Raw genomic sequence first — 144179 nt, 5'->3', positions numbered from 1 at the left:
CTCTTCCTGCAGACAAAAGGAAATGGGCATGCAGCAGATCCTGGTTTGTGACAGCTGGAAGCAGAAGATGGAGGCAATGCCACTTACCTCCGTATCCCTGTCCCCCGCAGGAGGTAACGGAGTTCAAGGGGATGGATGTACAACCATTGCTCGTGCTATCTTGCCAATCCTCTGCCCCTGGGTTTATTATGATTAATGCTGATCCACCACCTGGAGTCTGTGTTGGGCGTTCATTCTGTTTTTCATGGCGAGTAACCATAGTAAGCATGTGTAATGGATCTCCACCCATATTTTTGAAGAGTTCTGGGACTGCTGGAAAGATCAAGCGAAGTTAAACTGGGCCCCAGACCGCACCATGTAACCAAGTCCCCTGTGGATCTGCTCTCTGCTGAAGGGCATGTAGCAAAGGTTTCTTCTCTCTTGCAGGTAGATTAGGTGTAGCAGCAAGAAAGGAGTTACAGCAAGGTCACGTCTCAACAGGCAGCAGGTAAAAGAAGATATTTTCTGCTCCTAAGCCACCCTGAATCCTGTCCAGCAGCAAGTTTCCAGGATCCTTCAGACAGTACGACACGGCTCACTGCCTTTAAAAGGATGACCTTCAAACAAGAATATCAAAGTTAGGGCAGCAGGTTTCTGAAACGTTTCAAACAGTTTCTTGCAAGTCATCATTAAAATGGCCATTAGTGGGTAAGAACAAAACCCTGACTAAAGATTAGCCCTCAAATGCTTTTGAAAAACCATGTGCTGTGTTAAACAAAACCATTACAACACAAGCTGCAATGTATTTCCAACATCCAGAGCCAGAGATCATATAAAACTATCAAATTAGATTTGTATTGTAAAGTTTCTACTAAAATAAAGTCATGCCTGATAACACTGATATACTACACAATATACATAGGTAAATCATTATTATCATTACCCCCTTGAGTGTGATACTCAAGCAAGGTTTGGTAATCAAAGCAGACTGCATTTAGCAGAATATCAGAAATATTTATGACATCTTTAGACATTTGCAAGCCTAATAGCCAGAGCCCCGATGATTCAAAGTACAAAAGCAGGATTTTGACAGCACTCTCTGGAAAAGAATTTTCTTTCTTTCTCCTTTTGGCACACCACCATCAGATCCCCTGCCTGCAATCCAGCCCTACAATAAATATCCAGGCCACATACAACACACGTATGCACCCCCAGGCACCCAAAGCTTCACCTGTTGCAAACTACTATCGCTTGCTTGACTTCAATAACTGTACGCACCACCTGAGGGTATCGCCCAAGGAACACACTCCGTTAGAAACGCACCAGTTTTAAGGTCGTTTTTGACAGATTAATAAGGTTGGTGTTGTTTTTGAAATGAACATCCTTTACTTCATAGATTCATAGAATCACAGAATTCTAGAATCATTTTGGCTGGAAAAGACCTTTAAGATCATCGGTCCTCACCATTTTTACATAACAACAACAATTTAAGCTCATCTGTAAGGTGTTCAGCCCAATGCCAACACACGGTGTTGCCAGACACTGGAGTTCAGGGTTTATAAATTATTATATTTCATTCACCAAACTAAAGGCCTAGGAATTCGGTTGAGATTTTAAACTTCACAGAAGTGCAGATAGTGACCTGTGACCAAGAGAGGACCTGGTGTCACAACCAGCCCCACAGACACACACTTTGCTTCAATGCTGATACTGCTGTGAGTGTCATCAACAGGCTCTGCTTTAACAATGGAGTTTTCACATCTTTCTGTCCAGTTGCTAAAGTGGGTAGGTCAGTAGGATCAGAAGTTTAGTAAAGTTTACAAAATAAAATCTGCTATTAATACAGTCTAGGTGTGGGGTTTTTTTTTTACTAAACCAGTTCCTAAGAAGACTCATCTACTCATCTGTTCATTCTCAAGAAATGTAAACTCCTTAATTCACTGCACATTTAATTGCAAAACCCATGGCCCTGTTGTGTATCCAGAGCCCTACCACCCAGAGAAGCGCTGCAATTTGATGACACATTAAACAGTGTCATTAGTGGGAGCAACATCTTGGCATAAACATTGAAAATCTTTCCAAGCAGTGGTCAACTGCTCGTTGAGGAAACTGCTGTTAGAGTGTCCCCCCCGCAGCTGGTTGCCACCACCCCTCTGAAGGAGGCAGCTGCCCCCACTGCAGAGCTCCTCTTCGTTCCCATTATGAAGGCTGGCAGGTTAATTTAACCCAATGAAAGCTCTTTACTTTAAGCTGGCTGACACCGCCCTGAAGCAGATTCTCACTGTCTCTTTCCAAATGGCTCTGTCGGGGCAACAGCATCTTAAAAAGAAAAAAAAAAAAAATGTTGGTAACCAGCAACAAAAAGGAAAGAATATCTGAAACCTGTGCGCTGTTCTGCAGTGGATGTCTACCACATCCTAAAACACAAAACATCATTCAAAGATGAAATCTGCAGGCAAGACCAATCTTTGCATGCCAGTGGCTTTCCGTTGGAAGAGATTAAAGAAAAAGCAATTTTAGTGAAAAACTTCTACTCCTTTACTTAAAAAAATCTGAGGAAATTCTACGAATACATACGTTGGAGAAAATGAATCCTTTCTGGAAATAAGGGTCTGGAAATTATTAACAGCTAGTTGACTTCTCTTATGTTAATGTTAGAATTTGAAGCGAAGGGAAAAGACAGTAAATTTCAGCAGATAGATCTGAATTACACCTCTCTAGTGCTCAGACCTGCATGGTAACTTGATAGCAAAGTTTGGCCACAGCAAGTTTTTTTGCCTTTATTTTTGTTTCTTTCCTGTGAAACTCTGGAAGTGTTTTTTCTTTTTTAATTTCAGGCTGGTTTATGTTCTTCAAATTTTATTTTTTCTGTATAACTGCCCAAAATGCTGAGTGTTCTGTTCATATACGCAAATTTCAAATTCAGTTTCCAAGGCTTTCTTCTGGAAAATGCCAATTTTCCCTAAAATACTCCTTTTTGATGGGAGAAAAAAAAACAACTTCTGAGCTTCTCTTTTCTCAGGATGGATCTCATTTCAAACTTGCAGTAATTTGTCACCTTTTATTCCAAATCTTGGAATAGTAAGTCAAGATGATTTTCCAATTAGCCAGATCTTGAAATAAAGAGGAGGAGGCACCTCCATGGAGCTTGCATTGGTCTGTAGGTTCCCCCTGTAACTGTTGGTGAAAATCACCTCTTGATGATGGCAGTGTTGGACTTCGCAGGAAAGGATGCTTGAGAGAGTGGGAATAACCAGTAGAGAATAAAAACCTTTTCAAATAATTTAAGACTCCTATTCCACTCTGCCACGTCCTCACTGTCAGCAAATCTCAACACAAATATAAATTGTGCCATTCAGTACTAGTATAATTGACTCCTTCATGTGGCCCTCATCCCTCTTCTTTTAATATTAGTCCTGCGGAAAATGAAACCGGGTAACTTTGGTTCAATCAAGGCATGGAAATCAACGCTGCATTATACGGACAAGCAATGAACAACCCGATTTCAATCGGGAGTCTGCAAAACCAAGCGAGCCCAGTCCCACACGGCCGGTGCCCAGCAAGGTTCCCCCCTCCCCGGCACAGACGTCCCCCAGTCCAGGCTGCTCCAGCCCCTGGGTCTTTTCACAGCAGAAAACAGCACTCATGCCAAATTGTGAAGTGGTTTTACGAGGTGGAAAGGCACTAGCTAGGGGCTAAAGAAAGGCCAATAAACTCCTCTAACTTGTAACAAAATAACAGATTTAAGCCCAGGTCAACTGAGGTGAAGGGCAAGTGCATTAATCGCCTGTATTAATGAGGCTCTGTGTGCCTGCGGCAGCACTCGATTGGAAAAGACAGTACGTCTTGCTGTAAATAAGACAAATAAACAGCAGCTACAACAACAACTCTTCCCCCGATTTCTTTTGCTTTTCATTAAATGAGTAATCTGATTTTTATTAAGTCCTCCTCGAAGTCCGTACGGGCTGGCCTTTGTCACAGCGCCTGTTTACGCTGCCTATATATGCTCACACATACATTACGGCCTGACGAATGCCTGGAAAGGAACTTCAGCCAGTTTTGTTCTTAAGTGATAATCAAAGAAATCCTCCGTCACATGTTGCGGCAGTGTGAGTTGGCTGTACCAGGACGAAGAGTCATGCAGATGTTACCCAAATGCTTCCATTAACTTAATCTTCCTCAGAAGAGCCCTTCTGCTGCCAAGTACTTAAGAGTGTCACTTGGGATTTAGATGCCATTTTTGTTCACTACTGAAGACTGGTCATGTGTAGGAATCTGCAGCCCTGATAATAGGGTTTACAGAACACCATGAAAATAGATTACTGGCTGCTGAAAATGTTTAAAAAAGACAATGTTACCTTTTATTAGTCTTAAAGTGCTTTCTGGCATGGAAGGCTTAATGGTTGTTTATTCTGGTATGTTTTCTAGAACACCAGCTTAGAACAAAAGAAGGACCATGGTAATAATTACCTGAAATGCTAACAATATGATATAGGACTCTAGATCATTAAATGTTTTTCTTCACATCATTTTAAAAAACAAAACTGTATTTTGTGATCAGAAAACGCATCAGACTTTTTCAATTGCCCTAGCATATGCTGTTATCTCAGTAATGAAAGCAGTTTTACTTTTTTCCTTTTTTAACTCAGTTGTTATGTGGGAAGATGTAGTAGTATAAAATAGCAGGAAATAGTATGAGTAAATTTAACTTGAAAAGTTTAGTATGTGTTTTAGAGAAAAGATTAACAAGTCCTATTTTTTTCAACTGCCTTTTTATCTCCATTTTTTTCATCTTGCATTTGCTTCAGCCAAGCAATTCCAACAGTTCAGGAGGACAGATGTTCCATCTCATTCTATTCCCAGACAAGTCACTCTGTAAAATTACATTTATTTTGAAACATTAGTACAACAGTTTAAAGACCATCAGAAGTTTTAAAGAAGAATTGCAGAGGAATAATCAGCAATGTGTTTGGATCTAGTTTCTATACTGGATTTTTTTTTTTAGTTGCAGTACCACTCCTCAGTGAGATACAGTTTCAAATTTATTTTCCACTTTATGGTTCTTCCTGGTTTGTATCTATAGAAGTACCACAAGCCTCAGTGCAATCCATGCAGAGTGTGTGTATTTGTGATATTCAAGGGTGATGTGTTCGGGGATGTGTTCAGTGAACCAAGGCATACCAACGCACCTCACAAGGAGAAAAAAATGATTTAAAATACACTACTGTGCTGACTGGCTAATCAAAGCCTACTCAGTACGGACATTCAGATCACACAGCTGCATTCCATATCATCACTGCTCATCTGCTTGTGCTGATACACTTCTACAACGAGGCCAGACAGGTAGAAACTTTTGGTTGATGCTTTCAGAAACCACACACCTGCATTGGTTCTTCCTGAACAGGTTGGTGATGGCAGAAGAGTTAAATACAAAGTCTCGAGAATAGCAAGTTCAGATTTAAAAGCCGTCACTTAATGAAGCAAACAACTCTCATGCACGGATCTCTCCATGCGGGTGCACCTATGTTACCCTTTAGCTGAGATCACAAGGACCCTTTGGAGTCACACCTCCCAGTCATCCCCATTCAGCGCGTTGCACTCACACTGCAAGGTGACCTCACAGCTAAACCAGAAAGCGCCGTCATTTATTCGCTTGGGTTACTGACATTCGGTCCACAGGATTAGACCAGCATCAGCCTGAAGAACCTCCTGAGATGTGCACAGTGTGGGCACCAGGTCCCAAGCACCCACAGCTCCTTTCTGTAGATGTGTTGCTGTTGGTCTGCGCTGCCCACTAATGTGGACACACAACCTGTATTGCGTTGGACGCAAAGATATGTTACTATTAGGGCCTTAATTTCCAAGTTCGTCATCAGATACAAACACTGATGCTTGTGTAAAATGGAAATAACACCTTACATGCGTCTTATATGGTTAAAGTCAGGCCACATAAGCTTTAGGAAAGTATAGAGTTAGGCCCAGTATCTCAAATCTTAATAATAACTGATCAAATCAATTGACTGTAACTCATATAATCTATTGAATACATCTTTGATTCTGGTATATAGAAATACATTTCAAATTAGTCTCTTAAAACCCTATTCAATATAATGTCTTCCTAGGTCAATTATTTCTCAGAAAACACAGACCGAAGTTTACTAACACTGCCAGTGTTAATTTGTTTCTTAAAGCCCCAAACCTGCAAATAATTACATGCAAACACAAAACTATTCACACATGAGCATTTTAGGAACACCAGTATTGCCTACACATAGTAAACCTTTATGCACACACCACCATTTCAAGATCAAGACACGGAATCAAGATCAAGAACTTCACAAAGTCTCCTGCACCCTCTTGTTCTGTTACCAAGATTCACCATATGACATCGTGATAGATGAGTTCAGGCCAAAATATTCAGCTCAAGCCAGTTCATGCAGCCTCAGAGCAATACTCTGCTTTATCCACCTTCCCATATCAGACACAGCTTGTTCAAGGCACACTGAAGAATTTGATTCATAGGTTTTGAACTTCAAAGGCACCGTGAGAGATAGCAGCAAAGTACTTTAATGTTTAACCTGGGATTTTTTTTTTCTCTATTTATAGTTATTTTGGAGTCTAAGATTCCTCTACTGTCAATGGAAAGGAACGAGACACTTCAGGGTGTCACCTTTATGAGAGCTGAACCCCGCTTTTACGGAAGGACAGTTCACTGTGAAAATAACCAGATGCAACAGCAGGAAAATTCCTGTCATCCTAATGTCACTAGGAATTTCACTATTGATTTCAACGTGAACTAATGAAGTAAGGTTTCAAGGCAATTCTGGATACCCTTTAGTTATTTAGCACTATTTACAGCAGCACTTTGTCTTCTCCCCTTTCTCTAGTAGGAATTGAAAATGTTTAAAAGGATGCTCATATTTGAGTGCAGAAACAGTAAATGGTTATTGTGTTAACCTCCCTGAAAAGCAAGGTAGCACTCAGTGAAAAGTGTATTAGGTCAAATCCAATTATTTAGTAACTCCAAAGAGGTCAATGGAATTGCAGCACAGATTAATTCGGTCCACTGTTGCAAATTAAGAAAACAGGGCTAAATTCTGCCCAAGTTATGCACACTGAAATAAGAATAGTTCTATACATTTAGCAGAGAGGGTAAAAATAATCTTACACCACACAGGATCAAGTCATGCTTGTTCTGGCAGTGTAAATCTCTTACCAAATGCAACAGACCTACTTCTCTAATTTGGAGAAGCATGATTTGGATTTTTCTTTTTACAGTTACCTATAAGAATGTGACCACATTAGGAAGATTTTCTGTCATCACTTTTCCTTCAATTACAAAACAGAATACAGAGGGTAGGGGATATTATGAAATCACAGTATTGGACCGTATCCCAAAACAAGGATTATATTTAATAAAAAGGGAAATACAAACTTGTTTCATGAGTGCGGTGCTTCAGCTTTACTTAGGTAACCCTAACAAAAGTAATCACTCATGCCTGATTTACAAATGTGCACATACCGAATACGGGATGGAAGATCTTAGTAGCCTTCCAAGAAAAATGGGGAATATACATGCTCCCTAATAAAAGCAAAAACTGCTTTTATTATTACATGACTAATCTTTCTCATCCAATATTGGTACAATAGTGGACTAAGATAAGTTGTAGCTCCAAAACACAGAAGTAGCCCCTTTCTTCCCTCATTTCAGTGCATTAGACTTTCCTCTCTACAAAACCTAATGCTCAGCTAGAATGCAAACTTTCATCTAATATTATCTCACACTAGTTGTGGCTAATGCTCTACACTTAAAAATTGCAAAACTACTTCCTTTATCATTAAATGTAACAGAACTTATGAACTTTCAAAATCCTGCAGATATTCTTAGGACTTTGCATAACTGGGAATGCAAAACGGGATCCTTCCAGCTATACGTTTGGAGTCCCTGATGTTAAAGGTCTTTTCCAACCTAAATGACTCTATGATTCTATCCAGCTGCTCAGTTTTTCTTGAATTCCATCAAACACAGTGTCTACCTACTTTTAAGGATGCGGGCCCCAGTCTCCCCCAAAATAATAAAGAGGATGCCAGTTTGTGCTTTTCAGGCTGAGCCCTGAATGAAAAATGTGGGAAAATTTTAAGGAAAAAACTTCCTGCATGATGATAGCAATTTATCTTCAAGTATCATCTGCTCTTTAAGTTTTCAGACACTAGAAGGACTAAAATATCACATAAATGTTACACTTTAAAAAAGGAAAGTCCTGGAAGTATCGGAAGTAAATGGAGTTCTCAGGGGCAAATTCTGCACCCTTTCAGTGGGAGTCAGCCTGAGGGAGTGGGAGTGGAGTCACACTAATTGGTAACAAAGTCATTCAGTTCACTCCTAGACTGGTACTAATTTCATTATTACACTATACAGAGAAGTGTAATTATTTACAAATAATTTCACAAATAAATTGTCTGAATTTACACATGAATAATTCAGCCCAAAGTTAAATCTTGCTCTGGAAAAAGCACTTTTCAGTCGCTTATAACAACCCAGACTTTAAAAAGAGAGACAGAAGCAAACATTTCCTCTGTATGTTCTGTTGATCTTATGTGAGAATTGGTTTAACACTAACAACACACGCTGCACAAAAACTCATATGGGCTGGACATCGCAAGGCTGCCAATTTAATTTGAAATGACTTGACAGAAAATCTCTAGGCCACCAAATGCTATTATAAAGCACTGTATTCTCATTAAAGGTCTGAGCCCTTTTTTTTCTCCCCGAGGGCAGACTCCTCGTGAGGCTGTCCCTCTGGCATAACATGTGATAGAGCTAATCTGTCTTCACTTGGACAGCACTGCGGATATGCAAACCCAGGTGGCACTAATAGGTTTACAGTAATAACTATGGAATTGGATACAGTATGTTACACTGTGAGAAATTCCCACAGATCAATTTTTGTGGTGAAGGTTAACCAACAGACATGGAGCCGTAATATTCTTTTTTCATGGGTCTGTTAACAATTTTATGGTTTTAAAAATAAAAGAAGAAAGACTCTCCTGTATCTGCCCAGAATATAAATATTTAACTTTTCAAACATATCTACAATATATGTGCATAGAAATGCTCTCTTGGAAAGAAAACTTCTGTTGTCAGTTATTCCAGTGCAAATCTGGAGGAATTCCATTGGCTCTGAAGAAAGATACCAATATAAATGAGAGCAGAATATGCCTCAAAAATGCATTTAACATAGTATCATGTCATACCATTTTGTTCATACATTTTAGTGGCACTTTTGTAACTTTATTATTGGAAATTAGAATGAGAATAAAATTAGCTGCATAATTATAATGAATGCATCATACAATTGAAAATACCCTTGTTGTAGTAAAGCATTATAGGCAGAGACATAAAATTGTGATCTGACCATTTGTGGTCATTAGAGATTCCATGGCACTCTTTGTAAGATTAGGGGTTTTAATCTCAGTGTGCTGGCCAAATTCCAGCATGGGTAATTACATTCTCTCTACCTAAATTCTCTGCATTTTACCCAAGGTGGTTGCATTTCCATGGTGCATGAAGTGTTCCTTGCACATAGATTTTAAAAGTCTGTAATACCCATTAGCATGAAAGGTGTTATACAAGATGTGATATACTTGTTACAATTAAGTTAGAGCACATTCATTCCAGAAAATAGAAAAAGCCATCTGTCAATCAACTACAACATTTAGTGTACTGATTAAAAACATCATTTCAGCTCAAGAGGCATTCCTGTATTGCAGTATGTTACAGTCTTTGCAGTCATAAATTCCATACCCACGTTAGCTACCCCAGATGGAACATATTGAGAAGTTAAACACAGAGCACTGGTGACTGAAGAGGATGTATACAACCACACTGCAAATTCACCCAGCTTGTCAGCCCCCAAACAGCACTACTACCACTCAAGCCAAAGCATCTGTCTTGCTTGCGACTAACAAAGAGATCTCCTCGAAGGAGTGCAGTCATCTAGGAGAGGGAGTTCTGAAACTGAAAACAAAGCCAGACAAAAGAAATGCATTTCTCCACACACAGCCACCGGAGCACCTCACCAGTGAGGTACCTGTCTACCTGCAGGTAGGCTGATGGGTGAGTGCCTACCCAAGCAATTTATGTCTTCCTCAGATGATTCAGGTAGTGCCACCTACTTCAACACCTACTCATCCTCACTAGTAGGCAAAGACATATGGAAAGAGGGATGATGTACCGTGCAGCACTGCAAGATGGTTTTCCAGCCCAGAATGTCACCTCATGTATGCCTTATGCCTATGATTTTGTCAGCCATTTGGGTTCATCTTTCACAAAAATAAATGGACTGGAAGCAAAATCACAAAAACAGTCGTGAAAAATACTTCCAAGCTTTCCTTTCACCAGCATCTCTTTGCCACATTTTTGACACAGTCAACTTTTCCAGTAAGAAGCTTGATATTCCTCAAGCACAGAATGAAACCATTAAAGTAGATTTGAGTTTCACATACTTAATTCATCTACTATGGAGTAAAAAACCTTTCGGGATTGTTCTAATCATTGATCCAATAAGTCATGGGCCAGGTCCGGAGATGCTCGCTCCACCAGAGTGGCATCTCCATTTGGACTGTCGCACTGAGACTAGTCATGTACAATTCAACATAATCTCTCAGAGTCTAGCCTGGGGAAACCAGACTTAAATATATATATATATATATGTTAAGTGCTTAATAGACTAGTAACTTGTGCTGAGCAGTGCCATGTGCAACAACTGACACTAAGTGCAGCTGGAAGCAGGAAATCATTGATTTTCAATTTATATTTAAGGAGGAACTCATTTGCTATTGATTGTTATTAAGCAGACACAGCTGTCCAAAATGATCTGATAAATAAAAACCCCTTCCATTAATCACGGTAATATTAAGTGAATTTAACTGCGTACTTTAAACACTTCCTTCTCGTTTGTTTAAGCTTTCCACATCAATCTACACAGCCTACTTACACAAGATACAGTTTGCTGCTAAGATTAACGTTGTTTTCTATGTTTACAAAAAGCTCACGTGTGGGCCCTCACATCAGAAAAAGACTTTATACAGCAGTTTCTACTAAAAGGTTGATTGACAACTGACACCATGCAACTGCCACGGCCAACCCTTTTTCTCTCTAGAGAAAAGTGGAGGTATTTCAGACACAACATGTGATAACGATTTCAATAGCCTGCCTTTTTAATTTTGCTCTTCAGATTACCATACTGTATCAGTATCATTCTTGTTTTGATGTGGGATAGTACTCAACCTGGATATGGCTAACTTAGATACCACAACCATTGCAGTGTCCAAGGTCAAGAGAATAGCTTCACCTTCAGATCACCCACAATCCAGAGCTTTCAGACCTGACTCCAAGAAGTTACATTACGGTTGTGGAACTTAAACACTCCAAGACTACAATCCCATTTATGCTTTCCTTTGCACAGACACGTTATGATGTAACACAGGCATCTCTGTGAGGTTTCCAGCTGGAATACAGTCGCCCTTTGATCAGTGTCAATAAGGATGGAAAGACACCTCATGAGCACCACTCCGGTTGCTTCAGATCTAAATCAAGTCTGAAGCTGTCAATCTCTTGACAAGGTAAGCAACATCCAAGACAAAAATCTCCTGGGGCTCATACCCTGAACACATTAAAAGATGAATGAAATCAGAAATAAACTCTTCCGTCCATTGAGTATGAAGAAATGAGACAGAAATGGTGAGTTGTCCAAAACCCCAATAGACACCTAAGGAAGACCAGCAGTGGTTCTCAGTTGTACTGAACCCTGGTCTGGTATCTTACTTTTAAGATGCCTTCTTACCATGTGTGCTTGCAAAGATGCAGAATCCTCAGTGTCTTGTTGATCTGGGCCTTCAATTTTAACAACATATTTGAGCAACAGAGGAAAAAATATTTTTGATCAAGAATTTTAAACAAAAAAGTTCAGTAGGAGATTTTGCCTATTTTACTCGTGAGGAAAATGCTTGGCTGGATCTTCGAGCTTCAGAGAGAGGTCTGAGTTTAAAGCCAACTAATAAATTAGTTAATTAATGAATTGGCAGCTCCTGAAATGGCTGCCACATTTTCAGTTACCCACATCCAAACCCAGTCTTTTATCTCAGTTCTTCTTCCCCTTTCAGTGAAATTTCACATCACCTGTTCCTACCATATCACAGTATCAACCTCTGAGTCTCCTTTATCTCAAGCAGTTCTCCTTTCTCAAAAAGGATATCCAATCTCCTGTATTACAGACTCTTGAAACTACACCTTATGCAGTTTTATTCTTCACCAACTCATCTTCACCTCTCCATCTTTTCTCCATCCCCAGAAATTAGTCATCATTTTCCCCAGTTAAGCAACCCTCATTTCCCAATACAAATCACAGCGCTAAAATCACTGCTCTGCTTGTTCTGTACCCGCTTATCTTCCTTTACAACTCCCCTCCCTCCTTCTATCATATCAGTCAAACAGCACAAGTTTCCCAACCTCTCCTCCCTCCTTCCAAGTTATCTCTAAAATGCCCCACGTGGATCCTCCTCCCATTCTCATCTTTCTGCCCCCCTCTTTTAGGTTTTGCTCTCTCTTTTGTTATTCACCGAGTTACTCTTCTCATTTGTCATTCACTTGCAGTGCATTTGTCCCACAAAGCTTCTTGATCACAATGCTACGGAGATATTTTTAAATCTCCGTTAATAAGAAATGTGAATATTCGACCCATGTGTTTCACAGAGCTCAGTATCTATTGTCTCACTCAGCCAAGGCTATTGTAGGCTCCATGGGGCAGCAGCACTTTCTCCCTCTATTTCTGTATAATACCAAGTTCTCTCCCGGAGCTCAGCATATAATAAAGCAGTTGTGTATCTTAAAGGAATGAGATAACGCTGTAATAATGACCATACGCTTATGCAGTAACTTTTCTCCAGATGGACCCTAAAGCACTCTATACCATTTGCCAATTAACAGTACAAAATGAAGTATTTACATAGAAATCATTTCACCCACGAACAATGGCATAACGCCAGCCATGCCTTAATTGCATGGAGTTACACAATACAAATTTAAGACAGGAAGTGAAGACTCACGTCATATTTCCAGAGAGGACTAAGGCTGGTGTATTACAATTACCAGAACTGGTTGTAAAATGAAAATAAATTCTCAATTAAAAATGTCACTTTTTGCCAGAATTTTGGAAACATTCAAATCATTTTTATCTGGTCCATGAAGACAGCAGTTAAACATAACTCAAACTGAATACTTCCAAAGATTTCTGCAATTTAAAAAAAAAAAAAAAAGGTTGGTGTACTCCTGAATAGCTTTAATAATACTCAAAACTGGAAAGCAGCCAGGACCTGAGTTCCCTCTTTGACAATTGTCACAGGATTTTACTCATCCTAAACTGGGACTTCAGATGACAGGAGATATCATGTTGTGGAACTCTTAAAAAAAGCAATTTAACTGAGCATGCACATATTCAGATTCAAATTAGAACTTACATGAATTATACTAATAAAAGCTGAAGTAATTCCTGCTCATTGTTTTCTACACATCAACAAATTCACAGGCAAGCTTACCACTAATATTTAAGCTGAAGCTCCACGAGTAAAAGCAACACTTAGTTCTCAAAACACTTTTAATTAGGCGAAGTCTTGGCATCAGTCAAGTCATTCAGAATTTTTTCACTAACTTAGTCAGTGTTTCACCCACTGTCCGTGGGGTGGAGGACTGAATAATGAAAAAAATATTTTGAATAAATTATTCACTGATTGCTCAAAATTTATGAATAATTTATCTGGAGAAAACTATTCAACTATACATAAAGCTGGTCAGAGAGGGGCAAATGTGTTTCTGAGTCAATTATTCAACAATTAATGGAAAAAAAACTATTCACAAATGTCATTCAAATAGCTCTAGACTATAGTAACTTGGTTTCCAGTTGACTCAGCACATCTTTTAGAAAAGTGCCAGGTTTTCATGCACACTAAGCTTTCTTTCATTATTTGAGATGCTCTTGTTTCTATTTTTCCCTTTACTCTAGCAAAATAACCTCTTTTTCCAGTACCACCGCTACCGTTGCAGGCCTGACTTGCTTTGACTGCAAGCCCAGTATGCGACTGCAGTCCTGGGCTTGAAACGACCTCTCCCATCGCCAAGAAGCCTGAAGCAAAGAAAAACGAGCGCATATACATTTGAATTTCTGAATATATACTAGGTGGGGAGCAGAGAGGAAATCCACCTCAGAACAACAGCATGAGTCAGAGGAAACGCTGAAGAGGTGAGACAAGAGTAGGTGGCCACATTCCTGCACAGCCCTTCTTCCACCCGCGTGCTGGAGGGACCCCGAGCACCAGCGTGCAGCCCCGGCGAACAACGCGATTCACTGCAACCACCAGCCAACTAGGTTGCTGTTGAAAAGAAAACCTGGCATTCAGTGTAATTATGCTTTATTAACTAAGGTTAAGTGCAGGAAATCCATGTTGTTATCATGCATTTCAAATGCGGCATTGCGAACGCTGGCTGGTGTCGCTGCCTCTGTGGGATTTTCTCAGTGCCTTGAGCACAGCACCATGGAGTGCACTCATCTTCCAACACCTTGACGCTCTTTTTTCCAAATGCAGCTTAAACAATAAACGTCAGATTTAAAGACACAGCAAGACAAACAGCTCAGCTTTACTTTTTTTTTTTTTTTATGTTATTCACTAGCATTTAATGAGGATTTCCAGGGTACTGTAAATCATTGACATTAAACAGAAACGAACTGCTAGGTAGAATTTACCTGAAAAGGAGTGAGAGGTGGAAGAAGGGCTGTATGGTGCTCTGATAAATATGGAATCAGTCCTCTTCGTATGCAAGGTGTGCAGAAATCAGTGACTTATTTCTTGTGTTCTGAGTGAGAATAAAGGCAAAGTGAAGTGAGAGAAGCAGAAAAGACCAGTATTTTTCATCCAAATCTGCTTTAAAATAATGGCACATAGAACTAGGTACAATATTTCCCTAATTTAGAATTTTAGAATACAATCTGATTTGGCATCTAGAATACATAATCATCACCAGAACGCAAATGCTGTAATCCTCGTGACAACATCTATTCTACCTACTCTTTCTGCTGCTATTTTGGCTTGATTCTAAGAAATCATACCACACCAAGTATTACTTTCATTAATAAAGGTTAAGCATAGCTGAGTACTGCTTAGCAAAATCTTATTTACCTGAATAAATAACTCCCTGGCAATGAAGAAAACACACAGTAATGTGCATGCTTTCATTTCCACATAATATACATCCATTAACACCCACTGTGCAATATATGTTATCAAAGAGCTATGTGCCCTGTATCAATTGAAAGAGATTTATTCAGCAGAGCATGATTTTAAAGGTAAGTACTTTTTGGATCCTTGGACTGTTGTTGGCCTGTATCAGAGAAATGAGGTCTGGAGATGGAAGGAAAATGAAAAGTGGGTGGTGTGGCTCACGGTGCAAGTCCCTCCTCCGGTGGTATTTATCCACCTGAGCCACACCTGGAGCTGCACGGTGCCAAGGACAAGATACCACTGGAGGTGCTGCCTTTCGGAGAAGATGTACAGCCCGGTGTCAACCTACGTGAAACCAGCAGAACAATGAAGTCACGGCTGGAAACGAAAGGTGGCAATTTGGGGAAGCCACCGATCACTGAACAGCCCCAGGGCTTAGCACAGGCTTGGCAGGATCTCTGATAGTCTGACTGCAAGATGGGAGAAGGGAGAAGACAGAAGGGGTTTGTAAGGAAGATAAAACAGCAACTGAATCCTGAGAAAATCAACCTTCCTGAGACCCCTGTGTCTGATGTCAGCAATTAGTTTGTATTTTCACATTTAGTTTGGACACTTCCAGACCAAAGTGTCCCAGGCACAACCACTCACCACACTGATTTCAAGAGTTTTAAAGTGGGATACAGTTGTCCTACTGATTACATTTTAATATGCCATCATCTCCTCTTTATGCTGGTACCATTAGACTCAGATTACTTCTCAGTGTTCATTTCAAGCAGCAGCCTTGCTACACGGAGCATCCAAGTTACTGACCATTTAATGACCCAACACTCTGAAAGAAAAGAAGCCTTTTTGTTTTTCCCTCCCCACTAGGTCAATGTGCAGGTCTCATCCACTCCCTATGGAAACGACCCCTCTGTAAATAACCCATTACCTAATATTTACCACAGTGGTGCAGAGTCCAAAAGGTAAATTTGGAAAGAGGTGATTTCAGCCCTCATAAACAACTAACCAAGAAATGCTTCGGGAACAGCAGGCACGTAGGATTCGTTACCTGTAGCAGCGCTACAACAGCCATTCACAACGCCCTTGTTGACACTGCTTTACTTCTTCAGGACTTCATTTGCTAATAAAGCTGCAAAAGGATTAACTAAGGAGTCTCACAGAAATCGTCACAAAATGCCTTAGCATTTATAACCCTACTCTTGCTGCCCTGACACAGTCAAATTCCTTTTCGAATCACCAGCTATTTGGAGCACACAAAGATTCTTCCTAAAAAAAGAAGAAAGGGGCAGAAGACAGAACAAATACACAGCAACAAACAAACCAATAACAAGGAATTGAATTTAAAACTTTCATGGAAAAATTACAAAGGAATAATGGAAATTAATACCCACATCAACAAAATAAACCATCCCTCCCAGGTCAGAAATTCCTGATGCTACCTTGCCCTTCTAAGCAGGGAGCAGGATGGCATCGCTACCAGCTGGTTCGTAAAGTACCGAAACGCTTCCAGAACAGCAGTTTTCATGTCACGACAGCTGCTGCAGCCTTCTACGTTCAAGTAGCGGAGTAAAACCAGCTCTACTAAAATAAAGTGTGCATTTATCCTTCCATGGTAATGTTTTTAAACTACATTTCTTCCAAAAGAAGGCAGAAGCAGGGGTAATAGCTCTAACCAGGGTACCTCGCGAGAACTTAACGGAGAAGAATCTTCACAATGGGCAGACACATGCTGTAAATTATAAGGAACGAGCAACAAGTTTAGTCCCCACATTTCAGAGGGTTCCCCCTTTTCAGACTGGGGGTTATTCAGCACATTGTTGCAGTAATGCGAAGGCATTTTGTAAGAGTTAAAGTCATCTACAAGTGAAGAGTTTGCCTAAGCGAGGAGGCCAGGATTGGGCTCCCCTTTATATCCTCTGTTCCTGCTTCAAGCAAGCATTTTAGTGCATGATCCTACTACATTACACACCTCATTAAAAAAAAAATCTAAAAAAATAAATAAAAAACCCCTCTGTTTCATTTTGCTTTCATGAGCAATTTACATTTCATTTGTGATTTTTAAGCAGAAAACCCTTGGCAGTGAGTTTACAGATGACATACTGAAAAGGTTGAGGTTTTTTGTTGCCTTTTTTTTTTAATCTTGAAGAAAATAGGATTAGAGGTAGAAGCTTTTATATTCCAGCACTTCTGAGACATATGTTCTGCTCTCCCACCAGTTATGAAGTGATTACTGGAGTGGCACAAACAGATTTTTTTTAACAAAGTGAAGGTGTGATTTTCTCAGGTTCTGTGAGAACATGCACACTTATTTTTACCAACCCAATCTGTTTTCCAGTAGTTTAATGTCCGCAGGGTTTATAAGGCTATCTTAGGTGTCAGATTCAGCGCAGCTTGCAGGGTGCTACCTGACTATGGAAGTTTAAAGAAAAAGACACAGAGAAAGCAGAAATGATACAAGACTCAAAGTAATTTGGAGACTGATTTAAATACACAAGAAGACTGACCTTTTTTGCCACTTGCCCATATACGGTTCTCTAAAGCCTGAAGGCCCTCATATCATAAATACTTTCTTCATTTTAGAAACCTCACTGAAGATCTATCCCTAAATAATTTACATATGCAGCCTGACTTTTAAAAGTATTATTTTTACTCTACAAAAAGGAATTTGATCTTATAAACACTTACTGCCAGGAATAGCGATTCCAATGGGGGAAATGGGACTTGATTTCTTGCACCTTGCCCATTTAAGCTGGCCATAAAATGTAACCAAAGGAACAAGTGAAGAGATCTGATTTTATATCAATTCACACCCATTTTTCAGGTATATAAAAGTGAGACAAAGGGATTTCTCTACAAAGCAGTGTAGGGAAGGGGTTCACACCTGAATTGGACTGCTCACCCATTCCAGATTCTCAGCCAAAAATCTATAAGCACACCGACAGAAGACAACGCTCTGCCAAGAGACTCTTCAAGCTAAATTTTGGTCTGTTACACTGGGACAAATTTAGAATAACCACTTCAAATGCAGCAAAGTTACTCAGGACCAGAGGAAGTGAGAACAAAATTTGGCAAGGACTGTACAGGGAAGTAGTCAGTTAACATTTAATCCTTGGTGAAAATCCTCAGGTCTAGTGTCCGTACGAAGAATTTACACTGGTTTAAAATCCAGTTTATTTGAAAACCTCTTCCTGGATGTATTTCAAACTACTGATATATCATTTTAGCTCATAATTTAGCTACATAAGCTGAACTGTAGATTTCTTACTCTGCTTAAAATCCATACATTTGATTTTCTGCAAAGTTTTTAAGCGATTTTAAGTACAGTACTTCTAAAAAAAATGCCTTTTGGTAAATCACTGAAATTTTATAGGTAGACAAAAGCCTTACATGGGGCAATATGCTTTCAATATGTTTGTGCTCAATGGCTCAGTGCTATTAAGACAAGGGGTCTGTAGGGTATTTTCTTGATGCAAGATTTTTCCAAAAACAGTCTTATGCTTACCTCTATGCTGAGAATCTCGGACAGTGAGGTCAAAGTCATTAGTCCCTGACAAAAGCCTCAGCAGGTCCCACTAAGCATGCTCGGTAGGATTTTTTGTTGTTGTTGCCTGTTATTTTGGATGAACAGTAACCCCTCCTTGCAAACTGGGATCTTCAGTGCAGCCTCATAGGAGTTAATCTGGCCACACTTCCAGTAGCAGCACAGTCCTGTGTCCACAGCAGAGGTGGTGGAGACCCTTTGGGCAGGGGTTCAGGCACTTTGGACCCCCCTGAAATACAGCTTCTATGAAATCAGAACTTTAACTGTAAAGCTGAAAGGAAAACGGAGACTGTGAAAAATTCGACACATCAAAACTTAGAGAAGGGATAATCCTTTTGTAGGAAGTATCTCAAGACAGCCTTGGTCATTTCATCTATAGACCTCTCACAATGCCAAAGGCACTTCTGACTTCAAAGTTGTTCTTATAGCTTTGTTTTTCCCTGCTTGCCTGTTGCAATATTTTCTACTACAGAAACAGCTCCTTAGTGATGGAATCAGTGAGGTTTCACTCTTTTTATTTTCACGTGAGGTCCCCATCCCCTCTTATCCCGTTCCTTTCTTTCCTGTTGGCTTAACCAAATTTGTATCAGACGAAGCTATGAACAAATAAACATTCCCCTTTTAAATTTTACTATGTATACTGTATTATCCTGTAACTATAAGATGGTCATCTCAAACATCTCGCATGAATTATAGCTAGTTATTCTTATTTATTTTTACTATCTGCTTATTACCATCATTAAAAAACCACACAATTGAAATTAAAGTGCAATAATCTATGGCAATGCAAAATGTTAAGTATCTGCCTAAGATCCACAGAGGCAAGGAAATTAAAAGAGGCTTAAACTCTGAGCTAATGCTTCATCCCTAATTCATTCTCTTGTGCTCATATATTGAAGTCTCAGCACAATGAATCTGTGAAAGGACACATTAATGTGTTGTGGAACTGGTGTACAATAAATTGATAGGGAACTTAATGTAACTCTGATTGGAGACTGGGCCAGAGATTTCAGTGATGAGTAATACCAGGCAAAGAATTTACATTTTAATTCAGGCTTTCCTTGGATTTTTGGCTTTAATTCATACTCCAAATATTTTGGGAAAGAAGGCTTCTGCTGAGGCATCCTATACAAGGCAAAGAATGTCTGACAGCAGTTAGTACTTGGTGATTTAATGGCATTGGTATTTCTTAAAAATAAGAGGTCATACGTCACAAAGCAACATCAGGGTCTGAAACTCTTCTCTTAAAGACTACTAAAAATTATTACGTTTCATTTACAACAGAAGAAGCACAAAAGTCCTAATATTACCGAGTACATTTGTGTTCTCAAAAGGCTCACAAGATCTCATAATCCTATATCCTAACAAAGTAAAAATATCTTACATGGTATTAACATCAAACCAAACAGAAACTCATGCTCCATGATAGATATTTTCCAGAAGAAAAGCTTCCTTTTAAAAGTCCTTTCTGCCCCAAGCTTGCTTTTAAAATCTGCTGTGAAATGAAACAAGATTTTAAAGAGTGGAGATTCAGAAAAAATACAGAACCAGTGTAATCTTTCCACTGTAAATATCCATGCTGAAATGACAAAGGAAAGTAGAAGGTGCATGCAAAACCACTGCAAATAAATTGCTACATGTGCCGTATCTCGTAGAACTGCTGAACAGTTTTTATTACATTTTTGTTCGCTGGAGATTGCTACAGAGATCTCTGCATTGCAAGTAGCCACACCATTTCAGTGCTCTGCTGTTTCAGAAGAGCAGATTTTCTTGATTAATAACAAAAGGTTTTGTTGGGATCAGAGCTGTTTCCCACCATCTCTATGCAAACCCGGCAACACAAACTGTGTACATTAGCATTTCAAGGAGCCTCCTATTAATGATGGCAAGAAAAGCTCCTCTCGGTGGGTAAAATCCATTTTGTCCTCTCTTGTGACATCTGTTCTAACTTTTAAAGCCAGAAAGGAAACTAGATAATGCCAGAGAGTCTTTTGATTTACTGTATTGGCACTTGTGATGATGCTTCAGACTATAAAAGCATGTAACCCTAGTGGACATACATGACTGTGTAAATGTGAACATCTGCATATTCCCACAACATAGGGGGAACTGAAGAAGTAATTCCAAAGTTCTTTGTTAAACTTTTAACTAGCTTTTTTTTTTCCTTGAGATTTCATAATTATGCTTTCAATTGCTTCTATACCATACCAAATTAAACATTTAAATTGTATTTTTATGTAAATGTTTACTGCTACATATGGGGTTTTTATTTAATTTCATTTCCCGAAAGCTTTTCCATTTTTTTTTACTTTTTTTTGGTGAGTAAAGACATTTAAGCAAATAGAGTTGGAGAAGCTGAAATATGGTTAAAAAAATAAAACCCCAAGCAGTGTAGGATAAGAAAAAGTAAACTAAACCCTGCAGATTTCTTACCTCTTTACACCATCTGTGCAGTATTGCTCTTAGGCCTTTTACATTGGTCATCCTGGGAACAAAGCTGAAGGCAGATTCCAGCAGTTTTTCCATTCACTATTCATTCAGAGGTTCATCAGCTCCATATGGATCCAGCCAACTGCTGTGTTAAATCAGAGCCTTTTCCCAGAATTGACATGGTAATGAAGTCATGGTATTGCTCACAGAAAAGGCCTCCATAGGTATTTTCCTCTCTAACAAATCCAGCCTTTTCACCCCATTCACTCCCTAAAATTATCTCATAACGTTACAACATCTGTGAACTGGGTTTTCGCCTTTTAATGTCTAGCATGTTTTATTACATGACTATGCGTTACATACTGGTTAACAAGACTCCTACACAACCAAGGAAATAAAATAAACTTGCACTCTTCTCTTTCAACCTGAGATTGTTTTGTCCCCTTTTCTTTAAATTTATATCTACTATATTTATTTTTCTCCAGATAGAGCTGTCCAAAGTAGTGATGTACAAGACAAACTTCAATTTTTCTGATTTCTGTCAGAAAGTGGTTTTAGAAATATTCCAGGATGAAAAATTGTTTAACCACAAAGTGGAAAATACATCAACACAAGAATTTGCTAAAGAGAGATGATGTTAGTGGCCACTATGTCGTAACAGTTTCCTTCAGTTCATCAGGTGTACGGACCTGAACATTGTTTTAACACAAATGGTTCAGTATTTGTTAAAGAATAAATACGATACAGTTTATTTCTGTAATAGGCCATCTGCAATTAATTTGTAGATACTGCCTTGATATGACAACACAAGGTAGCTTTATTGCAAAACTACGTCTTTCTCATAATAATAATAATGTACCCGAAGAAATATAATCTATAAAAACAGGTATGCCTCTAGATGCATATGTCCAAGGTTAGCCATATACTGGCTAAAGAGAAGAGAACAGTTGTTTTTTGAGATGGTGTGTGAATATGTATTCCACTTCTAGTCTGCATGCATCCCAATACTTTTTTTTTTTTTTGAGTCAACACCATGTCCTGGTAGACTCAGGCACTTTGGACTGGAAAGCGGGAAGATCTGGCACACACGATCCCCTCCTGCACCCTCACGTAACATCCACTCAGCTCCACACCTCAGAGGGAAGCACTATGGCTTACAAATGGATCAGAGCTACAGCGGCTTTATGGGGCAAGTGACTAAAGAGTCTTCTTAGAGAAACTGTATGCCAAGTCTTGAGCGTTCTTTACAGTGCTGGTCCCGGCATCTCACAACAGATGTGGCAGAGTTATTGCATGTCCAGAGAATGGCAACTAAAACAATGCAAGGGATAGAGCAGTTGCTCTAAGAAAGAATGAGCAACTAAAAAATATTAGGGCTCCAATTTGGAGAGGGGGTAGTGAGAGAGGGAATATAAGTGAGGTGTATAGAATCACAAAGGTGGTAGAAAAGCTGAAAGCAGAACTCTACAACAACTTTTGCAATACTAGAACTAGGGCTCACTTGATGAAACTAGCAGGAGATTGATTTAAAAGAGGTTAAAGTACTTCTTTACACAGCACCTAGTGAACTCCTGGAACTTGCTGATGCAGAATGCATCTGAAGGATCATTAAAAAAAAAAAAGAGACAACTTGATGGACCAAGAGTCTATAAGCAGATACTGAAAGAGCTAAGCAGGGCTACAGTCTAACATCCCTAATAAAACCGCTCTGGGAGCCAGGGAAGTCAAGGGGAATGGACCGCAGAAAGCAGCCATGCTAGAATGGCCGTCCTAAATAACATCTCCTGTTTCTGATTTTGCAGCCAGAACACCTGGGCAGCTGGACATTGGTTTGACACAGACAGTGCCATTCTCAAGATCTTTTTTACATCCTGTGAATGTCACTCAGCCATCACTCGGATCCTAGAGCTCAGTGTTCGTTCTAGTCAAACAATGTCTGCAGGACTGCTCTGCCAAAACTGGCATCAAACACGGACCCACTGTTCAAACTAAAGCTGTCTAAAGGTAGAGGGAGCATAAGACCATGTCATAGAGAATCAGGAACAGCTTTGGGGCAGAAACTGAGATTTCTTATTCTTTGACACAAATATTTCACAGTGTCTGCAGCAATAGAAGACACACTCTACCAGTGACTAACTATGGTTGTCTTACAGGAGTGCTCCAACTGGATAGAAGACAATGCCCTGGGAGATGTGGGACCACATATAGTCACTGATACCTCAACTAGACACTGCAATGTAACTAGTTGACAGCATCTGTGCTGTATTAGTTCCCAGGGAAAATTGTTCTTGTCTGTGCTTAGTCCAGTAAGGCACACCATCATGATTCTTGAGATGTATTTGTTACTCATTTGGAAAAGGAGCAACAAAAATTACTGATAGGAGACATGCTTCTCATGGGCAAATTAACTCAGAAGTATCCATTATTAGTGCGACCAGTCAGACAAACATGTCTTTAATCCTGACATCTTTAAGTCTGTCATATTTAAGGATACAAAGGCCCGAGTTTGAGGATATTCATTCTTTTAATTCCAGAGGGCTAGACGGCTGTAAGACACAGTGACAGCTCCACCAGCACAGTTATTCAGAAATATTACCCTGGCTGCACCCAAACCTGTCCTGGGATGCATGACAACAATCCCATGAAGAATAAAGAAGCACTTGATGAGCATGTACAACATCCTAAAATACTTAGAGCAATTTGGGGAAGAAAAATCTATTTGTATAGAAATAGAAATAGAAAGAAATGCAAGAAGAAGTAACATCTGCAAAGAAACATTGCAAAGAAAAAACATCTGGAACTTCTATAGTAGATTATGCAAAAGAATACCCTTCCCACAATGACTTTGTTTTACCTATCCATGAAAAACAGCTGCTGATTCAGTTAGAAGCAGCCCACTCCTTTTGTCCACGCTTTAGCTTTCAAGTTAACTAAAGCTTCTACCACACAGCACAATGTCAACTGTTCAAGCAGGACAGACAGAGCAAAGACAAACACCACACTGCCTATGGGCCTCTCTGGTCCCTCTGAACTCAGAGAGGACCCCATCCTCTGAAGTGATACCGGGCCTTGACGCAACAACTGCTGCAGCGAAAACGTGGAACTGAGAGCAAAGCCCAGGCGAGTTTCAAGCCCTGCTTAGCAAGTCCTGCCACAGCAGGCCGCGGTGGCAGCCTCGCACACCAAAGGGATGGTTTCTACCGAGGTTTTCTGCATGCCCTTTGGCACCCGGCAGTTACGAAGAGGAAATGTGATCACCGTCCTCAAGAAATCACACGTGCCATCTCCACGGCACAGTACGTCTCCTTCAGGCAGCAGTTTAAAGCCAAGCTCACAGCAAAGAGCTGAGGTGCTGACTCGCCCCTCTGAGAGTAGCAGGGCGGGGGGGGGGGGGGGGCGCAAATCCTCAGCTGGTGAGGAAGCCACACTTGCTCCAAGAGTCTCTGAGGACAGATGCTAAAGGAGTTGGGCATTCTCTGTGTCTGGGACACCTACTGACAACCGATCTCATCCTTCCTTGGAAAGAGCTTTTTACCTATTCTAAGCACCTCAGACCTCTTTATTCCCAACTCAGGCAGAATTGCTGGTTAAATACAGCCTGGGGCATGGATGTATGGCATTGTGTTGCAATTGCTTCCCCAATATTTGCAAAGAGATTGCTTATCTATTATCCAGGTATTATGCATCTCCCCGGCTTGCTTCTTCCTATAGGCTACTATGAAGAACAATGCAGTTGCACTCAAAAGTCTTTTAACCCACTATCCAAAATTCCCCTTCGTGAACGGCTCACAGAAAGCATTTACAAAACCACTGCACCTCATATTCTGAGATTGCAACGCAGCATCTCCCTGTCTGCCTCCCAGCTATCAGCCCTGGGAGATGTGTGCCAAAGGTAATGCTGATGGAGGGAAAATTCTGCTGGTTTGAAATGGGATGCTGGCACCTGGTCAGCACGGTGTTTATTCCTTGGTCAGAGCAGCTCAGCCCTGCTCGCACGTAGCACTGCTGTAACCGCGAGAGGGTGAGGAGGAACTAAAGAGGTAACTCTCTCTCCTCAGCCAACCAGACCAATACTTGCAGGTGGAAACCTGTATTCCAGCTTCTTGCATTCCTGCAACAGTGCTTTCACTGCAACTTCTGTACTTGGGGTATGGGCTGTTTGATTTAATGACACCACACAAGATGGGAAAAGAAGTCCCTCCCCCTTCTCCCAGGAGTTAGAGACACTTTGCTCCTGTATTACAGTTATTAGAGTTCTAATGAATGAAAGCAAAGGAAAACATAATTTTGGTTGGAATCAGACTCAAAGGAATTTGTAAAGGAAGGCAGAATCCTTTACAGCCTTGCTGAGGGCATCCCACCCAGGGTGAAACGGCATCTACTTCACGTCTACTCAGGGATTTCGTACAAGTTACTCAGTTAATTCCAGTTCTACTAATGAGCTGGAAGAAAGTCTCCAACATGAAGAACAGCTTCACTAGCTCCTCAGAAGAGGATACAAGCTAACTGTCACAGAACATTTTCCCAGCTAGAAGTCACTGGGGTTTGAGGCACAAAAGCACGAAGTATGGAGAAGACTATGCTGCTACAACCAGTGAAGGAACAAGGAAAGTCCTGAAAATGTTCCTAAGTATAAACACTCAGTTTAGAGAATGTAAAACATCATATAAATCACCTGTGTAAATGTAGGAGCTCAAGATAAAAACATTTTTTTTTCTCTGTAGGTCTCAGAGGTTCGATTCTGCTCTGATTAAAACAGCAGAAATCCTTGCCTTTCAAAGGGCAGACACATTCTTTCACTCTCCCCTCAAAGAACCCTCTGACTTTCACCTCCATTGTTTTTAGTCCAGCTTTCAACAACAGTCACTTAGTGATTCTTGGAAATCAGCAATAAGTGTACAGCACTTCTATTTTTTATCTCATTTTAATCTTTCCTGCCTACTGCTGGTGGGTATTTTTCATTTCTAGGCAAGTGTTTTCAGCTTCCCCTCCTCTGTTCCATTCTGAAGTTACTGTTCTTGCCACTTCTTCACATCCTTGCCTTCCACTTGACATTTGTATTGAGGTACACTTCATCCACATCACTGTTTCAAATCCAACTACTACCTGCAGTTTTTGTTTGCATGGACCAACAGCTCCCTAATATTTGCTGTCTCTTCACTAAATCCATCACAGGCCACAAGAGACCTTTTTTTCCCTTGTTTGTCCAACCCTTTAAATGAAGATTGCAGATAATTTGTAGAATTATAATCAATGGATACATAAATCAATAAAGAAATTTAGCTCAATCACCACCAATACTTTCCAAACTAAAAACCAAACCAAAACAAAACAAAGTAGTAAAATATTTCACTGTTTATTTCAGTGTTCATCTTCTAGGTGTCTTTTTTGGCTCTCCGTAAGAGCACAAACAGTTCAGATAACCATTAGTGCACAGAACAAGAACACATCCATAAAATAAGGTACTCATTAACAGTAAATTTCAGAGTCCAGATTCCTTACCAATATGCCAAGAAAATTGAGATGAAGGACTGGCAGGAATTTCAGGCCTGCTGTATATATTCTTTTGTAATTTCTTTAAAGACGAGGTGGGAGAAAATATGCTTAGTTGTTTCTAAGACTCTTCAGAAAGAAGCAAAGTTTGCTTTGAAGTTCACAAACTTGCGAAGATTTTAGCTTGTGGCTGTTATACTGAACTGCTTGTTAAGTGCAGCAGGAACAAGCTGTTGCACCATTAATTTAAGATATCTATATACCTGCACTGCTAATGATGCTGCCATTAAGACGGAGCGCTTCCTTTAAAAGTCCTGATCCTGCAGTGATCTTCGTGTTGGCAAGTTAGGCACCAATCTGGAACTCGCAGCTGATCAGGCACCAAGCCCCTGCCTTCCCTCTTCCTTATAGTTTGTTTCCATCTTTTGCAACTTTTTAATTTCACGTCACCTTAGACACTTGAGCTGGTTTCCAACCGATCACCCAGCTAACAGTAAGGTGCATCAATGAGAAGATGGTTGAGTTCACTCCCGTTTAGCTGATTTAGCCACATTAACGGCAACCACAGCAGAGCCCGGGTACCTCTGCCAGGGCTGCTTACAAATGGCAGCAACACCAGAAGCAGATAAACAGACAAAATGTTCCAAATAAGCAAAACGTCTGAGAGGGCGCACAGTTGGATGTGCGCTGTTCTGTCTGCAGACCCAGGTCACGGATCTTCAGTTCAGTTCAGCACTTTCTCCCCATGCTGGGTGCACAAGCTGTTCCAGAAAGGCATGGTATAGCAAACAAACGATCTGTAGGGTGGTAATTAGCTCCTGGAATAAGAGAAATCATTTTAGTGTCTATCTGTAGGTGTCAATTTGTGAGTTAATGGTCAAAGCCTACAAGCCATTCAACTGGCTCAAAAGTAGACACGTGTGTTCGGGCAGCTGGTCAGAGGCTCCCTGGACACTCCTCTGAGGGTACGGATTAGACGTCCATTGGCTACAACTGGTGTGGTTTGAGGTGCAGTTGGCTGTCCAAGAAATCCATGCAGACCTGGCAAGGATGGCATACCAAGTTTGGGACTTATTTGCCGACATGGAGCGGCAGCTAAGGTCCAGATAGGAAACTTGAGCACTTCCAATAGTGCTGAACACTTAGATGTGGGCAACCAAATTGAGCCTCTGGTGTCTTAATCTGCGAGGTGAATCCCATGCTTACTTACAATAAAATGTAGAAGATGATTTTAGGGCACATTTCTCTAAATAAGTTTTGTGGGACACAGTAGACCTCAGAGAGAAAGCAGAAGAAGGACCACAGGTTTAGTGGGTTTGAGGGGGGTGAATGCCCAGTGCGCAATTAACCTTTATGATAGTCTTATATTGTCAAGGGTCACTTTAGTAGGAAAAGGACTGGAAATATCTTTAAAATAATCTGGAAAGCTTAAACACTTTGAGAAGCACACAAACACAGGGAGTTGACACATCTGTGTGATGTGTCTCATATGAACTTCAAAAGCATTGCTTCTGAACAAGTAACTCTGGAAGACTCCATTATAGTAATTCGGACTTTGTGAGAATGAAATATAAAAACACACTTCCTACCACTGACAAAGAGACACCCTGTGTGATCGTGTTGCAGGGGATGTTGCTGCAGGAGGTCTTATGGGTGTTTATGGAGCAGAGAAAGGTGCATTCCGGAAAATCAGACAAAACCTGCAAACCAAATTTGCTGGTCCGTAAAGCCTACAACCCTGCCAGAGATATTCAGAAGTAAAGGCAACCTTTGAACTGTATGTTATATGCAAGGTTGGTGTTGACAAGCCTCAAACGGGATGGCAGAGAGAGATCAGGCAGCTTCTCTTCTAGCTAGAAAGGTACCTCAACTGCTTTTGGGCAAAAGAGATCCCCAGTTCTGTTTCTCATTGGAACAGATTCCTCACAATTAAGGCTAGTCCTTTATTTGATGTTTACTCAGTTTACTGCCTTTCTGCATTCGGCATTGTCCACATCTGGCATTGCACCTTGTATTTATTCTAGCCAGTGTACGTTTATTCATCAGCTGTGTTTGTTCTAGCTATGGTTGAGATGGCAATTTCATTCTAAGTCTCCGCATGCACTGATGGACAACCCTACCTTTCAGCTGAAATTTCTCAGGCTTGTTCTCAGGCCAGAACTTACATTTTTTTTCTGAAAGTTAGAAGAAAACGTATAGTTCTTTTCAAACCTCTCAAATTTAGATGTGAGAACACAGCTTTTTAACAAAAACACTTTTTGATACAAAGTGCTCTTTTTTTTCAGAGTCCTTCCATTTTAAAGCAACTTAAATTATAGGCACAAGTATTTCTTCTAATGTTATCACAAATGTGAAAAGGGCACAAGACTGTGTTTAGGAAAGGTAAAGTTTGTAAGGAGAAGGAACACCACCTCTCCTGTTTGTGCACGAACTCCAATGGGAGGGTAAAGAGTGTGACTGTGAGAATGTTTAATGAGTCACATTTGCATACAAATGGTTACAAAGCACTCAGATGAGTCATGAAAATTCACATAGTTTCTAAAAATGAGTGGATATGTTAATGCAATGGTAAGGTTGAGATTTCAACTGAAGATAAGCAAAAATATTTACCGTTCTGATTTCAAAAGAGACTTTAGCTTCTGCCCATTATTCCTACTTACTACAACGGTGGATCGATCTTGCCAGTATTTATCTATCTAGAGCTTTGAATTTTATTTTTTTGTGAAGGGAGGGTGGATGTTTCTAGTGCAATCCAACATTATTTTTCTTGCATTAATGGTGAAGCGCCTTACATCCGTATCACTTTCTATTTTGTGGCCATGGTATCTGCTGACTTTCTTATCGTCCCTTCTAGACACAATGCTTAAAACAGTACAATGCAACATCTTGAAGGTTATCAGAAGTAGGGCACGGAACAGTGTTAACCCACTGACTGCAGAAGGCACTGCAGAGACAAGACCCTTCTCGTGAAGCTTTACCTCCTGCCTGCAGGAACCACTGAGGTGATAAAGCTTTTCATCACAAGCACATAGGCAGCCTGAAACAGGCGTTCAGAGTCGGTACCGGTGTCAGCTGAAGGAGTAACTGGACAGGATTTCTGGAAGTAAAAAAATCAGACGGGCAAACAGAAAGCTGGGGCAGTCTGGGGCCTGGAGTAGACAGGACATATATTTATGAAGGACATGTGGCAAAGAGGTAATAGCGATAGCTTATCAACAAGTCATAAATAAACTTAAATCCCGTGTCCTGGTAAAAACAGGCACTTAGCCTAGGATGGTCTAATGTGCTGTTCAGGAAAGTAAGGAAGGTGTCAGAGAGCTGGGCTTTGTGCAAAGAGGAAGACAGGAAGGAGAAAGAGCTACCGTTTTTCGGAAGAAGGCTTGGGTGGTGCCTACTTGCAGAGCTGTGTCAGGCAGTATTAGAGGGTGCTTGAAAATGACTTAGGATGAGTACAGTCATCTGGTGCTATAATGACAAGACTTAAAAGAAAAAAATTAAAAAAAGGTCAGTGCTGTTCATGTCCAGGACCCAGGAGACAAAGCAGCAGGCTTACCACAGCTTGCAGAGCTCACTCTCCATTACAATGCTTTATAAAAGCTAAGGTAATGTAACAAACAGCAGAAAGAACAAAGGATTTTTCTTTCTCTGGTACTAAGTGCAACAGCTAAACAACTCAGAAAGATGACTCTCATTGATAACTCTGCTCCCAAAGCAGCTGCCATAAGCACCTATCCATGCCATGCGTAACACTTTTATTGCTCTAGGAGAAGACATCACGTGAGGATGACAGGAACTAAGTACTGCCCGACTTTTGCATCTGTCATCCTCATAAACTGCCTGATTTTAAAGCACGAGCAAAAATGGGAAGGTAACAGCTTGTGTTTGTTCTGTCATCCCCCCACTTCAAGACCCCTGACGCATTGAGAGACAGACTGCGGGTCAGGTTCTGCTCTGCCCTGTTCTTTCTGTAGTCATTTACACCTGTACAAACTGAGTGGAAAACATGCAAAATGGTATCATTTTGTTTTGATAGTGTTTTACCCTCACTTCACAGGGGTGAGAATGAATAGACAGGGTGCAAGGCAGTGGAGAATCAGGGATTCTGTATATTAAAAAACAGCGCAGGCAGCCACAGAAAGTGTCAAACACCATACAAAAGGACTGTTCATGCATTCATGCTCAGCATCTGTGATCCGGGCAGTACAAACAGAAGTCAGTATCTTTGTGCTATGTGGGGCTTATAGGGTTTTGTTTATATAATTTAAAAATCAGCAGACCTGCAAGGCTGAATGTTGCAGGGTGCTTTGCAAACAGCAATCTCACAGCATTTCAGAAGCCTTCGGAGCATATGCTGAGGAATTCCCTTATTGTTGGTAGATGGTAAAGGCTATTGTCAGATGACTGATACTGGCTCTCTGCCACATGATGCTGGAGCTTACAGTTTTAATTAAAAACCCTAAAACAACTTGAAGAATTGCCTGTCTGAAGCTCTGATTAGCCAGGATGCCTGCCCCTTCCATACACAATCGGGCAAGGAATAGCAACTGGGAAGGAAACCTTTCTGCCACTCTGAAGGGTTAAGATCTGTGGCTACATATGCAAGAAAGCCACCCCCCAAAACCAGACCTTTGAAGCTGGGAGCCAAGATGTGTTAACACACTCCGCATCAGTCCCTTGGCGAGGCAGGAGACCTAAAGTCACAGATGTTTAAGAGTCATGAAGAATGAAGCGTGGTGGCTAAAAGCAAACTGGTAGAGTTGAGGCTGAAGGAGAGGGAAGGTAAGAGCCAGCGGAGCTGAGAGCTGCCCTTATCTTCGTCCGCTTCCAATGACAGCTGGTGATTACTGAAACGGCATTACGGCCTTGTCCTCCGCAGCAGGAAAGGGGTTGATAGTAAAACCACAGCAGAAATCATGTGAGCGTGTTTCCACATAGGCTGCCTAGAAAACAATTTAACTTCCACTCTGCCTGGCTATTATCAGCAGTGTCCCGTAGGCATCAGGGTCGAAGTGCATCTGAAGGAGTGATTTGAGGGCGAACAGCTGGAGAGAATTTTCCAGACCTTTGTTCCACGCACGGAGGACAGGAGGCAGGAAAGCATGAAGATAGCTGGGTGGGAAAAGGACTCGCACAGCAGAGGCCAGCACGGCTGCCAGAACAAAGGTCATGTTCAGCAACGCGCTAAGTTAATAGAGCTGGAAAGAACGGCTAAAGAGAGTCCTAGAAAAGAGCAAGGTTGTTTTTTGCCTGGAGCACAGAGGATGTAACATGAGGTTAGCGGCTGTAGGTGCAGGTTTTCCTCTTTAACTATCCGGTTTGAGAATTGATGGCATTTTTTGTTGTCTGGAAGAAAATCCTGGGATTTTGTTCTGGTCTCCTCATACTGTAAGTAGGCTTGAGAGATACTAAGCCAAACAGCCACTAGTTAAGCAGTTAAAGTTGGGCTCTGACAGGCTTCCCAAGCTGCTTCTGAATGTATTTGGCAAATAAATTCCTCCTCATCTGCTAATTTCAGACTTTTAAAATAATTTAGCTCTCAAGTACATAACATAAAGTGATTATCTTGTTCTTCTTCACAGTCTGAGGGCAGAATCTATTTAGAACCTGAGCAGGCTGGCTATGTGCAAGTGGAAAGCTTTAGATAAAATTCACTTGCCAACCCTGAGCAGTGAAACAAATTCTGCTCTCATGGGCAACAGCTGTATTAGCCAAATACCAGTTACATCCCTCATATACATTCACAAACACACCTGAAGCTGGATCCAAAGCTGAGAAGTTGATAGAGTCATGCTGGGTTTCACTGGATTTGCATCAGGCCCTATGTACGTAAAGCGTCAAGACTACTGAGTCTTCATCAAAGGAGCTTCCACGGCCTGTTTCATGTCTTACCCACAGCCACCCCCGTAACAGCTGATCCACGCAGACAGCCTGCTTATTCTATATACAAATGTACATTTGCAGCTTATACATATGCACTTAACTCCACAAAACACTAGCAAAACAGCAGAAAAGAGAGCAATTGGCATACTGCAGATTGCTCCCTAAGACAATCTGCAAGGTGTGTTGCTGCTCTCAGTACAGAGCAGAGAGTATAATCTCTCCAAATGGCAATGCCTGTGCCAGGTTTCAAAAAGGAACAGCTGCATTACAGCAAAAAACCACCCAGACAACAAAAAAATTACCTAAAACTTTCCCATGACATTTGTTTTTCCTTGACAGAATCTATATGAACACTATTGAAAATAAAGCAGAAGCTCACATAAAAAAAGACAAAACCATAGAAACAGAACACGGCCACTCTGTACCATATAATTTCTGCAAACATATCCCCAAATATTCAACAGAATTTTAACATCAGATATGTCTTTAAAGTGATGCTGGATCCTGTGTAAAGATCCTGTACCCCACATGACATGGAATGGATACAGGAAGAATTCTTTTTCCCACCTTGTGAAACTTTTGAGGATTTCAGCAGTCTTACTATCATGCTTCAGAAGAAAATCAAGAGTATTCTCATGACTATTTTCTCAGGAAATTCTCAGAAAAGTGGTCTGACGTTTAAAAAGCCTGTCGAAACCAAAGGCTTCATATCCCGTTCTTCTCAGTTCAGACTGCAGCTCCGAATTTCCATTGCACCAGGGGAATCTCCCAAATGACCACTTCTGGAGTCTCTCTTATGTGAGGGTTATAAGGACCTCATCACATCAGTCTTGAACCTATATATCACATAAGCTGGGAAATTTATGTAGTTAGGCCTAAAATCACTGCAGTTTACTTCACAAGTTGCCCTGTCTGCAACAGGAGACAGAACTAAAGGAAACTTCTTCAGAAGCATTCACTTTCTGGACAGCGTTGCTTATTTTGGTTTGTCATTTCAAGTGAAAGAAACCTAAAGCAACAAACAGGGATCTGAAACTTGAATTCTCCTGCTCCCCTGTTCCCCTTTAATCCTTAGACTTCCTTGTTCCGGGGCTCCAAGTCCTCATCCAGCTGTAACTGGTACTTTCTCTGGTCTTCCAGCCTCATCATGCTCAAGCCAACCAACCCAGCATTGCCTTTCTTCTTCCCCTCTCCCTCAGCATCACCTGCTCCCTGACAGTCACCTCACTGGCTCTGCACCACCTTGCGAGTTCTCAGCTGGAGAGCAGCAGCTGAAAGCAACCTATGGGCGCTGAAAAGCTTACTGGAAAGGAGACTGGAATGTCCCTGATTACAATGAACTTCTGCCACTGAGAATCATTTCCCACACTTAGTGGCATATACTCTGTCCTACCGTCAAAAGGGATATTCCCTTTTCAAGGAAAAAAAATAAAATGCTGTTAACTTTAAACTAATGGTCATTTGTGAAGCAGCTGACCAGAAAATGTACTGGTTAGTAACTCTAGTTCTAGCTGCCAAGCTTGTGATAGATGGGACCTGTTACTTCAGAGTGCTTGGCATTTTCACTACACTTTAGATATTTAAGAACAACTCCCATTGACTTCCCATGTGGTAAACAGCCTTCTGACAAAAGTCTGCTTTAAATGACTTGTCCATCACCTCACAAAAAAACTTTGTGGCAGAGGCAGGGCTTGAGTTAAGTCCTCCACAGCAGAATTCAGCTGTTTTGTGGGGGCGCCTTGCCTCTTTCACAACCCTTGGCATATCCTCTACACCAACGGAGGCCGGGCTCCCGCAGACAGCAGCCTCCCTCACTAGGTAAGTCGCACTTGTGCAGCAAACGAGTAAGCGGTTCTGCAATCGAAGATTACCACAGCTAACAACGGGCTCAACAGAAATGCACAAAGCTTACAAATATGAGCATCTAGCCTAGCGGTGACACACTGCGGCCTGTAAATCCCCAGTACTCCACAAGACCACAGCCAGAACAACTTCTTGGTGAAAGTGTATTAGTCACTGCTCATTTCCTCACTGTTGTCGAGTGTTTTAACTAAAATGTGTCGAGTCACACAGAAAAAAACATGGAGAATTGTTGAGAAAGTCTGATAACCAACCCTGGCATAGACCATCCACATAGGTATCAGGATGTTCAGCTAAACCACATGCTGGCTGAGCTGAGGACAGCTGGACTCACAAGTCAAGGGAGTATCAGTGTGGAGTTAGAATCTGTTAGACTTCTGTATCAGGAAGAAATAAGTCACCACAGAAGCAAAGATTTTTTCAATTGTCTGTAAATGGAGTTTTGAAAGACAGGCCTAGATGCAGACATCAAGCAGACACGTGCCTTACGTCAAGTGAGGTGAACCCCATTTCCAGAGCCAAGAGATCTGTAGACCTGTGAGACAGAAGTCTCACAAAACTATTGCTACTGAAGTGAAAACAAAGTGGAGTGAGAAGGCAGGAAATTAAGAAACTGCAAAAACTCCAAATTTGACTGTTGAATGGAGAGCAACTGAGATCCTCAGCTAGGTATAAACCAGCTGTTTTGTTCTGGCCCAAAGTATTCTAAAAAGCTTGCACATTCTTTCAATGTTTTCAGACCTCTTGTCTCTGCTGGAAACAATAGCTTAAGGCCTTAGGTAATTTAATTTTGAGTCCATTCCCAATTACTTTTATGTTGCCAAATTTAAACATCTTGGGTACACATATAGTTTCGGTATTTTGATGAAATAAGTAGAAGGGTTTTTCAAGCATGTGTTTTGGAATCATTGAAGGTATTCAGCCTTACGGAGCAATTGACATGAACAATATGGTGGAATTATCTCCAATTGTATTTGTAGCTAATAACCCATCAGGAGAACATATTACGTTAATTTTGCCAAACTGGACACTTACTGTCCACCACTGCCTCTACAATCTAAATTTTGCAAAACGACTGGACGTAAACCTTTGATGAACCTTGACAAATTTTACATTATAAAAACACACAGCTTGCCCTTTCTTGCAATCATCCATTTGCAAAGAATATATGTGCACCAAACTCAGAGAAGCACAAAAAACCACTTGCACTCCTGTAATCTGATAAGAAGGCTGGGTGACCTTTTGCTAATCTCTGATGAAACAATGAGGTACATATTTAGGATTAATCATGTAGTACACCTCAGCACTACTCCCTGTCATAAAAAATGAAAAACCATAGCTTTTTGAAACTGAAAATTACATGCTCATCTCTTCAGGGCTAGGATTAAAGATAACACTTTTAAAGGCATACAACCCCCATTTTTAGACATCAGAGACAGATTTTTCTGAGTATGCAAGTGCACAAAATGCAGCGTACACTTCATGATATTTTCCAAAGTACCTAACTTGCATTGATTTAAATAAGGAGCCTTTCAGCTTTGTGAAAATCCTAGTTGCAGCCTCTTCACATCTTCAGACATTTTAATACATATTTTTATGCAACCGGCTCCTTTCTTAAAAGTAGTTTGTAGTGCCTCTAGTCACCAAGACTATCCACAAAAGAAGTTTGCATGATAACATTTAATAGTTCCACACTTAACTTTCAGACACCCAGTGCCAGGATTCACAAGTGCAAATTAGGAGCACACATGAGCTTTAGGCTCTGCAGGCTCAGAGAAAGAGACACAACATCCAAGGACAGTTCACCCAGCTCTCCATCTCCAATCTCTCAACAGAAGGAATGGTACTTGGACCACGGTACAGAGACAGAACTCAAATTACGAACTTTGATTACACACCTGATTTTTAAAGGCTAAGATCGGGTATGATGAATGAGAAAAGTTAGTCATCTACAGTGGAATTCACCTCACTTGGCATCTACAAGTCAGGCTTCTGGTTGAAATTGGTTGTCTAGCTTCTGCCGAGAATTGATGGGAAGCAACGGCCCCCAGCAAAAAGATTGGTTCCATCCAGACAGAGGTGTCAAACAGGGACAGAATGAGTCACCCTCTGCAGGTGTCTCCCTTCCCACTGACTACAGAGAGACCAAACCTCTAAATAGCCAAGATAAGGTGAGAAGAACTTCACCCTCAAGAATGGGTGAGTTTGCCAGGCCCAGCGTTCAGGCTTCTTTCCATCCAGGAGATGCCTTTACCCCTGAGCTACAGTGTCAGGCTCCCTCTTGTTCGCAATCACTCTGGCCCTTGGAAATTTGCATCTGTTTCTTTACCGTGGCAAGCTTGAACAGGATGGGTGGGTGTCCTCCACCTTAGCCTTATCTTTACTCTGGTTGTTAGGAGTGCTTTGTGAGCAGGAGGGAGTTTATATCACCTCTGATGAGGAGAACAGTGAATCTGAGTCTCTCACTCCCAGGGCAAGTGCTCTCATGAGAAAAATTGCTTATAAAAAAGCTGCACTTCTTTTCCTTCTCTCCTCCTGAACTTTCCGGCAGCTACAGCTGCTGCGCTTTGTGCTAAACTCCATGCTGTCAATGTGCATTTAAGCATCATTTGAGCACACCTCCTGGACCAGGCCTCTCAGGAGATTTAGACACATACCTGTTTTGTGATTCCCAGGTGGGTTTATGCAGGCGACGCTCACTAAGAAAGTCAGTTTAACCTAGATAACGCTCATTCGAGGCCTATAAAGAAGCAAAGTTTTAACAGCCTAGGAAACTTCACTGGAACTCACGTGATTCAGCAAGACTTGCGAGGGTCCACTTGCACTTGGGATGCGGTGCAGACATTTTACTAAGTTGTACTTTCAGTATCTGAACCCTGATCAGAATTAGGCGCTCCCGACCACTGAAAATTTTGCTCTATACATTACTTATCATAAAAAGGACTGAGAATGTTCTGGGACCCATCCTAACATAACCAATAACAATGGTTTTGGTAAGGCACTAGATCAGTATTGCCCATTTAACACTACAAGGCTTTCCATGACATAACTGAGGTATTCTGACTGAAGTGAACAGAAAGGTGAGATTATAGATTTACCAACAATTAGACAACAGTTGCAGTGCAGACTCCATTTCTCCTCTGTGTTCACGAAACATTATTACTAGGCAAGAACAAACACACAGAGCATACTATACAAACACATCTATACTTGAAATTACCATAATTTTAGAATTTGAAGGGGGAGAGTGTGTTTAAAACCATACCTGGAACAGATTTCCAAAATCTTCTCCTACCAAGCCAATTCCCAATCCCTCCTTTCTCCATAAAAATTAAGCCAAGCATTTTGCGATCATATTACCACAAGTTCACACCTAAAAATCCAAGTTATGCCAAGATGAGAAGCCGAGGGGAGCTAGGCCAGCCGGCCAGATAACTAACAAAAGAACAAGCCCATTTTTTATTCCTCCGTCTATTCCTTACCGCATGTGAGGTATGGTCAGTAACCTCCTGCCTGGGCTTTCTCTGTTTTCTATTCTAAATGGATTTTCCACAGAACTGTTGGGAGGTGCAAAATTTGCAACATTTTAGATCTATACTAATTTAAAGGTATCAGTAGAAAAGCTATGGCAGATAAAAACCATCTGCTACACAACCCATGCACTAAGAAGGGAACTTGTTTGATCCCAGGTTTTAGCACAACCATGTAAGTTAGAGAGCCACCTTACTGGTTCACTCGAAGTACTTCTAGAAGACATGCTACATAATCTAATTAAAACATAGACATTACATTTGTAGAAATTATCCCATAGTTAAAGATTTAAAAAAAAAAAACAACATGCATTTGAGTAGAGAGGTAAGAGTTAATACATTGATTCAATACACCTCACACCAGTAACACCTACTATGCCTGAGAGATGCTGCTTTCAGGAAGATTTCATGGAAGTACTCTTCAAGTAGCATCAGGTAAGCAACAGCCCTTTGCAGGTGGCAGTTTATGTAGAAAAGCCTTCAGGGCACTGGTCCTACTTATAGAAGTGAGAAATCCTGCAAAACAGTAGAAAACATTGGAATGGAAATGTCTGAATTTGGACTTGATATAAATGTCCTGGCAAAATCACGCAATTCATGTAGAAACACCCCTCTTTGCAGGGTGGTGCTAGAAAATATAGTTTGAGTAGAAGACATTCCTGCAGAAGAGCAGAGTTTGGGAGTGTGACCATAAAACGATAAGCATGTCAAAACTGAACCAGAACAAAGGCCTGCCAAACCTGTAGTCCAACGCTTCTGGCCAAAAAGCAGAGTTTAGGAAAATGAGAAAATATATACATTTCATCACAATACTTCCCAAGCCTCCAACAACACACGGCTTGGGAATACAACAGCAGCAGATGAAGGGTGTTTAGAAGTGGGGATCGAGGGAACGATACTGTACAAAAGGAACGTTATTCAAAGGCATAGTGGGGGAAGAGAGATGAAAAAGAGATCTTGCAGTTGGCAGACCTGTGGCATTTGAAGATGAGGCCCAGAAAAGAATGGAGTTTGGAAATGGGACTGGGAGAAAGTGCATCCATGTGTTCCTTGAAGAACACAGAGGGGTTCGCAGTGGGGTGGGTGGAAGCAACACGCGTCCTCCCAGCCAAGTGAGGTACCTGGAAGTGGGGGGGAGCAGTGCTGCCAGCCCTGCTGCCCTGAGAGGTGCCCCGAGAGCCCTGCCACGGGCAGCACGGGGTGCTGGGAAGCAGGACTCGTGCTCCCAGCAGCATGGCTGTTCACAAAGAGCCCCGGGAGCACGGAGATATCACCCTGCTGCTGCTCTGGGGCTGCCCACGCCTACAGGGCACTTCCCAGCATAACAGCAGTGTCTCACAGGCAGCTCCGCGCCACCAGGACCGGGGCAAGCCATGGTCAGTGGTCACACACAGCCATATGCGATGGGCGTGTGGCAGAGGGCTTGTGGCCACAGTCATGTCCCTGCGAACCCATACTGCAGCGGTGGGGACAAGGGCAAAAAGGAGGGCCTGCAGGGCACAGAGCTGAGCACTGAAGCAAGGGCAAGTGGAAATAAAATTTTAAAAATAAATTTAAAAAATATCCCTTCCCCCAAGGCAGCTGCAGAGTGCGATGAAACCCCCTTTTAGGCACAATCAGCCCTGAGCATCTAGGCAAGGATGAGGTGGGTGCAAAGTGCACCGGGAGGAAATGTGTCAGCTGCAGCATCTGAGAGCAGCAGAGCAAACTCAGACGGGAAATGAGCTTGCAAAGTGCACCCAACAAGATGATCGCGGGGATAAGTTGCTTCTATGGAAACTGCAGCCCGATGAACCAAAAAACATTTTGATGGCAAAGTTTTAGCAGGAGCCGTCTCATGCCTGGTTTCAGCTACATTCCCCACCCCCTAAAGAAAAAAAAAAAAAAAAGGAGAAAAAGCTGCACAATGTGTTTCTTGTTATGGACAAAAAAAAAAAAAAAAAAAGGGACACAGGTTTTTTCCTGTATGGGCTACATCATATTAAGCTGTAAGTTTAGTTCTGGACAAACAATCTCTTGTTGCATCTCTGGGATGGAGGTTAATGAATTCCCACAGATGATGTTGGCCAAACAGTGGTCGGCTTGTGACTTGATTTCCAGCATCATGATGTGAGGGGATCAGTATAGAAAAGCACTTTGAAGGGAAGAGGCTGCCTACAGCAGGATTGTTTCTACAAGCTAATTGTACTGAGTGCAGCTGCACAAAGCTGGATCAACAGTAATAGAAGGCGGCGCAGACTTCCTGACGCCAGCCCCGCAGAGCTCCCACCAACAGCCTGGCAATTCCAGATTGTTTTCCAGACCTTATCTCTCCCCCAAGTTTTTTTTTTTTTTCTTCTTCTCTTTCGCCCTTTTTTTTTTTTTTTTTAAATTTTGTGACCGGAACAAAAGTAACAGGAAAATCCTTTGTGAAAGTAGAAAATGCTGTTACAGATCGGTGCCTTTCGCAGAAGTTGTAACTAAATATTTTGCATGCATTACTCTCCCCCCCCCTCAAAAGAAAGAAAAAAAAACCCAAACACCACACCACCCAAACCCCAAACTTCTAAAACTTCTTTCTTTGAATGAATTGGAAACGTGAGGCAAACAAAAGGGATCGGGTAGTTAAAAACAACCGGGTTTAGCGACATATTTCACCTGGTACATTGAAAATTCGTGTATCTGAGCGTATTTGGACACCCCACTTGGATAGGTTGGATGGTGTCAATGACTTGGAAAAAGGCCAATTTTAACAGATTTTTTTTTTTTTAGGTCGGGTTTGATGGCTTAAATACACGGCAATTAAAACCATTTACATTATTACTAGATGGTTTAGATAAATAAATTTCACTAGAGGCACGGGATAGGGCGCGCGTAGGAACTTGCCGGTCCCTGACGGGGGGGGGGCACAGCCCCCGGGCCCGGCCCGGAGCCCCCGTGGCCCCCGTTTGTCACGCACCGGGAGCCCCGGCCCCAGGGACGGCTGCGTGACCCCGGGGCTGCTCTCAGGAGACCTCAAAAAGCCAGAGCGCAGGCAACCCCCATAAAAAGCGTGCTTTTTCCTCATTGTTTCTTTTTTGGGGGGGGAGGCTGGGAGGTGAACACAAGACAGAAATTCCCCCTCTCGCTCCGCTCCGCACCCGGGGCAGCCCGGCGCGCTCCTTCCCGCCCGGGTCGCGGCTCCCGGCCCCACGGAGCAGCCCGGCGGGGGTCTCCCGCGGACGCCCCCCCCACCCCGGTCCCGTTTTACTCTTTTGCCCGTTTTACTCTTTTCCTCCCCTCTTTCCCCGGGCGCCACCACCACCCCCCCGCAAGCGGAGCGTCCGGCGGCGGCCCCCGCTGCAGGTGCGCCCGGGAGGGGGAAGCGGGGCCGGGCCGCCGCCTGCCGCCGCCGCGGGCGCAGCCCCGGTCGCCATGGCAGCCGCCTGAGCGGCGCCGCCGGGCCCGGGCGGCGCGGGCGGGGGGGGCGGCGGCGAGGGGCTGATGTCACGGGGCTGGCGCCGCGCAGTCCGGGCCGGCCGCGGGCGCGGGGCGGGCCGGGGCGCGGCGCCCGGGGCGCGGAGCGGGGGCGGCCGCGCACCCGCCGCCGCGCACCCGAGCGCTGCCGCGGGCTGGCGCCGGGGGCCCCCCACGGCGGGGCGGCCCGCACCCCCCCCCGGAGCGGAGCCCCGGGTTTGTGGTTGGCGGCGGAGCTGGGGGTGTGTGGGGGTGCGGAGGAGAAAGCGGCGCTTTGTGCACGGCGAGCGGCGATGGGTTCCGAGCAGATGTTTGCAGCAGCGTTCCGGGGTTGGGAACCGGCTGTAAAAATCCCGGCTGAAAACAAGAGGCGGACGCGGCTCCCTGAGGCACCCGCCATCCCGGGGGGGGGCCGTCCCGCCTGGGACGAGCCCTGAGATCCCGGGGAAGAGCCCCCGAGGAGCCGCTCGCAGCCCCGCCGATTTCGGGGTCCCCCGTCGGAGCCCGCGCGTCTCCCCGCCGGGGCACGGGCAGCGGGGCTGCCGAGCCCGGGCAGTGACATGTGTGAGAGCGGGGAGCTTGCAGAGCTGGCGGGCCGCTGCCCGGGGTTCAAAGAGCAGAACTGAGGGAATGCAATGTCAGGAAAAGACCCTTCAGCCGCTTGCCGGGGGGAGTGGAGCTACTCGCAGGCTATACTCTTCGTGAAAAATGCGCACATGACAACCATTTGGTGACAGAAAACCAGCTTAGCCTCTCCCCGCACAACTTCTCAGTGTTCTAAAAAGTGCGTTAAGCCCTTAGTATGGAAGACCGAAACCACTTGCAAAGGGGTCCTCTGCAAAGCCGGGACGGAGGTTACTGTAAGACTGCTGCGCTGTCCAAGAATGACAAATAATGACAGGAGAAGCTTGAACGTACTTGTTTACATTGGCTATTATTATACCAAAAACAGTGTCAAAATTTCTTCCACTGGTGCATTCATGAGCCAGAAACCCAAGCTCGGTGAAGGACTAAAACCTGTGGCAGCAGACCAAGTACCAGTTGAGATTTTAGTAATGTGAAGGACTGAAGTCGCTCTAAGTTATTATTTTAATCGAGTCATTAATTGACAGGGTGGGATTTTTTTTAATTATTTACTCTCTTTAACTGCACTTGAACAATGTGTTTGTCTTCCTATCAGACTGAATGTCGCGATTCACCCTTCGCATTTCAAACGCGTTGAATTGTGTTCCTACCAGCCCGCCCACCGCCTACAGTCATCCCCCCTCCCCGAGAAAAGCCCCGGGGCAAACACGCCGGGGTGACAGTCGCCAAAATGTCCCGCTAGAGAATAGCCAACCACCAGCTCAGGAATGCCACGTTAATTGGAAAAAAATATTGATCCAGCTCTCCGCAGCTTTGTCTCCAAGTGTCTGCAACGTTCCTTCCCCACAGCCCCAACTCCTTCAGTGTAGCTATGCAACAACAGCGCAGATAAACCCAATGTTGGTCTGCTTTTAATAGGTATGACTGACAGCACAGCCTTCACTGATTTTGTGGCTCTATGCCGTTACTACGTTTTTGTTTGCAGTGAACGCTGAAGTAGTTTAAGCATCCAGGTGGTTATCACAGAATTGCTGCTTTTTGTGTAGAATTCCGTACGTATCAATTGCATATATAAGTCCACACTTCTCTAAGTTTAACTCTCCTCAAGGTAGTATGTGAAAAGACGGGTGGAAGCTATGTCGGTATGTTATAGAGCATAAGCGAAATATAGAAAAATACAACGGCTCTAAAGTTTTAAAAAATCAAAGTCAAAAACCTCAACTTTTTCCTCTGGAATGTTTCTGGAAGAAGTTTAATTGGCTGCAACCAAAAGCTGCAAAAAGTACAGCGGGTAGTAAGTATTTGCATTTGTCACCAGAAACGATCTATGCATAATTAATGACAGTACCGTGTCACAAGCACTGATAGGGTGCAGATGAGCAGCCTTTCAAGGGTAATACATGTAAATGCACTTCCAATATGCACATTTGCTTAATGATCTTAAATTAATAGCATCATCTAAAATAGCCCTGTCCTCGGGAAGCCGGGAGCGAACGGTGACGCCTGCCTCCGGCAGGGCTCCGGCTGTCCTGTGCTCAGCAGGGCAGAAAGTTGGTTTTACAGGTTTATTTATCTTTAATTTTGATGCTTACACGTCCTTGCTCACATCTGCAGCCTAAAGCGCTCCGCCGCTGACCCGACCGTCCCCTTGCGCTGCCGTTTTTTACTTTGAAAACCCACTTGATGCTCTAACTCACGGTGACTTTTAGGAAGGCTCAGCCCCTCGCTACAGCCCGACCCGCTTGTCCCAAACTCCGCGCCCCTCGCTCCGGCACCGCCGGCTCTCACAGCTGCTGCGCGGGCTTTCAGCCGGCGGCGCTCCGCGCCCTCACATAGAGAGGAACAGCGGAGGCGCGCCCACCGCTCCAAAGAGGAAAGAGCGCGGACTGAAGCGCCGATGCGGCGCTCCGGCCCCAGCGCAGCGCTGCTCTCCCCGAGGCCCCGCTCCCTCCCGGCGGGCCCGACTCCAGCGGGGGGACCGGGGGCCGCCGACTATTTACTCCCTCAGCTGTGCGGCGCGGCCACGCCCCCAGCCGGGATTGGCTCTCCAGGCGGAAGGCCCGCGCAGCCCCCGCGCTGTCCGCCCCACCAGTGAGGGCGCCCCGGGGTGATGGACGTGCCGGCGGCCGCCAATGGCAGCGAGCGCGGGCCGGGCTCGGCGGCGGCGGCGGTATAAGAGGAGGCCGCGCAGCCCCGCGCCTCAGTGCGAGCTCCGGCAGCGCGCAGAGGGGACGGCAGCGCCAGCGCTCCGCAGGCTCCGCTCCCGTCCGTGGAACCGCGCTCTCCGCCCGCCAGCCAGCATGAAAGCCTTCAGCCCGGTGCGGTCCGTCCGGAAAAGCGGCCTCTCGGAGCACAACCTGGGCATCTCCCGGAGCAAAACGCCGGTGGATGACCCCATGAGCCTGCTTTACAACATGAACGACTGCTACTCCAAGCTGAAGGAGCTGGTGCCCAGCATTCCGCAGAACAAGAAAGTGAGCAAGATGGAAATCCTGCAGCACGTTATCGACTACATCCTGGACCTGCAGATCGCCTTGGACTCGCACCCCAGCATCGTCAGCCTCCACCACCAGAGGCCCGGGCAGAACCCTTCCTCCAGAACTCCTCTGACCACCCTCAACACAGACATCAGCATCCTCTCGCTACAGGTAACCGCCGGCCGCTCTGTCCCCCGGCGCTCCGCCGACCTCCAGTGGGGGGGTACAATTAGAAATAAATGTCTTTTCACTCACGGCAGAGCGCGGTGGTCGCGGCGGGGACGGGGCGGGATGACCCGGCTGTGCGGCGCGGGGAGCGCCCCGGCGTCCCGGACGGTTCTGCCCCGCTTCCCCCGGTGCCCGGCCCCTCTCCCTCACACCTGTGCTGTTCTCTCCTCGCAGGCGTCCGAGTTCCCCTCAGAGCTCATGTCAAGCGACAGCAAAGCACTTTGTGGCTGAATCAAACGGTGAGTGCAGCGCATCTTCTTTCTGAACTTCGTGGTGGGGGGGGAAGGAAAGTGCCTCCCTGGGGAAATGGGAGGCGTGATGGTTATTTCTAAAAATCGGTCTTATAAGTTTACTAGGAGATGTCTTTATAATAAGTAAGAAATTAGACCAGTAACTGAGTCTTGCAGTCCAGCGTGTATTTTGTTGCTAAGGTTCATTAGGCAGCACAGGCTGCTCTGATACTGCTCGCTCCTTAATGCAAATACTCTCGTTATCTGTTCTTAGAGTCTTAACTTCCCGGGCCAAAGTAACTGATTAAGTTGGGAATCTTGGCACAGTTCCTCAGATTCTGTGATGTGGGATTGTCTGCGCTATCAGTTAAATAAGTGACTGCTTTTAATCAAGTAATTTGCTGTAAGAGGCAGACTGGCGCCTCTGAGCATTGCGTTTACAGAGATCTAAATAGAGATTGGACTGAGAATCCTCTTTTTACCCTTTCCCTTGAGTGTAAGTTATTTTAATGTTCAGTTTGCGCTCTGGAGAGCGAGTGTGTGAGCGTGTATGTGTTGCATCTGGACGCCAGGGTTTGCCCAATCTCTGAGTGTTTGGTTAAATGTTCAAACTGTGGCTTCCTCTCTGGCGCCAGTCTGTCCGGATCTCTGCCCTGTTAGCATTCTCCTAAATATGCCTCTTTTCAATCTCTTGCAGGTGTTCCACTGATGAGATTTTTTTTTTTTGCACAAGAAAATGTCTACATGGGTTTTTTTTTGAGGTGCTGAATTTATTTTTCAGCTGTATCTGCAGGGGAAGATCCACATCTAACTAAAAGGACCTTTTAAAATTAATAAAGAAGAAAAATCAAGATTGATCTTTATCCTCACCCCATTCTGCAACTTGGACTGAACCTAGTTATTTATGAAGAGACTCTTAAATACCCTTTCCCTAGTTGGAAGGCTTCCTTTATATACTATTCCCAACGTGGGGAGCGAAACAAATCTCACAAGGAGTTGCCCATTTTAAAGCAGACTTTGCCTTTTTTTCCAAAGGTGGAGCGTGAGTACCAGAAGGATCCAGTGTTCAGTTTTTTTTAGGAAAGTCTGTGGTCAGAAATTACCTTTTTGACACAAACCTAGGACTGAATGCTGTGTATATATTTATATATAAATATATATGAGTGAAACGTTGTGAACTCTTTAATTAGAGTTTTCTTGTATAGTGGCAGAAATTTACATTTCTGCAAAAAGTGTAATGATGTACTTAATCATGCTAAACTTTTTATAAAAGTTTAGTTGTAAACTTAACCCTTTTTATACAAAATAAATCAAGTGTGTTTATTGAACTGATTGCTTGCTTTATTCTTTGGGGACCAACTGTTTGCTGGCTTTGATTTATGTTGTGTTTTGTGGGTTGTTTTTTAAATACTTATTCATTCTGTTATGACTACGAAGTAAAAATTCAAATATGTAGAGAACATAAAGAATAAAATTACCTGAATAATAACCCTTGTAACTTGGAAAATCTTATTTGAGTGTATATTCCAAACTTCTAAGTGATATGTCTGTGAACAGTGTAAAAGGAACAAGAAAAGTAATTTATGACAGAGGGGATGCTACTGACAAAGTGTTTGGAAACATACACAAAAGCAGTTAATCCTGAGACATTCCCATGGGCTGCTGACTTCTCCCCCCCACCTCCTTATGGATGATTCTGTTCTCAGTAGTAATAGCTCAGATCTGTTAATTTGTTTTTAGAATAATCACTCAGAATTAAGGGCTGTGGGTGGTTATTAGTCCCCCAACTATTTTCTGTTAAAAGGCTTTGAATGTGAGAGTTGGTGATGCGTTAACATGGGATCTAGAATGATGAAGTGACTGTTGCCTTTCCACACTGGAATTTTCATGCAATATTTCAATGAAATGGGGTTTCTAATCAGTTGCAGCAGCTTCTCTGACTAAGATACTGAGAATTGAGCTAAATCACTGTTGTGTTACTGATTAAACTTTGGCTGCTCCTAAAGGGACTCTTTCTCCATAAGAATTAAATTAAGTTTGAAATAGGAGTCTAAATTCCTGAAAGCTAGTAGCAGTCTATTACTTCTCTTTTGCCCCCAGAAGCTCTGCAATATCCCTTATTCAAGGGACACTTACCCTATGAATCTGCTATAAGTACCACTGTTCATTACGTTTGTTTAGTTGTCATAAGACAGTGGATGCAGGAACTGTGCCTTATCAGATAATGTTCTAATTTAAGCTCACTTATAAACTTGCCTAAAATGGGAAGTTAAGCTTTAGGTCCTACATCTGAATTGAAGAGAATCACTTGCAATGGGAATGAAGCATCGTGATGCTGTGGGCAAGTGCAGGTCTCTGGCAGGCACTACACTTCGGGCCTGAGGGAGCACATTTTGGGTTTCTGTGCTCTGGAGACTCTTAGAGTGAAAGGCAGGAGCCTCACCTGGGGCCAGTAACACTTTCACCAGCAAACAGGTGCGTGGGTGGTGCTCTGGGGCAGCAGCAGCTGCCTTTCCTTGCCCTTGACACCAAATCCATCCACGTAGGCTGGGAGAAAGCCAGCTCTGATCTCTTAATACAGAAGCTGCCCTGCCCAAGCAGCAGCGCACCCTCACAGAGGATCAATGCGATCAGAAGGCAAGAAGGGTTAGCGAAAGCAGGGAGGGATACAGGGCCAAGCCGATCTCCTGCTGCTCCCCATGTCCCCAGCCCCGCAGAGATGAGGGAAATCCCTCCATGGAGCAGCGCTGGCAGGGCCTCCTGCGGCCAAACCCCGCTACTGTCCCAACACCCAGGGCACAGGGGCTGTTCCAGCTCAGTGCGATGAACATTTAACCCTGACAGCCCAGTAGTAAAATATTTCATCGCTACAAATCAGTACACCTCAGTCCCTCAAGTACTCCTTTTTGCGTATATTTTACCTAACTCTGAACAGCAGCAGATTCAGGGTTTTAATCACAGAATTGAGACCTTCGCCCTTCCAAACCAGTAATGATCTAATGTAATCGCTACCCCCTTTCTCCCTCAAAACTAAAACTAACTTTTCACTCTATTGTGTATTTTAGGGTGAGACCGCAGTAAGCATCACTTTAAACCCAGTTTACTTTAAGACATTAAAGAACTGCAACAGTCAGATCATTGTAATTATTTTAAGATCAACCCCTTTAGAAACTAAAGCACTTGCACTTTGATATTTCTTAGCTACAGGATGATTAACACACTTGTAGAATGAAAACAATTTCCTTATCATACATAGCCAAAAGAGAAATTCACAATTTACAAGGCGTGGGGAGCTGAGCAGGAAAACAAACAAACATGTTTTTAAAAATGTAAATTAAGAAAGGAAAAAAATTTTCCTCTTTCAAGATTAACTAATTCATTGTCTTGACAATGCATTCCTATGATTAGAACTAGGGACTTAAGCTGGGTGCTCTACTTAGGGTTTGTTCTTAAGATTTTGTCATTCAAAGATAAACAGCAAGGTCAAAGCTGTGTGGCCAAAGTATTAATATTAATTCTTTAAGTTTCCTTGAAGATGTGTGATTTCTTGATTCGATAGCATCGTCTTTTTCTCTCCAGAATACACTAGAAAAATTTGTGGAGTTTTCACCACTTTCCCTGGCTCATTTAGTCTGCCTCTGAACACCGTCGCTGCCAACGGTCCCGTTAACCGACTAGCTGAACACCGTATATCGAGAGGACCCATACTCAACTACATGATAAAAAAATAGTTTTGACAACAATCGTATTTAAACACTGTAAAATCTTATCAAGTAGGCGAGGCATGAAAGTTGCAAATGCACCTGTAGACAACTCCCCACAGGAAAAATAAATAAATATGAGATTGAAGGGGACTTTCCCCTCCAGAAGAGCGGTTTCCAAACCTGGCTTTGCACGTGTATCGCCCTTAACAACACGCAGACCCGCCCAAAGCATGAATGTGCACCGAAATGTCTCGTCTGGATTTTCAGGGGACACCATTGTATCACAAAGCATGCGATGCACACGCAGTGCTGGTGACCTGTCCCACAGCAGCGCACACACCCGGGCGCTGCAAGTCCCTCCGGTCCGCCGCCAGCTACGGGAAACGCAGCGAGCAGACGCCTGGGTTTTGTTTACCCTCCGCTGGGAAAACAGCATTGTGCCTATTGCACTGAAAATATTCATAACCCGCTTAAAGAGCCGGTGCCGATATTGTGACAGCCGCGCTCCGGGGCCGCTGCGGCAGCAGGTAGCGGAGCCGCCTCCTCCCGGCGGCGCCGGCGGCTGCGTGGAGAGCGGCCGCCCCCTGCCGGCCCGGCCCCAAACTGCACCCGCCGCTCCCCCGCGGGAGCGGAGCCCAGACGGGCTGTAAAAAAGGTGAATCCCTCGATTCTTTACGGGCACGGGTCTTCCGCGGATTATTTAAAATCACACTGTATAGCTGCACCTGGGAAATGATGTTTTAGCTAATTCAGCTCTGCTATAGAATTTCACTCCTAAGAAGTGAAGTGGTTTGTGAAAATCTGAAGAGAAAGTTGCACTGAAATAATAAAAACTTCGCTTGTACTGTTACGGGAAAAGCACCACTTGATTAGCACTGATTTGTATTTGACTCTGGAAAATACAACATGTTCACTAAATCTCAGGATTCCCCTGTACAACAGTTTGCTCTCTGGATCGATTCACACAATGTGGAACAGATAAAATAACTTACTGATGAGAATTTTCTTATTTGTGAGTAAGCACCTCATCTTGTTTACCACCGTCCTTGGTTACTTATATGCAACAAGAACTGATTTGCAGAGCTTTTTCTGGCAGCTGTCAGGAAGAGGGATAACCGAATGCAACTGTCGCTTGAGAAAACACTGAGTGAACTATATAAATGATGGTATTGAATTTTGTTCAGAAAAAGGTTTTCGTTAATGTACTCCTTAAAATATTGTTTTGCAAAAGGATTGGTATTTTCTGATTCTACAGATAAACGAAGATGTTTGATCTTTGAAATCCAATTTGGTTTATCCAGATTACCATTTTCCTCTCTATAGCAGCCATCTAAGTTATCGTAATTCTGAAGCGTAAGAGCCAAATGCAAACACTATTTCAATAAAACAAGGCACAGCAATAGTCACTGATTGTGTGAGCCACTTGCTAGAGTAAATTGAATGAGGAAACAAAACAGGAAATGAACAACTGCAATTACTTTTGGAGTCAATCATAGTAACTGAGACTATGATTGACTCCAAAAGTAATATTTCAATTGGTTGCTTGCCTTGAAAAAGCATTAAAAATGAGCAGATATGGAGCAAAGGCTGTACATAGGGCTAAACTGAGAAAAATGAATTGCACAGAAAGTGCTGCAGTGGACTTACTGCTGCTAGCTGCCCTAGAAGATGGCCCTATATTTGCTGTCTATACTCACAGGAATGTGATTAATGAGTAGATAATAGGACATTATATGAAGTTACAGGACCTATCCAGATTTGAAACAATTTAACTAGCTACATTACTTGCCAAAAAAGAGCACGTTGTTATAATTTCCAGTAAATATCCCCGCAAATTACAACATGTCTGTGGCAAACAGTTTTATGAATAGATCAGGTATTTCTACTTAAAACTAAGAGCTTGAGCCAGCTCTTAAGTTTTAGCATTGATGGCAGAACTTGAAAAGTTCACACAGAGCTCTTTTACTTAATTTTTTTTTTTTTTTAATAGAACCAGATTGTAAATCTGCCGATTTTATCTTTCATTTGGAAGAGAACAAATTATTTTGATACTTACCGTCTTGTGTTTGACCAGCCACAGGACCAGCAGCATCTCCTCACTGAAGCCACCTCGAGCAGACCTCCGGCTGCAGCAGCTGCTGCCTGGGGAAGGGTGTGAGACCAGAGTTAGGTGGTGCTTCCTCCACGTACTCCCAGCATCTCCCGTTCTGCGAGAACAGACTTCCTGATATTTTTTGCATGCAGATTCACTTCGTTGTACTGTTTGTCAATACAGAACTTGAATATCCTATAGGATATCCTATACCTGTCATCTGATTCTTTTCTCATCCTGAGGAGAGGTGTAGTGCCCTGAAGGGGGAAAGAGAGGGCAGGAAGAAAAGGTGAAGACAGAGACAATACAAGACTAAATATCTCCTGCATATTAGGCCAAGATCAAAGCAGCATATCTTGCCTTAGAAAGACAATGAGGTTGAAGTTTGGGTTGTGTTTTCAGTCTTGTGCAAGTTTCTTTCACCTGGACTAGAGAGGCCAGCCTGACCATCTCACTCGAGCAGAAAGTTCCTTACGCCCCACAGAACTGAATTGATTTAACTACATCTGACAGCAGCACCCCCGGGAAATGCAATGTACTAACCAGTCTCTGGAAGTGTCCTTCGGCCATACTTTCCATAAACCTCATGCTCCTCCACAAGCTCTCTGTGATATTTTAGAAATTTGTGCAGCACTTGAAGAGAAGGACTCGATGATCTTACATGTCTTTTCCAACCAAAATGATTCTATGATTACAGGCTACTGGAAACCAAGGTAGAGAGCAGAGAATCCAGGAAAGCTTGTGCTCACAACAGATGGTGGTGCTGAGATACTCGGCTGTAACATATTAATTCACTTTAGAAAATATATAAACTTGTACAGCATCAGAAAGGCACAGAGATTTACCTCATTGGAAATGGGAGAAAATGATTACTCATGGACATTGTTATGCAGGAGGTTAACTACAAGAGATGTGGAAGGTGACAGAAGACATCAAGCTTCCATTTATGAAGGGAAGGAAAAATCTGCTCCCAAAGCAAGAGTATGCAAAAAAGGCTAAGAATACGAACATATAATTTTTTTTTAAAGTTCAGATTCAGTGTCAACATGAGTTAACATACAGGAATAAAGTGATGGGAAGGGTATTTCAGAAAAACTGGTTAAGCTATATTTCACAGCTTCTCAGAAAAGTATCTCACTTGTGCTTTCATATTTCTGCTCATAAGTATATAAAAAAACGGTGCCACTGCTAGGAGTCTGCTTTTTTTTAATTAAAAAGTTTGTGTAAAACACATTAAGTAAACCTCCCATTAGTACTTTTCAAAAGATGGAACACTTAGAAGGCTGAGTAAATTACATGCCAAATCTATAAACTCAGTCTAGGTCTTGTTAAAAGCTGGTTTACTGCACATAGAAGTTTCCACCCACAGATATAAAGTAAGGTGCTACACATGTGGACACATGCTGTTTACTAATCCTTACTGATTCTCATTTTGCTCAGATCATCCCATCGTTGCTCTTACCACTCTTACAGAAAAAGCTAGAAGTGTTGGTTGGACCTCATCCTGTAAGTATTAAAACTTTACGCTACCTGTGAAATTAAATTTCTAAATTCCACTGTAAATCTGCTCTTCGGTCATTCAAAAATTTTACGAGTTTCTTGGAGACTGAAATTTTTGACTGAATTAGTTTGATTCACGAACCTAACTATGGATCTTTCTATCCGTCCAAGTCTAATTAGAAAAGTCTAATTTAGAAAAAAAGCCATGCTTAGAGGAAAAAAAGCATAAGAGTTTAGAAGGCTGGCCCTTGTAATAAACATATACCTAAAAACTGTGTATGTTATGTATACACCACATCCAACATGCAATTAGCAGTTTATTGACAGCATGACAAAAATTCTCGTAATCTGAAAATCTGAAACAGATTGTCACTAATATTGAATGGTAAGTTAATTTCTTGGCAGACTTGAGTACTTTTTATTGCTATTTTAGGGGGCTCCAAGTTCGGCAAAAAAGATAAAAGACAGGTGGACAAACCGGACTTGCCAGGGAAACACTTATGGAGAGATATCCAAAGGCAGAATCATATACCTGGACTATGACAGACCTGGAGGAAAGCACATTTGTGAGTTACGAGCGTAAAAAGAACTGAAATTTTTCAAACGTAAAAAGAAACCCAGAAGCCAGGCATCTGAGTGAGATAATGAAGCAGTTACTTTAAGATTTATTGGAGTTCCACTGGAAAACGTGAAGTGGCAACAACCTGTCATAAAAAAATGGAAATGTGACTGAAAGTGGAAGAATGAGACAAGAGGGATACATGGGGCAGAAAGAATGAGTGATACTGTATTCCTGCCCTCCAAAGAAAATCATCATGATTCTGCCAGGGAAAGGGAAGAAAAGCAGGTAGTGAAAAAGTGGAAAATATAGTTATTGAGACAAAGAAGAACTGTCAGGTAAGGAAGAGGCAGGACAGAACAAAGTATCTTCACAATGCAGAAAGTGAGTGCAGTCACAAATTCTACAAGAAAAAAACCAGACATAGCAGAACAAAGGTATGGAAAACGCACTTGTCCTATGAACTAAGGAAGGGAATGAACAGATTTATCCTCCAGCCTCACTAAAGAATTTTTTAAAGAACTAGAAAAAACTACTGTAATTCTAGAGTATTTACAAACATAAAATGCTAGTTCCAGTTAGCCTTGAACCTCAATCAGAATGCAAATGTGTGTGTGGGGGGGTGTTTAATTGTTTGGGGTTTGTTTGTTTTCAGTTTTGTGGGGTTTTTTTTTCCATTTAGTAGATTATTTACACTGCATAACCTATGGAAGATAAACTGAGATGTTAGTCCTTGATTCTTATGCCTGCCATAATAGAAAAAAATTAACATGTTTTTAAGGAAAAATAAGATAATTACCTGTAAAAGTATTTCTTTAAAACTCCCTTTTGCACGTTCATTTGCTAGGGAAATGATGAATGCATCACCTTCAGTAACTCGATTCCTGCCAAGGATATAGTAACAACAAAATATTATCATAGAAACTATGTAATTCACTTAAGACAGGAAGAGGAAAAATATGTTAACTTTGACAACTTATTTTTTAGATTCCATACTCAATCGAATAGTGTTATTTCTGATGAAATCCTATGTATTTTATAACATCCATGACCTCACGTATGATTTCAGGGGTTTACCAATAAATAAGTCATCAGGAGATTTTTTTTTTTCTTTTTATTTTGTACTATTTACATAAGGAATAAAGAGTGTTTGGGGTTTTTTGTTAGGTTTTTTGTGTGTGTGTTTTTCCTTTGGATCCATATGCAGCTAAGGACAAAAAGTACCATTATTATATAAAAAATAACAGACATGATGAACAGAATTCAGTAAATGGCAGAGAGGGAAGGAGGACTGACACTAAATGCAAGAGTTTTGTGATCTAAATTTCTCTGTCAGATTTGCCAACAAAAGTTGTTCAATAAGAAACAACAGCAGCAGCTTCTTTTGACATACATTTTTCAGGTTTACAAAGGAAAACCAACTCTATAAATGCTATTTTTGGGGGGCATTAATTCATGCAGCAACCCAAAGGTTAGAGAGGGAGTGGATGTGAAGATGCAGCGTTTTTCCAAACCTGAAAAAGATTACGTATACAGTACAACCGGGAAACATGAGCTCAGTTTATGAAGGTGAATCTAAGCAAGCTTTCATCCTGCTAGGCTGGGTACCAACGCCAGAGAGGGTTGTCCAGTACAGACTTCAGTGTAGGAGACAGCCATGGAAAACATACAAGGCTGTACTTACATCTACATCTGAGTGCTCTTGGTGCTTGGGACAGCTGGCTCAGTCCCACTCACCTGGGTGAGATGACTTGCATCCTGGTTTGGGCTGGAAGAGAGTTCATTTTCTTCCTAGTAGCTGCTGTAGTGCTGTGTTTTGGATTTAGAATGAGAATAATGTTGATAATATACTGATATTTTAGTCGTTGTTAAGTAGTCAAGGACTTCTTTCAGCTTCTCCATGCCGGGTGCACAAGAAGCTGAGAGGAGACACAGCTGGGACAGCTGACTCCAACTGGCCATAGGGGTATTCCATACCATAGGACATCACGCTCAGTATATATTTGGGGGGAAGAATGAGGAAGAGGGGACATTTGGAGTGACGGCATTTGTCTTCCCAAGTCACTGTTATGTGTGATGTAGCCTGGCTTTCCTGAAGACAGCTGAACACCTGCCTGCCCATGGAAGTAGTGAATGAATCCCTTGTTTCGCTTTGCTTGTGTACGCAGCTTTTGCTTTACCTATTAAACTGTTTTTATCTCAACGCACAAGTTTTCTCACTTTTACTGTCCTGATTCTCCCCTCTATCCCACCGAGTGGGAAAGAGCAAGTGACCGTGTGGCACTTAGTTGCTGGCTGGGGTTAAACCACAACACCAAACACTGCCAGACTACAGTACAGACATCCTCAAAAGCAAATGCTGGAGGGCTTCACTGGAGGTGTACTTGGAACAACATCAATTACTGGATATCTGTCCTTATCGTTGAGACACTGTCACACGTTGAAATGTAAGACCTAAAGGTAAATGTAAGGTAGCTGTGTGGCAATTGGATGTGAGTCACAACAGAAAAAGGTCTCAAAAAAGAACACTTGCAATGACACCTTCTGATAAAGATGCCTCTGAGTGTTTCACTGAGCAGGCATTTATAGACATTCTTCAGTTTCCTGGAGAGAAAAGCTTTACAAACGTCATAAAGTTTAAAAAGAAGAAATTTACTGTCTCCTAATCTCTGAACCATTGCTGAAATGTATTTTTAAGTTTTTTGATCAACTGATGGCTTCCACACATTTCTTAAGCACTCAATTACAAGTCGGGAAAGAAAGTCCATTTCATTTGATGCCTATAAAGTTGATGAAAGATTTAAGATGCCCATGAAAACACTTAAAAGCTACAAACACTTCTTACTTTTCCCTTCAAAGTTCTGGTGTTTAAGTAGCTCAATTTATCAGCTGTTGAAGGTGATGAAACAGGGCTTCACCGATGTGGGGGGAAATAACAATCTTGTGGTTATGACATTGAACTGGGAGTTATGAGACATAGCTCTTATCCCCAATTTCCCACAGACTTTGTATGTGACTTCTGCAAGTCATTTCACTCCTTCATGTTTCTATGCATCTGTGGGAAATGGGAAATTCAGTTCTCTCTCTCTCAGGAATTCTTATGAACCAGCATGCCCAAAGCGGCATGATATTGGGCTACCTTTGTAATACTAAGTGGCAGCAGCATTCTTGGACATTAAAATTGGTCATTTATCATATGAAATTGTACCTGCCATGCACTCAAAGAACTGTCAGTCATGACTTGGGTGTTATATGGCCTAGAAGCACTCACAGACTATCCACTGCTTTTAGTATTATGAGTTAGAGAGACTATGAGTATTGATGAGGGAGATTCTCTAGAAGTTGGCCAAAGAATGGTCATTATCCTGTTAATATAGTGCCAATGTAGATTCAAGCCCTCTGCTTCTGTGCTAAGTAAAAAAGAGCCAGGCAGAAAGCACGTGCACTGGGCGCTCACACACCTCCCTGTAAGGAAGAAACCGCTTCTTTGGGCCCGGATGTAAATAAAGTAACATCACTTTATGTAGATTATGTTTTCCGTAAACAAGCACGTTCTCTCTCCTTTCTTACTGTCCTATAACAGTATTAAGGTTACTTACATCTAGCAGTCCCTTGAGGAATTGAATGACATAATGTAAACAGTTCAGTTCAGCAAGAGCCTGAATGATACTGTGACGAAAGAGAGACAGGGCATTGGAAGTGCTAAATTATTCAAGTAGTTAAAAAGTAATCAGAAAATAATTTGACTTGGATTCTTCCAAGACACATACATTTTTATATGGATGTTACTAACGCTGTAACATGGAAGCAGATACCCAACATGGAGACAGCCTGGGTGTAAGGTCACTGTGCAAAATACAGGAATCACTCTTGTGCCTGGAAGTCTGGCCATCAAGGGCATGAACAAGAAGCTCTTAATCAGACACAGAAAATATACTGGTTTGCTCCCCTGAGCTGGCAGCCACTGTCTCCCGTACACCTGGGATGCTCTGGGGTTTCTCATTATTGTTGTCGCTGCCTCTTTGCCCCCAACCAGGTCTGTGTCCCCGGCACTTTCTATTGACAGTATAAAGTGTGACCTTTTGCATTTGAACTTCTATTTTTGCCCTTCTGAGGGGGAATTTTGCAACTCCTGCTCTTGCATGGGTATTTATACCCAGGCCTACTGCATCAGTTGATTTTCCAGGAAAACAAATGGTTTGGCACATACTGTTTTTCCTTTGGAAGTCCCATGGGTGGTGAATGCAGTCACAGCTGCTGCTTTAAACTAACTTCTGTGCATTTCGCTACGTAAAATCAAGAAGTGCAGACCAGAGGGGCAGAAAGTCATTTTTTGATTATTATTGTTCATTTATATTACTCTCAAGTGCTCCCACTGAATTAAATTCCACAACTTCCCTGGGTAACACTGATATTAAATTATTAGAAAGCTTTTCTTTTCAGAAGGTTGGTTGGTTGGTTGTTTTCCACCACAAATTATAAGCTGATTACTTCGGGCTCCATCCATGGAGCTTCTTATAATCTTTCTGTAGCAATATTTTACATATTAAAAAATTATGTCCATTCAGCCTTCCTTCTTTCAAACTCAACAAATGCAACTCTTTCAATATTACATATGTGTCAGTCATGTTTTCTATTTGGTTTTGCCATTCTCCTCCAGTTGCTTATTAAAGGTGCTCAGGTCTGGACACAACACACCTCCAGCAGCAGGACATACCTCTCCTGGGCTGTATGATACACCTATTCATACACCTCTCAGAGGTTTCTTTTTCTTCCCTCTACCTTCTACAGTATCATCTTTTAGCTTAGCACTGGTTCACAAGCCACGCTAAAAGCCCATTGCCTTCTGCAGCATTTCAGTGGGTTATACTGCATTTTCACAGAACCATAGAACAGTTTGGGTTGTAAGGGACCTTCAAAGCTCATCTGGTCCAACCCCACTGCAGCAAGTAGGGACATCTTCAACTAGATCAGGTTGCTCAGAGGCCCATGATCTAGTTGAAGATATCTCTGCATATACGTGCATTTGATTTCACTTTCATAAGCGCAGTACTTTATATTTGCCTTTACTGAATGACATCATGGTAATTTAACATCCTCTATGTATCAAGTAATTCTGTCCTTCAGGATAAGGCAGATTAATACAAAAGTAAACTTTGAAATTTCACCAATAAAGTTGCTACTAAAAATATTGAATAAAAATGGACCAAATAGACGCTGATGTGACCCTACTTCGACATGAGATAACTGATAATCACTCCAAGTCTACCTTCTCAAGCAGTCTGCTTTCACTGTATGATTTGCTTCAGTTTCAATGATAAAAGCCTTACTGAAGTCAAACATATTGTGTCTGCTGTATCAATCCTCTGCAGGCCAGTTACTCGGCCAAAGCAGGAAATGAGAGCAATTTGGTAAGAGCCATTCCTGAAAACCCCATGTTGACTTTCATACTTGAAGCTTAAACACCTGATGAATGATGAAAGCTTGATGAATAAAGTTCTGGTAGATATCAAAGTAAGGACGACTTGTAACTCCCCAGATCCTCCCCCTTTTCCCTTAAATATGGTTCCAAGTAGTCCTCTCCTATCTTCTAACAGCTGTATCTCCACGATACAACTGTCTCTCCTTTTCTCCAAGAAAACTGATCATAGTTTATAGATTGTTTTGACTGGATCCTTAGCTTCAACATGAAGCAGAGCTAGGCCATACTGACTCGAGTCAGTCATTGAAAGAAAAATAAAACCACTTGAATTACTATTTGGAAAAAAAAAAACCAACAAACCACCAACCCGTTGGTATGCTGGACAGGTCTAAGTGTTCAGAACCTCCTGTTTGCGATCTTGGAAGTTTTCTTTTTTTGGTAATTATTCATTTCTTAGGATTGCACAATTCCCCTGCATAATTTAGCTTTGTAAGATAATTGGAGAGAAGAAAAATATATTCAAAGGTAACCTCCTTGTGCTGCCCTTAAACAAGCCAAACATTTATGTGGAGTTAACTTATTTTGAATTATTTTTCTGTTTCTGCCTAGTTTTCTTCGGAGAGCATTAAACAGAAAATCTCACAATAGCTAAATGTGAATGCATTTTGATGATGTTTTCTTAGGAGTATTTTCAAACCCAAGTAATTCTAAGATATCTGAACTGAATACAGCATTTCAGTGCTACACAGCATCAATTCGGAAGATTTTAATGACTACCTTCAGTAATTTTTTTCTAAAATTTCTTTAGCAGCAATTTACTTTCTTAGAAGTATTGTTCATTTATGTGGTAGTTGCATGTGCTCCCAGGCAGTTAAGAATTTTCAACCTTTGTACTATCCATGGCATATGTTCACACCACATCCTCAGCTCCAACCTGCAATACGGATGCTGTGTCATCTCAGTCCTGGCTCCACTAGAGAACTCCAGAGTTCCCAGACTTACCCTTTGGGGTAACCTATGAATAGTTTTCTCCTCCATTTTTAAATGTCTGTTTAAACATCTCCATGCATTACACTAGTCACCTCGAAAGGGGTGTGTAAGTCCTCATAATAAGACCAACAGATGAATCTTGACAAGCTCTAGTTAACTCCTAGATCCCTGTGGGAGGGCACAACTCCTGCTGAGTGTTGGCTCAGAGTCTGTTAGCTTCTGGTCATGGAAGAATGGCCTAGGTATGAGAGGCTACACGAAAATTACATTCTCTAATTAAAATAGAATTAAAATAGAACCACTCGGGGAGAAGAGAAGCTATAGGACTTCACAGATGCCTTATCCAAAAAATGCCACAGAGAGCCCTAAGCGTGGATTTCACCTGCTCCCCTGAACAATGTTACACCCTGGAAAGAAATGTGATCATGGATGGCAATTTTGTCAACTCCACTGAGGTTCTGCCCTGCAGACCTAGTCCTGACCACTGCTCAGTTTGTTCCTGTTGGTCTTCCTCACTGCAAACAATTTAATTAAACCTCGAGAACCTTTGAGGCTACTGAATGAACACTGCAGTTGGTGCACCAAGATAACTCTGCCAAGTGAACGTCGAGCAAACTATGGGATGGCTAAGCTTCTTTAGCTCCAACAGAAAGTCCAGAGAGACCAGACCTCCAGCCAAGAGAAAGAACAGACAGAAAGCTTTGTAGAATGATGAAGCATGAAGGATTCAAGGATGAAGCCCCTTACGCTCTTAAGAAGTATCTCTCCCATAGCACAGGAACATCAGTACTCTAACACTAACAGACATCCAGTATTCACATTTAAAACAGAAAGCTGAGGATTAGGACAGGTAAAGAATTTTTCATCAGATCAGAAAGAGACACTATTTTAAGATTTGTTACTGACAGAGCAAAAAATTCTGACAATGTGATGAGAGAAATCCCAGAAATGTTCATTCTGAGTCCCTGATCATAGACCTGGGAACACACTGAACAGGGTTTAAGGTTAAGGACATTTTAGGAACAGAAAGCTCTGCTTCTTATATTAAAGACAAAAAATATATATCAAAATAAATCAGGATACACACAGCCACACCAAATCAGGACAGAGAAATCAGGATTCCAATCATGACTCAACTCACCCACCACATATATAAAGCACTCAGGAGAGGAATGAATATGGTGCTTAATGCATCAAAATCAAGGACTTCTGGACTGTGAGGAGTAGACCTTGTACCACCCTACACGTTGATGCAATACATCAGTTTGTTGTTGTCAGTTGTCACTTGAACACGCTATCTCTTGATGTGAAAGAGAAATGCCCAGCATGTGTTTCAGACATGAGTTTTGAGACACTGATGAGCAGAATTTCCTCCTCTTCCATCCATCTGAGCATGTCTCTGAGAAGTGATATGTTATCTTGTAATGAACATAAGTAGAAAGAGACACTTTTTTTTTTGCATAAAGTGGCTGAGTTTCACTATCATAGTCTGAGATTTCTCTGCTTCTAGAAGTATGCCATAGGATTACACAGTTCACCACTAGACCTCAAAACACATGCTGATATATATATGCATATATATATATATATATATATATATATATATATATATATATATATATATATATATATAAAAATAAATCCCTAAGGTTGTTTTTCCAGGTATTACAGAAAGACTAGAAAGGAGTTCATCATAGGAGGATGAGTATCTAAGTATTTTATCCAACTTTTCACAGCCTGAAATAAACCCAGAGGATAAAATACTCTGATAGGTTTCTTCCCTTCCTGCCCTCCCTTGAACTCCAGGGGCTGTTTAAACACAGGTGATTGTCTACTGGACCTTAGATTTAAAAAAAAAAAAAAGAAAAAAAGAAGAACCATGAAGTAGTTTCTAGAGCCTGAGCAGACTGGTCTTATGTTTTTAGACACCAGTCATTCAGGCAAAGGAGTCCTAGTCCACCTCAGATAAGCTATCATCACTATTGGGTCTGTGCTAAAAGACAACTAGGCCAAGCAAAAGTAATTTCCATTTTTTTTCTGAAAGTCCACATATTTTCAAGGATGAAAATAAAGTAACAGTCCCCATCCTGTACTGGAAAGTAACAGAAGTGAGACTACTTCCCTGAATTTAAAGGCATAAATGCCTTCTCTTGCAAATCTAAGATGAATCAACATTGTACTTGCTGCTTGGAGGTAAAGTGTGTGTACTGTAAATGCGTAAAAGTGAATTCTATGGGTCCCAGTATTGCAAAGACCCTACCAGGTGCTTAAAGAAATTACTGTACAGAGAGGCCTGAAAGCTGATGTGAAGACTGTAGGACAGGAAAAAAAAAAGATAAAAGAAATTATTGAACATGGACTATAAAATTAAAGACTCTGGTTCATATTAGCATATAAAAAGATCTGATGAAGCTGAGCTAGTCTGTCATCAGATAGAAGAGAGGCAGAAGGTAGCACAGATGGTGAAAACAGAGGAAATTATTCATGGTTCCTCATCACACCTTGAAAGGAGCTACTGAAAAGATTATGTTGAAAATTAAGACCAGAAGGCATTCAGGAACAACAAAATCTCTAAACCCTCCTTTATATTCCAAAGGTGCAAATATGTCCTGAGGTTAAACAGGCTTATGGTTTTAGGATTTGTCTTTCACAGAAAATGAAAAAATCAAAATTTCTTATTATATTTCAGAGTAAAAATACCTAAACACCAAAGACAGGCTCTTGAGTCTTTAAACAAATGTAGAACCTCATAAATCCTGGCATACTAGATCAACACTCATTAACATAAGTCTTCAAAGTTTGTCTGTGTCCAGACTACTTCAAAGCAAGAGCTAAACTGTCCTCTATACATTTGCAGTGCCATTCAGATCTGCAGCATCAGGTATAACTTAAAAAGGTCCATGAGGAAAATTAACCCTTCCTGAATGCAGCCCTAAAGTTCTAGAATCTTAACAGACTACTTACACAGCAGAAGAGCTGACAACTGTGCTTATCGTATGAGCAAGCATTGACCGATTATTTTTCAGGAATACTTGTAAGGAAACCAAGCAGCATATTGTCCCCCACTGCTTAAAGTTTGACAGTTCTGTCCATTGGCAGATATAAACCAGTGCACTTTTTTTTCCCCCGCTGTGTCCATTACCGTCCACCACAAAGATATTAGATAAAATATATTTTAAAACCAGCTTTGTGGACTGTGGATATGTATATCCTATGAATTTCCAAGGACATGAGGAAGAGGATGGAGAGAAGTCAGCAAAAAATTGATTGTAGAACTTAGACCCTACCAAGGCTGTAAAACCCTCCTAGAGTAAAAAACCCCAAACAAACAAAGAACCCGATGCAAGCAAAAAACATCACTACCACTGCAGCAGAATCGGATTTTCTGCCATTGCTGAAGTGGGAAAAATTGCAGTGTACAGCAGTTCTGAGGTTATGATGAAGCTGAAGAGAAGTTACTCTCTCAGCAACCAAAGCCCCAGCTGGGTGGGGAGGCAGAGCTGAAGCAGTGCCAAGTGCTCTACATGATGTACTCACACAGTGAGCGCAGTGACTGGGGCAAGACAGGACCTAAGTGTGTCCACTAAGAGCAGGGGAAAGCACATTTACTCAGTCCCCAATTACTGGCATTCCAAAGATATTCAAAATCAGAACCTTAACTTTTTGCCAAAAAGGGAGAGGACCACGGGCTGCCAGGTTTGCAGTCGAAGAGGAAACATCAAGAGGAGGGGAAAAAAATTCTGAGTGATGACAGAAAGCTAACTTAATAGTAATATTCAGTTCAGACTTCAAGACTTCTCAGGGTTTAAATTAACATGAAGAGGGCCTGATATCAATAGAAGTCCAATTTGAGTGTGTGGCAGGTGCACTTCTTCACATCCCGCCAAAAGCACCAGAAACTTCTAGACCAAAGGACAACTATGGTCGTGCACACACCCCTTGGTGAACAGACAGGGCCCTTGGCCCGTGAAACACCTCAGCCGAGAGAAGTTTCTATCCCATTGACCACATATTGCCACAGCTCAGATTCAACTAGGGTACAGATGGAGCCCACCGCAGACCCCTTTTGAGTTGGTCTCCTCGGAGCAGCAGGTCTGCAGCTGGGGACTCTCCCCTTAGGTCAGGACACCCCCTACGGAAACTCCTTGGGGTTGGGAGCCTCATCGCATACAGATGAGCGACTGTGGATTTTGAGTCATCATCCCGGAGTTTGGGGATCCCCTGAGTCAGCTGTGTAGTAACTGGATTCCCCTTGGTATCTCGAACCTGTGGTTTACTAAAAGTTTGTCAGAGCGGAAACCTATTTTGATTAAGAGGACATTTTATTCTTGATGTATCATTGGTTAAACAATTCTGGTTGAAAGACGAAAAATAAATTCCCCTTCTGAGTTTGCCATCTGCCTGGATTTTTGTGTGCCCCTGTGACAGACTGGCACACGAAAGCTCAGGTCTCGATTCTTGACTCTCCTAGAAAAATATGTATAACTCTGTATTCTACTACTGATGAGGTGGGAAAGGATTTTTCTGGTGTCCAAAATGAGGCTAGTAAAATGTTGCTGCCTCTCAAAAGTACTATGAGAAAATCAGAAAGATTTGAAGGTGCTTGGATATGTAAACAGATTCAAGAATATGTATTGCCTTTAGCCAAGCACAGACTATCACATTATTTCAGAAGAGAGAAATATTAAAAAAACCCCAAAAAAGTTAAATCTCTGTTGATTACTCCCCTGTAGTTTAATTAGTGAGGAAGGGCAGTAAGGCATCACAAAATTTCCATTTTAGTTTTACTGTTCCCCACAGTCAATATTTTATGTCTGTATTTTCATTTCTAGGTTCCAGGGACATACATACAAACCATTCAAACTTTGTTCTGTTATTTTCTAACATGAGAAGTCCTGGACATGAGTAAAATCTTACAATTGATCACTACTATTCTTCTCCTCACCTTGTCTTCCATAAAAAATAAACACACTGTACTCAAGGATATACAATCACTGTTTGGTCTACTTAAAAAGGTAATTGTCCAATCCAGGTTTCTTCCACAAGAAGTAACAAAGATACATGATAGCAGGACTTAGAACGGAGACTTGAAACATGAAAGAACCCTGTACACTGTACTATGTAATGGCAATACTAAGACTTCACACAACAAAAAGTATGCTCTGTTGCTAGAATTCCATCTGAAGAAATACACACAAACTCTCAAATACAACCTTGTGTTACATAACACCTCACACAACCTCTTACCTATTTTTTTTCCTTCAAAAGACCATGTGCTTCCAAAATATTCTTCTAAAATATTCTCCCACTTCAGGTGACCATAAGACATGATAAACTAAGAGAAGGAAATCAGTCAACAGCATTTCTTTTAGAAGTTTATCCAGTGTCACTATCATAACAAAACATGCTTTGGGGAAAAAAGAATACCTTTTAACGCTTTTTAAGGCCCAAATATTTGGCGTTGCGAGTATCAGTCTTACTAAGGAACTACAATCACGAGTGAGAAAACATTTCTAAAAACCCTGTAGTGATGAGTCTTTCTGTAAGACGGGGCATACATTTCTAAACCAAAACTTAGAAATACTAAGTGCATCACAGGAGGCAGACCTGCAAACGAAAATACAAATGTTAGACTCAAAGCTCAATAAAAGAAGAAAACCTCCTCTATCATTAGTCTTAGGTTTTATCACAAAATAATTGAATCATTACTGTGCCAGAGGCTGTGCGAAGCTGCAAAGAATACACACCTCTATTAGTGAATTCCACATGAAGACTTTTAACAAAGCAATCATAAGCTACCTGACCATAAGATTATAGAATAGTTTGGGTTGGAAGGGACCTTCAAAGGTCATCTAGTCCAACCCCCCTGCCATGAGCAGGGACATCTTCAACCAGATCAGCATGGTCAGAGCCCTGTCCAGCCTGGCCTTGAGTGTCTCCAGAGATGAGGCATCTGCCACCTCTCTGGGCAACCTGGGCCAGTGCTTCACCATCATCATTGTAAAAAATTTCTCCCTCATGTCTACCATGAATCTTCCCTCTTTTAGTTTAAAACCTTCAACCCCTGTCCTGTCACAACAGGCCCTGCTAAAAAGTCTGTCCCCATCTTTCTTATAGGCCCCTTTCAAGCACTGAAAGGCTGCAATAAGGTCTCCCTGGAGCCTTCTCTTCTCCAGGCAGAACAACCCCAACTCTCTCAGTCTTTTCGCATAGGTGTTCCAGCCATCTAATAAGTTTTGTGGCCTGCTCTGGCCCCTCTCCAACAGGTCCGTGTCTTTCCTGTACTGAGGCCTCCAGAGCTGGATGCAGGACTGCGGGGGGGGGTATCAGCAGAGCAGAGCAGAGGGGCAGGATCACTTCCCTTGACCTGCTGGCCACACTTTTTTCGACGCAGCCCAAGATGAATGAAATAAAACAAGAAACACACTACAGGGAAAAAAAAAAAATCAGCTTTTTACATCAGCTATACATGGCATTGTGACTTCTATAACCTGCTTCCATTTGTTAACCAAAGGGCAGAACATGCTGCATACTGAGCTTGCATGACAGACAATCTGTAATGAAAAAAGCTATCTGGATGTTAAATAGCTAAAATAATCTTTTTAACACTGTTTAATGGGTCTCCATGTGCCAATTAGTCTTTACAAAATTTTAGCTCTGTTGGAAATATGGTTTGATATTATCTATACATTATTTGCGGTGCCATCATATCTGTAATTATTAAAATTTTGAGCACCCAGTTTCCTCTTTTTTTCTCCTTTTTGTTGAAATTCAGACCTGCGAGAACATGTGCAACTCATGAGACTGTTGTGTATTCCCACAGAGAAAGCAACAAATTCCTACAGATTCTAAGCAACATCATCCCCACTCCACCCTTATACTGATGAAGTGTGCCTTAATAAATATAACCAAAATCTAGAAAACATAATGCACAAGACTAACAGAAAACAGTGTGTAAGGTTAGCATGGTCTTTCCGGACTTCTCTGGTTAACTGGAATTTGAATTCTGCTCGAAGTTCTGCCCACTACAGCTATTACTTGGCACAGAAAAGACCAAAATCCTAACAGCAATCTTTATTTTACACTAATTAGCACATTTTATTTCTCTCACGTGTCTGAAAGTTTACTCCTAGGTATTAACACTTCTGTTTTACCACAACTGTGGCTTTCAGCTAAGCAACCTCAAATATCCAGGTATTATTTTCTTTGGTAATTTCTCAGGTTTACGTTTCTAAATACGTTACTGTCACAGATGATAAAGCCATCTAGCACCAAGGCCAGGCAGTGCAGCATGCTGGCCTACAGATAACAGATGCTACTGGGATCCTCTGCCTGTGCGTCTTGTGGCCGTACAAAGAACCCGCCGTATTCTTACCATGAGGTCCAGAGAGTTTCCCACAAGAGCTGCAAAGGTAAAAAATAAACGGCTTTGAGGATTCTGTGGACAGAAGTGAATAGCTGAACCCAAGACCACAAGAGAAACCACCTATTTTTGCATACTGTATAAACCCATGCTAAGTGTGTCCCAGGAAAGTTTCCCAAAGGTTACATAAAGAAAAAAATAACAGAAGAAACAACAACAACAAAAAAGCAGTATTTGGAAAGAAAACTTTAGGAAACTAAGAATTGAAAACTTACTAACACCACATATATATTCTGTTGCATGGGCAAAGTCATACAGGGTGATCAGATACCCCAGACTGATCAGGACAGGCACAAAATGGGAACCTTTTTCCAGAATCTTGAAGAATTTTACAAGTGGGATTTAAGAATTTCCCTCTCCCCCTTTCTCATAAACTCCAGCCCCGGAAAAGGTGGCAAATAGCCATGATCATCTCATATAAATCCTGGAATGTTACTTGCATCCAATTTTCAAAATTGATTTATTTTCACCCTTGCAAACATATCCAGGCATCAGAACGAGAGGATAAGCCAAACTGTGCTCCTCAGATTCAGTGAGGCTAAGAAGTCATGTTTTCAAGTTCCTGTAGTGTTCAGTCATCCAAAATTAAGTGGATATATAAACTATCATTACAAGAGTTCTGGAAAGTGGTGAGTACCAGAAATAAGTTTGCAGTTGTTTTTTTGTTTTATATTCTTCATTTGTTTCTATTCTCCACGGAACTCTTGGGGTCTGTGATTCCCATGGTCACAGAGCTAACATTTAATATTTCAACACTGGAAATTATTTATGGTTTCTTAACTCCAAGAACTGTACAATAAACTAAGCAGGACAGTAACCATAGCAACTGTGGCAGAGAAAAAACAAGTTTCAGCTATGAAACTGAAGCATATTTTTAATTCCTGCAAATGCTATTCTTTCATATTCTACATGTGAAAAATTCATTAAGCATGTACAGTAACTAACATATATATCTATTATATACTAAAAGACACTTCTTACTACTGTGCTGTATTAAGTACTCCATTTGTCTCTTCTGCCTTTCTCTTCCTTTCTCCCTTTATCACAGTACTACACTTTCTTCTGTTTGCTTAACACCTGTACAAAAAATTAAAATGATGTTTCAATAAGAAGAAAATGCACCTGTCTAGTCATTTTTATGCAAGCAGATTCTAAGTGTTTTATTTACTGTCCTATGAACAGCTTTTGTTGCATGCTGTCCTTGAATTGGCTATGAAGCCAATTTTATCAATAGGATGAACATAAACAAAAAAATGTTCCCAAAATGCCATGGCAAAATATCACAGCAAACTATCATGAAGCTACACAAGCTTTGAGGGCTTCTTATTTTGCTTTGGGAGGCTTTTTGGTTAAACTAATCATATTTCTGATAGATAAAGATATGTGCACACAAGTTTCTAGTACTTCTGTAACACTCTGATGAATAAATTTTAATTCAACCAAATAACGTACCAATTTAACAGAATCCAAAACTGCACAGCTCACATTTCCAGTCCTGCTAGTACAAGACATCCATGGAATGACAAAATAAAGAGCCTGGATAAAGCCAGTTTTTCTCAGTTGACTCTGGCATAGAAGAGCATTCTCTTGGTTTGGATAACAAAGGCCACGACCACATGGTCCCACTGGAGGCATCTGGCTGGAGATACATGAGGGCAGAACCAGAGCTGCGCAGAACCACCAGTACAGGTCAACAGCCACAAACAGCAGGACGACTGCTCTGGGCTCACAGGAGGTGGCAACTCCATCTATGAAAAGTATTTTTACACTTGGTGCTCATTTAATATTGTAGTAATAACAATACTGTTTTAATGCATTCTTTTTTAATTAAATCTGTGAAGTACTTTAACCAAAACAATGTGGATGTAACATTTTTATCAAGGGAAGAAACAAAATACCACAATAAATAGAAATTTGGACACGAACCAAACATCCCGATTTATTTTTTATTTTCTTTGTACTACCAGAGTCTAGTTTGAACAATTCTTCCTCAAAAACATGCATATTTCACTGGACAGTACAAGTATTCGCTACAATAACATTCAGGTACATTACTTAGATGACATAAAAATCTTCAAATATCGTACTTCAGAATAAAGAAGCTGGCATACAGCTCTGATGGGATTCCAAAAAGTATGCATTATTTTAAAAATGGCAAACACCGCTTATTTTTCTTTCCCTAACCAAATGATAAACACTGTACCAAGGAAAGATCATGCACAGCAACAGATGCTCCATAACTTCAGACATCACGTTCATACTTTACCCTTATAATATTTTAATGTAGCTCAGGTGGTTGCATCTATTTAGACCACTGACTGTAAAATTACATACCTATAATAAATAATGGATCCACTAAATCAACGATAAGGTACTACCTTATAAATAACTGCCAATTCCAATGACACATGAAGACAATGTTCCTTACAAACCTGATCACCACTCTACCCAAAGTTCACAAAGTCAACAGCAATCACTGAACATACAGAGAGTAAAAGCGTACACTTAGCCAAACAGGTATCTTAACACTCGGATTTCAACATATGTAATATATGTTTTGCACATTAATCCATTAATTAATGCAAAGTTTGGTAAGGGTGTCAGAGGCTGCGATATTTAAATTTCTGACATCTCTTGCTTCAAGTGGCAAAGATGCACAGTCTTTACTTGCAAGCATGCAGACTTAACTGGAATGTTTAGAAGGGATAAGTAATACATATCCCAACAGAAGAGTATAATCACATCATAATTTCAATAACTTCAATAATTAAACCATACTTCTGTAACGTCTGCCCCTGACCAAACCGTTGCACAGTATCTTAACAAAGAATTGGTTTTGATGCTGACAAGTACTGCTTTTGTTTGGGGGGAAGGTCTGAAGTAATTTGCTTCTTGTTAAAATTACTTCTCTACAAGAAAATGACTGAAAATAATCTAGACCTTCTATTACAATATTGAAAGCTTAATGTAACCACACACTGACAAAGAATTCCAAGCAAGCCACAATTTGTGGGCATACTCTGTTTTAACCTGGTTGCTTTTTACAGGATACTCTCTCTTTCTTCTCCAAAACTAGCCCCTTCTGAGGTGGTAACAGTGTGGAGCTCAGATGAATCTTTTGAAAGCCTGCTGTAATTTGAACGCTGGCTCCGCTTGTGAGGAACGCTCTTCAGGTTCTCATTCTGAACGCCAGTTGAATTGGAACCCGAGCCAGGGTGCAGGATAATTTGAGGTGTATCTCCCAAACTTTGTATTTCTTCAAAATTTTGATTAGCTCGATTATTTGGAGCACTGTTATTATTTAGGGTTACTGTACTAGGCGTTCTATTTAAATTGTAGACTTTCTGGCAAGCTGGCCAGTTCTCTTCTGGGCTACTCGCTATCAAGCTGCTTTCAGAAGGGCTTTTCTTATCTTCTGAGCAAATAGACATGCGAACCACAGCTGGATCTTGAAGGCCACTAAGGCTGTGTGGAATTCCTCTCTTTCCACTATGACTGTCATCTTCAAGCTCAATGAGATTTGCCTTTTCAAGTTGTGAATCATCTGCTCCTTCATTATGGAGGGAATGATTTGGAGAACTTTCGTTGGATCTTACACCAGAATCAGATGAATCCTTTTTATCCAACAGGGCATCTGTCAAATATTCCTTTGCTTTGATGAAGGTTCTAATAGGTTCAGATCCATGTTCTGGAGATTTGGGCTGCTTCTCTATTTTGCCATCTGTTTTCTTATCTTTACCTTCCTTAAGAAGTGGAGTATTATCCGATTCCTCAGTTCCTGACTCATCTTCGTCACTTGGAAGTTTCTGATACCGGAGAGTAACTCCCTTAAGCTTTAAATCTGCAGCCTGGAAAATACTTGTTCTTTCTGAAGACTTCTTTCCTGGGAGAAGCTTGGAACCAGACTGATCGGATTTTTCATCTTCTTCGGTAATAGGATCCAAAGGAGATGCGTCATTAGTAGAAACACCTGAAGTACTGTAATCAACGACATCATTTCTTTTCAGCAAGAAGGACTTTCTTCCATCATCTTGTTTCTGTTCACCATCTTTTCCTTTTTCCTGTTCTGCACTAGAATGCAAGGAGCCCCCTGATGTACTCTGCCCCATATAGAAAGCACTTGAGCTGTGTGGGGAGGACCTACCGCTTACTGTAGTAGAATTGGCGCCTCCTTCTAGCTGTGACATTTGAGCAATATACTCTCTATATGCATCTCTGTATTCTGCCTGGACCTTGTCAGTAAGCTTTGATATTTCAATACTAGAATCTTGAGAGTTAAGGCTTGAAAGACTTGGAGTTCTACGAGTTTGTGACTGAAAAATAATAATAAAAAAAAGATAAAACAGTTAAATAAACTATTTGTTTTGACTTTTACTCATATTTTTAAATAACTCAAAGCATCAAGTATGTGCTTAAATGATCCTTTTTGTTGTGAATTGATTGTGCCAGTGAAACTGTCAATGCTATCATTAAAATATGGTTACTATAATCACACACATGCAATCACACACAAGTATTCTTACTGTTGGTCCCCACAGCCCAAGTTTTCCGCAAAGCAAGCATTTTATCCAGTGCATTTGAGGCTCTTTTTGAGCGTATTACAATTACATTTGTATGTCAAGACAGGCTTTTCTAATACATTTTTATGCATTTACAAAATTAGCATTTTATATTAAAAAGGCAGCAAGAGTTCACCTAAATGCTGAACATCTCTCAAAAACACTTTGAAAATACACCCATCCTACATATTTCAATGTATTCCGGCACAATTCCATTGCATATAGCCAATTTTAGCAAAACCAGTTCTCAAACCTATACTTCTTTGCTCCCACCTCTGCCCACTTTTAGTGTTCACACAGAGAACTCCTTAAGCATAGAATGCGAGGCCATCTATTAAATTCTAGAACCAAGGTCTAGCAGACAGCTGAACAAGGTGAAGAGTGGATTGTGGCTGAACACGGTTTTGTGTCATGCGTATTACGGGCTGCTCACTAACACCAAACAAAAGACGTACAGTGCCCAGTGCATCAGAGCTGAGGCGCTGGCTTAAGCAGTACATACTTTAGGAAACCTATTCAACTTCACACTGAACAAAAGATCAGATTTTGAAAGACTTTTGAGGGATTATGTCTTATTTGGGGCAATACTGAAAATAAACCACATGTCAAAAGCCTACCCTTCTATAATACAGGAAAACATTATTTTAAAAAACCCTAAAAAACTAAAAAGGCTCCAGTAATTTTAACAAGCTAAATATAAGCAGGGAAATTAATGTGTGGATTCAAACGCTGTGAATTGCTTAATCATATAGATACATGCTCTTGGTCCATCCTTCTCTTTCTCGACCCCTATTTTTCTTTTCCTCTTTCCCTGCTCTTATATGCATCCTTCTTTCCTTGTTTCTGTTCATCATCTTTTTCTTTTTCTCATTCTGCACTGGAGTGCAATGCAAACCAACATGTTTCCTTCTCAGAAGATGCTCGTAACTCCCCAAGCAAGCAATATACACAAGATCTGCAGGTTTCCATTCTATTATTCCCTCTATATTACTAAGCAAGTATTCCTGGCAGCTGTCCATAAGCTCAATAATTTTGTATATAGACTAGAATACTGGGAAACAGCTAAACATGACTAACTAAAGCAAAATGGTGTTTAAGTGATTTCTATCTGCCATGACACCTAAGCAATTCAATGCCTAAAACAAAATGCAAGAATGTCAGAAATATTAACACTTGATTATTTATGCATATTCACTACTATTTACCTATACTCACAGCAGTGATGGTTCCTCACCAAGAAGAGAACTATTTGATTTTATTGTGCACTTCCAGGAGAGAATTATTTGATTTTATTGTGCATTTCCAGGAGTACTCCTCCTTTTTACAGAGAAGCAGCAATATTCTTTCTAAATCAATATTGCCTGTAAAAATTCCAACAGGCAAATTCTAATGTTTTCTTAAGGACAAACTACCTTTCTCATTCTTTTTATTTAACTTCAGATAACTACATGGGCATCAGAAGCACTATTTATTTAAACTTGCATTTTAAAGAGTATTTTAAAAAATATTTTCTTGTACTTCTTTCTGCGCTTTTGACACAAAAACAATGTAACAAATGTGAATCATGCCACATGGGTTTTGAAAAACAAACATTGATACTGCTCTGCTGGAAACAGGCAGGAAGGGTAGTCAAGATCCTACAAACACACACAAGTGAGCATGCACACGCACAGCAGTATCTGGGACAGAAATCCATCTCTGGGATATACATCTCAAACCTCTTTTCAGCTACAATTCTAAATATTAATATCACCTATAGCTACTATTTTAGGGGGTCTTTTGATGCATCTTCAAGATTTTCTAATTTAGTCTTCTAAAACCAGAGATTAAAAAGTTGTAATTTTTTTTAAAAATTCTGTTCACTATTTAGATACCAACTGAATTGTCTAATTCCCTAAAACAGACAAAAGAAAAATCACACTTTTCAGGTGATTTCATTAGATACAAAAGAAAATTGACCATAACCTATGGCAGAAACTGTAGTTAGAGAAAGATGTCAGCTCTCAAGTCTATGAATGCATGGCCAGGACAAGGCTCTGATGTCACGGAGCACTGTAGCTGCATATTTGGAAAAAACTAATAAATGCATCTGTAGCCCTTTGAATAGCATAACATCTGGCTAACATATAGCTACAATATTTCAGCACAAAGTCTGAATACTATGATAAATACAAATCTTGCAGGATGCCACCCTAAGCAAGGTGAGAAAAGCATGATAGCTTTGGTTTTCTTTCTTTTGAGGAGCGATTAGTGGAACAGATGAATAGTTTTCAGATGGCAAAAACTAAAGACTTCGACTCTGAGAGTGTGATTAGAGTTTACATCTCTGCAAAACTGTTTTTTGCCACGACTGAGAAATGAAAGTACCTGAACTGTCACACAGTAGACTTTTTTCTTGACCTGTCTGTATCTAAGAACAGAACAACACTCTTTACCGTACAGGTAAGCAAGCAGAATACATTTCTCTATTAAATACCTGCCAGCTTAAGTTACTATGGCGTGGAGGAGCTTCATCAAGACCAATTGTGTTGAGTTCTTCGAAGCTGAAGTTAAGTGTGTAGGGAGCTTGACCAGAAAGACCCGTGAGCTCAGTGTGAGGCAACTCAGCGTTATGCCCAGGACGACGAGTAAGTTCACTGTGAGGCATCGCAGCGGTGACGTGCTCAGCCGGTCCACGAGGATCTTCCTGAACAGCCTGGTTTTCTGAATTTCTCATTTCAAGTACCTTAACACAAAAAAGGGACAGTATGAATGTAATGATATAAATATAAAAAGTTCTCAAAACTGTTAAAGAAGAATTCTATTAAAAATAGGAACAAGGAATTCATGACTGTAAAAATATACTTGCATATGTGGTTGTGGTCATCGAAAAGTGAAGAAAAATCTGTTCACAGATGTACTGCATTCACTGTCTTCACTGTAAATCATGTTTTAATATTAAAGATTTTTATTTATTTACAAATTATTCTTATTACTGGTCAGATCCTTAAAAGAATTCATATGCTACAAAACACTTCATGTAAAACAAAACAAGGTCAGTGATAAATTCTGCTTAAAAGCAAAACCAAACACTTCTATTTTATAGCTTAGTCAACCTGAATCTAACAATAAATGTCACCTTTTAATTCTCAAGTGTTTTCAAGACTGATTTAGCAGTTGAGAGACATACTGTAGTTTCAGAAAGAGAACTGGCAATACACTAAAATACTTAAGAGAAAACACAGTTCTGTGCTGCATAACCCTCGCTGTAAAACTGTCATTTACTCTCATACTGGGAGGAGGGAAATAGGGGAAATGAGATATCTATACAAATGCCTCAATAATAGTATGCAATGCAGCATTCTCACATTATACAAGTATGTGTCAATCAAATAACGTACATTTACCTCATTGGCTTGATTTTTAGCTTAAGTTTCTTTAAAATTATGCTAATGCAATTGTGCCATGCATGTCTAACAGCCTGGCTGTCCACTTACTTGCACTAATACACAGGGTGTTTCAAAAAGATGGACCCAATTTGAAATCACTACTGCTTTGAAACTGGGTCCACCTTTTTGAAACACCCTGTACTTTGAACTCCCTAACTTTTAACAGAAGGACAGAGGCTTCAAAGGGAATTAAGTTCTCATAATTTCGTTAAAATAGGCAAATTTAAAATGTGAAAATGGAACCCGTACAGGGAAAAGATCTTAGAAAAAGAGGAGGCAAAACTTCAGAGTTCACAATCAATGAAGATGAAAATCCATCGGCAACCAGTTCTTCATTACGGTGCTGCTCAAGGCAAAAAGACGAAGTAACAAAATAATAAATGCATCCATGTTTTAAGATGATACTGATCATCTTAAAGGTGATAATAACAAGAAAGCAAAAGGAAAGAGAAAATGATAAGGTTCATAATGAAAAAGATTAATTTATAATGACCTGAATATTGAAGAGAAAGTCTTACCATGCTCCTGAACAGATGCCAGTCACCAAAATTCATATTCATTTCTTTTTTCAGTTCATCAATGTTGCACTGAGCCAAGACACGACCATTTATATTTGCCTAAAACAATAAAACTAAATAACGTGAATTACCAATACAAGACTTATTGCACGGCAGTAACAGACTAAAAAGGTAATTAAAATAAAATATATTGATGGGGACTACTTGTGAAATGCCCCAACATCACTCTTAAGTCCAACCCTATAGGACAATAAACATGTGTTTGTATAGAAGAATATTGATTGATGATGGACAGGAAGAATCTATGTGTCATGAAAAAATTGAAAATATTAAACCACATTCAAAAATGTGTATATGAAAGGCAATGATTGTGTTCTATAAGCAGACATAAGGAAACAATATATCAGTGGCAGAAAATTTCACAGACAATAAACCACATTCATCTGCCTGGATTTCTCAGACTCAGAACACAAACTGACTGCAGATGCCCAAGTATCTGAAGACAATCAGACAACTAAGTCCCAGGCATCCTCTGACCCCTGGCTGGAGGCATCAAGTGCTACCTCCACCAAGTTCCCTCCCAGCATAAATACAGGCTGACTCAACTCCCATCATCAGAAACACCCGGGCACAGAACACCAGACTTCTTGCCAATTTTCACCATCATTCAGAGATCAACGCAGAAGTACTCAACCACTGTCTATGTTCCAGGAAGGTGAGTCCTTATGTTGGGCACATTTATACAGCACTTAACTTCCAACGGCACCAAAACTTTATCCAGAAACTTTTTCATTACATAACAACGAGAGGTTTTTGGTTTTATACCATGAGTCAGTGGATGGACAGAATGTAAAAGAGAAACCATGTCTTAGCAGAGTGGCCACAAAACAGAAGACCCAAGTTGAGAGAGCTGCTCAGCCTCAGGGATGTCAGTGGTTTTGTTCCCATATCCCAGCAGATGGTCACAATCAAACCAGGAAAAAGACCAGGCTGAGCCATTTTCTTGCCTCCTTTTTTATATTATTTGTAGTAAGAAATGTAAGAATATAAATAAGAGGAATCTCATTAGAGATAACTGATGAGCACATTCTTTTAGCACTCTAGAGCCACTGAAGCAACTAGAATTTTTTCTCTTAATGAGCTGCAACCTGACATCCTACTTCTTGCTTTAAGCAACATTGCTGAAGCTTCCTGTGGTAAACCTGCCTCTTAATCCTTGAATCAACATCCTCCCTGTATTTTTTATGATATGATAGGTACAGAGACAACACCAGCTCAGCAAAAACATTCCTAATGACAACCTTCAAATTTGCCCCTTCTTTCTTTGTAAAAGGAGCACACAGAGCGGTGAAAAAAATTAACGGAGACAAAAATGATTCTGTGCTAATGTCTCAGAAAAAAAGGCAGTAACAGAAAAATATACAGTGGCTTTTTTTCTAAAGCATATATATATGGGATGTGATAAGAGTGAAATGGAACCATTTTCACCACTCATTTAAAAGAGATGTGCCAGTTTTTCGGGTGGGGGTAGGGGAAAAGGGATGTTGCTACCTGGATATTGAACACATCTGCAACCCTATTTATCTATACATGGCAATTCTGAAAATATTTTTCTTACTTCTTTTCTCAAAATAACCAGTCTTATCAGCATTTGTATTTCTGAGTCTGTTTTTCCTTTTAGAGAGAGAGCATTTTCTCCTGAAAAATATGTGCTTGTATTAAAACATCCTCCAAACTTAGCATGTGTAGAAATTATGATGTTGTTTGGACATTTGATGCGTTTCAATAAACATCTTCAAGAAAAGAGGCAACACAATATTTTCTTTTTCTCCTGTATCTCCATGTTTAGGTACTAAATACACTAATGAAATTCAGCTGATACCTTTCTTATAGTCGCAGAGTACTGAGGCAGCATGCTCTGGTCCAGACCATCTATCTGCTTCAGCTTCTCGCACACGGCTTCCACACTCATCGTGCTCAGAGACACGTGGGATGCTCCTGCGGTGGATCCTGCGCCTGCTCCCTGTAAGAAGGGAGAAAATGCGCACATAAGATTTGCTCAAATACTCAGCACACCCAGAATTTCACAATATACACTAATACAAATCAAGCAGTGTTCAACTACATTTTACAATTAAGGGATGAGAATAAGAATGCACAGGCATTTTTAATTACTAACAGAATATCTATATATAGGGAAATATTTATAGGTATTTATATCAGAAAAAACACAGCCTCTTGAGTCTTGCCTATGTTATTTGAGAAAAGCAATATAAAATTCAGAAATATTAAGTAAGGGTTAATCAATTTCAAATGCACCTTTATTCAGTTTCCCCCTGATTTTAGTAGTTAGTTTGGTTTGGGGTTTGTTTGTTCGTTTTTAAATAATGCAGACACAATTTAGATTTTCCTGTCTTAAAGACTTCGGGTTTAGTATCAGAGAAAGATGACCTAAAACATAACTCCTCAATTACTTGGATTCAATGGGCAATTTTAGCAACATTTGTCCACTTTCCAGAGATTCATTCAGCTCCATTTATGCAAGACCAGCCAAGGGGCTGTGCACCACAGTGCGCAACACTGCCACTGCCCTCCAAGGCACTGTGAGGATGCCTCGTATATCTCAAACTTTGCCAAGATTTAGGTAGAAATTATTCACAACTCAGATCTGTAACACCAAAGTTGTCTGGTTAATGTTGCCAGCTTTTGGGAATTTCAAAGAAAGTGCGGAAAAAACCAAAACAAATGCACCTGCAGGCAGTCAGTATACTAAGACAGTGTATGTTCTCAAAAAACTCCCACATTCCCCACTTGGATGGGGACCTGTGCATTTAGTAGGAGCAAAGTGCAAAGCTCTAAACCAAGACAACTGGTAACTACTCCTACATTTATACAGTCCTAAAATGACATTCGGCCCTTGGAAGGCAACCGCGAGGCTGATGTGGCCCCCGGTGAAAATGAGTTTGACACCCCTGCTCTAAACTGTTACACTAGTGATTCCAAACTCCTAAAAGCAAAATCAGAACCATTTTCGCCAGCTATGAAATACTTGCATTCCCTCCTCCTGGGAGGGAGGCTGCCCCTTCCCCTTGTTCTGAATGTCAGGTTTTGGTTTCTGCACTGTAGACCATGCACCAAACAGAGCTCATTTTGGGAGGATGCAAAAGAGCTTCTAAAGCTTCAGAGCTCAGCATCACATGCCTAAACCTGGGGATGTAAAAGTGCATTTTGACTATCCAGAGTTCAGTTGATCAAGTTCAACTGTATTCCGCAAATCACCAGTGAAGACCAATTTTATAGCTGCAATACTTTTTTTCCCCGTTTTTTATTTAATTACTTCCAAGTTATCTAATCTTTCAGAATTAATATAAATTAATAGATCCAATATGAATGCTTATGAAAACCAAGGACTGTCACACAGACTGGCATTAACCATACCTGAATTATCTAAACCAGGATACTTAAGAAGAATTTATTTAACTATTAATTCCAAGGCAGCAATCCAAAACCCCATTATCAACTATCATTTAACCTCGGAGTTATTTCTAACTTACGGTTACCGGAGATACCCTGACCTGGGGAGGCAGGCATGTTCCCCACCCAAGCTATTCTGAGTTTCAAACTTTAGATGCTATCACATGTAAATCTCCCAGAGTTCTCTGCCAGATGTACTTGAAATGGACTTTAAACTGGCAAACTATCAACTTTACTCCAGAACATCCCAGGAGGCTGGGGGGGGTGGATTTCAGCCTCACAATTCACACACTTGCTTGAAAACAGAGCTGGGGCACTAATCTTTGTTCCTTTGACTTTTTTTTTTTTTTTTTTAATATGATGTTGGCTGGTCACTAAACAAAAGTTATACCTCATTTTCTGAGTAGATAGTCAACTTAAATTATTGCATAAAAATTAAGCATTATAATTCCACGACAGTCTAGGCACCTAATGTCAGGGCTGCGTGTTCCTTCTGAGGACAAGACAGTTGCTCTTCAGATTCTGCAATGTCTCCCTTATTAGGTGCCTACGATATCTAATTAGTTATCATATTATGCATCTAAGGGAAGAAATTTAGGTCTCAATGAAGTCTGATTTTTAGCACAGCTAAAACTTTTATCATGTTAAGGATATACACCAACCATCAAACTGATGAAGATGACAGGAAAGAGCTTCATCCATAAATGATTTATCATATAGTACTTTTATGTACATCTCTATTTTTCCTCTTTAAAAAAAATCACTTTGAGTTTTTCTTCAGAATACCAATTTTGTCTAGTATTTCTCCATAAACACACTATTTACTATTGATATGAGTTAGATAATACATCAACAAAGAAAGAGTATTAAGTAAATTCAAATCTTTTTTTTAAGAAAGTGTATCAATTAAAATAAAAGAAACTATTATAGCCAAAATTACATTGTGGCACTACTAAAATAGATGATGCCTAAGCAATGTGTGTAAGCAATTGCCTTTGTTCTTTGCATTTATTCAATATATTATCTATCATACATCTACAAATAAATGAAGAAAAGTTTTAAACACTTCTTATTTAACAGCTCTCCTCCAGATCAAAATATTTTTTTAGCAATCAGGAACAAGTAATTCTTTCTGCATGCATTAAGAGTTAGTTTAGAAACTCTTCTTTCTGTGTATAAAAAAATATGGAAAAGTGTTAAAATATTTAGACTATTTTTGTTAAAGTGTGAACTGTTTGAAATAGATGCACATTAATCCAAATCATTCTTTATAAAAAGCACTCTCTGAAGAATAAGTAATGCAATAGCTTTAGGGATATTGTAATCATGTAAGTGAATTAAAACTGTACTTAAACTGACACATTTTTCAGCCTTAGTGGCTTTGTTAGAGATGCTTAGAGAACATTAGTCTGAAAAGTATTTGCCATGCAAAAGCTAAAAGCAGCTTGTCAAAACAAACCTCAAGGCTAGTAATGAGCATTAGTTTACAGACAGCCCAGCGTGAAGCGCCAGTATGACAGCATCTGAAATGACTCTGAAATAAGGGAATGATCATTGACAGAAAGTGGCTGTACCTGTCTGATTTTGCTTAACCCAGACTTACACGGCTTTGAGAACAGGACAAAACAGAATGAAAAGAAACAACAGCTGAAAGCGACATCAGAAAGGTTGAACACACAGACGACATGCTTTGAGGTAAACTGAGATCAGTGTTAGGACAGAAACAGGATATTTTCATAATCTGATGAAACTTAAGACAGACCTTCAGAATATACATTGAGTATATACTATACAAATACTATTCTCCTATGAGCAAACTTCTCTGTTTTGCACTTGTAAAAAAGCGACACTTGCTGTATTTTGTTTGCATAAAAGTTTAACATTTTTTCTGATGGAAAATCCCACTTTTAACCAAACATTCTCCCGCCATTTCAAGATCACATTATACCACCAATGCATCTGAAATAACTGATATCTTGTATCTAAGCACACCCGCCCCACCTCCCAAAAAGCAAACCACCACCACTCAAGAACTGAAAAGGTTGTTCTTCTAAGAACAAATACTCGAAGCACAAAAACGCTCTATAAAAGCACCTGGAAAATCCATACAAGAAATTCCCATGCCACTCATTTTCATTCATGCTCAAACTTCTGAAAAGCACTCCCAGTTTCTTCAGGAGTATTGCAGGTTTATCCACACGACATGCTCCAGGCCATGTTAGTTCTCACTCAAAGCACACGTACTACACCTCGAGGTGTTATCTTTTCAATGCAGTACCAAAAAAAAAAAGTATTTAAACAAAGTAATTATATTGGAACAAGCTGCATCCTAAGAAGTCATATTTAGCAACGCAAACTAAAGCGCACGGTTAAGTTTATGACAGATAACCACTGCTAACGCTGGTTTGATTTCTAACAGAATAGGGGATACTATGGACAGATACTGGTAACTCCACAATCCAATGACAAACTCTTCAGAAGAGCACTCCAGAAGTTTTTGCAGTTCCTGTCAGAAATAACCATTTATACAGTAAAGTCAGCAGAAATGCATGTTTGCCTCCATCACAGATGTCCAACAGCTGACATATTAAGCCTATTTTCATCAGTGTTTTATGCCAATACCCTAAAATTTGCAATGCACTTTCATGTTGATACAACTACATAGATCATACTCCATTTAGCAAAGGACAGTCAACTACAGGCCGAGATAGACAAGTTTTATCAGCAACAGAATCCAAATATAGAAGGTGGCAGAAGTAAAATTCTTGCTACAGAATGACTGCTCTCAAAATATCACTGATTTCTACTAAGCTAACCTAGACTTACACTGATTTTACAAGACTAATGATGAGGATCTGAAATTTCAGAACTCTTGTCAATTCCAATATCAGACTGATAACATCCCAGGGCCTTAACTAGATCATGTAGCATCCTGAACACAGCTCTGCCAACTCATGCAATGAGTAGCAATGATGCTCTGCGTAAAAAAAAAAAAAAAAAAAAAAAAAAAAAAAAACCTCCCAAAGAAACTGGGGTTTGCCCTGTAAGGCTTAAGACATTCAAAATAATGACTATTCTCTATTTTACACAAAGTAAAATTGCAACATTTCTGGCTCCTTGCCAGATATGCATAAAAGACAATTTTGATTCTGCACACTCCTTTTGTTTTCAATCAAACCAATTAAACATCTTGGTGTTCATTAACTACTTTGTACAGGTTTTTAGCTTATTTCATTACTTTGCATACACCAATCCACTTAATAAGTAAAAGCTGTGTCATTCATATAGTGCTAGCAACCCATCAATTAGGAGCTACCTAAATAGCTGGAAGAAATTATTGTACCCATCACCTCTGGATAATGGCAGTACCTAAAACAAGTATAACACTCTTTCCTTTCAAAGAAATTTCAATGAAGTCTACCAAAGAAGGGTTTTTAGAATAGATGAAACCCTGATGAGGCATCCTGTCAGACACACAGAATACCATATCCTGACTAACAACATTCTCATAAACCACCCAAAAGATTTTTAAAAATCCAAAATTATAGATTTAGGCTCTAGGCTAAATATTTCCAAGTCTCAGAAAAGTGTATGATTCGATGCACTGTACTACACAGATTCGCAGTAGTACAAATTAAACTCAAAAATAGGTCCAATAAAATCCCCCGTTATTGTTATTCCAAACAAAGTTTTTTTAATGTTCTAACTCCTGCATTTTCCTACCTACAGCCAAGAGACTACATAACTTACATGAATCTTTTAAATTGCTGCTTGAAACTGCAGCCTGTGTGTGCTTACGATACATGCTCAGAGCAGCAAGCAGAGGAGCCATCAGGTCCAGGTCTGGAGCTCATTCACTGCTTTGCCCTGAGACTAAATCCCACTTTTCCAGCCCTGTGTCCCTCCTCACGCTCACAGATACACACACACTCCAGCCATCACCCTGCCGTTTTCTCAAAAGTCCTTCCGTTTTCTCCTCGCACTGACAAGATACAAAGGACTGGGAAGAGAATGGGATACTGAGGTAAGGAATCAAATGCAGAGAAGGCATTGGCAGCTCCAAAAACATACTACAAGAAAAGCTTACCCCAAAGTCATCCCTTCACACAACATAGCTGATGACCTGGGAGAGAGAACTTCAGGGAACATTTTCCCTCGCATCACCCATACATGGGTGCTCAGTGAAGGTTACGTGCAGTTAAATACAGTTCTGTAACTTGCGTGGGTTTGTTTTCTTTTTTTTTTTTCTTTTTCTTTTCCATTGCACAGCAATGGAAAGACATTTTTGCAGTGATTTATTAGAAGAAAAAATAACCAAGATCAAACTATAACTGTTGCCAACAACTATCAGCAGCAAGTATTAAGAGAATGATGCAATTATATTAACCTCTTTGGTCTGGTAATAAATAATGATTTTTCCATCAATTCCCACAGTTACTGTCAAAACAGATACCCATAAAGATGATATAATTGTGTGAATACTTAAGATAAAACAAAAACAAGTCATGGCAAAGGTACATGTTAGCATTCTGACTCAAGAATAAGCTTTTTTTTAAAAAAAAAAAAATCAGAAGTTGCTTTAATGTGGTGTTAACTGCAATAGCTTTATGCCACCAACTAAAGAAGTGGGGATCAGGTGAGAGAGACGACTGAAGCGGGAAAAACACAGTTACTCCATTCTAAAATCTAAGCACTGAATGACCAGCTGTCAGTCTGTTCAGCTACCACAACACTCTTTTTACTGGAAGCTCTCCATAGCTACAGAGAAAGGTAAGGGGAAAACTACAGGGAAAAATATAATATATCTTAGAAGTGAAATATTAGCTCTTAAATTCATTCACAAACTACATTAGTTTTCAACTACTCTATTTGCCCACCAAAGCCACTGATGCAGTGTTAGTCAACTGCAGTTACGATTAATGCAGACTCATTACTGCTGAAAAAGCAATGAGATGCTAAAATTTCCACACCACATGACTACTCGTTTACCATTGAGGGGTCTGTGGGTGAAGGAAGCCCCTCATCAGCATCCTCCTTGATAACATCCTAACAACAACAAAATATTACGGTTTGGGTAAAATGATCAAGGGCTCAACAAAAAATATGAAGTAAACAGTGAATGTGAATGATCTCGTAACAATATATAATTCAACAGAAATACATTTGTTTTCTTCATGTAATTAAAGATTTTACCACCTTTTAATAGCTTTGCCCATTGTATCAATATCTTAGAATAAAAGTGATTGACAAGTGAGGCTTTTACTTTTTTAGCTTTCCTTAGTTCTTAATTTCATTTGAACAGGCATCTGCCACTAAAACAAATACTGTTAAATAGGAATTTTATTATTCTACATGAAGCTAGAAAAGTCTGCTCATTTTTCCTTTTCAATGGGTAAAGTTGAATTATATGTACTCGCAAAACCAAGCTACAACTGATGTATACTTAATATAAAATGCATTTTGTTTTACTTAAATATTTAAGCCATTCCTTTTAGCTTTTTGCTTTGACCTTTCAATTTCTAGTACTCTTTACAACACTAAAGGATGTAATTTTACCTTCTCCACAGAATTTGTATGATTAAAAAAAACGTAAAGATACATTCACAAGTATCACTTATTATGCTATATCAATTTTTTTACTACACTGCAGTTGACATTTTCATTAAAATATCTTCCTGCCAGTATTGCAGGTCATAGTCCTCTAATCTTGATACCTGGACATTAGAACAGGTTTTCCTCTGTAACCAATTTCTAAAGTTAAAACAAAATACATTTTACATTACATGTTAATAACTCCTTTGCTTAAAATATTTATAATACAGAGCTTGTACTTATCTAATAGTGAATCATCATTAATAACCTTCATTTTCATTACTCACTATATTTTTTTGTCTAGGTTAGTATTTGAATTACCCTTCAAAATACTTACTAGGCCATTGTTCTGATCTCTGGACAAACTCGTTTTTAGTGGTGGACGTGAGATGAGATGAGAACTGCCAGGGTAATACCTTGGCATGTAAAGATATGGGGCAAAGAATGGCTATGGAAAAAAAAAACGTAACAAAAAAGGGACAAACAATTACACAAATCAAAATGTAATAATAAAATAAAAATTATTTCAACAAAACACATCCTCTAGTTGAGTTTAATAAAGTGAAAATAACAATTACTAATAGGTGTCTTTACTTTTTTTTGCATTGAACAGAATTCAATCAAAAGCCCTGGAGTGAGTTCTTCAAAATCTCTGATCCCCTTCTGGTCCCCCCAGAGCCAAGGGGTGCTCTCGTGGCTTTTCTGGAGGAACAGAGTTGCAGTGGGTTTGGTAGCTACACTGTAACATCTGTTTCGATTGTGGGAAAAGGATAACTTATGGATAGTTCTGGTAATTTCACTCTCCCTGACTTGCTAAATTCAAAATCGCGTGCTCAGTAAAACTTAGAAATTCTGTTTCATAATAGCCAAGACAATTGTACCAAAAAAAAAAGTGTGATACATAACAGCACCACTGGAACTTCTCATATTTGTGGTAACCAATCCAAAGGCTTCCACAAATACTAGATTTTATAAATCTAGAAATGGATTTTTATAGCAGACAGCATTTGAGCTTTGTTTTGTTGGAAATGTGTTAATGCATGTTGTTCAATACAAAAAACATTTTAAAGAACAATGTTAGTTATCATAAAACAAATAGAAAAAACATGTTTTAAAACATAAATACTTTTTTTTTTTTGCACAAATATCAGTTAATTCTAATAATGATTTTTGCAACCAGCTTCTAAACCTAAGAAATTTCAAGAAATGTTACTAACAAATTTCAAGAAAAAAAACACTACCCAAGTTTCCAAATTCTTATCAGTGTAAAGGGTCCAAATGAGAACTCAGGCTTTTAATAAAGTCACTTCTAGAGGAGACTGAGATCTCCGAATTATAAATATGCTTCCATTTGAACAAATGACTCCTTATGCTCCCATCTTTCAAGTGCTAAAATCAAGTGTATGTGTGTGAACACAGACGAGCGTGCATTTGAGAGTTATGACGCTTACAAGTGGTAATCCAGGTAAGAAGTACAAACTGCTTTTCTAATATTGTGAAGTTTTGTTTTGACCTATCTGTGAATTTGAATTTGGTTTGGAAATAGAGATTTTCATTTCCTTATCAAGTCTCATTTAAGGCAATGTACTGGAAAGCAATACAGTGGTTTAGACTTCTCCAAACAATGGCTGTATAACAGATTTCTGATGTTTCCATACATAGCATTTTCAAAATTGTGTTATCTAGCTATTTAACAAAACAGAACATATTATTTGGTTTGTGTTTCTGCACATGACAAGATTCTGATTAGTCTACTGCACCAAATTCAGTATAAATAATTCTATGACTCAAGGGTCAACTGGTGAGGGGGGAGTAAAATTTGTTGAAATATGCCACTTTGGATTTGTCAGTAAGGACTAAAAAAACCTCTCCATTCAGCAGCAGCTGTAAATGAACTGAGAAATTCAAGTTTAATTCCTGCATACATCAATTACCTAGATGGCATACGCTACAACTCTGGGTGATTTATGGAAAATACAAACAGTTCCATATTCTTAGCTGCTAGAGGTACTCTCTGTACACTTCTTCACAAAACTAAGACCAAAATATCTTATGTTCTTCCAACATATGAAGCTGCATGATACGCATTGTAACCATTAGTCTAAACAGGGAATTTGGTTTGTTTAGTTTTAAACAAGTAGGAGAACATCTAGCCTTTGTCTTACATTTTTTGGTTAGTACAGTATGATTCAGAAAATTCACTGACTTAAAAGTATTTCACTGTCATAAGGCACAGATTCTGTAGCATCTTCTGGAAATGAAACTCTCTTGAAAAAAAAGTTCATGTTATTCCTAACATAATTAAATGCCTCAGTTTTCCACTAACAGCTTAAACCATGTGTAAAACCCCCAAGCACGAAATGCTTAATGATCGTACAGCATTCAAGTGCCAAGCTCTCACTGCAGAAACCATCCTCTGAAACACACAGGGAGCACTTGTTTCTTGGTTGCAAGTCATCAAACTGCAAAGCAATGAAAAACTTTGCCCAATAAGGCAATTATCCCACATTTTTTTTTCATAATTTCTAGTTATGCCTTCAGCCCCCTTCAACTACTCCACTGCTTCCCAATTGTGGGATCAATTCTCCGTTATAGGCTTGAACTCTACAGACTCAACCTTTCTTTGAAGTACAATAAGAGCAGTACTGTGAAAACATGAGATCAATATAAGGCCATGTTGGGCCTAAACCAGCGTAGAGCTGTTCTCCAAGTTTGCAGATAGCTTATAAAGGATAAGCATGATGGTTTTTATTTTTCTAAGATATCTAAGAATCTGCTGCTGTGTTGCAAAAAATGTCTTCACACACTACGGTTTCTAGTTCCAACCCAGGAAATCTCAATTAGACTGGCCTACTGCTCTGACCTTCCCCATAACAAAAACGATCTCCACAATGACCCATGATCGCCGTGGTTTTGGGAAGCTGAACTTGAACCCAACTTGTAGCCAGGCCATTAGACAGTGGTAAAATGTAAATGTCCAGCATAGTCCCATACTGAGAGCTAAATACCCAAGTTGGAGAGCTGCTAAATGGGACTATAATATTTCCTTTACAGTTATACAGGCAGACAATGGGGTTTTAAACCAAAAGTGAATAGACTATGTCACTGGAAGTTCAAGGTCCGTAAACTAGAAACACCTAAAGAACAAAGCAGAAACATACGTAATAAAGAATTCGCATTTCCTAAAAATAAACAACCTGAGGTTTTTTCCCCCAACAGCTCAAAAGCTTTTTTCTTATGCCGGATTGAGTACTTAAAGACAACAGGACATAAAACATTTACTGGTCAGAATAAGGTATCTATCCCCAGAATTTAGCGTGGTTTTGCATAAAATTCAGGCATTTCCATAGAAGCATCTGAATCCATTGTCTTGTGTCATATAGGTATCGAAGATCTCTCTCGGAAACTTCAACTGGGGTGAGCCTAGTCTTCTACTGCTGTTCTTTTTTTTAAACACCATTTTTACAAAAACCTGAGAAGTGAAATATGATTGAACACGCTGAAGGAAATCACCTTTCAGTCTTTCAGTTTTCTACTAGTAGGTTCTCATTACTTATCTCAGTATGTGGTGTTCATGACGTACCTTTATGACTCCATAGAGGAAAGTAATGAATATAGCCCTTTGTCAATATTTGAAAGTGTGGAACACTAAAACCAATTATACCTTGGAAGAGCAGTATTAAAATTCCAGAAAGAGAGGCCAAAACCAAAGTAGTCTTCAGCAGGCAAAAAGGAAAAAGTAAGCATGCCTGTAAGTCTGTGTATGCACATAATACAAATGAACAAATACAGTCATTGTATGAATGGCTTATGACTCACCAGTAGTTGCTTTTGTAACGCTTATTAGAGCCACAAAAACATACAAGTGTCAACTGTGTATCCCCCCATACTTTAAACCTTGTCATGTACAGTAACACAGACACAAAAACAGGGCTTCCAATTAAACACCCACTTTAACAAAGCTGAGTTAGTATCAGCATGAAGATTCATGTGACAAGCATTTAACAGTGTTGGACTACTTCAAAGTATACGTTACTTTAAGTTATTTTCAACAAAACAGTATATTGTCATTGTATTGAGGGTATACAGTTTTGTGCTACATGTATTCTTTTCTGCCTTGCTTAACAAACACTGATTTAGGAATAATTCAATTTTTTTTCTTTCCAGCTTACTAGCTTGAACGTTTACCCGCTGTCAAATCTACTTAAAGTTGAGGCCATTTCTTGTATATAGAAGTAAGCTATGATATATCGGCTTTCTACTCTTTTTTTCATCATAGTACTGCAGAAAAAAAAGTGAAAAGTTTAAAAATTCTGAATACATCCCACAAAAAGAGAAAGTTTAGACTTGATCCAACTATATGGTAAAGCACTTCATTCAATTGTCAAGTAAGCCATGCCCAGGCCTATGTTTGCCAAGGCCCACAACTAGCTCAAAAATGAATGTGTTATGCAATTTATGTTAATTTCTTTAAACTAGTGCAACACTGGTTTAGGGAAAAGATCCCAGAATAACTTTAAAAAGAGACAAAAGCGAAGACAGACATAGATCCTTGTGATTTAGCTCCCTACTTGAGTTTCTGTATGTTTTAACCAAAGTCCATCAAGAAAAAGCTGGGATCCCTTCCAGTGTCTGTGAGCAACTGTGTTAACAACTGAACATAGTTTACCCCATAAAAGTAAAATTTAAAAAAAAGAACCTTCAATATCCTACAATTGAGCAGTGTCTCAAAATCATTTGACCTTTTTTTCCCCCTTGTGTAATTTGTTTTTCTGATGCAATTTACGACTTTTCTCCCCCAGACTACATGGACTGAACATTACTGTGAAAAGTACCAACTTTTGGACTTTTCTCCATTCCTAAATAAAACTTGTATGGGTCTTTTAATATTTTATAGATGACATCTGCAATATTACCAGATTAAATCTGAAGAATGTTAATTGGTTCTCGATTATTTACCCGATTGTAAAATGGATGCTGAGGTCCTGTCATACCACTATAGTAACTGCTGTGAGGCTGCGGTGATAAAACTCCGCTATTGAAAGGTCCGTTGAAAGAGGTTGTAGAAGAGCAAGCTGATGAAGGCTGACTGAACAGAGATGTTGCTCTAGCAGGTGCCTCATGTAAAGGCAACGTGGGATAAGGAAGGCCTCCCATATTCATCTGATCTCTTGCAGCACGAACATCTGAAAAATAAAAAGGTAAAAAAGAATGAGATTTTGCTTGAAACATTTGAAGAAGTATTGATTTGTTTACCAGTTCCTTACAGTACATTTTTGTGCATTTAACTCCAGTCAGAACTCATCAAGTAGAACGTCAAATGTCACTTTCAGCTGCATTCGGTTGATTTCTCTTGAGGATCATATATACACAGGGGTCTTTAGGAAAGTTAGGACAATTTATTGCATAAGTTTACATAGCATATTAAATGCCTCTCAACATTCTCTCCCAGAGAGAACAAGTTACAAGTTCCAACCCAAATGGGAAGAAATGCAGGAACACATCGCGCCAAATATGTCTCTGATGGTGAGCACGTCTGATGTGAGAGTCAGACCTGCACTATTTCTGAAGAGATTAACGAGACAGAGCTTGGGAACAATGTCACGCCACCCCACTGTGGCTATCAGGCACAGAGAAGGAAGTTCAACAAAGTAGGAACAAAAAGGATTCCAGTTGAGGACTGAAGAAAACTGTCACAACAGAAAAGACAATCAAAGAGAACTATTAACACCTGAATTCCATTCCTACCTAGAATACTGACTATCATACCGAAGGCTCATAAGGATCCTATTTTAAATTTAAAGTTCTGGTTTTCTTCAAAGCTTTAGCAGTCTTAACAGGTAGAAATGTCAGGATGCCTTAGCCTTACTCCAGAGCCAACAGCAATCCCTAAAACTGGACAAGAAGCACCACACCATGTGCCACAGCAACCCGCAGCAGCAGCGAGCAGTCAGAACATTTAATGTTTTTTTCAGAAGAGAACATACCTGAATCCGATTGCATCTTTTGAGACTACAAGCAAGTAAAGATAACTGCTTAACAGCCACTGCACATACACAACAATCCCTCTAGGATGAATTTAAATATCATACTAGAGCAGACTAAAAAGTAACTCACGGGTACCAGCTGCACAGGTATCTAGTGAGGTGTACATCAAATGGAGATGTTCTGCCTTGTTTCACTGGTTTCAGTTCTACAGGATCTTACTGATGCTATTCAAAATCACAGAATCACAGAATGTTAGGGATAGGAAGGGACCTCAAAAGATCATCCAGTCCAATCCACCTGCCAGAGCAGGAACACCCAGATGAGGTTACACAGGAAGGCGTCCAGGCAGGTTTTGAATGTCTCCAGAGAAGGAGACTCCACAACCTCCCTGGGCAGCCTGTTCCAGTGCTCTGGCACCCTCACTGAGAAGAAGTTTCTTCTCAAATTTAAGTGGAAACTCCTGTGTTCCAGCTTGCACCCATAGCCCCTTGTCCTATCATTGGTTGTCACCGAGAAGAGCCTGGCTCCATCCTCACAATGCTCACCCTTTACATATTTAGAAACATTAATGAGGTCACCCCTCAGTCTCCTCTTCTCCAAACTAAAGAGACCCAGCTCCCTCAGCCTTTCCTCATAAGGGAGATGCTCCACTCCCTTCATCATCTTTGTGGCCCTGCGCTGGACTCTCTCCAGCAGTTCCCTGTCCTTCTTGAACTGAGGGGCCCAGAACTGGACACAATATTCCAGATGAGGTCTCACCAGGGCAGAGTAGAGGGGAAGGAGAACCTCTCTCGACCTACTAACCACCTCCCTTCTAATACACCCCAGGATGCCATTGGCCTTCCTGGCCACAGGGGCCCAGTGCTGGCTCATGGTCATCCTGCTGTCCAGGACCCCCAGGTCCCTTTCCCCTACACTGTTCTCTAACAGGTCGTACCCCAACTTATACTGGAACCTGGGGTTGTTCCTGTCCAGATGCAAGACTCTACACTTGCCCTTAAAATTGTTAACAAAGATCTGGAAGACAACTTCCATGCCTACTAAAATACCATTGTGTGTAATGGTCTCCCCTGTTTGCTAACTGTCTTTGAACCAAGAACAGCGCATTCCCCCCTCCAAAAGAGATACTTCAGTCTAGTATGATCTGGCTGTTACAGCAAAGCTACCAAGTGAAACTGAATGGCCTGTTACTGAAGTCAAATAAGACAATCTGAAGGTCTGATTCCATGAACTAATCGTGATTCTACATAACATGCAAAGTAGCATGAAAATAAATAGTAAAATTGTCATTTTCCATTTATTTGAAAGCATACTCACCTGCAATGATTTCTCGTAGCTTGGGATCTAAGTTTACAGTACATGGCAAAAAGGTTCTTACATCACGTGCAACAAGAACAGGTGTCCGTGAAGATAAAAATACTTCAAAGTTCCGTATGTCTCCATCAATTTCAAGTAGAGGTTCAACATCTTTAGTTGTAGGAATATTCTTTGAAATTCTAGGAGAAAAAAATTGTATAAATTGTAAACCATATTTATTAGACTATGTCGTCCATTTGCATAGTGATATTCAAGGGTGAAATATCAGTACACTTGCATCCATTCTCCCTGTTCTCTGGAAAACAAAAAGAACCCATAAAGAGCTCACTGTCTGCAGAGAGAACAATTTAATATTTCCTAATATGCAGGAAATCTCAAACTGCTACGTAATCTGATCTAATTATATGCTTCAGAGAAACCTCAAAGAAGTGAAACAGAAGACTGAAATCAGATCAGGAATCTATAGATCAGTAACATCAAATCCAAAGTAAGGGAAACTCAACATTCATCACCATTAACTTCAAACATCCATTCAAATTCTGGTACTCTAAGCAGAAATTCTATGGTTAAAAATCTCATTTTTAAACTAAAATTTCTTGTCACAGGAACACTCGGGCATCTTAAGACACTGATCAAAACCCAACTGCACATGATTTCATGGTAAAAAGTGGAAAAACAACTGCCTGCCTTCAAGTAATTCACCTCCTATGACAAGAAGCCACAAACAGAGGAGAACAAAACTATGAGACATGATCAATATAAGGGACTGTTGCTGCATTACGACCATTCTCAAGCAATGGTGTAGTGTTTGGTGGTTTTGTTTGGTTGGTTTTGGGGGTTTTTTGTGTGTTTTGTTCGTTTGTTTCTTGTTGTTGTTGTTTTTGTAAGCATTAGTCTCAAGGAGAGTTTTAGGAAGGAACAAGGAGAAGGACTAAATGTTAGCCTTGTGGAAGTTTATGAAAAGTTCCTACCAAACGCAAGCAAGTGATGGAGGCAAGTGATGGGTCAGATGGACCTATCTTATTTGACATCTCATCTCATCTCATAGAATCATGACTGGTATTTCATCCAATGCCAAATGAGAAACGAGAATGTAAATGATGCATGGATGGGAAGGGAAGAAGGAGCCCTCGTGTGCACTCAGTAACCTATCAAAGTGCAACCAAGAATCTTTTACATTAAATAAATACACATTCATGTGTCTAGAAAGAGAAAAGAACATAGCACTTAAAAATCCGGTTGGAATTGAATTTTTAATACAGCTAATGAACTAAGTCTATCATTAGCTGAACAACCTTACCTGATTTCACAATTTGTAAGCTTTCTAAGAGCAATGATCTTCTTTTATCTTTAGTTTTAAATTCTCCATAAGAAGTAGATTTTTATGTACCAAGGGATTATTCTAGAGACAACAGTAGCAGATTTACACAGAATATTTAGCATTTAATGTTAAGAGAAAAAAAGGAATCGAAGATCAATGCTAGATGTTTAAAGTAAGTGCAACTCTTTTACGTTAAAGATGTATTTTAACTGTGTGTTAATCTTTCAATCTGATCTTTTTAAGAGAGTCTTGCCCTATACTAAAAGTAGAATTAAAAAATTCCTATAAATTTTACCAGAAAGCATCTGAATGGACCACATACCTAACAGATGAAGGATACTGCCACACCATGCTGTCACAAGCAGTATCTATGAATAATTTTATTCACAGTGAGATGTTACGACTGCAGCATAGGAAAATGTAACAAATATAAAGTATAAGAGCAAGTCTAGCCTATTCTAACAAGGGTTCTGATCCTGTAAATCATTATGAGCAGTCACCTGGATGTCAGTGGGATTATACGCTTTAGGGAAGTTCACTGCACACAGGGCTTCACAGGCTCCAGCCTTAAAAGAATAAAAAGCGGTGCTTCTGTAAGAAGAGAAACTTGACACCCAGAAGTAGGTTACAGTTTCAAAGAATGGAAATAGTTCATTCTCTAACAGTGTTTAAATAAATCTAATAGGAGCTAAAAGTGGTCCTCACTTCAAAGAAAAAAAAAACGAGAACATTCACAGTATTGAAGTAAAACATGTACACGCAATAGAATCGGAGAAATGTATATTTTACACTAATATCTAGCTACTACCTTCGGTTATTCTATTTTGCCTTATATAAAACTACAACTAAACTGACTGTAAATGTATGTCTTTATTCAGACATCAGAAATGAAAAAAAAATAAACCCACTAATGCACGCTTGAGTTACATATATTTACTATGAGCATTCTAAACAAGAGTTCAACACTGGCAAAATGAAAATTAAGTCACTTTTTAAGCCACGGACTAAAGAGTTAAAGAGTGGCCTACTTCAACACATCTACAAAACAAGAAGCCAAAAGAGAATGTGACATAGATTTAAATAAAACACACAGCTGATGAATCACATGAAACAAATTAGCTGAATTTTAATGCCAGCTCTACTTAAGTCTGAATGCGACCAGTGTTCTGAATGTGATGAACAAAGCTACTGTTCAGCAGCCAACAGCTCACTGCTGGTGTGCAGATTGAAGTCTCCATTCGAACCTCCTGAGCTCCGTATCTTAAACTACGCCTTTGAAAGAAATATTTATGTAAATGATAATCTTTTGGCAAAGAGCCACAAAAATTGCATGTGCCTGTACTTCTCAGATAAAAAATAAAAGGTTAGCATGTAAAGCACTTCAGGAGTTACTTTTTCTAAAATATAAGCATACAAATCTAAAAATAGTGCTGTGAACACCCGATTCTCATTTTGGGGCTAGATTTTCCTGAGGCAGAAGAATTATTGTTTAAATCAGAAACATCAAAAACTGTCAGTGTTAGAGAGTGTTTCCACAAGAAACTACGTGAATTTTAAAGGAATGAGCCCAAACCAGAATATTACATTGACAGAAGAGAACCTTAAAAATTGAGGACACTATTCTGCACGTGTCCTTTCCATGCACGGCTAAAATTTAAAACTGCTTTTGTTGTGGATTAAGTTATATTCCAACAATGATGGATTATTTCCGGCTTTTTCCTCAAACAGAAATATTCACTACAAATACACATCGGTAAGTCATCTTATCTTCCATTCTAAAGACTGTGAATTTGTTCCAAATTTTTTCTAATCTATTTCACCTTGCACTTCCATGACTGACTTGGAAAACAATCCCCATGGTGGGTCCCGCACTGAACCTTGCTTTGCTTTGAAGTTATTGATCCTCTTCTTCTCCTGTCTGGTCAATATAGTGTCAGTGTATCTTCATGCTTAAGGGTGTATTTTTTCTGGATTAAAAGCTCTCACACAAAACACTCCAGAAAATTTGCAACACTGTCAACATATCAAGAATACTGCTGCAAATATTGTTTCAAACTGAAATCTGCAACAGGTTATTTGGACATTGAAAAAAGAGCATTTGCTCATATACGCACTTGTATAAAGGCAGGAATAAAAAGTCATCACACACTCAAAACATAAGGGAAACAATGTTTTATCTTAACACAGACTGAAAAAAAGAAAGCTATAGTTTGATATATCTATCTTGACAAAAATTATAAACCCCTCAGTGCATATTAAGCAGTAGAGAGACTTCACTGAACAGATGCAATAGCTATTTAAAAACTCCTGTTACTGTAGGTATTCGGGAAAGCTTGCTCTGCAAAACCAATTCTAACCATCCAATTCAAGTAACAGCAGATAAACCATCTCTTCTGAGTGTTCCAGCTTTTGATCATTCCAGAAAGAAAATAAAACCCAAACATTTTGATCCTTAAAAGAATGATATTTATTAAACTAATCTCCCACACCCAGTATAATGCACCGTCACTGGGCCGTATTAAAAAGGTCTAATTTTAATATAACTCTCCTGAACACACCCTACACCAGCGTTCTTCATAATTAAAGTGTTAATACAGTTACAAATGCCTAGATTTATTCACAGCTTTGCAGTGCTACTTGAATTACAGAATGCAAAATAATTTTTTGTAAAAATCAATGTATTTATTACACAGATGGAAAAGCTGCTAAACAGCGTAGCACAGAAGAATCTAAGACTGCTCAAAGCCACTCTGTAAACAGAAGTAACCACGGCTCACTAACTGCCAAGTCCAATCAGATCACTCACACAAGTGAAATACAAGAATACAGTATTAATCTGGTTTGGGTATTTTTCACTGCTGAATGTCAGTTACAAATGTACTTCTTGGGTTTATGCAGAGCTTCTTTTATTCAATACCTCCACCTGGAGGACTTCAGAAATGCAGTAAGTACTGGCAGGTCCCCTAGCATTAGAGATGCCCATGGTTCACCCCAGTCTCCAGCACAAGATTCTTTTCCAGGGCTGGGTTCCAGCACACAGCTAAACCTCGGGACCAGGCAAAAGAAGAATCCTTCTCCAAAAGTCTATGGCAAATGCTTCCCTGACAGAAGCACAAATTCCACTTCTCAGAATAACTCAAAGACTAATCTATCAATCTGTTGCAAATGCTACCCAGAAATGGAAGGCAAAAAGGTACGATTGCTATACTACATGAACTTTGATAGGTTGATAACCAAAATCCAAGTCAACCAGGACCAAAGACATATTACTTCCTTCATACAGCATCTGGATTATCTGATCTGTTCCTTATCTTGCCCTTCTGAAGCAGGTTCTTATGACAGAATTGACTTAATGAGGCAAATTTATCGTGTGGGCATATGAGCAAAACATTACAAGGAAAACCAGAGCATCAGCTTCCGAAGAACATGGCAGCCCGCGCTACTGCTCCGTGGTCAGCTTTTACAGCAATACAAGACACAAGTCTTTTCTGAATACGAAGCAAGTATTTTATCTCCTCTTTTTTTCCTGAGAGACAGATTATGTCACATTTATTGCAGGGTAAGAGCCAGAATACGGGCCACTGCAGTATGTAGTTAAAAGATGCATTTCCAGCTTATCATCTTGCCTCACAGTGTTCTCCCAGGCTCTCAGGTTTTGAATAAATATTCTACTTTTGACAAAAAGGTTCAGCAGACAAAAAAAAGCCATAATCTCCAATTTTATTACCCAACTTAATCAATTCTTCCAGAAGTACAGAATACTCATGAATTGACTTACACAGGTTAAAAAAAAAAATTCTTTTCTGAAATTGTTTCTACTGTTGCTAAAACGAAGGCTTCTGTGCTCCACCGTAAACTAGTATTGATCAGTGGTGCTTGGGGGGATTTGAATTATACAGAGGAGCACTTTTGAGAGATGTCACTAATGCACATTAACTACACCGTAAGCATTTAAACTTACCTGGAAAGTGTTTTAGAAATATGACTTATTATTCTATATTACAAGGGTAACTAAAAAAGCTAAAAATATTCCTCCATCTTGTTCTGATTAGCTTTTTGCTCCAGATCTTTTTCTCTCCCTACTACCTTGTCACCTGAACTTCCTTCTTACTTGTCATGTCCTCTCTCTTTAATTCTCCTTTGTGCCTTGACTCCTGTGGGGCAACAGTCTGGGCAACAACCACCTGCTTTTAACATTGAGACCACATTATTAGAGCAATAAGAAACATAATAACTTTATGTGCCCTGCGTTTTAAGTAGGAGGCAGTAAAAGGAAACCGAAAAATAAAAAGCAGGTTAAATATTTAGAAGCAATGCCTCACTGTGAGGTCTACAAGAATGTTAATTTGTCTACTTAAAGGAAGTGATTTACTTAAACCTGGCCTGGGCAAAAGATGATTGCAGAGAACATTATAACCAGAGTGATGAATGTGGCACCTTCCATAGCTTTTTCATTTTAAAATTTCTATAATCACTAAAAAGCTACATTTCTTAAATTAATACATCAATAGATTTTACACAGCCTACAAATCCCTCAAAAGTTAATTTCACCCTTTTTATTAAAAGGTATTTAAACAGTGTCGAAACTGGAATTAGCATAATAACCTTCCAGAAAAGTTACATTTCAAATGATCTTGCTCTAGCATTGCTAGAGATTTGCTGAAAACATGTAACATACTTTTTTAAAGAATAATTTAATAGATACTTGTCTAAAGCACTGCAAGGAAAAAGCAGTCAGATAATGCTTATCTTCAGTTTTTATTTTACTTCTTTTCTTCTTACTTATGTATATTAACAAAAAACCCTCAAATGATTTAGACAAAAGCTTTTAGCTCAACACGTAATTGCAACAAAATTACAATAATTGTACCAATTAAAATAATCCTGAATGAACAGTTTGTCATCTTAATGTTCCAATGGTTTATAGAAGGATCTACTTAATTAGCTGAAATTGCTTTCCAATGTTAGTATCAAATGTCATTTGTTAAAAGTTGAACGATTTCGAAAATAATTTAACAAAGCAATTTTACAAAACACCAAGAACCAACATTTTCTTTTCAGCTGAATAAAGCAAGCAGATGTGTCATCAAATTGCTATAAAAATAAATGAGCCTTTATATGGGGAAAAATAAATTTTACTACTAGTGCTGCAGAATAGTATTTTCTGATTTTTTATGAAATCAATTTCTTTAATAAAATAATTTCATACCATTTATATCTTGGTGGTATTTTTAGTATGCTGTAAATACACTTTCTTAAATTGAAGTAGTAAACAATGAAGTAGAAATATTCAACTCCATGTGAAACACAAAAATGTTTTAACCTGCATGTTTCCTACTTTGATTCACATGAGTGTATCACACCAAATTTTCAGTAGAACACAGCACCAATGAAACCACACTACAGAACTCCAAACCTACAGTAATCAACTGCTGTTCCACTTATAACTAAATTAGTTTTTACCAGTTTAATCTTAAGCAAAAAAAAAAGCAAAACAGAGGATGAGTTGTCTAGTAACCTGAAATGAAGCATTTCTCTAGTTACTTCCAAAAAGAGGTAACTGGGAAAAAAAGCAAGTAAAACCATGTAACGGTGCTGAAACTGTCAAGACACAGAGAACTGAAGCAATGAAGAAACATCAACACCTTCCATTATTAATAAACAAGACAGAGCAGATGTCTTCCACAAATTATTCCTTAGAATGGAGTAAGAGTTGCAAAAGTATTTTAAAAAGCAATAAATGAGCTATGGCTGGCTTAGATCTTTTAGTTCCACACACACAAAAAGAATCCTTAATAAAAGCAAGTTATTATACTATTTGTCTAAATTCAGTGTGTTCTGCTGGGGCACATCGTTTTCCAGTCCAATTTGACATCTACCATAGGTAGGCATACACAAGTGCAAGAATATTCGCAGAGAGAAATTCAGCCCAAGTGATGGATGAATTATATGTTGTTAAGTTTTAAATAATGGTTACTTACAACTCTGAGGAAAGCACTACCATTTTCTCATCCTGGAAGATATCTCTCTTTTTTTCAAAATCAAAGATGTAAGATTCTTGATTTCCATGGTTTCATTCAGCTTCCCAAAAAGCATGTTTTCAAGGCAATTAAGCAAGGGTGGAGATTCTTATCTGAACAGATGGCTCATGAGAGTTTCTTCTATCCTGAGCCAAGCCCTCATGTTCTAATATTTTGAATGAATATATAAGAATAACCATGCTGCAGAAATTCAGTGACCAGCAACTACTTGCTGATATCCTCACAAAAGATTGATAAGCCCTGTCTTAACACCTCAGCTTGAGCAAAGCCTGGGCAAAGAGTGACAGGTAGAACTGTCCCTCGTGACATCAGGCACAACAAGCAAAGTAACATCAAAATCAGCCAGTAGGAAGCACTTGATTAGCTTGTGTGATTATGTGAATTCTGTACCATTAAGCACAAGGACTCTCCCCAGTATCTTTAAGCACTGAGAGTGAGTCATGGTCTCTCTTAGGACTATCTTCCTAGATACACTGGTCTTACATTTCTCACAGTTTCACCATGTAATTGCTAGAACTATATTCAGAAAGATATGGAGTCTAGATCCTAACCACACAAGAGAGAGGCAAATACTTACCATGGATTTGTCAAACTCCTGGGTAAATGTTCTACCCCAACGGTATCCAAACATAACCATGAGGAAATTCTCATGGATCATTATCAACTTTATACTGACTTTTTTTACTTTCCAAAGGGGCCCTCCACAGCAAGTAGGTCACTAAATTGTTCTGGTAGCCTGCAGTGTGTTCCCTGCCATCTTCTTTTCAAAGGCCAACTAACACTTCACTACTGTGCCAGTGCCTGCCTGGACAACTCCGCATGTTCACTGAGACCAGAAGGTTTCTGCAACTGGTCGTATAGTTTGCCCCAGCATCTTAACTACTTTAAATGCATAAAATTTCATAAAATAGGTATTGCCACTCCCCCTCTTCCACATTATTTTTGAATTAAAGTCGCCTTAGCGGTTGTGCTTTATGCTGAATCTAACCTTTTCCTCCTGTTGCAAACATGCTCACACCACATTTATTTGTCCAGGCTTTTTGAGGGCTGCAGCTACTGACTCTCCAGGATCCTGAACAGGCTCCAGATGCAAGGCAAGCACCACAAGACTTCAGCTTAGGCCTCACATTAGCAATTCTGAGCCATAACACCAGCAGAACTGTAGATGTTGCAGGAACTTCAGGGCTAAAAATTTAGACATATATGTTTTTTAAAGTGTTTACAAGTTTAGTCAGTCATTTTCTGAATTGCATGCTTGAACTCAAGGGGCATATACATGCCTGAAGTTTCACTCTCAACTGTATAAACCTTAACACATGGAACAGGCTTTAATCAGCAGAGACAGCCCAGCTACTAACCTCTTTAAAAAGTGACTGACTGGTAAATCTGCCATATCTAGAAGAGAACTGGTTGGCTCATAGATGCAGAAACTCTCCCTAACATCTGCAGATTTCAGCCAGAAAATGGCCTACAGGCAAGAGGGTTATGAAATTACTTTAGTGACTTCTAGGAACATCTTCCACTAGACAAAGTACCGCAGACTTTGGTTCCTGCCATAAGAAGGATACAAACGGATAAAATTCGTTCAGCAGACTATCTTATTTAGCGAGTAAACTTAACGAGGAAAGGGACTGAGAAGACATTCCCTCCCATGCAATCAGCTTTAATAGCATGATTTTTAATCAGCAAAGTGGCAATATCGAATTGCTGCCATCTACAGACTCAAGCACTAGAAAATATCAAGAAACAAAGTAAGATGACTATAACTCAGAGCCTTAAACTGAAATGAAAAACTAAGGTCTTTGGGGAAAAAAAAGAAACGACTCAAATTTCTAAGACTGAGGAAGACTTGTGAATCCAAAAAAAAGATCAGAGAAAGTATTCAAGCAAAACTGGGATTCCTCACTGCATAGGAAGTAGGACAGTGATGAAATTGACAGCAAGATCTGAAGTGAGACTAGGGCTCTCCTCACCCTCTTTAATATCTATTCTACTTTGGTACAACCTTTTTGAAATGTGATGACTAGAGTCTCATAGTGTTCAGGATTTAGACACATCACAGATTTGTATAATACAACACCTTTCTTCTTTCCATTGCTTTGCTAATAACTCCTAAAGACATTGTTTCATTTTCCACCTCCTGCTAAGGACTGAACATATTTTTTCAGAGAAATCAGCTAAGATTTGTGAATGTCTTTCCCCAATGCAGATTTACAGCAGATTACTATGTTAGCAGGATTATAGATTATTTTCCCCAGTATGCTATGATACCTGTATCCACAATGACTTTGATCTGCAATTTACTCATAGCTACTTCCACAACTCTCTGTGAAACACCCGTCCTGGTTATAGCCCCACATTTCATCATCTTCCTCTGCCAGACCATTTACAGGTATGTCAAAGATTACAAGTGTTATCTCTGGAAACTTTATCTGCAAGTTTCTCACAAGACTCTTACTCCTCCCTTTCACTTCCATCTTTCGTCTTCCTGAGGCAATCTTGCCTGTTATGACCTTAAATTTTAATAATTTAAATGTTCTTAGATAAAGATCTTGCTTAAAATTCCTTAAATTTCAAAACATTACATTGCCTTCTTCATGTGTTTATTGACTCTGTTGAGAATTCAATTTCCTGAAACATACCTTCTCTCTACAAAAGCCCCAAGGACTTTTCCCAGTATACCATTTATTTAGACCTGGCACTGACATTCATTCTGGTGTCATGGATGTTTCATTTAGTCTTCACAAGAGGGCACATTCCCATAGCTGGCTAATTTACAAGTCTGAGAAGTATCAGTTTCCAACACTCAACAGAAACTTGCTTTAATCTGACAACTTAATTCCCTTACAATTCATTTAAAGAAAGCCCACGTATTTTAATCTACTTCAGGGCTTTAAAAATTTGCTTTCTGCAACTTCTGCAAACCATTTTGGCATTTCACAAAACTGGCATTAGGAAGACCCTACAGCAACACAGAGGAGAACACAGCACAACATAAATATAGGAGTATTAACCATACGTCACAATTATAAATAAAATGGTAAAAATAATTTAAATAGACCAGGATGGAGAGGTGGTTAATGACAATAGCTGGCTCACCACAAAACAATCTAAAGGGGCAGAAAACATGATAGACAAGAAGTCAGAATTAGGAGCTTAACCTGCCAATGAGAGAGACTACATGAAAATCCTGGTGATAAGAGATGACTTGAAAAGGTAACATATCAACTCAAAGGAGTAAATACTGGTACTAATAAATATATCAACTGGAAAGCGAAACCAAGCAAAGATCCAGACCAGCAAAGAGAGAGGCTGGAAGTGAGAGGATACAGTATAAGGAAATAAAAAGAGTAAAGACATTTTTTTCTCCAGAATCTGGAGCAGAAGCCAACAATGCACACTCGGCATTTTTTTATTTTCAAAATTTGACACAAAGCATGGGCTTGTTCTCCTATATGAAAGATTTACAATATAGCATCTCTACCTGTTATTAAGACAGAAGTTCAAGTGACCTCAATCCATAAATATTGTTCACAAAAGGTGTGCCTACAACACAAATTGAAGCCTTCTTTTTTTTTTTTTTTTCCCTTTAAGATCCTGGGAAAATGTTGCCAATATAACATTCAACGGGTTTTCCCATCTCTGTATAGTTTGCCACAGTAAAGATACACTACTACTGACAAAACTGGTTTCATACTCATCAATATAGTCTTCCATATGCATAGTGTCTATAGACAAGCACTCACAAATTTACTTTCCCCAAAAATCGTTCACAATAAGAATATATTCATTAGCTTTTTTCTTTTTTTCCTTTTTTTAATAACAAATTGAAGCACAGAGATATAGCAATATCTTTTGGTAAGCAAACTGAAATGCCTGTTTTCTTTCAGAGTACTGCACATACTGAAAGCAGAGCTCCCACTACCTTCAGCTATAGCCCTGAACACTTACTAGAATGAGCATACCGAACCATAAGCTGTATACAACACCTCCCAACAGAGGCACAAATACTGTCCAGGTGAAAGGTTTGACAGAGGTGACTAGTACAGTATCACACAAACTCTGACGAAGCTGCTAGAGCAGCTTTCAGTTGTCTTAGTTTTCCTATGGCATTCTTTTTAATGACAACAGATAGCACTGAGATGTGACACAAAATGGCCCTCTCCTTTACTATGCAGCCTGCCTATATAGCTTGCAAAATTAAATTCTGAACAAGACAGGAATCTTATGGGGGCAACATAGCTTATGATCACATACATCACATGTAATAATGCATATATAGAGGAGCATTAACTGCAGACTATTTATTCTTTAATTTCTTAATGCTTGACTACTTGACTCTTTTCATTTTACTATACTTTTCGTTGTGAACATATTGCTTATTCTTTGAAACACTGAAAGCCAAAACATCTAGTGAAAAAGACTGCTAACGTTAAATACCAATACAGAATATGCTAAGACAAGCATGCGAACAGATGCTGTGGGAGCGACGCGGGACAGACGCAGTCGTTCTGCTGGTGCCACCTGCCGACACAGCACCACCAGGCACGGGGACCACGGCTCACTCCTGCAGCATCAGCTGTACTGAGAGCAGAACTGGTTCTAACCTGCCTCCAAAGACACAGCGCTAAGTCAACAAAGGTTTTATTACCACTTGTCATACCCTCGGTGCACACACAAAACATCTACCATAACTCTTCAGTCGAAGGTACCTGTAAGAGATCAATCTGTTGTGTTAACTCCCTGCCCCGCACAGGCAGCAGACAAGAGGAAGGCAAAGGAAGTTCTCACTCCAAGGGAATCTTGGCAATTCACAGCCTTTTTAACACCTGATGAGTTACAAGTTGGAAAAGTTACTCCAATATCAAAGTATTCTCCTTATATGGAGAACTTGATCAAGTGTAGAACACCTACGCCTAACAGAGAACGTACAGGATTCCTTTCATCCAAGGAAGATGGCCCAACAGACCCCTCTCCCCACACACTTAAGAGTTCAGAAATGCAGCAAATCCAAGGAAGAATTTGCATTGTCACAATAAAAAGTAGTTTGACACAAACTATTCAATACTAGGAAAATTATATTCTTGTTCCTGTTCTAAAGTACCGAAATATTTTTTAAAACATCCTTGCAGAATAAGAGGCAGGAAAGAGGTAACAAACTCAGAACAGGAACAAAGGCTATATAAAGTATCGAAATTTGGTGTCTATTCATGAGATTCCAAATGGGAAAGCTTTTATAAACTAGAAAACCTTAGAAAACAGAAATTTAATTTTTTAAAAGGAACTAAAGTAAATACTCTACTTTGAACTGATACAGACACAGGCATTAAAGCCAAGTGACTTTAAAGAGTTGTAGATAAAAAAGAACACCACCACAGAAAAGATTATTTTGTCTAAAACAGAATTTTGAGAGCATTAGATTGTCCCAGAGAGGAGTTCACAGACCTTTTCATACTCAGCATACAGTAATGATGAGTACCCAAATCACCAGATATCTCGGCTTTGTCGCTACATCAGTAAAGTTATACATTTAATTCCCTGCAGAGGTTCAACAGAAGTGGCTGAGAGATCAACTCTCTTCCTGAGCATGCGGCAACATTGCTATTACTCTTATGAACCCTTCTTTTTAATAGTTAAGTAGTCAAAGAATCTCAGCCTCGTAGCTTTATCATTTTCAGACCAAATAATCCTGTTGGTATTTTTTGCTAAAGACAGAATCCTGAATGTTGGTCCTCTTTTCCTTATTTTCCTGGTATTACAGGTAGAATACAAACAGCTTTACTTAAAAGATCAACACCTTCCTTTTTCCAATACATGATACAGGGCTCTTCACTGTTTCTTCATATTACAGATCCTAGTTTTATACACTATAAATTTATTTATACATTTATAACTGTCAATTATGAGTTGGCACTCTACTCAAGTGGCTATATTACTTCCAAACACAACCCACACAGCGAGAGGCAAAACAGCATAGCGGGAATCATGAATCTCCTCCACACCTGAACTAATAAACCCTGACACACTCTAGTTGGCACTGAATATCAACAGCTCAAGTGTCTGTAACTAACAACAAATAATTCAGAACCCAAATAAGTCATTCACATTCAATGGTGACTGTCCTTTCCTTCTCCTCACATTGGTTTACTACAGATATAACATTAGCTCATACTGGAATTACTAGTACCCACGTACGAGAACAATTCAGGTCTCTAATACCTCCTCTGGTTTCTCAGAAAACATGAACACTGTTATGTCTTGAAGACAGTTTTGGACTTTGATCACTCCAAAGTGATGTATTACTGTCAATGCTAATAATCAAAAGACTATAATGAGTTTGTTGGATAAATACTGAAAATATAAGATTATGAAACATGCCATATAGCAAATCTAAACAAAGTTGGAAATATCTACAACAAAAGTACTGGAAAGCATGACAGGAGAGGGAATCCCTGATGATTCTGAATTACTGTACTTACCTGGTCACACACACTTTTGTGACACCAGCCATGTGAACCCACAATAGAGAGGTGGGTTCCCATTACTTTATTGATTTCACAGCTATCTTACACTCACAGAAGAAACCTAAAACCCAGAAACTGAATCCATTCTCTAGAGGAAAGTGTTTTCTAATAATGCATTTATTTACCTCTGCAGTTTGATATTACAATAACAACTCCCCAACTTGAAGCCACTCCGGTCTGCTACTTGCCTTCTTTGCCTCCAATCCTCAGCCTCATCACACCTGCTCCACCCCTGTCCCTCTGCCTTCTGGGTTCTCTGGGTTCAGATCTTAACCTCACTTCAACTTTCCTAATACAACCCACTCCAGTCATCTCTTCCAATCAATCAGCTCAACTTCTTCAACACTTCAACCATTTCCAGCCCAGCCCAGACCCTCAGCCAGTTCATCTTATCCCATTCCTTGAGTCTCAGTGCAGGGCACCTCCCCAGAATTTTCTTTCCAAGTTCATTCTCCTCTCCATTCTTTCCCTGGACCCTGCAGTGTCTCTAGATTTTCTAGCAACTTGTTCAATGACTCCCTGTCTTCCCTCTTTACCTCAGCTATTCTTTTCATCTGCTCTGTTATTTCTTACACAAGTCAAACTCTTGTTTCCTCTCACCGACTTTCATTCTCAGATTTGGCTTTTTTCCTATAGTCACATTCTTTCTCTTCCATTCCTCCCACTGTCATCAGGTCACTTGTCACAAACCACAAGTCCTTTCTTACAAGCAGCCAGGTTCTGGAAAGGCATGTTCACTGGCAACACAGAGACCATTCACTCTCACTTGCAATACCAGACAGCTCTGTTGAACAGCAACTTGTATCGGCAATGGAGAAAGTCACACTTCACTTTTGTATTCCTTAACTGCAGTACAAGGCACTGCCGTACCCTCATACTCACTTGCTAAGCTCCAAACCTTCAGAGAGTTTTTGCAGAGGTTCAGATTTCTAACTAGGAAAAAAAACCAAAAACCAACCAACTTCTGGCTTGGCCAAGGCAGAGATGAAAATTATATCAAGAGACAGAAGAGTAGCTAGCTATCTGTGAAAGAATTCCAGTATAATTCTCTTTTTTTTTTAAAAATACAAAATACACTCATATGTGGTACATTAAATAGCAATGAAAGTAATTCAAAAGTTTCCAAAAGTTAACAAAAGAGTAAGATCGTGGGAATTTTAGATTACAACTTGGTAGCTTTTTGAAAGCCACGTTATTCTAATCATCGTTAATAGTCATCACTATTTTGATCATTGAAAGTGCATACCATTACCAGAATAACACCTACCTCTCATAGATGGTTTTTAAAGTCAGCTGATCTGGAACACCTTCAGTCTCTTCAAGATGCAGAATGAGCCATGATGTTCTATACGGCCACTGCTCTGTGAGATTGATCCAACTTGCCAGTCTATCCCAATTGAATGTGATCTGATTAGCTCTCAATAAACGACCTAATATAGAGCAAGACAGGAAGGAAGAAACACAGGGCATTTTTTCCCTTTTTGAAAGGTATCTTTTTTTCCTTCGAAGTAACAGCTACGTAAGTTCTTTAACCTGATCTATGGACTTTCTGGTATCATATTTTTAGCTCAAAAAGTTCAAAACCATCTCAAGTTGCATCAAAAAATATAATTTGACAATCTAATAAAAATTCTTGCAAATACTGGTCAGAACATGAGACTCTCCAAAACTGTCAACTTCAGCTCCAAGTTAAACACTAATTACTATAATCTTGTTACAGATGAATCTTAAGTTACGTTAACAAAACTCAATAGAGAATTTCACACAGCATTCATTTCTCAGTCTAAACACAAAAATCATGCCAATAATGTGAAAGATATTCTGTGCATTGGCATACGAAATCTGGTCAAAACAAGCTAAGCATACTACTGCCATCTTCAATAGCCAATAAAGTAAAAGCCAAAGCTATAATCAAAAAACTGTTAATAATGAGAGGTAGGAATTACAAATTAACTTAATTTAAAAAAAAAAAAAAAAGAAAAAGTTAATGCTACAGTTACGCATTTCAAGTTTTAGCAAGTTTTCTAGAATTGCATTATTAATATTGGTGATGATGTATAACTTACACTCTGAAGGCTCTGCTCATCAAGCTGTTCATTAAATCATCATATATAACCACAGATTATAGTACACTAAAAGTGTTCTTGCAGGGCTTTGTTTGTTTGTTTTTACAACTAACAGCTTGTGATTTTGTTATACATTCACATCTGCACTATAATTTGCCAAAACCAGACATTTCACGCTACAAATTGTAATGACCATGCTAAGATCCTGCACATTAATTTAAAAGATTAGCTCCGATTTTTAGGTCTGTTGTCACATATGAATAATCACTAGAAAAGGGAAAAATGGGGAAAATGACATACCAACAATCTTCTATTAACTATACTAGTGTTAAGTTAATGGAAGAGAAAATAAGCCACAGGTTATTTACTTTATTTAGAACAGCATTTACATGTAATTCTTCATAACCTGAGTGAAGGTAAATTAGGACAATCCTATGCAAGCACTGTGAATGGAGCTGTGAGACAATCAACCACTCTGTGTTACCCAGGTTGATTCGACAGAGCTGAACCTCAGCTCAGAAACACACTACTGTGTCCTCAGGCCAGACCTACTGCCACGATCACCCTGCACTGTACCAGACCTGAACCAGCTTCACCTACTTGTGACCTTCTGGAAAGACATTCTCCCAAATGCAACGTGAAGTTGCAGCACAGATACTGCTGTAGCAGGTTTCTGTAACCAACTGGATCAGCAGGAATCAGTTCAGTTTTGGCCTGGATTATTATTACTCTGTGCATCTAGTGGTAAAGCAAACAGCTTAAGTGAGACCTGAGATGGCTGCAGCAGGTTTCCAAGCTCCAGCTACCTTCTCTGCAATAAAGATGGGCTGATTTCTGATTCTGTAGCAATACGGCTACAATCACCTGATACAGAACTTAATGCTGAATCTGTTGAACTCACCCTTCATATGCTTGCAGGCAATTGCAATATGTCTGTATCTGTAAAGGTTTTATTCCTAAAATCCTCTCTCTCAAATGACCCAGCCCTCATTAAAAAACTAAGAGAATTTTCTACTTAAGCATTAAATGTTATCATAGAAAGACGGAGGCCATATTTCTAGAAATGACAGAGGTCATTTAACATAATCTTTTATTGCTAGTATTATTGGTAGGATTGTACTGTAGTCTTCCTGGCAATCGAATTTTATTAGGTTCACTGAAATCAGAAGTATTAGAGATTCTCTTTTCATTAACATAACCCAGAGCTTGTGATAATTCAATCAATGTTGAACTAGCTAAGAACAAGAGCAGAACTCTTTTCCTTCAAAATGCAGTAATATTCACTTTATTCTCCATTTGTATAGTGTAGTACTACTCATCATTTAGTGGGATCCTTTATCAGAAAATCGGAAACTCAGACTAAAGGAGTTGAAGTCGCATAAAAAACAATTAATATGTTTTACTCAGGGTAAGAGTTCTACAGCACAGGAGCTGTAGAGAATAGGATTAATGTCATCTTCTAAGACCCTCTTTAAAGTGTAACTAGGATCAATTTGTTAGGGAAGAGCTCAAAGATACACCACTGTTACACTGTTACTGTTTACAGTACACAAATATGCCACACTGACCTGTCACTGAAACAATATTGAGCAACCTTCTCATGGTCTGAGGACTGATGTCACTGAACCAATCTTCTGTAACCAGCAGCTTGGTCAAATCAAAAGACATTTGGCGTGTAATGGTACGTTGCATCTGGCGTCTTCGGTAAGTATCCTGACAATGATACAAAAAGGGAATACCGATCAGTATCAAAAACTTTTCTGTATTTCAAATACTTCAGTTTTACTTGATTATGAAGTTAGAATCTTTGTGAATATGCGTCTATGAGGCTGACATGAAACATCATAAAAATATTTACCAGAATTTAATACTGATTTAGCTATGTAACAGTTGAAGATGATTTCCACATAAGCCAAGAACTGGTAAGAGTTACACATTTTACTTCCATGTCAATTCTAAGAGGACAAAATAGCGACATAGTGAGATATTTTGTAAAAACTGAGGGCATTGCCTTCATAGTTTCAAACTGTTTCTACAAAAAGTGAATGCCATGCATTTAGTAACTACATTTTAAAATTAAAGTGAACGTCAGGTTCCTCTCCTACAAAACTCCCCAAGTCTCTACCTGTGGCAGCTCAAAAACCTCAGAATCCTCAGACTCTGCATTGCTTTTCACTACTTTCTAGATACCTTTTATTCAACCACTGTCTGCTTTTATGTAAAAATTGTAAAACAGAAGAGAAAGCGTGACAGAAAGTGTGGTGGACGTGTTGCAGTAAATTCTAGTATTATTCTAAATTCCTTGATTTGCTCAATTACTGACCCTTGTTGCAATATCCTGTGACCAAATGACACCAGGCTTACACATGGAAATCCAACATATACATACATAGCTCATATCTGCTACCAGTATGCTGTATCAGCATTCACAGAGAATTTAAGTATTTGTGGAAAAGAACACTTCGGTGAGCAAACTTTTTTTCTCTTTGACAGACCATCAGTATACTCATTTAAGAATGCACTTTTCCTACATAGATCATTTATATCAATTTTGTAAGAATGGTTTGCTAAGTCTTCCAAGTTGACATCATTAAGAATGTTAAAGAAAACACAAAAGAATAGAAAAGAAAAAAGCTATTACCAGTATCTCCATTTAGTCTAAAAATCTTTCTCACCCGCCTATTGAGAGCAGTTTTGCTACCAAACTTGGCCATGTCTCCAAGACTGTTCTGAGAAACTCTCCTGTCAACCTCTTCATGCAATCCTATAGGAAGAAAAACAAAAAGCAGGCATTTTCTCCATTCATATACATTTGACTGACCTATAAAACTGATGATCTGCCAATTATTTAAATACTTTGCTCCAAAAACCAGATTTTTGGAACACTGGTTTTGTAACTTTCGTATCATCCTCCTGCATGACCTCACCTGCATTGTCTGTGTAAGGAATATCTCCATTGGTTGTTGAAGCTACCATCAGCTTTTTTGCATTACTAAGCCCTCGGCTATTCAGAAAAACAGGCAAGTGGACAATGTTTCGCATGTAATCGTGTCCATTTATGTTTGAATCACGTAGAACACTGTTGAGATTCTGGTTGATAGCCTTTATAATAATGTGTGGGTCACTTGCAAAAATAGCGATAAATGGGCCTTTTGAAAACAAGACTCGCACCTGCAAAAAGAGTAGACAGTACATCTTGTTAATAATAACTCACAGTAATTGTGGATCATTTGAAAATCTGACTCAGCATCTTATATTCATTCTGTCTGAGTTAAACTTGAGAGGACGAGAGGTATAGAGAAGTCAGTTCCTTCCATCTGAGATATGTCAGGAACTTATCCACAATTAGAAATAAGAATACTTGACAAATTAGCAGTAGCAGTTACAGTGGAAGTCATCACCAAGAAGGTATCATGCAGTCATGTCCTAACACCCATAAATGTTTGGCATTTAAGTATTTTTCATCTAAAGTACTTCAAAAGTAAGTACAAAAAACCTCTCCACTCTAAGTTTCTTTCAACAGGATACTAATTATTAATAATTGGCATCTGATTATTGGAAAACTTTTCACAACCATTAAGACGTACAGTCTTACTAGGATTTAATTTTCAACTTTTAAAACCCATCACTTTTAGTACTACAGCTATGCCAAGGTACACAGATGTTAAAAGACTACAACACACAGACTCTACACATGCTTGCTTTCCACAGAAAATACACACTAACTGTAGATTATCTGAGCTCATATATGGAAGAGATGATGCAGAGAACACATTTACAAAACAATCCAACTCACAGTATCAAGCATCTGTAAAACTTTGTCCTGCTCACAAGCATCCAATCCATCAATAATTACAACAAGCCTTGTCTGGTTCTGAGTGAAGCCATCAATGGTTTTTGCCATTTTGGCCATCAGTTCCACTTCACATTTCAAAACCTATAAAAATGAAAAGCAAATAAGGAAAAGACATCTCTAGAATACTTAAAACTCACAAAAATGCATATAATTTCCAAAACTTTAATTTCCTATTTGCACAAAAATGTACAGCAGAACCGCATGTTCCACTTCAATGTAACAAACTTTCCTTATTTAAATTCCATTATAATGTTATTTAAAAAGAGAGTAATATGTATGTACTGTAAATCAGTATTTCTAGAGTAAACAAAAGAGTATTTATAGCTTCAGCTAATCCTCAAAAGTTGCTTTGCATAAAGTCTACACTAAAAAGTTCAATCTGCCTTCTAGTCAAACAAACTATGCTATTAATCTAACGCTCTGTCATTCCTATTCAGGATACGCATTCTGAAAACTTTAAAAATGAGGTTTTCAATATTAAGTTACACATTTAACGACTACCCTTAATATGGAAACAAAAGAGGAATTCACCTGCCATAATTTCAGCAAGTAACAGGCAGACGTTAAAATATTCACCACTAGAATCAGACGACCCAAGTCATATGAGCAACTGTCCAGAAATATCCGCTTCTCTCCTTCGATTGCAAAGGGTGAAACTAACTCCTAAATGCTTGAAGTTATGCCAGATAAATACACCACTCAAAAAAAAATTGTCAAGAAACACAGTAGCAAGACACAAATAAGGTCTTCTGTGCTACAAAAATATTTGCGCAACATTTTCTTCAACAAGCTACTAGCTGTAATCTACAGCAGTAACCATCACGATGCTAAAGTTTATCTTCAAATAGGAGCATACAGGATATTCGATGACAGCCTGATGGGTACATTTTTTATCAGTTTACATAAAGCTCAGCATAACAACAGTATTTTCTATCCTTTTTCATGAAATATGTGAACTGTTTTGGAATAGTTTTTCAGTGCTATCGTTCCTTTCTTAGTAAAGAGGTCTTGCAGACAGACAAAGTTAGATTTGGTTTTTCACCTCAAGAATATTTTAAAAGTTGTTCTTTCTAAACTTACGATCTAAACTTACTAAATACTGACCATTTAGAACAATTGTTTTCCTAATACATTCCTTCCATCAAAAAAATGACAATCAGAAACTGAAAATTTAATCCAAATGTAACATTCCTGGTTGAGCGGACAGATCTCATGCACTAAGCAAAACTACCAGTGGAACAGAAGTGTTCCCTTCAGTAAGAACTCACCAAGGCTCATTCTAATGTTGTGAGACTTGGCCTGATTAAATAAATGCCACTCCACCTTAAGAATGCTACAGGTTTGGGGTTAGTTTCAATTCTTTTAATGGCCAATTCCTATAAATGCTTACCTTCATGAACCCCTCACTTTTCAACTTGTGAAGCTTGGAGGCAGCGTTGTGAAGACGTTTTCTTTGAGAATTCAAAACTGAATCCATCACTTGCCACCACGTGCGACAATTCAAGACAAAGGCCAAACCAACAACACAGGTAACTGATATAAGAATAACATTAACTGTCATGTTCGCTGGTTCTACATTAAAAATTGCCAGCAGGGCAATCGCAGAAACAACGCAAGACAATATGAACAGGAAAATCACGAAGGATGGGAGACAGCAAGTTTTCTTCCATTTCTTTTTACCTAGGAAACAAGTATTTGCTGTTAAAATGAATGTAAAATGTAGCTACAGCAGAGTACAAAGTCTGTAATTTGCATACTTTCTATAAAACACTAACTTGCACAAAAGGTTATTGCAGTGTTACCATCCAGTAACAAATGTGAAAAAAAAATCACCTAAATTTGCCAAAATTCTTGGAAATCATGAAGCAGGGATATTCCTTTAACCTTCAATTTATTTCCCTTGTTTCAAGAAATCCACAATAGATGATGACCTTTATTAAACAGATTTCATATCATTAGTATCATCCCTTTTGTGAACACCTCAGCAAATTGTACTTATGCAAGTAAATCTTACAAAAATAGTATGGGAACTACTCGGTTTTAAACCAAAACAGGATATTTACATTGTCTAATAGTAATGGTGGCACTGGAGAACTGTATCAAAATTGCAAGCTCCAGCCTGAGACAATCTTTTCTTGCACACTAAGGCATGCACAAACCAGGGAGGACAGCAGCGTGCACAGTTTGGGCAGATCACAAGAGCCTCAGAAGAGAACAGAAACCACCTGACTTCAACTGGATTGACAAGGAAGAGACAACGGGATATTGCAGTTGGAGGTTAGCACGGCTAAAGCAATGACCAAAGAAACAGCTTTTTTCCAAAGGAGCAGCCTCTGCCTTTGGAATCTGTACAGCAGAGAAATTCGACACTTAATCAGTGCCAAAGAACACAGCATAGGAATAATCTGATGCAAAATGATGACAGCTAAAAATCAGCATTTGAACTGGAATGGAAAAATCAAATTTTAAATATCCTAGTGGAAAGAATATCCAAGATTTATACACAGCCCATGTTTGACATTATTGACTGGGGTATGAGCCGCAAAGCTCCTTCACATTACTGACATATGTAACAGAAAGGATTGTGATGCAGGACAAAGCAACAGTAATGCACAATGATGGTAGTGAGGGGCAGGAAGAGAAGAATAACAACCCAGTTATAATTACATTCAGTTCTCGACATTTTGAAGTAGAGATGTAAGCTCCTCTAGCTAGAAGAGGAGAGAACTCGATTAGAGTCAGACTTAGGAATCATCAACAATGAAATGGCAATTGTCTGCAATCTTACAGACGTAAGAAAAATTGAAGGAGACTAAAAAGAAGCCTATATGGAATTTCTATGAACATCTAGAGACAAAAAAAAAAAACCCTATGACCCTAGACCTACGATCATCTAGAGACAAGCAGAAGATATGCAAGATCATCCAGACGATACTACAACAACAATAACAAAGAGAGTAAGGATGAATGCTGAAAGGCAACAGAGCTGTTAAGAAAGTTTATAAGGAATAGAAGAGAATGGTACGATTACAAACGAAGGGGAAACATGGTTACTGCAAACAATCACAAGAAGGCAGCACTACACTACCATTCTCTAAGTCAAGCCTTACTTCAGGAGGAACTACAGCATCAAAGCTGTTCCACTGAGGTTAAGGAAAAGAACTGGAGAACGTCCAATATGGAAATAAAGGTGACAGACTCCACATATCACTTTCATAAATAACACTCAGTGAATTTGAGAAAGAACAATGAAGAGTAAGCTGTGTTCCGCACACGGCATGTTTTTTTTTCCCTCTGCAAGACAAGAGAGACTAAACATCTCACTTCGTGAGAGGAGACAGCATCTAACAGATTCCTCAATTTGTGGTCAAGGTCGAAAAGAAATGAGAAGGAACTGACTGAAACTGAGCTCAAAGTAGAATTAAGTCCTCAATAACTCCCGTTCTTTACAATATCATACCCTGTCCTGCATATTTTTTCAGAAATCTGCAGATGTGACAGGAGAAAAATTTGTTCCATCTGGATCAAGTAGGAATATTTTGTCCTGTCTTACCAGTACTGATCACAGCAATTTACGAGTTTGGACCAACATGTTCCAAACATTTATTATTTCCAAGAATAAGTAATGGTCACTCATAAAAGCTCTGAATAAAAACCTATTGAATGAAACAGAAACTGCTCTTCCCAGGACACAAAAGGATACTTTTCCCTTTATCTGACTTGGACAAAATGACTTAATTGCTATAGAAAAATACAATGCCACATGTGAAAACACTTCCACTGATGCTTCTGAAAACTATTCTCCACAGAAAATACTCCTTTATAATACTAAAAAAAAAAAAAAACAAACAAGACAAGCAAAGAAAACAGGGCATTTTTCTCTCCAAAATTGGAAAGAGGTCTGCCCTTCTATGTGAATTTTTGCACGGCTACCAGTTTCTAAAAAGAGCTTATAACATGAAAAACAGAATCTTGCATATTTCCAGGGATGGGCCATCTACTACCCCTGATAACAGTGCATTGAAATAGAATAGTCAGAAATGTCATTTAGGTAATAAAAACCTTGTGTATCTTCTGTCTTGAAAACTCGAAATAGCCTTGTTGCTAAGAAACCAAATTCCCTTTCACATGCATCAGACAGGGTAGCAATCATCTCAGCCAATGAAGTTTCTCCACCTACACTGGACAGTCTATTGTAGTCCGTAAACAAAAATCTGAAAGAGAGAAAAAAATATATATATATATATTTTTTTTTTTTTTAATATACCTTAGAAAGCTTTAAATATTGTTTGGTAACCAAAACAAAAATCTGCATTTCTGCAGCTGAAAGTTTCTTCAAGTGGCACAAAACAAATATTTTATTTTTTTTTTAACTCTACATGTAATTTAAGTATTTATTTCTTTATTTCTTCTCCTATTATCAACCTCTTCTTTGCCCCACTTCCTATTCTAAAACGATTTCTTAAAAATGATCACATCACTAATGGCACCTCAGACAGCAGTAAAAACATAAAAATATCTTTCTGACGCCGAAACATAATACTGAGAAGTATTTTATTAAATGTATTCTGAGCCATTTTCAAATATTTATGGAGGATAAAAAAAAATACAGAAGAACAAGATCACATAAAAGTACTATGACGCTAAAATACAAGTCTCTAAACAATAGGAATAAACAGAACCATAAAACACATGGCATAAATTTTCTTGCTTTCAGGTAAACCAGAAGCTCTGGCAGTCTGACGCTCTGCTTACAGGGGCGAGGGAAGATAACCAAGAAAAAAAAGACCTTAATGGAAGTAATCAGTGAAACAAGCATTAAAAGTAATGCACAGTAACTATACCAGAAAAGTAAATTCTTATTTTGTCTGTTACTGATTTTTAGTAGCATGATAGCCAAAACCCCTAATATTAAAAAGCAGTAACTTTCACCAACTTTGGCACAGAGGTTTTTTTGAAAACAATATCTTCTTCACACTGAAAAATTTAACTACACCATCTTCTAGGGCTACTGTTTTTCAAACAGGAATCTCAACAACTTTTCATAGGAAGATAAACATGCACATAACAGGCAGAGTTTGATAAGTATCAGAGTGAATCTGAATTATTAATTCAAGAGTACACAAATGAAGTAACTAACCTGACAGGTAGAGCTTTAGTGGTTTGCTCTGGTAATTCTGGTGGGTTCACAAACATGAGTTTCAGAAGCAACTCTAAATATCCAATATGTCTTGCCAACCTTGTACTTAATAACCAGGCCCAATTCCAGCTCTCACCTTCTCTTCGGCCACCAAAGTAAATTACAGCTAAAAACCGAGAAATTAAAGTGGATGTTATAGCTATATTTTAACCTATGTTCACTACTGCAAGAACCATGAAGTTTGAACAAATAAGGCATGGAGTTGCATAAAAGGAGTTGGATGAGAATTTTTCACAGCTACAGTTAAAAAAGGAAATGGTAAGAATAACATAATGAATTTAAAATATAAAATAATTCTTTGCTTTCAAGAATGCCCTCTCACAAATTACATGCAAAACACAAGCAAAGGGTCTGAAGGGGTCCTATTTTTTTACAAAAACACTTAGTATTTTTTCTGAATCAGAAAGAATGCCTACGAAACAATACTGAATTCCAAAAATAGATTAAAACCTCCACAAATGTCATATACAACTTACTAAAGAAAATGTAGAGAACTGCTAATAAGCTGAGCGACACTGCTATTCCAAGCTTTACATCCACTGTGAAAGCGAGCAATAAACCCAAACCTCCGCACAGCAAGAGTGTGAGGAACACAATAAGCCAGGAGAACTGAAACAGAGGTTCAATTTGCTGTCCTGCGAAAGTCTTCATTTCATCTAAAACAAAAGGACCAAGAGCAGTTAACATGGTAAATCATTCTAGAACAGAAAGCAAAAAGGTGATCTTCATCTTTGAAAATAAACACTTTTTGACTAGACTGTATAACTTTCCATATTACTGATTCAAAAAAGACGATGATTGAATTCTTCTTCAAGCATTAGTGTAAAACCCTGAGTTTTTGTCCATGCAATGAATGAAACCATTTAAATACAAAATACTTGCACTGTTTGCTGCAGATCGTCTACTTTTAAAGGCATATTAAAATCCATGCCATTCCCTATCCTCCTTCAAAAGTTAAAAACGTATTTTATGATACCAAGAAAAATAAATCTACTCTGTCAAAAAAACCCCGGCCCCTCAAAACTTCCATCATTGAAATTTTACTCAAATAGTCAGATATAAAAGTAAAATGTAAAGGTGTCAGTATTCATTTCTGTTTGTCGCTTTGTATTTCCTCAAACAGAAAGCCCTGAAGAAATTTATTTAGGATCTGTTGAATAAAACACGTTAAATACACAATCCAGAATAAAAAGATGAATGAGGAACAGGAAGAAATTACTGAAAAAGCCATGTAAAAACCTAAGAATTCATCAACAATAAATATCACAGCCAAAAATACACCCTGCTTTTTATGTCATGGGGCATGAGGTGAACAAAATGAATGCAGAGACCTCTTATTTTAACCAATACAGCTTTTCAAAACATAGAAATCACAGAAAGTAAGAAACATCAAGATTGGTAAATGTATTTTGAATTATACTGAAATACCTCAGAAAAACATCCTTTGTTAGAAAAAGCTAAAACTGTAAATAAGATGCCTGTTTCCACTGCAAAAAATATTGACTCCCTTCATATACTGCATTTGCTTTCCTATGTCATTTCAGAAAGTTCAAAAAGCTTGAAGTAAATAAGGAGAAAGGGGAAGAAAACCAGGTACAGAGAAAATGCACTACAGAAAAAAAATGTTAACAGCCTCGAATTTGTTCTCAAACTTAAACAAACAAACAAACAAACAAAACAAAAACGACAACAAAAAAACCACAAACAAACAAACAAAAAAACCCCCACCAAAACACACACCAAAAAAAAAAAACAACAGGTAGGATGACTGCAGCAAAAGAGTGACTTGACACAAACCCCCCCAGCAAGGCACAGTTCTGCAGCACCTGAAGGGAGGATTCACAGCTGCAGGAAACCCACAGGACAGCAGACAGCGACATTTAAAGATCGTCTTGACATTGTATAAATGAACCAAGCAACCTACAGATGAACAGACCATGCTGAAATTTAAATCCTATGCTACATGGACCAACAGATGTTGCAAAAAACAGTAATTCCCAAGTGATGCTTTTCATAGGTGGATTTGAACCTACAGAAAAAGGCTAAATCAAATTTTACCTTCCAGTTTCTTGAGCAGGAAAGATTTTCCACTTCCCCACTGTGCATATAAGCCCACGCAGATCGGGGGCTGCATGGTTGGTTCGCTCAGAATATCAGCCAAAGCGCTGCTGTACAGGTCGTAACCCAGCATGTCCCCGTCACATTCCGTGGGAGATAAGTGTCCTGTAATACAAATACCATGTTACAGCACTTTGCTTTAAGAAATCTTTTCAATATGGCAATTTTCATACATAAAATTATGATGGGTTCACCTATTTATACATATTCCTTTCATATAATAGTTGTTATTATTGGTACATTCTTGTTCAAAGGTAAATCAGCCACATAAATGTTAGGTAATTATCCAGACTATTAGAGCTTACCCCAAAAGACTTAAAATCCAAAATCACAGTAGGTTAAAGAAAATAATTCCTACATAAGCAAGATCTAAATAAAAACAAAAGGTCAACAGAAGTTGCACAGTATCCAATGTCAAAGGGTAAAGGTCAAAAATTAAAGGTACGTTTGGCCTTTATTGGTATTTTAGAATGACAAATTTTTTTGCCAACACGTATTTTTAAATCTTTCCCATTAGTTGCAACGTTAAAAAACTAAACAGTTACTACTTTCTGACACAGAATTGAATAAACTCAATTCTCAATATGCAAGTGGTTAAAAACAATATAGGAGATTATTCAATTAATCATTCATCTCATTAAAAAAATGCTCAGTTTTCATCAGTCTGAGTTCAGATCTGAGGAAAATATAAATACTTATACTTACTGGCTCCAAATATCTGTGTTAAAATACTCTTCTGGTGGCTACAGTCAATATTGTAAGGTGTTTCTCCCACTTTGTTGGGTCTATAAAGCAATCTCCCATCCTTTGGATTTCTTAAGAGCAGCTCAGCAAGTTTACGGCTTCTTCCACGAATGGCAATATGAAGAGGAGTATCTCCTTTCTGCAATTAAGTGACAAACTAGTAATATCTAACACGAATTCCAATGATTATGAACAGACCAATATGTTCCAAATTGTTTCAGATGCATTGTTTACTTGAAATATATCTTAAGGTATTCTCAACAACATTAATGCCTTCTAGCAAGTGTTTTTTCCCCCAGAGAAGCATTACAAAGGTTTCAAAAAAGACACGTGAAAGGCAGTTCTTATGTTAAATCTAAGGTACTACCTTCTTTCTTAAACATTTATTTTAAGGTTCATGAAAACTGTAGTTTCTATTTATAAACAATGTCTACTGGCAAATTCAGGGACTTGTTAAGAATAAGAGATACTCTGTGTTAGAATTATTTCAATGTCTGCTCAGACTTCTCCAAAAAGCTTTCTGTTAGAAGTTTCCTTATTATATCAACATTATCACTTATTTGCCCTAAATATGATACTAACAGGTTAAAAAGTATCAAATAAATATTCCTGTATTTAAAAGGTTTACTATAAAAGTAGGTAATGTTGAAGAGAACAGCAACAAACCATTGTGTTTGTCTTTGGCACTGTGTAGTTTAATGGTTATTAATCAAAACCAAATGTCAGTGACAAATAACAACCATTCTCTACACTCTTTTCTAAGTCTATTAAGAATCAGTATTTTTAGCTGTGAAATTCTTATCCCTCACCTGGAATTTTTTCTTTTCATATTACTGAAAGCAGTCTAATACAAACAAAAAAATCAAAATATTAACAGTGGGAATAAACGTACATTTAAGTATTCTGATCTATTTAATTATGAAGCATATGGGAAATCAAGCATTTAAGTATTCTGGTCTACTTAATAATTAAGCATATAAGAAGCTCTCTTCTTGTTTTAGCCTTGACAGCTCACTACAAAATTCTGCTGCAAAACTAAAATTATCAAATATACTAAACAAAGAAATACTATTTACCTTGTCTACTGCAGAGACTTTAGCTCCTTTGTCCAGAAGAAGCTCTACTATTTCAATATTTCTCATCTTGGTTGCCTTTATAAGTGGTGTTTCTCCATCCTAAAAAAGAAAAGTAGGCCTAATAAAAAAAAAATCTTCCTGGTATACTCAAAACCAAGCAAACACGAGTGATATTGTAATGAAGCAAATTCCAAACTTTAAAAAAGAATTTTCATTTCTGTGCAAGTAGCCACACTTCAGCGCATAGGTTCTTGAAAAAATATCACAGACCCTGTATTCTAGATCGATTAGAATCACAGAACAAAATATGAGTGCAAAACACATTTCTGTTCATGACGTCAGAGAGAGAGAAAATTCAGATATAATACAAGGTATCTGAGAAGAGACTCAGACTAATTCACTGCTGTACATACTACTTCCTCTGTTTTTTTTTTATTCCCACATGCAAAAGAACTCCAAAAACCAGAGGTCTTAGCTTGGCAATATCAGAAGCCTGCTCCCTCACTTCCCAGTAGCAGCCGCTCCCTACTCCATATTGCTGGTCATGTCAATGTTGCTGAGGTAAAATATCCACACATTCTCTACTACTAAGTTTTAGTATAATAGTAGGTGATGCTTATCAATAAAGGGAACATTACAATTGCTGAAAAAAAAAACCAAAAAACTGTATTTCAGAAAAAAATGAGGGGCTTTTTAGTGTGGGTTTGGGGTTTTTTGGTGAGGTTTCTTGTTTTGTTGTGGTTGGTTTAATTTTTTGGTTTGTGGAGGTCTTTTGGGTTTGTTACTTTGTTTTGGTTTGGCTTTTGGTTTGTTTGTTTTTACAGCATGCAAAGTATCCACACTTCAAAAAAGCAGAATTCCCTATTCTGTTCTTAATGTCACATACAGATGTTAAACAAAGCAAATTATGTCCTCAATGACATTCTAAGAGTTACCTTTGTACATGTTTCAGTATCAGGGTTGCATTGCAAGATATCCCTCACCATTGTAGCATTTCCCTTCTCAACTGCCCAATATAAAGCAGTTTTATTATCCTAAAAAAAAAAAAGACCAACAAAAAGTATTAAATGTTAAAAGTACTTTCACACCATTGGATTAACTTCAAAAACTGTATATAAAATACAACCATTATATTGAAAACAGCACACAATACAGCAAATGTTTGCATAGTTCAGGGCAAAGGGAAGCGCTACCCAATCTAAGCAGTACACAAGTAGTAGACAGCCAGAATCTTCCTCTGTGCCAACAAGGCCACAAGTGTGTTCTGTAGATTAACCCCAGCGAATGGCTGGACAGATACCCTCACACTGCCGCAAGTCACAAGCCTCCCTGTCCCCGAGGAGTTTGGGTCCTCTCGCTGTTTCTGTATTGCCTTGGTCAGACCAGGACGTGAAAAAACTCCAGATTTTCAGACCCATGTCAGCAAGAAGCTGAGACACACGATTCCAGGTTTCCAATGGCAGGTTAGAGGAAGAGATCCAAACACTACTTTTTCTCCAAACTAAAAGCTTCTTGGCTTCTCTAAGAGGCTCTGCATGGACAGCAGGCACTGAATCTTTGCAGCTCTCAGTGACTAGTTGTGTTCACGCTCGGCAGAACATATGTGCCTGCGAGCAGAGTGATTTGAATAGCTTCAAGAAAAAGAAATCAAGCTGAATGTAACAATAAAAACAAGTACTGTGTTGAGTAAAAGAGCTTTCAGTAGAAGAATAAAATAAAAACAATACCTTCATCAAAGGACAAAAAAAGAAATAAGATGTAGGTAGGAAACATGGAAAACACTGACAAGGCTGTTTAAGGCAAGAAAAGAAGTTAGTGAAGGAGAGAAAACCAACCAAGCACAGTGACAGAGCTGGCTAACAGAACTGACAACAGATGTCATCTAAGGGGTATCGTATTGTAATATATTGATAATAAGTTTAAAATATTAAGTATTAAAATAATATTAAGGAGTTTTTAAAGTATTTCATCCTTTTAAATCCATTCAGTAGTGCAGATTACGTAAGTTCAATTCACATCCTTTGCTTTTCGACCATTACACAAATTAACTGAAAAAAAATGCTGCTTAACAAGTCATTACAATTACACATGTCTTATATCTTAAAAACTGCACAGCAACATGATATAGTTGTATTGTTCGAGGAGAATCTGACTTTCCTGCAGAGTAGACTGAGCAAGTTTTTAAAGCCCTGTTTTCAGAAACACGGTACAACTGTTTGGTATTCAAATTCACATCCTATACTCTAACACTTACATTGTTGTACTTACCTGACCTCTGATGTCTATATCAGCGTATTTATGGAGCAGAGCCCTCACAATTTCAACATGACCTCCTCTAACAGCCCCAATCAGTACTGTATCTCCACTCTAGAAAAATTGTGAAAGAACACTGAAGATGAATTAATAGTGAAAAGAAATGCAACAGAGAACAAATTACATCCTCTAAATATATATTATGCCTATTTATATTCAGTAATCTGTACTCATTTTAAAGACAGATAAAAAAAATAGTTCTCCCTCTGCAAATGACGGCTATATAGCAGAAACAATTCTGCAATTTTTGTTTTGCAAGGAGGGAAAATATTATAAATTTACGGCAAAACAAACACCTTGAAATTATGTCCAGCTTAAACCACTATCATAAAAATAAAAACACAGTTAATAATGGATATGAAAAAATGCAGCTGTTCTCTATGTTCATAGGAGGACCAACCACTCACACTAATAACCTCTTTACAATCAGACAAGAACGCTGGCTGTCTCCTTTAGATGTTTCACAGCTGACAAAAGAACTTCAATAATTTTGAAGTATTTTATCCCTTTTTTTGACTCCTGTTTACATACACTATGCTGTCATAAAGAAGCTAAGCAAAAGGCCCATTTTATCTCAAACTGATCAAAAGACATAATATTTTGCTGCGGCAAATGGAGTTGTATATCCGTAAAATAAAGTTACAATTCTGCATAAGGCTTCTGAATTTAACACACTTAAGTATATGTCAGAATTTCAGAAAATGAAATCCTGAAATTACCTAATACTTTTTTTTTAATGATGAAACAGGAAAAACAAATAGAAGTATAGCTAAATCCCAGGTGTGGAATTCAGTTAAAAAGCTCAGTGGCAGTAGATCCCTTGTTAGTCATAGTCGTTACATACCTGGCTGCAAAACAATAAATTTTCCTTATCAAAGCCCACTCTAGCATCTGAAGCTAAGACTACTCATTGTTTGACGTGTTTTTGGAATACAGTGAGCTGTACTGAAAACTGTAATTTATCCTTCCCAAAACCACAGGGATGCAGACAGTTTTAGAATTTTGTGACAGAATAAGTGGGAAGGGAGACTGCAATGTATTTTCTTAAGCATTTAAAGTTTTACTTTGATATGTCCCTGAGATCAAATTTGTTGTCACATGTGACACTGCAGCTCAGTACGTAACCATCTAAGAAATGCACTAGGTTGACACTTGAAATATAGGAAAATGCATCCAAAATCCTTTTAAAATTATGAAGCAAATACTAGGAGGTTTTCCTCTCTTCTCTGCAACCTCAAGCAACTCAATTTAGGGAGTGGGAATTCAGCCTCAAAACCGTATTACTGCTCTGAACTAAAACACTGATCTTCACCGAGGGAACTAAGTTTAGGTATTAATACCTAACAACCTGCAGCCCCAAGTGTGCAGTGCTGGCACTTCACAGAATCACAGAATGGTTGGGGCTGGAAGGGACCTCTGGAGATCATCTAGTCCAACCCACCTGCTAAAGCAGATTCACCCAGAGCAGATCCCACAGGAATGTGTCCAGGTGGGTTTGAATGTCTCCAGAGGAGGAGACTCCACAACCTCTCTGGGCAGCCTGTTCCAGTGCTCTGGCACCCTCTAAGTAAAGAAGTTCCTCCTCATATTTAGATGGAACCTCCTGTGCTTCAGTCTGTGCCCGTCGCCCCTCATCCTATCGCTGGGCACCCTGAAAGGAGTCTGGTCCATCCTCTTGACACCCATGCCTATGATATTTATAAACATTGAGATTAAAAAAAAATCCCCTGACTTTCAGAAAAACCTGACTATCCAGAGGACACTGCAGACAGTCCAAGGCACCTATAAAAGCAACCAAATAAATCCCCACGTAGAGCCAGCAAGCAGATTCACAGGCTGGTCACTGCCCATACTGTGTACAGGCCTCTCCCCAACAAGGCAACAGTAGCCGGGGTACAGCGCACACCTTTCACCAGTTACATCCACATGTCTGCACCCAGAGCTAGAGCCACCCTCTAATATGTGCACTTTTCCTAGTAAAAGTTTCACTGTAAAAAATAAAGGCAGCCACTGAAATAAATTTATGCTTTTTTATAATATCAATTTTTTACAATTTTAACAGCACTACCACACATATTAATACACAAAAGCTCAGCCCAAACTTCTAAGTTAGTTCACTATGTTACAGATAAGACAAATATACAACCATAAATCATTTCCATGCCCTATGGAAACTCACAATTCAAGAATCTTAAAGGAAAAAAAAAAAGTAATTTCTGTAGTTTACCTTCACACAGCAACATTTGCACTTAACATACTCATAAAATAGCAATACATAAAAATACCCCTAGGTGGCAGAAAAATTAGAAAGCCAGAAAAACCATGTACTCACAAATTTGCATACACTGGTATTTAAATATATATAATTATTTTTTATATATATAAAACCACAATAATGATGAAAATTTACTCACTCTATCAGGAATGTTCACATACGTTCCAGCATCAAGAAGATCTTGCACAATTTCAGTATGTCCTTCCTTTGATGCAATCATCAAAGCTGTGTTTCCATCTTTATCTGTTAAGTTTACATTTGGGTTCCTTTTCAGTATTTCTTTTACTGAGTCAGTATAGCCACCCTTCACTGCTACAATAAGTGCAGTCATAGAATTCTTTAAACAAAAACAACAGATTTTTTTGTACAGGGGATATAGAAATCATCGTTATATCAGCAGTTTAAATAACAAAAGAACACTCCCTGACACGACTTTCTTAACCATGCAAATGTTACTTTAGTTTTATGTTTTAAAGTGCACTACTTGTTATGTTTTTTTTAAAAAAAGAAATAAATGAAGTACTACAGTAGAGAACACTTCAAATGCAAACAGTGAAGCTCAGATCAGGTTATTTTAACTCCTGAATGTCACACACATGGTAAAATCATTTTCTTGTCATATGGGAATACAGTACTATCAGACTGCACAGGTCTGCCAGTACCACTCACACGGAGGTTTTTTGAAGAACTTGAGAAATAATCATATGAATACAAAAAGTTGTCCCAATTACTTTATTTTGACAAGTATTTAAAGTGGCTTACGCAACAACAACAAAAATCAGTTTTATTTAAAACCAATATGCAGCTGAAAACTTCTAAAAAATTTCCAACTTCTGAAAAGGCACAACAGCCATTATTATTTGCAAAAGATGCTTTGTATTTTATTTACTTTTCTAACAGCACTGAGGAAAGAGTTGTTTGATGTACTGGTTTGGGTACGGAATGAATTTTGATAGTGTTAACCTTCAGATAAAAATAACCTGAATTCACTTATGTTCATTAAAATTTACACTTTACGTAACAGTGTGTCAACTGTCAATACAACTCCCTAGTTATGCAATATTTTTATTAAAAGGCATAAAGAAGTTTAAATAATCCTCACGTGTCATTTGCAAATACCTGGAAAGTGATATGCTAAAACATGAACATTTAATATTTTTTCATGTATTTCTTAGTATTTGTATTATAAATGAAACAGGACACACAGATGTATCTACCCACACTTATCACTGGAAAATGAACAGTTACTTACAGCTCCTTCTTGATCAACATCAGCTCCCATCTGCAGCAGATATTTCACACACTCCAAATGACCTTTCCTCGCTGCCCAAACCAGTGGGGTGGTTCCATACTGCAAAAGCATTTCTAATATTTTATCATATTGCTCTCTGTATCTAGTATCCTCTACAGTCTAGTATTCATACCGTACTTTATTGCGTTAGTTTTTACAAAGATACAATGATAGCTTTAAGAATTATTTTTCTATGCAACCCAGGATAGCAAGATTTCCAATAGCTTAGAAAACAGAAATATTCTCCACTGAAATAAATGTTCACGACCATCTTCAGCATAGTACAGAAAAACCTCTTGCAAGTATAAGGACTTACTCCAGCACACCAAGTCTAATTTCACAGGCAAAATATAACAGCGGGTGTTTTTCCCATCAAAAACTCATCTTTTTTTTTTTTTTTAAATAAAACTCACTTTTACAAGAAATGTATCAACAATTAAAGGAATTAAATATTATATAAGTATAACTTACTTTGTCAGAGCAGTTCACTTTAGCTCCATATTGCAGTAAGAGATGTACTATGTCTGAGTGGCCCCGTCCTGCTGCCCAAATAATTGGATAAACACTGTATTGCTTAGAATGAAAAAAAAAAGACATAAAATCAGACTCTTAATTATTTTTCATGAATAATTGATCACAACAACAAACATATAGAAGAAAGAATACACAGAAATAAATCTAACTACATACCAATTGTTGCCTAACACACTGTCTAGGTGATATCTAGGAAGACGTCTACTTGTTTTGAATCAATTTTGTTTTATAACTCCTTATACAAGGTTTAAAAATACACATCCTCATCTTGATACAAACATTTGTAATGTAAGAGAGAAGCAACAGACAGCTGTGCAATATCCCTAAGTAAGTTGGGCTGTAGGTCAATCACATCATGTGTGCAGAAGCTGCAAGAGCAGACCAGATGAAATCCGCAGTCAGAGTGGTAAGTCACTGATGTTCTTCCCTGAGCATTCACTCTTGCCTCAAACACCAGAGAACTGATAGTATAAACAAATTGCTCGTTCGAGTTTCAAAATGCCTATACTTGAATAGAAAATGCTTATAAAGTCAAATAAATCTCAAAATCTTAGGTTTTTAAATTCTCTCGCACATGCTTGGTACGTATTTATATGATCTAGCCCAGGGGTGTCAAACTCATTTTCACCAGGGGCTACATCGGCTTCGCAATTGCCTTCCAAGGGCCAAATGTAATTTTAGAACTGTATAACAAATGTTATATCCCTGATCTAACCCATTCAATACCTATTATGAAAAAATTAAATTGTTTCTAAATTGCACATATTAGTTACTTCATTAATTTCCACAGACACAGAAAAATGACAATTGTTATACAAACAGCATTAGATACACTACTTATCTCTTCTATTATTTCCTCTACTGCTAATTTGAATCTTATTAAGAGCTATACTCGTTTGCTTTAATTAATAATAAAACTAATTAAAAAAGTGACTGTCATACAGATTATTAAAGCAATCCCTTCATAAATATAGTGACTGATGTTATATTGAAAAAATGCAAAATATTTAATCAAGATAATAAGATGAGTGCACAATTCAGGACTTTATATTTGGGAGTGGGAGGATGGGGCATTTAAGACTAAAACTTACCATTCCTGTGATGTTTGGATTTGCTCCTTTCTCAAGTAGCAATTTAGCTACTTCGGTACGGCCTTTATATGATGCCCACATCAGGGCAGTCCATCCTCCCTGGCAAGCACAATTCAAAGAAATGTAAAAACTGAAAAATAATCTCTAGAAACCTAATTAGTGACTTTTATTTCACTTTGTATTTGTCCTAAGACTGTTTTGCAAGCCCAAAACATAGTAAGGATTGACTACACAATGTTGTAATCCTACTTACATAGGATGAATAATAAGCACACGTATGAAAGTACTGATTTCCTTCTGTATGCAAAACTTGGGAGAATATAGTATCCTAAATGTTCCTGAATTTGCCGTAAACTCTGAATTCAGACTTCAAGTGCATACAAATCCAAAAACCTAGAATCCGAAACAATTAACGTGGAGGGTTTACTTTTGATTTTCGTAGCAGACAGTTGGCCTTCATAAGGTAACTATGTAATGATTTGCTTCTTCATGAAAAACAAGCACATCATGTGTCTTCTTAAGGGAGTAGTATGAGCAACTAGTTTCAAACTGGATTGGTGTATTCATTTCAGTTTGTAAACTAAGAGACAAGATTTCACAATCTAAGACATTTGATGGGTAAGGCAACCAAAATTAGTTTTAAAATAACAGTTTGCCTCTGATAACTGTAAGCACAATTTTTATTTCTTCATAATACAGTTTTGCGGAGGTAAAAGACCCTTCTCAGCCTGGCCCAGGCCTAGAAATCAACCACTCCCCAGGTAGATGTCCTCACCATTACACTGTTATAGAAAAGTTGGATTAGTGAGAGGTGGCAAGATCCCTCAGCCTTCAGACAGAGTGGAACTTCAATTAAAGGAACCACTTGAACTCTGCCCTAGGGGTTTTCCATACTCTAACTTAAGCAGAACAAAATTAGTCTTTGCAAGTACTCAGTTCCCCCTCCAGTCAATGGAGAGAAGTCTACAGCTCTTCAGAGGTGTCCAACCTCCTAATCGTGTGAGCAACGGCTGTGGTTCTTTAGGTGGACTGGACTAGAGCACCCTCTTTCCTATACAAGAAATTGGGCAGCATGAATGAAAACAAATTCCAGGATACTGAGAACAAGGACTGCTCTATGAATAATCACGGTTGACTAGAGACAAAGTAAATATGGACACCTATCTTCTGGGGAAACATAACATTTATTCTACCAGAATACTTTTTTTAAAAAAAGGCCATCACCACAAAAAAAAAACAACAACAAACCAACCTCCTCAGCTCCCAGAAAAACACCCCCCACACAAAAAAAAAAGAAAAAAAAAAAAACAACCAACAAACTCTTTTTTCAGTTTAGCTTTTTGCAAATCAAGTCAAGAGGACAAAAGCAGCCCTAGAAACAAGTTGCCTTTACTAACGCTAAAGCAACCATTTCAAAGCTGTAAAACCAATATTTAAATATACATTCTTTTCCATTTTAACAGCATGGAGTACATAATTTAAGAAAAAAATAATCTTTGATTTGTTGACATTACTGAAAATCTCCAATCTTGCTGTTGTTTTTCTTGCTAAAAAAAGGAAAATGTTTTTATTTTTACACTAGGACAACACATACCAAATCCCGATGCTCCAAACTGACATTGTAATTCAGTAGCTCTGCCACAATAGCTGCATGTCCTTCTTTAGCTGCTGAAATAAGAGCTGTCCAGTTATCCTAGAAAAAGGAAAAAAAGTGACATTTAAGTGATATTCAATATTTCAATACAATTACCTTGTTTTTCAAGTGTTTAACCCACATTAGGAAATCCACAGCTCCTTAAAAAAGCTGTCCTTTAAAAAAACAAACAAACTAGTAATAAACTCAGAGATTACCTGCCAGTTATACACATAAAAATACAGAAGACCAACAACTACTCCAAATCTCCCATCCAGTTATCTCCTCTCCTACCCCAACATCCATCACTCTCCAACTCCTTAGTGCATTGCAGGTTAACTTCTTAAAAAAATCATGGAGAAAAAAACATCTACAAAGGGTTAGAGAATGAGGTCAAGACATTGAGAACTGCTTGGCGAGGACAAAATCGTAACCAAGACCACAGCAAACGGCGGTGGTCTGTCCCCACACACAGTGGGTGACAGCACCCAAGGGGCTAATACACATGGAAATTTGGGCCACAGCTCCTTAGATTCATGATCACTTCAGGAGAGACACATTTCCTCTTGCATTACACTTACCTTCCATCCACTGCTCAAATGAGGTGTGCTATATGCATATAAATATAGGAACACTTTATATGGCAAATGTTCTTCCCGTAAGTATAGGAACTGTAACATTTACAGCAGATGTAACCAAATGTCTCCAAAAATAGAGACATTTGCTTTCTCTCTTTTATTTTTAATTCTCTCTTTTTTTTTAATGACAGGTTTCATACCTGACTTTTCCTACAGGTCTATACTGCCAGAATTAAGTGAAGGCAAAAGCAAGCAAACAAACAAACAAACACACACCACAAAAAACCAAAAACACAACATATTTTTCCTGTTTATCACTCTTCATTGGAATGTACAGACCTTTCAAAACTTTAGCAATACCTCTGTCCTATTCACCCTTTCTGGGCATCCCTCACCTAGAGTCAACCTTTTTCGCAAAGACAGGAAGATAGTTCATAACTTTGAAACCCTTCTCTCCTGCTGTTCTGACTTTGACCCAAATTAATCCTTTAATCCAAAGTCTGCCTCAATATTTATGGAGAAAAAAAACATACAAATCAAGGAAATAAAAATCCTTGCATACCACAACATCACAGAGATGAACAAAATCACTTGGACTCATCTTTGATTCTGTAATTCTCTATTCTGCCAGTCTTTTTACGGCAAGTACTGCCAATCCTATTATTACAGCTCCCTAGTACTAACTTCCCAGGAGAAACAGCAGCAGCATACAGCAGAGAACCTTAGACATTTAAAACATCTTAAATATCCCCATTCTTTACAAAGAACTGTATCAGAGGAATGTAGAGCGAAGCAACTTTAGATAAGATTTCTGTTACATGTCATCATTTTCCATCTTTTTTTCCTCCTCCCCTCAACGCTCACCTAAATACCTTTTCTTTGCCTGCATCTTGAAATTTTTTCTTCCTCTGTTGTTAGTTACTATCACATAAAGTTCTAATACTTACAGCATCTTCCAAGTTGCAATTGGCTCCCTTCTTTAGAAGCTCCTGGACAATTTCTAAATTGCCTTGCTCAGCAGCCAACATGAGTGGAGTCTGGCCATTCTGAAATTAAAATGACAGGAAAAGTGATGCATTGGGAAGTGATGCAAACAACGCACATACACCAACAATAAAAGGTCAAACGCTACAGAGGAATGTTGTTTCCAGTTTTTAACTGCCTGCAAGAAGGATTGTTTTCAAACCACACAGTAAACTTGCAATAAAAATGGAGAACATATTAAAACCTGTCCCATAAGAGATTTAAAAAAACAATGCAAAATAAAAACAAAACAAAACAAAAAAATCAGACATTAAAAATGGTTACCAAAAAAAAAAGTTGCATTGTTAAATATCTTTCTTTCTGAATCATTTGCCCACTGAAGACATCTCTAATACAGCCTGTTACATCTTCAAATCTTGAAGCACCTCAGTCACATTGTTTAGAAATGAATAAATACATGAATTTAGTATAGGAACCCCAACGGCCATTAAAACAGTAAGATTTCTTGTTGAAGTCTTGGAAAAAATAGTCCAGTATATACTACAGTTTCATCTGACAGTATAGCAAATACAGACATCATTCCTGTCCTGTGCAACACAGGTTCTGAACTGGCAGCCTCATCTCAGGGAAGATGAAAAACAGAAAAGTTGATTTATTTGCCTTCAAGGATGTTTTAACAGTCAGTTACAATCTGTCATCTTTTGATTAGTTTATTTTTGTGTCAGCAAACTTCCCTTCAGAGCTACTCACAAACAGAAGAAAAACCTGAGATACAACTGCTCAGCATGCTGAAAAATAAAATCTACTAAATTTGACAGCAAATCTGTTGATCTCAACAAATTTATAAATTAAGATAATTTTTCCTGACCTTTCTTGTGCCTTTTCTCTGTACCATATAAAAACCCCAAATTACCTAGTCTATAAATAATGCAAAAGCTACATGTTAGAAATTATATACCAGTAATCTCCCTGAAAAGAATAAAATCAGAATATGGTAGGATCACTAATCTTCATAAGTAAAATAATAAACAGTAAGATTAATAAAGATATTTCCTGAGTTCTTTCCACTCTCTATGTTAAAAGAAAAAAAAAAAAGCACTGATTCTTTCAAAAAAGCTTTCTAGTCCATCAGCTATTCTCTACCTGGTCTTCACAGAATCTTCCCTGTGACATTATGGAAAACCAACAATATTACCAGTGACAGGATATAACCCAATACCTAACAATGCAATTTTTTTAAGAGGGTTGTGATGAGCGGCACCACATCCAGCTGGAGGCCAGTCACTAGTGCAGCACCACAGGGGTTTAACCCCTTCAGTAAGGGCCTGGGCGATGGGACAGAGTGCACCCCCAGCAACTTCGCAGCCCATACAAAATTGGGAGGAGCAGCTGATGCACCAGATGCTTGTGCTGCCATCCAGAGGGGCCTCAACAGGCTGGAGAAATGAGTTAACAGGAACCTCATTCTACCGGGTGTAGATGTCCAGGTTTCTGTATCAAGGTCTCTGTGAAGAGAGGTTGGGAGTGCCCCATGCAGTTGCAGAGAGGCTCTAGTATTCTCAGACAGATGTAAAACTTTTCTATTATAGCACTGAAAACATCGTTCCCTTCTTGCTACAAGATTCTCAAGCATAGCTTCAATTTTTCAGCAGATCATGGAGATTTCACCAAAGAAACAAAACATAACTACTTAACTACTATGCCTGTGGCATTCGAATTAACTCAAAAGTTGTCCAAGAGCCTAGAAACTCCAGAAGAACTAAATGCTCGTATTTCTCACAAGCACATCAAGTACTGTTTATCTGTACACCACAGCTAAGCCTAAGTATTGGAATATCCAAATTATAAAGGGACACACCTGTACCTTTTTAGGTAAGTCATTCAGTAGTGATATCATACAGATTAGCTCTCTCCCACAGTCCGTGCGAGAACAGAAGATTCTGAATTGAAGATGCAGAAGGAACTTCAGTATCAAGAGTAAAAGGAAAGGCACATCAAAGGAAACTGTAGGTTTTTAGGATCAAAATGTATCACACAAGTCAAGCATCTATCATTAGCTGTTAAGTAATCAAGGTACCTGGTATTTGAGAGAGAATGCACAGGGAGAAAGGACATGCAGGGGAATGGCAGAGAGACTGAGACTTGCTCTACTTAACTGAAACTCCTGGTGCTCCTCCAACAAAATCATCCATACACAAGTTAGCTAGAACATCCCAGCTTTTCCGGAAACTGATCACAGTCCAAATATAATTATTACCAACCCAATATGGGTTGGTAATAGCGTGGGTGATCCCACCACTGGACAAGTCACTGCAGCCTGGGAGGTCCTGGCACTAACAAATATCAGCTTGCCAGCAATCTTTTTAGACATAACTCTGCTGGCACTCGAGCTCCTGTTCTGGTATTTTGTCTTTACCCAAGAAGAAAAGATGTACTGGCAGGTTCAAAACTGGAAACAGAATTGCACTCAATGCCACTAAATTCCAGTGAAGAGCTAACATTTAAACAAAACTCCTATTATTGATACATATAAACAGCCTCACCCCATCATGGGTTTAAAATTGATGCAAACCATACATGTCTCCAGAGATTACCTTCTCCAATGCAATAGATCAGAAGACTGAAAAAATTAGCTACCAGGGAAATGATCTCTGCAAAAAAGGCAGCTACTGAAACCCAAGAGTGCACTTAGTCTCACTAAGAAGAGAAGAAAAATTTAGAAAAGAAGGTGAAGGCAGTGACATTGTTGATAAAGTTAACACAGACTATCTAGATTTCAGCCATGCTGTTGAGAGGAATTACCAGAGGGTAGAGACTATTCCTCTTCTCAGATACACCGCATGCCAGGTAGTGAGGTTCATGTGTATGCTTTGAAACTTAAAAATTCTCTCAACTATCTCAGCATATGCGCATATATAACACAAAGTGAATGTGCTGAGAATGACAGAAAACTGTCCTAAGTGAAACCAGATCTAATAACTACAGTAAGGCTAAATTATGTACACGGTTTTCGTATTTGCATTATGTTTTCTGGTTTTGAGTAATATCTTGCATTCTACAACTTCTTGCCAAAAATACTGCTTCCATCTTATGCAGGTTTTAAAAAAAAATAATGCAATAGAACAAGCACTTTCTCAGACCTACCTTAAAAAAAAAAATTAATTGCAAAGTCAGTTTTCCATATGCTACTCAATGGGTAAAGGTCAACTGTTCACAGTAACTAGTGCTCAGTCGAGAGGGTTTGATTTGGGGCTAGCATCATAGCATCTTCATCAACAGCCAGAACCATGAAACAGAACGTGGCCTCAGCAAGCGGACGGACTGCCCCAAGCTCGGGAGAGCTGTCAATATGCTGGAGGATGGGAATGCCGTTCAGAAGGATTTCAACAGGCTGGAGAAATGGGCTGACAACCCTCCTGCAGTTCAACAAGGCAAACGCAGAGTCTAGGATGGGCTGACCCCATACAACAATCCTGGCTGGGGACCCCACGCTGCAGAAATGGGCACGTGGTTCCCATGGGCAACGAGAACCAGGAGTCAGCTGTGCACCCTGAGGCAAGGAAGGCAAAGCAAATCCCGGGCTGCACTAGCAAGAGCACAGCTGGCCCTCTGCTCAACACAGGCGAGGCTGAACCCAGAATACAGTGCCCCAGGTTGGGCTCCTAACAGAGAGAATCCCAACAGATAGATCAACAAACTGCAGAGTGCAGCAACAGGGTCACTCAGGTGGTTATGAGACTGGAGTAAAAAACATGCAAGCAGAAACTAAGAGCTGGATTTTTTTCAGCCTGGAAACAGAAGATTAAGAGGACAATCAACATCAGCCTCACACTACCTAAAGGGAAGAAGATTCTTAGAAGACGAAGGCAGATTCTTCTCAGAGAGGCGCAGCAAAAAGACAAAAAACAACGGTCACAAGATACAGCAAAGGATAATCCAATGAAACATAAGGAAAATGTTTCGAAACAAAGAATATTTAAGCACTGGAGCATTGCCCAGAGAGGCTGTAGGATCTACATCCTTGAAGGCTTTCAAATTTTGATTGGGTAAGTCCCTGAGCAACCTGATATAACTATGAAGTTAGCCCTGCAATTAGGAGGGGACTGAATTCGGTGACCTCCAGAGGATTCTTCTATTCTGATTTTTTTCTATAAATCTGATTCTCTGAATATGCTGTTTAAGTCAACAAGATTCCAGTTCTACAGCACTGTTTAGGAAATCAGAACTGGGAAAAAAAAAAAAAAAAATGTAAGCTGTACATTCGGATGAAAGAAAAATCCATGTGCTTACAAACCAGAAAATCTACTACAGAAGATTAAATTAGTCAAATCATCTAAGCTTATCTGTAAAATACACAAGAGACATAATTGTGTATCAAGATAACCTGAATTTTAAAAATTGTGCAAACCAATGTGTACATTCACTAGCAACAAACATCTGCATGAATGAAAACCTCCCAGGAAACTCTTGGGAAGCTTTAGTGCAGTATAATGAAACCGCCACACATTTGCTTAACTTGCTGGTGGTAATATGCTCAAATCAGACGGCAAAGCAGCAGCTAACGATTATCGCACTATCCCAGGACTCCGAATAACCCACATTTCAACTCCCTACTGGGTATCAAGACTTCTTGTGTAATTCTGGTAAAGTCATTAAATACTCCTCCTTAAGTCTAGACTTACCTTTTGGATACATCTGTTTTCATCCACATGAGCACCTGCTCAGAGCAAATTGCAATATATGCTCCTATTTGGATCATATAACAAAGTTTCTCCTGCCTGGAAACCAGGATGTAGGAGAAAAGTTGTTATCCCAGGTTTCACCCCAAAATGGACAGGGCAAGAATGCACATGCAGCTGGATTTGTGAACAAAGAAACAATTCCCAGACGCATAAATACAGGTATAATCTCCATCCACAAAGTAAGAACAGAGCCACATTTCCAGCTAAGAACATTCAGAAAACAAATACAATTAAAAGTGATGAGGTGCTGATAAGAGACTGAAGCCTGTGGGTTTGGTCTGTGCAAAGGTAAGCAACCAGTTGAAAATAAAACTGAAATTTGTATCTTAAATAACCAGTGTGATCTCACTATTATTCATTTTGTAGCTAACAAGCTGAAATATGAAACTAACCTTTCCGAAAAAAATCATCTTACCTCGTTTCTCTCATCTACATCCCTGCATTTCTCAAGAAGCGCTTTCAGAGCAGGAACATTTCCTTCTTCTACATAGGTCAAAAGACTCTGACTCATCAGACTTGCCATCTTCGTACAGTATTTAAAATGCTTCTATAACAAAGTTATCTGTATTTCAGAAAAGGAAAGAAAAAAAAAGTGTAAATAAAGGCTACGAGAGTTAAACTGAACATTAGAAAGCATGAATTGTATATGCCAACAAGTTATTGATTGGGTACAAATACCCACCATTCTCAACAAAAAGTTGTGGTGACATGTGCATTGAACTCCATTAAACTTCAATGAAAAGCCAACTGCTTAATCTTTCTAGGTCTTAGAAAATTACATAAATTATTCTGATTTTTATGTATTGTCTAAATATGTATTTTGAATGGAATGCACAGTAGTCATTCATTTGCATATTTTTCTACATATATAACATTACAGGAATACCTGTGTATTTCATATACTTCATATACACTAGTTATTTACAGTACAATCCTTATGCTTTATATACATAAGCAGAACATTGAGACTATTCAGCAGTATGAATTTGCAACCTTATGGAACTCTGAGAAACAGCATTTATTAAATCAGTTATCATGACCTTTACCCAGACGTGCCTGCATGTGATGGCACGTTGTTAACTTGCCAGTCAAACTTAACGTAGCTTCTGTTGACTGATCATATGTTTTTAACCTCTAATATGAAAGACAGGAAAGGTTTTTCTTGGTTAAGGCAGTCCATTAAGAACTGTTTAAGCTTTCTAAAAAAGCTGTTCAGATAAACAGTAGTGTAACTGCACCAAATTTATGTGCACGTGGCTCCAGGGGCTGAATTATTCGTTGCACCTAAATTAAGTTTCACAGGATATAGAAAAAGTTGTGGGGCTTAACACAAGACACCACCAACCCCATACCACCTTTCTCCTCACCAGCAGATGACATGATTGCTTGCTTTCTGGATTTTTCTTGCATGATAGCGGCGGAACAGCAGAGAAAAAACTCCACCTTAGTGTTAGCTACATCCCAATAGACAGGCTGTTCTCTACCAGGAAGAAGCCAAAGACCAGTGGCTTTCCCAGGAAATGGTTCTAACTTTTATTCTCACATAAGAGCAGCCAGTGAATTTTTCTGCACTCCCAACTGAAGTGGAACATTAGCCAAGAAGTGACAAGAGGAAGCCAGTTGGATCTTCACTACACTTAGCATGGATAAGTTAGTTTAGATTTAGAGATGTAAATAAAACAATCTAGCTCTGCTTTAAATTGCTTGCACAGATTGTTAACAGTATCACACCATCCTTTCTCCTTCGGCAAGTAAGTACGTATAGATAAACACACTGCTGTCAGGATATGTTAGAGACAACCTGAGCTCACCTATAGCACCACAGCCATCAGGTGACCCACATACAGAAACGCCTTGGGTGTAAAAATGCCAGCAAAGAAGCCAACAAGCCCGGTTCATTTAACATGACAGCAGCTCTGGGTACACGTAGAAGAACTTTAAGCACACACAAATGTCTAAAAACAATGGAAACCATAAACTACATATTTTAAGTATGTAAGCAAGAGAACATGAGAGGGAGAAGAGAGAATAAGGAGGGACTACGAATCTCACTGTTAGACTTGGGCTTAAAATCGAGGTTGCAGCTAAAGGGACAAATTCCAAAGAGGATTTAGGCATCTGAATTCTTCATACTCCAAACGTCCACATACCATCAAAAAACCACACAAACCAAATTGTATCATTCAGATGTTATTTAAAACCCAAACCTAAAATCAGTTAAAAAAATCCAAAAACAAAACAAAGATTTCAAATACAAAGCCCAGCAACAATTTTACTAGGCACGGTACAAATAGCCAATCTCTCCTACAAGTTATAAATAAACTCAGAACACAAAAGGTCGGTCACATTTACCATACAGTTAAAGTACCATCATGCAAAGGGAGGTGAGCAGTACAACAGTGGTGTCATATAATTGTTTTTATTTTTTTCAGTAGGAAGAAGAGCTAATTGAGAGGTTGCAAACTTAAAAAAACCCAAATAACAGCAAAAATGAAAAGTTGAAAAGAAACTGATTGTAGTGACTCAGTGCCCACACATGGGCTCCTACTGCCATTTCAGAAACAAAAATACCAGAAAAGTCAGCGTCCAGCCTGGCAGCCCAGAGCAGCACGCCTCCCTTACAGCCTGCACCAGGATCTCACAGCCCTAAGCAGATGTCTCGAATATTCTTGGGCACCTAAAACAACATTAGACGTTCACATGCAGGCACCTGAATTCCTCCCATCATTTTTTACATATTCCAACAGAAATGCAAAAACCATGACTTGCCACTAGCTCCACTGTTCCCACTGACATTTTCTCAGCTCCCGGTGCAGTGTCCCAGCTTCTCTCCTGTAGCTGTACCTTAAACCCTCATCTCATTTTCCATATCAGATACTAAACTGAAAACTGTATTAAAAATCATCAGCAAAGCACGACTATAGCGTCTCACCAAATGAATTATACTCTGCAGTTACTCTCAAAATTTTGCCAATTAATTCTTGGCTAGTGCGAAAAGGAAAAAAGTATTCAGCATCGCTTCCTCCTCAAAGTGAGGTTCTTCCCTTGATGTTCCCCACAGCTGTATTTCAAAAAGCCCAAGGCAGCCCTGCTGCACTGTAGATAAATATCCTGCTTCAGACATCATTACTTGAACTCTCAGTTATCAAGAGAGTGCAGGTTCTGCCTTAATGTAGATCTGAATCCTTAGAGGCAACTTAAACCTTTGACTAACAGCAAAATACCTGAAGCTAAAGAACAAATCTAGAGCTGCATTTATAAAGTCCATGTTAATGTTACTTTTCTAAAATGACAAAAGCTTTGCAGGGGTGAACCATCTCCAAGTATATTACTATTATTTGTCACCTATGCTTCACTGTCACATAATATCCCCTTAGAATTAATAACAGTCTATTTTATAAAAACAGGAACAACAAAATAAAATATTATAATGATGAATTTTATATCCTCATGCTTTCATTTGCCACTTTCCAGACAAGCTTCTTAGGGCGTCCAAAAGATTAACATCACTGGAGGGCTTTAGGAAAGCACTGTTTAGAGAGTCAGTAACTGAAATTTCCATTTAAAATGCAATCTGGATTCACCAGGTTAATCTATGCATTAGTATTCTTCTCATCCTTAAACAAACACAGCAAATAAAGGAAAAAAAAAAAGGGAAAAAAACCCCTTCCAAGTAAACAAACAAAAAACCAAATTAAAAAAAAACCACCACCCCGCCAACAAATATACGTAAAAAAGGTGGTGGTTCTTAAGATTTTTTTTATTCCCCCATGAACAATAAACGTGCCTGAAATAAGGCTGAAGTTAATTCACCATACTTTCACTCATGACAGCAAGTCATTATAAATTGAGCACAGTCAGTCCACCTTTTCATTAAGTAAGGCTGATGTTACTATGTTATTAACATTAAGCTCTGTACTCAAAGTTCATGTTGGTTCTGGACACTAAGGTGTGTGGTTTCTTCCAAAGCTTAAGACTTCTTTTAAATTAACTTAAGTGCATCAAACCAAGACTCTGAGGTACAGTCTCTACCTACATAAGTGGCTCTATTCTGACCCCTCCAACAGAAAAAGCTCCTGAAATGTATATTCACGCATGTGGGGGAAAAAACAAACAACCCCCACACACACACCCCACCTAGAAAAAACCCACAAACAAACCAACCAAACAAAAAAACCTCCACACACACTCCAAAAAACCCTCAACCACACACCTCAACAGCTTATCCTTTGTCAAAATAAAGGATGAGAACTTAATCCCTGCCAAATTTCATAAATCTAGTGCAAAACCAGCACAATTCAAGAGCACCCACTACATATAGAGCCCTTAACTGCTCAATTAACAGCATTTACTTTATTGTTTGACACAGTAGAAGTATTTTTACAATCTATAGCAAACCTTCCAATTAAAATCAGAGCCCATCTAGAAACTGATGCCATTTCCAATGAGGATTAATGCTGTTATTTTTTTTCTTCCACCAACATAAACCAATTCCCAGCCCACAAACCAGCTCTTCATCCACAACCCAAACTTCCAGGCTTGGAAATCTCACAACACCCTCGGGCAGCAAACGCTGGTATTTTATAAGACTAACAGCCCACCACCAACTATGAAAAGATATATTAAGGGCACAAACACTCAGGTGAAGGTGACATTTGCACAAGGATTAACCTGGTTTTGTAAGGCGCTCCTCCTGAGCTGAAACACATGTTATCAGTGTTTTGGAAAGACCGCAAAAATTTGCTGATGCATAAAACTTTTGTTTCTTTCAACTGCATCAATACTGACTGCAGAGGTCCAGATAACTCAAATCTGCAGATATTTAATGTATTGTCAGAATCTTGTCTCAGTTTCTAACTACATTAAAAAAATCCCACTATTACACACCCAATTTTCCAAATAGCACCATTTTTTGTAGCTCTTCTTCATATTTTTCTCAGTTGTGTGAGCTCTGATAATTTATGAATAAATAACAAAATTGGTCAAACACTAGTGCTATTGATAATACTCTATCTTCTTGATTTGTTTTCAATAAGTAAAGGTGGTAGTGACAACATAAAATTCATGTTTTCTATCATATGATGAAAAAAATTGTTGCCCTCTTTATAATGTGTTTCCTTCTGTTTCCAGATACAATAGTCACCTTCCCAACACACAATGCTGTGGCAGATCTTTCAGTTAACTGTAGAGGGAAATAATTACAGTACTGCCGAAATCTGGGCATATACAAATCAGATACGGAAAGGTGCAGTTTTTAGCCGTTAAGAACTGGAAATACCATCTTTCCCAATTAGAATTCAAAGAAATGTGGAATACAGGAGATTTGGACATATAATAATTAGACTACTGTAAGCTGGTTTCATATTCTTACACATTGTTATACTTTATGATGGCATGAAAACACAAAAACAAGTTGGAACATCGCTGTTACTCATGCTGCAGAGAATCTCACTAATACAAACATTACCCATTCTTTATGACACTTTATTGTAATTACTTGCTAAATGGACATACTTCATAAACATTAAGATATCACAAGCCAGGCATCACATGAAACAGTAAATATTTTTAACTATTATTTCTGTAGGGACTGAGTCAAGCAAGATTCTGGTTAAAGAACAAACTTTCAAAACAGGTGAAATGAGTCTCTAAAATATTAATTTCTGGTACTCAGCAGCAGAAAGAAATAAAAAAAAAAAAATCTAAGTTTCTCTAGGTATCTTGCACCCACATCTCCAAAACCTGAAGTTTATTATGACTAATGATCTTCTGATGATTTTCAGCCTTTCCTTATTTATCTTATTTATTCTACTTCTCTTACCCAAACTCCTGTAATCCAGATGAGAAACATTCTAATAGATTACCTGATTCTTTGTTACTTTGTATCAAAGAACAAATAAGTGCAACTAGAAAACACTGAAAGACAAAAAAGATAACTAGAGACGAAGACATTCTTATTTTTAAACCTGTAACAAATAGAACAAAAAAAAAGTTTGCACAAAATGAGGTCCCTACAGATGTAACCATTACTACAGTACATTGTGAGAAATACAGAAAACTGGAGATACGCAAGTCATTTTTTTCCATCTCAGGCACTCAATGCAACCGCCATTTCCAAATATTGTAGCATTTCTATTTTTTTCAATAAAACAATTGAGACCAGAAATTACATGCAAAATACTGGAAAGATGCAAACACGTATTTAAACAAAAAGCTACCATTATCATCTGATAGCAACTATCAGACACGTCTATGTTCTATCCTGGTTAAAAAGATCAGTTAAAAGAAAGGTTTTGTGAAGTATCTGACAATGGGATTAAGCTGTATCAGGGAAACTGCCTTTAAGATAGAATTTAAATATTGCCAATGAACATATGAATTCCAAGAGAAAATTTAACTCCTGTACAAAACACAAAACACACAGTCCTACAAAATACAATGTCAGGTTTCAAATACTTCAAATGAAAGTAAACAGAAACAGGTATCAACAGTAAGCTTTTCAAAATACTATACCAACCAATATAAAACAGTTCTGTCAAAACCTGTACAAAATACACAAAACTGCAGCAAGATACTGTCTCACAAAGCAAACGCATTTCTCTGTATCATAAGATCAAGGGTTTGTTAGTCACAGCCACGAGGTGTATGACATAATCTAACTTTTGGAGTATTTTCACTTACAGAAAAAGTCAGTTGTGATGAAGATTTTTCTTTTGTTAAAAAGATTTAAAGATAATTATGGCCACATTTCAGAAGCTGTTGTCACAAAGAATTTCAAGTAGATTTTAATTTCCTGATAACCAAGTTACTTTAAATAACCACCATTGCAGAACAAAGAATAAACATTTATTCAATATACAAATATGTGGGTTTTCTTATGTATTCTGGCCTGATAAAAACCTCATTTTAATCTTTCAATTTCTTTATTATTTGAACAGGGAGAGGGGAGAGAGAGGAGGATGTGTCAGATAATTACTCCCATGCTTCAAACACTTTTCCAGCAAAAAACATATTACTGTATTACTTCAGCATCAATCCTTCGTCAAAAGTTACAGATCAGAAAGCACTTTCCCGGACTAATTTTTTAGCATGTATGAGAAGTGGCAAAGCCCTGTCCTTAAGGGATTTCCCTACTCGAAGTCCACTTCTACAGCCGTGCCCAGTGACAGGACCAGAGGCGATGGGCACAGACCCAAACCCAAGAGGTGCCGCCTGAGCAGCTGGAAACGCTTTGTTACTGTGAGGGTGACCCAGCGCTGGCACAGGTTGCCCAGAGAGGTTGAGTCTCCACCCTTGGAGATGCCCAAACGCCACCTGGACATAAACCTGGACATAAACCTGGACATAAACCTGGGCATAAACCTGGACATAAACCTGGGCAACGCGCTCCGGGTGACCCCGCTCGAGCAGGGGCTGGGCCGGGTGACCTCCCGAGGTCCCTTCCAGTCTCAACCACTCCGTCATTCTCCACCTTGGAGATCAGACACCAGACTCTTCGCCGGCTCACAGCTCCCGTCTCCCCGACAGGTACAGAAGGCTCCCGCAGCCGCGGGCCGGACAGCGGCCCCGGGCCGTGCCTGCGGCCCCCACGGCCGGTTCGATGCCCGGTGAGGTGTCCCCGCCACCCGCAGCCGACGGCCCTGCCCGCCCGGCGCTGCCGGAGCCCCCGGGGATGGGATGGGATGGGATGGGACGGGCAGGGCGGAGCGGCCCCGCCAACATCCAGCCCGGTCCAGGGCCTGGCCGACGCGCCGCCCCTGGCCATTAATCCCCCTCCCGCAGCGACTCCCCTGGGCCCCGCCGCTCCCAGGGGGCCCCGCCGCCCTTTGTTTGGCAGGCGGGAGCGCCCCCTCCCCCGTGCCCTTCCCCTGTCCTTCCGCGCCCGGCCCGCGCTGTCGCCGCTCCCCGCATTCCCCTCACCACTCACTCCACAGCCGGCGGGACTCGGCCCCTGCGGGCGGCTCCCCAAACCCGGCCGGAGCGCTGACAAGGAGGGAGCGGCGCCGGGCCCTCCTCACTTCCTCAGGGCGGCGGCGGCGGCCATCTTGTCCCGCTCCGCCCTCCTCCCCACCCGGCTGGTCACGTGGGTGGGGGCGGCACCGCCCTGGGGCAGGGCGGCCGCTGCCGGGCCCTGTCAGCGCTCCGGGAGCCGCGCCGTGCGCAGCGCGCTGATTGCCGTGTATAAGGAGCTAATAACGGGAATAAAAAAAAAAAAAAAAACAACACACAAAACCACGAACAACCCTGGCCGGCAGCGAGTCAGCGCTTGTGTCCCCCCGTCC

General features: G+C 39.4%; 2 protein-coding genes across 4 annotated transcripts; one reads left to right on the top strand and one right to left on the bottom strand.

The window, feature by feature from the left end:
- The first annotated feature begins 44224 nt into the window (after positions 1-44224).
- On the top strand, positions 44225-46409 carry ID2 (inhibitor of DNA binding 2). The gene is made up of 3 exons (XM_065631901.1): positions 44225-44657; positions 44889-44953; positions 45642-46409. Exons 1-2 carry the CDS (start codon positions 44310-44312, stop codon positions 44943-44945), a joined length of 405 nt encoding a protein of 134 aa, XP_065487973.1. The 5' UTR covers positions 44225-44309; the 3' UTR covers positions 44946-44953; positions 45642-46409.
- A 22108-nt stretch (positions 46410-68517) lies between these two features.
- On the bottom strand, positions 68518-143969 carry KIDINS220 (kinase D interacting substrate 220). Of its 3 annotated transcripts, none has more exons than XM_065631427.1 (30): positions 143818-143969; positions 136313-136459; positions 131119-131217; positions 129555-129653; positions 127961-128059; positions 126807-126908; positions 126297-126395; positions 125184-125381; positions 122725-122823; positions 121392-121490; positions 120457-120555; positions 119342-119519; positions 118577-118741; positions 116995-117174; positions 116459-116624; positions 115381-115532; positions 112709-112998; positions 111259-111399; positions 110390-110633; positions 110138-110226; positions 109031-109175; positions 106664-106826; positions 91511-91689; positions 89165-89391; positions 84543-84653; positions 83603-83659; positions 77022-77162; positions 75140-75238; positions 73670-73918; positions 68518-70947 (listed from the first exon to the last, which is right to left on the bottom strand). In XM_065631427.1, the coding sequence occupies exons 2-30, from the start codon at positions 136418-136420 to the stop codon at positions 69676-69678; spliced, it is 5349 nt and encodes a 1782-aa protein (XP_065487499.1). In that variant the 5' UTR covers positions 136421-136459; positions 143818-143969; the 3' UTR covers positions 68518-69675. The 3 variants fall into 3 exon arrangements, with proteins under 3 accessions (XP_065487499.1, XP_065487498.1, XP_065487500.1); XM_065631426.1 differs by having other exon boundaries at positions 143825-143969; XM_065631428.1 differs by lacking the exon at positions 83603-83659 and having other exon boundaries at positions 143825-143969.
- Between the last annotated feature and the right edge of the window lie 210 nt (positions 143970-144179).

The sequence above is a fragment of the Caloenas nicobarica genome, chromosome 3 (assembly GCF_036013445.1).
Source record: "Caloenas nicobarica isolate bCalNic1 chromosome 3, bCalNic1.hap1, whole genome shotgun sequence".
Classification (NCBI taxonomy): domain Eukaryota; kingdom Metazoa; phylum Chordata; class Aves; order Columbiformes; family Columbidae; genus Caloenas; species Caloenas nicobarica.
This window is presented reverse-complemented; position numbering and strand designations above follow the sequence as displayed.

Bases quoted from the DNA above. Each gene is read 5' to 3' on its own strand.
- ID2 (XM_065631901.1), top strand. From the start codon at position 44,310: ATGAAAGCCTTCAGCCCGGTGCGGTCCGTCCGGAAAAGCGGCCTCTCG. The intron at 44,658-44,888 runs GTAACCGCCGGC...CTCTCCTCGCAG, and splicing joins TCAGCATCCTCTCGCTACAG to GCGTCCGAGTTCCCCTCAGA.
- KIDINS220 (XM_065631427.1), bottom strand. From the start codon at position 136,420: ATGGCAAGTCTGATGAGTCAGAGTCTTTTGACCTATGTAGAAGAAGGA. The intron at 129,654-131,118 runs GTAAGTATTAGA...TCCTTTTTCTAG, and splicing joins ATTGCAACTTGGAAGATGCT to GATAACTGGACAGCTCTTAT. The intron at 109,176-110,137 runs GTGAGAAAGATT...TATCATTGTCAG, and splicing joins AAACTGCTCTCAATAGGCGG to GATACTTACCGAAGACGCCA.